Source organism: Aptenodytes patagonicus, chromosome 11 (assembly GCF_965638725.1).
Source record: "Aptenodytes patagonicus chromosome 11, bAptPat1.pri.cur, whole genome shotgun sequence".
Lineage (NCBI taxonomy): Eukaryota > Metazoa > Chordata > Aves > Sphenisciformes > Spheniscidae > Aptenodytes > Aptenodytes patagonicus.
In genome coordinates, this window is record NC_134959.1 from 13,971,231 (window position 1) to 14,095,542 (window position 124,312).

At 42.4% G+C, this 124,312-nt stretch overlaps 3 protein-coding genes and 1 long non-coding RNA gene across 10 annotated transcripts; 2 read left to right on the forward strand and 2 right to left on the reverse strand.

Annotated features, from left to right (window-relative positions):
- Positions 1-27,739: 27,739 nt before the first annotated feature.
- Positions 27,740-38,994, reverse strand: LOC143165430 (uncharacterized). Its single transcript, XR_012996258.1, has 3 exons — positions 38,955-38,994; positions 37,103-37,308; positions 27,740-27,905 (listed from the first exon to the last, which is right to left on the reverse strand). It is a non-coding gene; the product is annotated as an uncharacterized LOC143165430 (long non-coding RNA).
- A 7,701-nt stretch (positions 38,995-46,695) lies between these two features.
- Positions 46,696-58,774, reverse strand: CCNE1 (cyclin E1). Of its 2 annotated transcripts, none has more exons than XM_076349196.1 (11): positions 58,722-58,774; positions 58,277-58,367; positions 57,953-58,021; positions 51,264-51,406; positions 51,048-51,183; positions 50,049-50,195; positions 49,140-49,235; positions 48,636-48,770; positions 48,437-48,548; positions 48,194-48,351; positions 46,696-47,336 (listed from the first exon to the last, which is right to left on the reverse strand). In XM_076349196.1, the coding sequence occupies exons 2-11, from the start codon at positions 58,310-58,312 to the stop codon at positions 47,214-47,216; spliced, it is 1,155 nt and encodes a 384-aa protein (XP_076205311.1). In that variant the 5' UTR covers positions 58,313-58,367; positions 58,722-58,774; the 3' UTR covers positions 46,696-47,213. The 2 variants fall into 2 exon arrangements, with proteins under 2 accessions (XP_076205311.1, XP_076205310.1); XM_076349195.1 differs by lacking the exon at positions 58,722-58,774 and adding an exon at positions 58,481-58,544.
- Positions 58,775-59,150: 376 nt separating this feature from the next.
- LOC143165630 (uncharacterized protein F13E9.13, mitochondrial-like) lies at positions 59,151-84,625 on the forward strand. 2 transcript variants are annotated; one of them, XM_076349197.1, is made up of 7 exons: positions 59,151-59,219; positions 59,409-59,484; positions 60,661-60,743; positions 67,800-67,980; positions 75,626-75,776; positions 77,929-78,056; positions 84,264-84,625. In XM_076349197.1, exons 2-7 carry the CDS (start codon positions 59,412-59,414, stop codon positions 84,452-84,454), a joined length of 807 nt encoding a protein of 268 aa, XP_076205312.1. In that variant the 5' UTR covers positions 59,151-59,219; positions 59,409-59,411; the 3' UTR covers positions 84,455-84,625. The 2 variants fall into 2 exon arrangements, with proteins under 2 accessions (XP_076205312.1, XP_076205313.1); XM_076349198.1 differs by lacking the exon at positions 59,151-59,219 and adding an exon at positions 83,981-84,063 and having other exon boundaries at positions 59,320-59,484; positions 84,264-84,442.
- Positions 60,687-121,068, forward strand: C11H19orf12 (chromosome 11 C19orf12 homolog). Of its 5 annotated transcripts, none has more exons than XM_076349204.1 (3): positions 60,687-60,743; positions 116,679-116,855; positions 119,668-121,068. In XM_076349204.1, the coding sequence occupies exons 2-3, from the start codon at positions 116,696-116,698 to the stop codon at positions 119,931-119,933; spliced, it is 426 nt and encodes a 141-aa protein (XP_076205319.1). In that variant the 5' UTR covers positions 60,687-60,743; positions 116,679-116,695; the 3' UTR covers positions 119,934-121,068. The 5 variants fall into 5 exon arrangements, with proteins under 5 accessions (XP_076205319.1, XP_076205318.1, XP_076205316.1 ...); XM_076349203.1 differs by lacking the exon at positions 60,687-60,743 and adding an exon at positions 85,257-85,319; XM_076349201.1 differs by lacking the exon at positions 60,687-60,743 and adding an exon at positions 106,290-106,468.
- The last annotated feature ends 3,244 nt before the right edge of the window (positions 121,069-124,312 follow it).

Here is a 124,312-nt window from a genome sequence, read left to right on the forward strand (position 1 = left end):
GGAGCCTGAATTTGCGTATTGGACTCAGTCAAGATACAGAAAATAGTCAGAAATTACCCATACATACGCCCACACATATACACATTACCACACATAGCTGGGAGCAGCTATTTAAGAAAAGCTGGGGCAGACTGTAAGCTTTCTGGCTGGACCATCTATAGAAATTCTATTTCCTGATCCAAAAGGCATCTATGTAAAATACATGGTATCTTTGGAAGACAAGATAGCCAACTATTAGTGCACGTTATGTTTTAATCTTATTACATGTTTGCTAACAATAATAATATAATTTATTTTTATGCTACTTCATACAATAAAGCTCCAGGCCCCTCGCAGCAACACAGCTGACTGTATCCTAGCTTTTATACCATGAGCGCTGTCCTAGTTGGTTTAATACATGAAACTTGGATGCTTTATTTGTATGCTTTGTAGTTGCTTCTGCCATCTTTGATTAGTATCACCTGGAAATCCCAGCTTTTCTGCATGTAGTCACACCCAAGAGGAAAGCCTGACTCAGAAAAGATTAGCATCACTTTGCTTTTTCCCCCTCATCTTTTCTCTGTAAAGGAGGAGAGCTTTCTGATCATGGCAGTATATTAGTAAAGATAGCCTAGATATCTGAATACCTTAAGGGCCTCAATCTCCTCTCATATGTACCAGGATTAAAGCTGGTATAACTCCGTTGACTTCAGTGGTGATTTATACCTGCATTAGTGAAAGGAGAATCAAGTTCTGAGGTTTTTATGAGCAACACTATGAAATTTGTTCTTTTAGCTTGTTAAACAGACAGTACCAAATTCACATTTCCATTAAAGAGAAAGATTGTGACATTAAGGATGTCTTTCTCCCAAACTGTTTACTCCTGTACTCATTTGCTAAGGTGATGATGAGGGTGGCAGAGGTAGAGCAGTCCTTACACAGACCCAGGGAGCAGGTTTAGAGGTCTTCCCCACTGCAAAAGCACGACTTTTCTAGTGTTTGGACACAGGAACTGCCTTCAGTATAGGAACCGGCAAACGTGCACAAACAATCTGCACACACAAACCAAAGCTGGTAGCACATAAAATTTCTATGAAGGTCTGCATTTCACTTTCGCAAGCTAAAATAAGGCTGTCAGACTTCGGCCCATGACAGTGTGTTTAATACAGGCTGTGCGTCACACCCAGGCACCTGGACCAGACCCATGAAGAATTCTCAACCAGAAGTGGCCTTGTTAAATACTGTTACTAGGTACTTTTTTCTGCTAATTCTTAATCAAGAGCAGGTTATACACCATTATTTTTTGCTGTAGCAGAGACAGCCATTTTGACAGTGTTAAACTCTCAGAAGGCTGTTCCTTTGGTTTCCAACTGGAAGGCTCAAAAGGAGGTGTGCTTGTTAATTGGCTATTTCACACAGTCTTGTGTCAAAGTGATAAAGTGACATTTGTTGTGAATAACTGGATTCTCTTTTCTACACTGCAGCATCACAGCCTTAAGTTTCTTCCCAAACTTTTTACTTGGGTTTCTGGGGCTGAAGTAAAGCTTGTAACTACAAAGGTTGGGTTTATCATTACTTTCAATTAATAACTTTGTCTATCCTTTTAATTGTAATTTCTTATTCACTTCAGGGAACTATTTACATATATTTACATATACTTATTTAGACACTTTAACAAATGTAGTCATATGAAAACAGGGCATTTCCCTGACAAGCTTAAACCTGCTTTATCATCATCCAACTTCCCTTTCATTTCACCTTTTGTTTTGTTTCTTGACTTTTATTCTATTCTAAAATACAGGATTTTGTTGCTAAAGACATCTTTGCTTTCCTGATATTCTACCAGTTTTGTTTACTTCCTCTCAGCAAAATTCAAAATGTTATTGAGCATTGCCTTGATCTTTACTAAGAAAACAACTGGGATAGGACTATGACAAACTGAAGGAAGCCAGAAACCACTGTCCTCTATTTACACTGCTGCAAACCCAAAAGCATTACGATTCACTCCTGCATGCCCTTTCTTAAACATGTAATCCCAATTACTGAGACAGTCCTCGTGGCTTCAGTGGAAGTACTTACATGATCACAGACTCTCCTCAAGGGAGAAAAGTTCAGATGACTTGTCTAAGAAAGAGTTTCTCTGGAGAATCTGGGCTGAGGAGACTCGTAGCACAATTTGAACTCTTTTTTGCATCACCGGATCAAATCTGGCCTTGGTAATAGTGAGAAATCATTACCATCTGAATTCTAATCCATGGCATATGTAATCAGGGCTGGGTGGTCTCATTATAACTCCTAAGAGAGCAAACCTCATCTCATAAACCACCACTGCAGGTGGCACTTAAAATGGAGGTCTCTAGGCTCAGTGGTGTAAATCCAGCACTTTTTACCACTGTTGAATTCACACGGCATCTTTAGAAAAGAAAATGTAACAAAGTCAGTTAGCTTTGTATTTTCTGACCACTGAAGATTTCCACTGGATGTTTATCATCATTATTTAGAGGAAGGAGGAAAAAAAAAAGACTTTAAGTGCATATTTTGTGTGGAATGATGTAAACTACAAATATTTGAGTGAATCTCGGTGAGATGACCTAGCCATTAAGGCTAGCAGTCATGGGCCCCAAAGAGGAGAATGGTTCCAAAGATGCCATCTGTTTTTTCAGGACACATGTACAAATATATTCGATTTTATACAACACAACAAATTAGGATTGATTAGACTCCTTCTATGCAAAAGATAAACACGTATTTCCACATCCTTCGACATATCGAATATAATTGATCTAGTTGACTAATAGTTTTGGAGACATTCAAACTATTTTAATAAACCTGAACTGGGCACCATATCAATTTACACGACAAGCCTTAATCTGTGTCTGTTTACGCGCATTTATTGGGTTACATTGCAAGAAGGTTACAGCCTGGCCATCTTATCTCATTTCTGTCTCGAAGTACCATGCAAACCTGGTCCATTCTGCTACAGCAACAGCTAGCAGACATCCTTGAGCTGGCATCTCCATGGTTTAAAATATGCATGGAAAATTATAGCTAGCCCAAAAGAAAGCCCAACCAACAGCCCAAACATCATTGCCCATGGTGGCAGGACTGGAATGATAGCATTTCTGAACACCCGCTCAACAAGATTTTTGATCAGTGGTGGTAGCTCAGTGAAGGGCAAATGCAGCAACATTTACCGTCCTCAGGAAGCAAAGTGGGTAGGGCTGTTTCTGCATGAAGAACCCCCAACTTTGGAGCAGACACATTTGCTCTTGGCTAAAAATAGCAAGGCTCTCTTCTAAAACAAGTTTTTGACATGAGAGGGCCATGATAGGGGAGCTGCTGTTTACATATAAAAGTGATGCTGATGAACAGAGAAGATATTATTGTAGTTCAGTGAAGAGCAGGTACTATTTTTACTATTTGATTTCAATGTATTTTGATTTTTTTTTTAAAAGCATCTAGAATTTAGGCAACGTATTTACATACAATAAAACAAAATAAGTGAGGAAGTGACAGAATAAGGAACTGAAGACTTTCAATAATATGTTTCATTTTAAAATTACAAGAGCACAAATGCACAAAATCTTAAAGGCCTCCATCCAACAAAGCACTTACATGTATGCTTAATTTTAAGTCTCCCTACAGTCACGCTTTGCTGGATTGAGGCATAATAACGGTAAACTTCTAGGCCAAATTCTGGACTGAATTCAGTAGATGCAGATGTCTTTAAAAGGAAACAATATGTGTATGTAGAAAGCACATCTCTAGACACGCATGCCTGATCACTTGCATTCATGTTCTGAAATTGTCAAACACATGAACATTTGTTTCCCCAGATTTAAAATACTTGCCTTATTTAACACAGAGCCACAGAGGTGCTTTGCTCTGCCAGCAGAAAAAGTGATCTCTGCCCAGAAGACCTTACAGTCTAAAATTTAGACCGATGAATATCAGGTAAAACATAGGAAGGGATGAGAATGGAGGAGAGTTGTAGTAATAGGCTCACACCGTTATTCATTATAGACATGTGCATTTTGTGGTTGCCAAGTTATAAGTTTTAAATATAGAAGTTTACTTTTATGTAGAAGTAATAATTATTAACAGAACACAAATCTTAGGGGGCTCTACAGATCATTTTGACAATCCAGAGTGAATGGGAGTTTTGCCACTCGTTTCAATAGTCTCTGCTTTAACCCATGCGTCCCCAAAAGAGAGTGCACGCAAATCTTTGTAGCCCACAGGTCTGCCTTGACCTCTATAGCTTGGAAACTTGGGTGCAAACATCTGCTGATTCCCTGCTCTCAGAAGGAGAATGCGTCATTCATCACACAGCTGTAAACAGCAGCACGCCAAGCAGCAACAAACCCTTCTCCAGCCTTTCTTTATAGCCAACCCTCCTAATTAACCTTGCTATTATCCAGAAACCAAGTAGGAGACTCTTACAGAAGAGGAGTTGCTCCACAATACCTCAACCTGCAATTCTGCAGTGCTTTTCTGAGATGAAAGGCATGTGGAAACACAGCAATATAGGACTGCTAGGTAGGAATGGTCCATGCAGATGGCCATGCTCAGAGCTCTCACCCGCTCCCGCACACCCCAGGAACCGCTAATGCTGCATACCCCTGGCCCACACAGGAGAAGGGATTTAAAACTGTCAGGCAGCAGCTTTTGCTATTAACTTTCAGTTTTGAAACAGCTGAGAAGTAGAGGCTTTGAGGAAATCTGGGTCCGATTTTTATTTTTAGATAAACTGCCAGGGAAATAAATCACACAATAATGATTTTCAGTAATTTTTATAGGAGAACTGACAACTCACTGTGTGACTCAGTATTTGCAGAGTACTCTACAATATTGTGTAAGCACTTTAATGTCATCCTTGATTAAAAGAATTCAAGGGATCTGAGCTTTGTTCCTTTAGCCCTTTGGAGGTGTTTGAGCATGAGGTGGGAAGACAGTAGCAATGGACAGACTGTCATTCTTGCTGCAGTAGACACTTCTAAAGAATCATGCAAAGTTCCAAGGAGTTAATATTTTTCTAATATTTTAGAACTTGTAGCCCACCTAAGATACACAAAATTCACTTATTAGTGATAGAAACTAGCCTTAAAGTCACTGGTAAAGTTGGAGTAATACATGGGCTGGTCATGCTCTTGCCCAGGTTCAATGGACCTGTTGGGGAGGAAAAAGAACTTTACAGAAAGATTATTCTAGTAGCAAAATACCTTTGTAGCATTAGCAAAGGATTCAGTACCCTAAAATGTGGGGGTTTATGTTTGTGGTTTTTGGGTTTAACCTTGTTTGTCAAAAAAAAAAAATCATGTTAGAGTCAAAGAGGAGGCTATGACACCCCTCTAAACTGAGGCACAGGCTCCATGGGCTCTGAGTAAAGAAACTGGCATTAGTTCAGTGACTTCAGCCCGGCTCCACGCTGTCTGAAAGGTCCATTCACAAGGAAGTTAATGCAATATCTTAGCCTGAATTACCTCCTTTTTATCACTACCTCCATGCTATTTAGATATAGATTTTTTAGTTAAATGTACTTGTTAAATTTTAATGTTCTTTTGAAACACTGATGAATTCAAATACCACTATATGCAGCTTGCTGGGTCCAAAGTCACACAGCAGGCGTAGAGCTGTACTCCAGCCATGCTGAAGCAGTTCAGCTACAGCAGAGGATTTTTTATTTTCAGCATAGGCATGATGTAATAACCACGCAGCTAATAAGTTTGAACTAGTTAGCAGTGTCCCGTTTTATTCTTATAAAACACTGTAGTAAGCTATGGTTGAAGTGGATCTTCCCCCAAATTGCTGTACACTATAATCTGATTTGCTCCCTCCCACCAAGGCAGATCTTCAGTACCTACAGACACTTGGCTGTCTGCGCAAGACAGACGTGCCCTTGTCCAAGGGATTGCACAGGCAGTCACTGTCCCTTTTGCAAGGGCAAGGCTGAAGGCAGCCACCACTGAGCACACACAGCTGCAGAGTGCATTTGTAATACTGCACAAATTCAGACTTTTGAGAAAATTAACTCTTAATGTAGCAATAGTAGGAGCAACCAGATATTATTTGGGAATAAGAGGAAATAAATACTGAATTCTTTAATTGCAAGTGTTCTTTTGGTGGAGACAATGCTTTGTTATGCATCTGAAACTCTAGAAAAATCAAAGAACCAGCAGTTTCCTCTTGCATTCACAAGGCAGCACCAAATATTTGTTGAAGTTCAACTGCCATGGACAAGGAAGTACAATACATAAATCTGGAGATGTTGAGCCAAGAGAGGACTACTAGATCATCTATTCCAACTTACACAGCAAAAGCTACTAGACCATCAAAATATCCTTGCATTAAGCTTAATACTTACACTTTGATTAATAGCTTCTACACAACTAAAGAATATCATTCAGAGACATCTTGCGATGGTCTGAAGGCACCAAGACAGGTAAAACCCATTGCGAATCCCAGTAGAGAGTTCCAACGGGTACTTTGAAACCACTGCTTTATTTCCGATTTGAACTTCAGTTTTGCAACACTGGTTCTTCTGACCCATTTCCCTGCTAGGTGAGAGAGCTCTCTAGTACCCTGTATTTTCTTCCCATGAAGGTGCTTATACATTATAATTGAGTCACTTCTCAATCTTCTTTTTATAATGAAATATAGAATAAAATAGCCTGTGGCCTTTAGAGCATAGGCAGGTTTCCAGAAGAGTTTATGAAGGAGTAGAGGAAGTCTTAATTGGACTACTTACAATGCAGTATCAGTCATCATCTCCCTTTTCAAATTTGCCAGCAGCTTTTGATTCCTTTTGGAAAAAGCTATATACTCACATTAAAAAGTAGATAGGCATGTATCAGTTCAGATAGCCCTTGGTCTCTCAGCCTGTTTTTGTGGACATTAGCACTACTTATGACAAACTAATTTGGAATTGCACAGTAGGTAGAAATTTAAATCTTGTCTAAATCTAGAGCTCTAGTGCTACTTCTAACAGCGGCTTTTGTTTCACTGAAGCATTTTCTTTTCATAGAATTGGATTTCAACTAATCTTACATTGATTTGAGAAAACCCTTTGCAGATCCCAGTGTCATTACAGACTGCTTGCAAGGGCTTGCCGTGATTGTTGCCAACACGGTCATTGGTGGACAGGGGCTGCTCCTACCCCCCTGCCCAGCACCTTCTGGAGGGACTGTCTGGATCTCTCATATGGAGCTGTTTTCTCAACACAAGAGCCAGCGTGGTTTGGTTGGTGACTAGCACAAGCACCTGCATATGATCTTGTTATTAGAGAAGGAATCGGTGTGGAAAAGCGAGTTGCACCCTCGGCAGCACATGCAGCATCCCCTGAAAGCCATGCCTCAGCCACCCCGCCTGGGAGCCAGCGCTGCCAGGGCAGGCACAGCCCCACGGACCCGCTCCTGAACAGCCCCTCGCACAGCGACCTGCTTGCTACCGCAGAGCCATGTGATGGTTATCCAAATCCACCCCCTGCCCTCGCTGGTGCCCGTTTGGGGCTCCAGCCCCTCACACTATACCTGACAGCTCCATACAAAAGCCATTGTCCCCTCTTCCCGCCTCCCTTCCCACTTCACTGCCTGTGACAGCAGCTCTCCCTGCTCATCACCCAAGACCCGTTTCCCCGAAATCTAGCAAGGGCAGGCTTCCCAGTCTTTTTTCCCCCAGCACCCTCATGAGCCCTCACACCTGGCCTGTGACAGCCCTGCGCGGGGCCATGCGGCAGTGACGTGACTGAGTCACTGATAATCACGGCTTGTGGGAGGAAAATGCTGCTCGGTTCCCTGACACACAGCACAACCGCTGGCACCGACGGCATCGCAAATCCCATCAGGGCTTCCCCGTCTGGCACTAAAACCATACCTATTATTTATGGATACCCCTTTTTAAAATTAGATGATTACAAATTAGAAAATACATGTCCTTAAATCTGAAAGTGCAAAAAGGGGTTATAAATACGCTAAATCATTCTTTTATGTGACCTGAATAATTATGGAAACTGTAAGAGTTGCACTTTAAAAGGATTTTCAAAACACATCATCTTTCGAAAGACACATCAGTAGAAGGTCATCTGTGACCCCTGCATTGTGTGGGTTTTTCTGATAGAGCAGATAGACCTAAAGTAAGATGACAGCTGCCCTCCCATAATTATCAAGTAGGAAGCTGAAACAAACTGAAAGCCACCCAAAATATCAATATCAAAGTACACTCAAATGGAATCAGCATGAAGGTAAGCATTACGCTTAAATCTCTACAAGATGCTGTGTCTGAGCTTAAAGGAAGACGCTGATTTTTAATGCAGACACAATACATCTGTAATTATTATATACTACAATTATTGTAGCAGCATATGCAAATCTTGTACATTGCAGTATGAGACTAGACTGCTCATGCAGATGACTAGTTTGTGCGGTCACGGTAATCAACACAAGTGGGAGAGAAAACCATGCATGCACGTCCGTCTTCCCACGTTTGGGAGCCTGGGCAGATCCACCCTTCTGTCCTATTAACCATGTGCCCATCAACCTCACATCGGAGCGACGTTTATATATTCAAAAATCAGGAGTGTCAGTTCTAATGCTAAGGGACAAGTCCCATTGTCTTCTGGCATGTCGCGTTTTCTTTGAAATGACTTGTCCTAGATTTTTAGATTAAAAATAATGAGTATATAATTCATATATACCACATAAATTTTATATTAAAAAAAACTTAAAACCATACCTACAGTACTTTAGTACCTGACTTGTATATTTATGTGACTATTGTTAGAAGTGACTAATTGGGTTTGATTAGCTTCATCATTAATATTCTGTCCATAATTTAACATGCTTCAATAAAATACCCTAAAGCAGTATAATGATTAGATTTCAGGAATATGTGTTTTGCAATTAAGTTGCTCTTGATTTTGATATGCAGATTAAGAAATGGTGGTCTCATTTAAAAAAAACTGCCCTTATTAACTCAGCAGTATACTCTGAAGATTAGGTAAGAAATCCAAGATTTTCTCTTTGTATATGCTAGTTAAAATGTATTTCAATCAAGCATATGTGGGCAAATCAGATTTGATTAGTTTAAGTTCACAGTCATTCTATCTAAATGAATAATGTGTCACCTAACATTGCAAAAATTTGATTAATAGTTTATCAGTTAATTAAAAATGGGGTTTAATTTTTCTTTTTTAGGAAAATGCAAGGTAGATATTCCTTGTCTTCATCATAAATGCAAATTATTTCAGCTTGAATCTATTGTTCCTTGCTCGCTTCTTAGCCAACTGGCAAGAAAATAAAGCTTTTAAAATGATCTCTTTTAGAGAGAAGTAGTAAAACTTTGTTTGCTTACACATATGGCTGCCAGTTGTCTAAGTTCGAGCAGGATAATCCATGCACATCCTTATTCCTCCCCCAGCCTCTACAGGGACTTCTTGGAGAAGGCCTCAGACGGTCTTTGCTCCATCCCACAGCAGGTCTGGGAGGACTCTGCGAGTGAAGCAGACAGGTAGGACCTACTGAAGGGTTTGGGGAGAACAGAGGAGATGCCATCCACTCCAGGGAGTAAAAGGAAGAACCTCAGAGGGCAGGCATTACCAGCAGCCCTGGCCAGCCCCGTGAGCTGAGCGCAGCGGCAGCTGACAATCCTCAGTATCTCCACTGGTAGTCAGCAAGGGTGCCAAGCCTCCCTCTTTGCAATAGCAACTGCTTGGGGCCATCAGCCCGTCACAAGCCCTGAGGAGCACAGGGGCAGGATGGTAGGTGGCAACCCAAACTAAGGGCTCCCGAAGAAGGGAGCTACTGGGCAGATGGGGTGTCTGAGCGCAGCTGCTGTAGGGTTGCACCTTGTGTAAACCACAACAACACACACACACACTCATTCTCTCTAGCAGACCCCCATCCTGCTTAGCCAGAGAGGGGAGCAGGATGAAGCTGTTGGTGGTGCCTGCATTTGTGCAAGTGCTCTATACATGACTGATCTGTGTTGCCAGCTGTGTGTATGTATGTGTGTATATATATATATTTATGTGGTGTATGCAAGTGCCTATTGGGAATACATCTTCAGCCTCGCTGCTGGTTGGACCTGGGAGCATGGAACTGCAGCAGCCTTGCCTCTCTCAGGCTGTCAGATCCTGCTTGATACGTTTTCCTCTGACATCATCTATGCAGAACAACTTGGGAAGGGGGGGGGGAACTTCCTCCATCTAAAAAGCTTAGAAAGTTATTTACAAACACCAACATTAAATAAATGATAGTGCTACAAAAAAATCAAGCGTGGAAAGTTTAAAACTGGCAGAGTTGAGGTTTCCTTCGAGACCTCAGTTCGGTTACTTGGTGCAGCCACATCATATAGTTTTAATTATATTCTCCCATATTACACTTTCTACAGGATTTTACATTATCCAGTGCACAGCATGAATAGCGCACTCTGAATTAGCAAGCGTGAAACATGTACATCTACACATGACATTATCCAAGTACACAATTTAAGATGCTTAGCAGAGCCTCTTTTAAAGAGGCTCTTACGAGTCCCCATTATACCCTAGGGAAAACAGCCAGGACATAGGACAGTCTTCACACTGCAGAAAACAGTCACAGGAGGTGCCTCTCATCACTCGGGCTAAGCGTGGGACTGCTGCGCAGAGCAGTCTGTGTGCTCCCTGTAAGCGTCACCATCAGAGCAGGTGAGACTGGCAGGATGATGGTTTCTCTGGTAACTCTTCAGCAACTACCAAGAAAATTTGCCTGCTTTTCTTCACGAAGTCTGTTCCTTTATTTTTGCATTTGAATTTTAATGTTGAAACCAGTCCAGAATATTAAAAATACCTACTCCAAAACAGCCGGCTGAGCTCCTCATGCATCTGACTTCCTTCCTCCTCCCCTCCAGCACCGGCCTCCCTGTGGCTCATACACACTGCCTCCAGCGCCCTGCGTATCCAGAACGTCCCACCCTTTTTTCTTCCACCCAAACATTTCAACACCGCTTCCTTTTCAATCTCGCTACAAATCAAACCTCTTATTTTAGTCCTTAAAATTGACTCTTCTGTTCCCTTGTCACCTACACTTCTCATACTTTATACCTATTTTTCTGCATAAGGCAGCCTCCCAGAACTGATCGAGGAGACTATTACCCTTTCTCCTCCTCTCTATAGCCACTATTGCTGCCACATCAGGAAGAAATCAGCTACTTAATTACAGCGTATGAGACAGATAAAATGTCAATTTCGCCTCCTATTTATAATGATCACTTAATTCTGCAGGCATCCCACAAAGAGCAGAATCTGCATGCTGGTCCCTCATATTTTCATATTGTTATTAATAATCTGGGCATGAGGGGGGTGAAAGAGAGAAGAGATTGTATTTGCTGCTGCACAGTTCGACACTAGATATCGTAACTGTAGCACAATAACCCTGTTTGTGAGCAACTAAATGTATCTATATTAATGAAACTCTGCAAAGCGTCATGCTTTCCTGACATAAGCAGTCCCTTCTGACTTTATAGGCCATCTTCTGATTGATCAAGTAGAAAGCTAAAAAGGGAAAGAAAAGCCTTATTTGATTATCCATTGGATGAAAATGGAAGAAAACAGTTAACAGTAATTAAACATAAAAAATCCCCAACTGCAAGTGGAAATATACAATTACAGTGACATGCTCACAGATTATATTAGACAGAGGGCTACGAGTAACCCTGAATAATGGATCCATCAAGAAACACAATTCACTTCAGTGGAAGCTAGGAGTACTCAGACTTCTGAAAATCAGGCCCATAAAGACTAACACCTAGATAACTGTGTCCCTAAGATAGACAGAAACTAATTGGTCATGGATAATAATATAACATGCTTGCCCTCCACCATTAATATGTGGCTATATTAATATATCATGGCTTGGTAACATGGTATGACTGGGATCTACATCAAATGATTATGTCAATGGCCCATTAGGCAAATAGTATATTAAACCAGTAGAAGAGCATTGAGTGTTTGCTCCATAAATGGGTATATAACAGCAGGTTTAGGATTTAACTAGACTCTCCAATAAATGAAATACCGTATAAGCTGCAGGTTAGCACAAATTTGCTCTACCTCGTTGGTTTCTATATAGAACCAGACTTGAGGAAGCATTTTCTATCCTAAGATTTGTACTGTAGCCAATTAATATGAAATATTTTCCTATGAAAAGCCATACAAACATGACCATGTAATTCCCTTCTAATAGAAATGTTCCGTTAATATTTCTGATATAGGTTATCAATTCTCCTTCATCACGTTATTTTCACCATGTCCAGCAGTTACCTGTAACACTGGACACCAAACATGCCTCCCATGCTTTTCCTCCCTCCAATGTTTGAGTTCAGCTTGCCACAGAAGTTTAATGATAAAACTCCTGGACAGGAGCCTGTGCAGCCTGGAAACAGGGCAAGCCTCCCTTTCCCATAGTGCCCCGATGTTGAAAGGCAATTTCCCAGATCAAAGAGGTTTGACTTCTATGCCCATTCCCCCTGAAGCCTTGCTATAAGGACTTCCAAAAAGAAAAAAAGAAAAAAATTCAAGTTGTAATGTGGATATTTATCCATCGAGGAGTGTATTAAAATTGCAACACTCGCACAGGTCGCCAAGCACCTATCACCTGGCCACCGGTCCCCAGCCATGCCTGGCAGAAGCTGGACTTGAACGGGTGTCAAGGTGAGAGGCGCCACGTAACAACGGGAAAGTCATGGAAAGAGCCACTTCCCTCCGACACCGAGCTCAGCCTCTGGGCGCAGTGTTAGCCCCGAAGCCGCTCCAGCTGTGCGGGTTTTGCTGTACAGCCTCTGCCAGTGGCTTCCCACACTTGCCTGGCTTCTCACTGCGGCTTTCAAGAGGACCCTCACAAGAGGCTGGGTTTCTCTGTACCTCCCCAAGCCTTCCAGCCCTCAGGTTCAAACCAACTACAAAGAAAGCTCCTTCCACCTTATAAAGAAAACACAGGACCGTTTTCCAAACAAACAGAAAGAAACTACAGTTAAATTATAAAAAGCTTTAAGCGTGTCCCTGTGTACTGACCCACCAGCAAAGCACAGAGCTGATGCCCTTCAGCGTGCAGCTGAGTCGTGGCAGCAATCGCTCCCCCACCAGCGCCCGCCCAACCTGCTGATCCTATGCACAATATCAAGAGTCACCTTTTTTGTGTATCCTTTAACAAACTCATGTAAATAAAATCCATGTGGGATTGACAGACACTATTACTCTATAACAAAGACTTCAAAAAACAACATGGAGAGGAGATGCAGAATCCAAGGTTCAGCCCAGTTATTATAAACTAAAAAGGAATTAAAAAATAAACTACCAAGTCATTTGCTACAAGCTGCAGCTGGGGGCCAGGGCTGCATCTCCTCCCCCTGCACAAGCCAAGGAGGAAAAGGGCTTTGCTGCGCGCAGCCCCTGCATCCCAGGGCTTGCCTGCTGCTTTTACTCTGATTCAAATGCCCATCCCCAGTTTTGGGCAACTCAGCTGCAGGTTCATGCCCTGGCCAGGAGGCAGGGAGGCTGCCCTTACCCATTGCCTCCTCAACAGCAGCTTGCCTCACCACCACTCGCAGCCTTACAACAAGCTGCTGGTGTTCCCAACACACAGGTCTCCCCACGCCCACCCACCCTGACTGCTGCCTTAGCGGCTGGCTTTCTGTGCATCTCTGCTGAAGCCTCCCCACCTGCCTGATGACTGCTCCCCTCCTGGGATTTTTTCCCCAAGCTCACTCCTGCCAGCGTACACAAGTTACTGCTGTTCTGGTTCTCACACATTGAGCACAAACCGCTCCTCTCCACATGTGTTTTCTGTTCACCGATACATGGATCTGGTGACAGTAATCCTCTATTTTCAAAATGGTTAATGAATTCAGGCTTAATTTATCTCTGCTGTGTGTTCAGCTTTCTGGCTTCTACGAAGTGAGCATAAAACAGAGTTTCAGACACTTCTGTTCACTGTGCACAAGAGTAAAATGCTTGAAAAGATGCAAGATAGTGAAAAATCAGTGCAATGTCTTTCTGCCTCACTCATGCCTGCCAATATCATTTTAAAAAATAAATAGATTGCAATTTGCATTAATTTTAATAAATTTGCATAAACTCAGGCAAATACCTTGAAAGCTTTGTCCCTAACAATTTTAAAGTTATGCTGGAGCAAAATGCTAGCGTCAAGAGCTCATTGCAAGCAGTTGCCTTGAGGGATTGGTTAAAGCAGGCAAGTATTCCTCTCCATACCTGGTACGACCTGGGCAGGCAGCATGGGCACGGGAGCAGAGCCTGACCGTGCCCCGGCAGCACGCTTGGCAAAAACAGGCGCATCCCTGGCTACAGTACAGCACATGTGTATGGGTGTATTCAAAATACTACACACTGCTAGGTAGCCAAAAATGTAAATTCATACAATTAGAAGTAAAGCAATCATTTGCTGGTAGAATAAGAGAGCCCAGACTTGTTTTATGACTGCAGCTAAGTTCTCGGGCTCAGACTTTTAGAGTAGCCTGTAATCATTGTTTCATTCCCACATTTTGGAGCCCAGCGTTAGGTCTCTGAGGTGCTGATCAGCCCTGTGAGCAGTAGATAGTTCAGATGTGCACAAAAATGTGGTTTTACATTGGGAGAAGATTTAGACTTTTGCAGGCTAACAAATCTTTCTTCCCTTGACTAAGCCTCTAGGTCAGATCTGCAAGTCCACCTACTCCAGGCTCCCCCAGCAGCCTCCAGGCCAGTATTTCTCTTTTCAGGAAGGTATCGTAGAATCATAGAATGGTTTGGGTTGGAAGGGACCTTAAAGATCATCTAGTTCCAACCCTCCTGCCATGGGCAGGGACACGTTCCACTAGACCAGGTTGCTCAAAGCCCCATCCAACCCAGCCTTGAACACTTCCAGGGATGGGGCATCCACAACTTCTCTGGGCAACCTGTGCCAGTGCTTCACCACCCTCACAGTGAAGAATTTCTTCCTTATATCTAATCTAAATCTACCCTCAGGTATGTTTCTTATCTCCCGAATCCATAACTGATCAGGTATAAAATGTGTTGCAAGACATTGAGATTGCTTTGAAAGCATCAGGTTTCCTGGCTCTCAGTTGTGCTCTTCAGCCAGAGATGCACTCCCTCAGCCTATGGTATAACCTGCTACGCAGCAGGACTGTCCCTGCAGAAGGGACCATCTCACTGGTACAAGGCACCACACACTTACTGGCATTGACCAGGTAAAACCAAGTAGACAGGGCAGTGAGGTGTTGGCAGGGAAAGCCACAAGCTCCTTACCCACATCGCACATCCCAATGTCAGCAGTTTACAGCTCAGCCCTTCAGCAGGGCAGGCAGGCCATCGTGCCATCCCGCACAAGCAGCCATGCCTCTTGCCTCTCAGCATAGCAAGTCTGAGCAGAAATGTGGCTTCTGTGAGGTTTTTAAGTCATGTTGTTCTGCAGAAATGATGTAGGTGACAGACAGGTGCAGCACAGTGCCCTCAAACCTCAGTCAGCCAGCCACAGGCAACGAGCTACCGCACCAGAGCCCCTACTAAGATTAAGGGGGGGAAGAAAAATATTGCTGCTTACAGGCCTCAAGACAGAAGTACAAGGGTAAAAATGAAGTGAGTAACCACTTTTCTGCAAAATGTGTAAAATATCATTGAGAGAATAAAATCTGCAGTTGGCTGGAATATAAATAACAAAAATCTCACAAATACACCAAGGCCTTCAACACTGCAGCTAGACCAAAGAGGAGCAATACATTGGAAAAAATTATTTCAAATCCAGTTCAGAGAAGCTGATTTCTGATGTTCTTCAACTCAGAGCTTAGAATAATTTTTTTCCCCCGTAGGAACTTACACAAAAATGACAAAGAAGGAAAAATATATAAAAAGCCAAGAAGTAATGACTTTTTAATCTTTGATGATATCTACTCAGAGGGTAACTATCTGTGAGGATTGCAAAATTTAACCTATCATTTTCATAGTGACAACAGAATTTATAGATTAAAGATTTATAGATTTTAAACATTTGGAACAAAACCATCTGGCTCCGCAATAGCCAGCCCCAGACTCAGTGCTTCAATAGCTGGAGCTCTTCTCACTGAACAAAAGCCAAACCTCAAGTCGTCAACAGCATCTGGCTATGATAAAGCCTTGCTCCAACACCAACTATTCAGAGATGCACTGCTAAATTAGCAAGATGCGCCTGAGAAGTTGCACTGCATAAAGGGGTAAGCAGAGACACGGTAAGTGTCCTGAGAAGGCTGGGTAAGGTATTGAGCATGTGCCTCACTGGGTCGAGAAGAGGACAGTTAAAGCTGGGTAGACACAGACTAAGGTTTTTAAATCTGCTCTCACAGGGGTCAAATGCTTTCTGGGTGCTTACAGATGCTTCCAGCTGGGGAGGAGGTGGCTCCTGGGAGCAGTCAGTGGGATGGTGCCACACCAGGGAGGGTACCAATGCAGCACCTGGCTCCACTTGCCCCGGCAAACCACCTCCACACTCCCTCACCATCCCCATCCTGGGGTTGGAGACCCAAAACACCCCATTGCCCAAGCCTCAGCGGGGAAGTGGGGTCTCCAGGGCCCGGGTGGCCAGAGGCTCACTCCCCACCCACCCACAAGCCCATCTTGCCACCTGTTTTGAAGCCACTTCTGTTCCTCAATGGTAAGGTAGAAATAAAAAACTTGAGACAAATCTCTGACATTTTGTAACTGCATTTGCACTAACAAATGTAGACGACATTTATTGACATTGTAACAACTCCTCCAGGACAACAACATTTTTAAAAACATGGAAGAGTAAAGATAAATCTCCCATAGATATTGCAATGAATCTTACACTGACATCCTAACAGCTCTGATTCAATCCTTGAATAGGGAAGAGCTCATTAAAAATATCTTCCCCAGTCGCTGCATGGGGCCGATGGCTCCTTCAGCCCAGCCCCAGCGACTCCCGCGTGCAGCTGGTGATGCCAGACAGGAACAATTTATGGTTTCATGAATTTGATGAAGTGACATATACACTCAGATTAGTATGTTCATAAGAATTGTAAAGGTTTCAGGCCCAGATTTTGTGAACTACAAGTTTAATTGGCCCACGATTACTATGACTGCATATGCAAATTAGATCAGAGCAATTTCACATGTAAATGGCCATAAATTGGGCATGCCAAGCCTGCTGCGGACTCACTGCTGCTCTGCCCACGTGGCACACGAAGCAGCTCCCGAACTCTCCACACCTGCATCTTGCTGGTGCTACCCTCGGGATCCCATCTACGCAGCAACTGCTTCATGTCACAATCAATACTGCAGACTGTTGTAAAACGTGGCTGAAAGCTTAAGCCATGGGCTAGGGAAAGTGCAGAGCGATGCATGGCCGAGAACACAGGAGGTGAGAGGAAGGGGTTGCAACCCGAAGGGTGAGCCAGCGCCCGATCTCCAAGGAGGCTGCTTCTCTCGCCATGTGAAATCCTAACTCCAGCCTCTGCCAAAGGCTCACCTGTGCTAATAACTCACCAGCAACTAGAAGTGAACTTTATCCTCAAGTTTTTCTTACAGACTTGGCTGCTCTTCAGAATTTTCACAGGTTTTCCCTGACTTCAGCACCTTTCCCCCAGGACAGTCCCTCCCTCCTGGGGCCTTGGTTCAAGGCAACAAGTTCCCACAGTTAATGGGAACCCCAAGCTGTAGGTATGGCAGTTTAGACTGAGCCTTCAAGACAAGGTGACTCAGTAGATTTAAACCTAGACTGCTGCATTTCCATCTGGGGCCTGGAGGAGGCAAGAGAGGAGTTTAAGGTCTGGCACATTCAATCCTGTCCAGGCAGAAGGCACCCAGCAAGCTCTAGTATGTCATTAACACAAGTTTTGCTCTTGCATATGGGACAAAACTACACGAGGACAAACGCTATCAATCATTATTGCAAATGCAACAGTAATTCAGACAAAAGAACCATTGCTGTGGGTTCAAACGGTATTTTTGGTGGCAGAGGAGAGCAGCTGGGACATGGGTGCACTGCAGGGCTGCACCTCAGCTTTCTGCAGAGCCAAGCGCCTGCCCAGGGGTGCCCATCCTCAGAGCTGAGGGGGAGATGCTGCAGCAGCACCTGGGGACACTGCAGGAGAGCCACCCCAGAGCTGCTGGCTCCAGACACAGCAGCTCCTGCTCTGTTTCCCTAAATATCTCATTTGCACACTGTATTTTTTGTTGTTCTTTTTAATGAAGAAAGACTTCAGATCTTCAGCTGTGGACTTGGAGCTCAAAAAAAATTGAAAGGATAAAAGCCTAATATTAATGAAGAAAAACAGAGCTATGCAAGCCTGAGACAACTAATAACCTATGCAGAGCTGTAAACTGATAAAGATTTGCTGGTCTCTAGTAAGAAGTAAAGCACCAAGAGTTTTCATATAATATGCTCTTAAGGAAGACTCCAGCGTTCAGTCTATCTGAACAAGATGCTTTAGGCTTAGTTTCCTGAAGACTTTTGTGCCATTTATGGACCATTTCTGCATGTAAAACAGGAAATTAGTGCACTAAAAATGACTTACACACCAAATTAGTCTGTTTTCATACCCAGAAAATCCCAAAGCAGCTGTATTTAACTCTGACCCAAGTATTCACCTCAGGGGTGAATTACCTAGAGAAGCTGGAGTCAGATGGAAAAGCATTTGCAGCTTTAGGAAGCTTATTTTACATATTCACCAATAACTTCATTTTGTGGAAACGAGTGCAGATTTGGTGCACGTTGTGCCATGATCCAGGGTGGCAGGAGCCATTCCCATAGCACCAGATCCCCACAGTGCTGCTCCGCCTGACTATTTCTGTTATTATCAGGTCTTTTCATTTTAGGTGAGTCCTAAAAATATATTCTAACTTAAAAAATAAATCCAGAGTACCCAACCTCAATAAGCTGCATACATAACAGTGCCATGCTTTCCATGCCCTGCTGCTGGGCTGCAAACCTCACCCAGGGACAGGCACATAGGTCTTGGGATCCCACATCAGCCTCCTTCCACATCATCCCATGCCTGACGGTAAGGGCTGAAAGGTGCTTGGGAAGGGAAGCTAAACTTGGGCCATGTTGTACAACAGCCTTCCAAGCTGTGCGACCTTTTCCCTCCCATTTTCTGGGCATTTTCCAGAAATGTAGAGATCCTCCCAGTTTCAGCAGGAGGCACCACTCAAAACTTTCCTGTAACTGCTGCTCAGCCTCTGGGTGTGAGTTAGCCTTGGGGAGGTCACAAGGAAGAACTGGAATGGGAAGTATGCTTCTTTTGCTCCTTTTAACTCAATGAAATCTCCTCTGTTTACATCTGCAAGCTAGACTCAGCAAAAACATCCTGCGCAGATGAACTGTACAAGTACATAATAAATAAATAATAACTAACATTTTGTGTTAATATAGCACCTCTAATCCAATTATCTGAAAGCTCTTTGCAAATACTAATTAATTAAGTCTTGCAACACCCCTGTGACGTAGGTTATTATTATCCCCATTTTACACATGATAAACGTGAGTCACCAGGATGCTGCTGCTTGCCTCAAGCGCACAGTTAACAGCACAGCCAGAGAAGCCTCAGCTGGGCAGAGCCTTCAGCCTTTGCTCCAGCACCAGCTCTCGCTTTGCATGCACAGAATGTCACTCTGAAAAAAGGGGGGGTTGGGGAAAGACTGTCACACTACAACAGCAGAAGGGTGGGAAACTTCCCAGCCATTATGACATACCACCAGAGCCAGCCCTCACACACAGTGAACACAAGGCTCCCACTTGCTGCTTTCCTGCCCCAGAGGACCCCCACAGAACTCCAGATCCATGCAGAGGAAAGATGAGATCACGCCTTACCTCTCCAGCCGTCAGCGCAGCATGGAGCAATAATTGTTTGCCTTGGGTCTATTCCAAGGCAGGGATTGTAAAACAAAGAGGTGTAGGGCAAGAGCTCAAGCCCCAAAAGCACTCACAAGAGCACAGGACTCTTTTATGGGCAGCTTTGGTTTCCTCCAGGTGCCATGAATTTAAGCATCCCCAGAAAAATCTGTAATTTATGACAGGTGGAGCCATTTGTGTTTAGCTAGGAAATGGCCCATCACAAAAGGGCAGGTCAATGGAGGCTGGAAGGGACCAAGTGTCTCCAAGCACCAGCCTTGCCCACGGCAGCCAGGGAGGCTCAGGCTGAGCACCAGTGCTCACACAAATAATCTGCACTGATGCCTTTTACGTGTCTCAGCAATTTCAATATTCACTTTCTTCATCAATCCTTTAAAAGAGATTCTAACATCAAGAAAGCAAATGATTTCTTCACTTGCATTTTATGAAAAATTCATCATTAAAAAGAAAGGTAGTTGCTGCTCACTTTCTTCTGGAAGCAGGTTGGGTTACTTTACGTTATCAGGAAAGTCAAGGCAAAACATCTCTGAAAATGACCCTTTTCTTCTCTCCCCTGACAGGGATACACGTTTGAAAGGCTTTGCATTTGGTACAACTATTTTACACCCACACTGGTTTTAATTAACTGCTGCTGGCTGGAAGAGCTGCCGCAGCTCCCTGGACCAGCCATCCAAGTCAGGGACACTTCGGGCAGGAGCATGGCTGGAGCCAGACCTCAACTCATTTCAACTTACCCCAACGCCAACAAAATGGTTCGAAAAAGGAAATATTTTATGTTCCTGTTGTACCTTTTCAGGAACATGGTGATTTTCACCCCAGAAGAGCGTTGCTATCAAACCCATCCCTGCTGTGCACTGCGCCATGGGCTGCTTGGTAGTAATGGGGGAGCCACCCTTTCGTCTGCAATGAAATCCATCCTCCCCGTTTTTAACATCCAAGTAATAAAATTCACACAGCTAAATGAAAGCTGTTGTTAATTATTTTACGGACTTGTTGCCAATTCATTCTCTCCCGTGTTATACTGAGGTCGGTTAAGTGCTGTCCCTAGTCCCCTGCTTCCCCAGCAGCACTGCGCGTGCAATGCGGAGAAAAACAGGAAAGAAGGTGTATTGCTTTAAGTCAAACAAGATAAGGCGTGTTTGCCAGTTGATTACTAAACCTAGGAAAGATCAAACGGCTCCAGTGGAGGAGAACTGGGTACAGCAGCTCATAGCAAGTGCTGTGGCTAATTCCAGACCAAAGGGGAAGCAGGATAAGAGGAAATTTATGAGTAAGCTCTTGAAGTAATGAAACGAAAGTAATGCTGATTGGCCTCATTTACAGCAGTTCAAAAGCTGATCGGCATCACTGAAGTAGTGAAGGATCAACTGACAATCATTTCCGCGGCAAGGAGCGGAGCTGACCCACAGGACACAGCGCGGCGGTGCAGGCATGGGGGGCCACAGCAGCCAGCCCCCATGTTCCCCTCCCAGCATCGCCCGGAGGTCCCACTGGCCCTGCCGAGGCACCAGCCCAGCTTCCTTGGGAAATGGGGTACGAGTGATGATCAGAGCAGCTCACTGGCTCGGTTTTTTGCCTCTGTAAAATGGGGGGCAAGGCCAGAAAGCAGATGAGTGCCCCAAAGGTACCTGCTGGGAGACGAGCACTGTGCATGGCAAGCGCTGCCCTGGTGCAAAGAGGAGCCCGTGGCCAGCTGGGCTTTGCAGGAGCAGGACATTGGCCGAGGTCCCACCAAGCGCTCGCCCTGTCCTGCTGCGGCAGCCCAGGGTGAGCATGGGCCCTGCGGCACGTAGTCCTCCTTGCTTGCCTGGTGTGGTCGGGGCTGTGCTCAATCACAGCAGACGGTAACCAACAAATCAAAATAAAAGCCAGTGGATCTTCAATTATTCTAGAGCCTATTTTTAGAATTAAGGAGGTTTCTCTCCAAGGTTCGTAGCGTGCTCACCCAGAAATGGGGCAGGGAGAAAGAGCGGCACATTTGTTACTAATATACCTTCGCTTCAAGACTAAGTTTGACCCGTGTCTGGGTCAGAGTTGTATGGGAATACATTATTTGTGAACATGGAGCCATCTGGAAAACATGTGATTCCGCTGAATTTGGACAAAACCATCTGCCCATAGGTTGCACCAACGCACTGATGGAACATGCAGTTTATGGAAATGTTTGTCTCTTCCTGGCTGTTGTACTGTGTTATGACTAATTTTTGTAGGCCACATTGCATTAAGTCAGGATGTGCAGTGAAAACAACATGCCTGATAAAATCTTATGTGAGACAATGAAATGTAATATATACATTTTGAAACTGTGGAGAGAAAAGTGTCCTTTTCCACCTACACATTGATTCAAGTCCTTACGTAAGCACAAAATCGCTATCCATAAACCTATATGGCCAAAACCATGGTATTTCCAGTAGCATTTCACTTATCGGGGGGGGAGGGGGGGGAAGACGAACCCCAAGTGAGTGAAGTGTTTTTAAACTTTGTATTTTGATACTAGACACAGTGAGCTAGTTTAGTCTCTGTAATGCGGAGAATCCTAATCCACAGCTGCACCAGCTGTTTTACCGGACACATTGGTTGTGCCTCTCTGAGTCGCTCCCGCTCCGTGGGGTTCGACACCCAAACTTTATTAGCGTGGAAAACATCCCAGGAGATGCCCAGGAGTTTCCCGGTGCCCGTGCGGAGGCACGGCGGGGCTGGGTGGCTTGGGCAGAGGCAGGTGAGGCTCTCCGGGGGAGGCTGCTCAGCGAGGAACCTCCCGCAAGGGAAACTTGTTATTTTGGGGCGGTGGGGATGCAGCGGCGTGGGTGCGGGCGTGGGTCTGCGAGTGCGGCGGGGAGGGCGCTGGCGCGGCGGGGAGGATGCGGAGCGGGCGCGGCGCCGGCGGGCGGTCGCCCCGCGGCGGGGAGCGGCGGGGAGCGGCGGGGCTCGGCGCGGCGCGGCCCACGAGGTGGCAGCAGACCCTTTGCAATGCGGCGGCGGGGGCGGGCGGGCGGGCGGGGGCTCCGCCGGGACAGCCCGGCCCCGCGCCGCGCCTTTCCCGCCCGCAGCCGCGCTGGGCAGGAGAGCAAAGAGGCTGCCGCGGGATAAATTGCCTTCCGACGGGTTTCGCAGGGCAGCGCGACAGGCCTGCCGCGGAAACGCCTCCTGGCAGGGCCAGGGCCGTGGGGGAGTATTTCTCGGCGGTAGCTCGGGTTGCCTCCGAGGAGCGTGGTGCTCGGCCGTAAAAAGCGCTGCCCCGTTAGAAGCCCGTCTCTGCCGTCGGCCCAGTAATGCTCGCTCTTTTCTGCCGCGTTCAGCGCAGCTTGCTGGCGTGCTACTGGTACGATAAGAAACTTCGCGCTGTTGAGATCTTTTAAAGGTAACAACAGGAGAAAGCTGTATCTCAAATACCTTTACTTCCGAGGAGCCGATCCTCCAGGGGAGGCAGGGTGAGGTAGGAGCAACCTGCGAGGCTCTCGGCCCGAGCGCGAAGCTGGGCAGCGAAGCACTGCTGAGGCGATGGCACTGCTGGAGCACCGAAGGTCCCTCGCCCATCTCACGTGCCACAGGCAGAAAGAGGTTCTTCGCCTGCTGGGGGAAAATTAAGGCATTTCCCACGAGGTGTGTACAGGGACTAATGAGTCCCGCATTAGCCGCCCTTCTCTGGGAGCCGTGTCCTCGGGCGCCACAGTCATGGGCGTGTTGGGGGCCGCGTGGCATCAGGGCCCGAGCGGGCAGGAGGCCCCTGCAGCAGGGTGGGACAAGTGGGGCTGGTTTTAGCTACAGCTACAAGGCACGACCAGCAATGCAAACCCAGACGGGGCGCCATCAAAATTCAGCAGCTGGTAACCGTATCTGGGGACTTGCGGGGTGATGGCAGGTGGCTGAAGGAGTTTTTCTTTATAGACTGAAAATGCAAACGTGGAATCGCTGTCCGCACTGATTTTTCCTCCCAAAGAGCTCACGTGCTAATAGAGACTGCTACACATCTCCTCAATTAAGCAGTCAAGACGTGCTGAATAATAAATGAGCACAGAAAGGCCTCGGCTGCAGCGGGGACTGAGTCCCCGGGTAACTGTGGCGAGTGCAGCGGGTGCACACCGCGCTGGCAGAGCGCTCCCAGCCCCCAGCTTCGCCAGGGAAACCCCCCTCTGAAGAGCCCGGCTTCCTCGCCGTAGCTGGTGCCTTCTCCCTCGCCTGTCCCACCCAGCCTCTGGGTGGGGAGGACCAAGCCCAAAGACCCAAGCATCCCACCGTCCCTGTCCTTCACCTCTCTGCTCACAGCTGCCAGGTCCCTGCCACCTTTGCGTCTCTGATACATAGACCACTGCCTGCTTTAAATGAGTTATGGGTGGTTATATGTGTACATATGAGAATAAAGTAAAAGTTAATTAAAAGATACGACCTACGTCAAGCAAGACCATCAAGTGTCTGTTACATTAAATGAGGTGGATGAGTCCTCCATCCTGCTCAGTTTTAGCATTTATTTTTGGTCAAAGCATGGGCACGATGGCATTTTACTCTCACCTTGAGTGGCAATATACCTTTGTTTAAAAGACTGTAAGGAGCAGAGAAGTGAAAGGAATGAATATAGTTTGAGGTTATTGCTTGAGTGGGCAGGAGAACATGAAAATTCAAAACATCCCAGCCTATAGATGTAGGCAAACTCCTGGCTGTTCAGGCAACTGATTGTTCAATAAATGCAAACGGACAAAGCGAAGCGTCACTGAACTTGAGAGATAAAGGTCCTAACAACAGACGCTTTTTACAGTGTGAGTCCAATTTTTTTTTGCCTGTTTATATAAGTAAAACCCAATTTGAGCAACTGGAGCATCAGCTCTTTACAGTGAAAGATAATTTGGCTGGAGCAGCCAGTAAGATCATGTAAGATCCTCTAAAGAAAGCCCAAAATATGTATCCTCATTTCATTAATAAATGGCTTGAATCCAAGCATAAAAATGATGTGACTTTAATGGTTTCTCCAACTGGTAGCCACATTCCTTGTTAGCAAGAGATCCCATGTGGGAACATTAAAATAAGACATCCCCACATAGGCTGGGAGTGATGAAACACGACCTAGCAGCTTCAGCATGCATCAGAGGATGGAGCTTGGCAATAAAATATTCAAATAAGCAGTTCAGCCCTAAATGTTTCTGTACCTGCTGGGTGTCCAGATTTTGAAACTGGGATTTAAAGATCTCTATATTTCTAAGTGCCAAGTTTCCATAAGTAAATATGAAACTGAATGTCAAAAGCTGATAATTATGACCCAGTTTGTAGCTGGAAGTCTAACTGGATAATTTAAACCCGTATTTTGGCTTAGTCCAGGAAAACCATCAAAATCTAGCATCTCTTTGTGAATAAATCTTTGTGAAGCTGGCATGCCACAGGTAGGAGAGGGACCACGTGATACAGTAGGTTCTCATTTTTTGCTTCAGTAGACTCATTTTTTATTGAATAACAGAGTAAATATTTAACAAAACTAGCGTAAACTGCTGGCAGGTATGCCATGCTAAGTAGCAGTCATTTACTTTTAAATAATTAAAAGTCAATATACAAGCATAGCATTCTTGTTGCAGTGCGGCATACGGTACCATCGCTCTGCCTACGTGTCACTTCAGAGCCTGATTTACTAACAAAACGTTTAGCTCAGCTCATTTTGGAAAAAAAAAAAAAAAAAAAGTGTTTTAAAAACCAGCTCGCTCTATTGTGTATGATTGCAGGTATTTTGGCTACACAGACCCCAGCTATCTCTGGGTGAGGCTGAATCTGCATTACTTGTGGGGCTGATAAGGAAAGCCCTGATTTCCTTTGCATTATGCATAGTGGAAGTGTCAGGATGGCTCTGATGGCGTTTAATTAAATATTTGGCAGTGTTTAATTAATTAAATATTTAAACATTAAATACTAAATAGGATGTGATATCTGCTTAGTGGACATTATGTCTCAATAGCCATTAGTCATTAAATAGGACTCAAATTGGCCCTAGAAGACTCCCCTTAGCTAAGCAAGGTCTTAAGTACATGCACTTTTGGATCTTCATTAATAAGTAATAGAGGCCAATTCAGACTACGTAGCAACACAGAGATCCCTATTAACGGAAATGTTAATGTCTCTGTTTGAGACCAAGCTCTCCAGTCCAGACAGCAGATGAGATGCTCAAAGCGGAGGGGTGGGATGCAGCCCCTCGGGTGATGTACAGGGCAGCAGCTGGGGCGGGAAGGCAGTGACCGGGGAGACCCCCACCATGGCCGTGGGACGCCTGCCGGCACCTTCGTGGGGAAGGACAAGGGCACGGCACTCGGATGCCTGTGGTCTGCCAGCCCCACGATGTCTATATGGAACTATTTTGAGTTAACTTCAGGAGATTTTAAATTAATTACATGGTATAGCATTTGCACACGCTTATACTCGCTGCAAGAGCCCCGCTCACCCTGGGAGCCGTGTACAGCCACCTCGGCGTAAATGAGAATCAGGCTCCGCACACCCACCCTCTGCCAGATTCCCACAAGCGTTCGCCACGGGCTGATCCAGCCAAACATCACCACATGCCAGCGCTCTAAACCCGTGCTCTTCCCATAGCATCCGCAGAACGGCTCACATGCTGAAAACTAAGCACGTGCAGAAGCGCTTGGATGAAGCAAGGTCTATAAAAAAGAGGGGGACTGATGCTTTAAAGATTTTTCTGTACGATATTTTTAGCAGGGAAACAATGTTTTACAGGCCCTTGTGGTTTTGAATTTGCTGTTTCATTATTCTCTATTCCCTAGATGATTACTAGTGGCAAACACTTCATACTTTTCATCTCGGTGATATTTTTGTTAAGATTTATCATTTTTACCATTAAATCCGAATACCGCACTCAAGTACACATTCGCAGTTCCTCTCAGCACCGCTTTGCTCAGCAGCGGTTTCACAGCCTGCACAGACAGTGCCCAAGGACCCCGGCTCCCTGGGGAGGGTGGGCAATCCCAACACCCACCCTGCCAGCAGCCTGGGGCTTTTCAGGGGGCGATAAACTGATTGTAATTTAAAGCAACTCTGAGATCGTTTTAAATGATGCTAAAGTCAAATTAAAACCCAGCAAGGGGATCCCTAATCAGCTCAAGATTCCTTTTCTTTGGGGATCTGCTGTAACATGCCATGTGCCATCAGTGGGACTTCTGGAGGGGCAGCGGTGGCCAGCCAGCAGGACCGCTGCATGGGGCTCAGCGTGCTCCTGCCCTGCACTTCTCCCCGGCTTCAGCATTCATAGATCTTCCGTGCCTCCCAGGCTGCATACATGCCGATAATCAGATTGCACTTCTGCCTAGTAGTTTTTACTTGAAATATCATTGAGTTAGCTCTTGAGGGATTTGTGTCTGGTGACATATATATTGGTATTGAAGTCAGAGGTCGCCTATTGCAAAGATCATCTTGATAGGATGATTATGAAAAAAGCCATGCTGGTTAGAAGACCCTCTAACTAGATATGGTCTTCTTCCTTCAGCCTCACATTAGCGACTCCTGGTTTCTCTCTCAGTTTTAGTGATCCAATCTTTCTTCTTCTGAATTTCTCCCTTGGGAGCTTTCTACACAGACATTTTAATATATCATGCTATTCTCCGCAGAAATCCTTTGCTCAATAAAGAGACTGGATTTTTTTAAATTGTAACATTAGCAGTGTTCAATAGCAGCCACGATGCCCACACCTGTGCCTGGCACAGGCTGGGAAGGGCTGGTCCTGGATCAAAGCCATCTTAGGAGTGAGTCAGTCCTTTCACCTTCATGTTTCCACCGTGCACAGCTCCCAGGGCAGCTGGGACCAGCTTTGGAGGGGATGACGGCTGCCAGGAGCAGTGCTTTGCAGGAGGCGTTCCTCCACCATTTTGCTCCATGCAAACTCCAGCTGCACCTTCTGTATGTTTTAAGAAATTGTCAGTGATGGGATAGGCACTATAAAGCAAGCACCCTATCAAATATTAAGCAGCACAGTCAGTCACTGAATTACCAGCTAACTGCCAAACGCAGGTTTATTTTTCAGTTTTAATGCTTCTTGTTGCGCAATGTCAAGTTGTCAGAAGACACCATCTGCAGAACACAAAACAAATATCAGTGCCACACATCCTAATAATTCAGACAACCTGCTCAACATCCCTTGCCCACGCCACCTTCCCAGGCAAAGTGAGGTGAGCTCGCCCAAGCTGCAGGCAGGCTGCTCCGCTCCCCACTCTCCCAGTTATTTCTCCTGGTAGCTTTGCATGCTTGTTGCGTGCTGTTAAAAGGCTTTTCATTTCCTGACAATTTATAAATATGTATTGGGCCTGAAGGATGAGGGCAAAGCAACTGCTGTTTCTTTTTTTAAAGAAAATTAAACATGACAAACTTAGTTATTCATGCAAACCATCCGCCTGTTATCTCTGATTATGCAGGATCCAAATGGTGAAGCTGAGTGAATGAGTGCATTCATCAAAGTAAACTGTCAGAGGCAGGAACACCGGTTTTAACCTACCCCTACCTATTTGCTTTTGTACTTACGTTTCATCATCTTCAACAGGCGGTGCAGTTGCTTGGTACCAAAAGCACCTATTTCACTACTATCTCCCTATTTTAAGGGGATTAATTGGCCTCCAGAGAATGGAGAAGAAACCCCGCATGTAACGCTCTCATGCTTTAAAACATCTCTTCATCAGAATATTTTAAGCTCGCAGGCCAGAATATATGGTATTTCAGGAAGAGAAGCTGGAAGCACAGTGCACGTGTATTCCTTCACGCACCCACCGCGGAAGGAGGTGAAGTGTTTTGTTAAGCCTCGGCATGCATGCATATGTACGTAGGTGTGGGAGAAATAAGCAGAAATAAACTTCACACACCGAAAAGTGACAGATTTATTTTCACCCATCCACCAACCTGCCCCACAGCAACAGTGAAAACCTGGGATACCTTAACTTGAGAAAACAAGAAAGATTGAATCATACTGTCTGAAATTTGTGGCAAGTGCCACAGTTTGCTTGTCTGTTTTAATCCGGAGAAGCTGCCTCAGACATCAGTTCTTATATTCAGGAACAGCTTCCAAGGAAGCTTCCTTTTACCTAGCCCTGGGAGGAGGCTCCCGTGCTTGGGGCCAGGTCCCCTCCCGAGACGGCGGTGGCCACCGCGCCAGGGCTGCCTGCAGCACGGCCCCAGCCACAGGCAGCAGAAAGAGAACTGTTCGCCCTGCAGCCACCGCGGGATTCAAGGAGAACCACCCCCCTGTCCCTCCAGGCATGGCCTTGCATCTCCTCTCCTTCAAATGGGGTGTTACAGCAAAACACTCACCTCTTTCTTACCCATGTTAACCTGTCTGTAAACAGCTTGCTGGCTGCTTTCACAGGAGACTCGGGTGAAGATAAAATCATTCTGAGCACACTTAAAGTGGCTGACAGGGTAAAGATAGCATTTAGGCAGTGCATTATGATGCTGCCTACCACAACGACGTGCCCTGTCATCTCTGCCTGAACTTAACAGCTTGCAACAGAAACCAGACTCCAGCACATGCTCGTGTTGAGAGGCCCACACTACCCCAGGTGTGCACATGTAACTCTCAGTAATGTTTTTTTAATACCTTTTTATTTATCTCAGAGTGCACATACACCCTGGGAAGGGCCAATTACTGTTTAATGTGGCACATTTGGATCATCTGTGCAAAATTTGCAAGGTAATTAATTGGTTACAAGTCATCTTTTCTTCTTCCCCCAAAAACATTGACATTGTGTTGAACAGTACCTCCTGCCCCTCGCCTCCGTCCTGCACCGCCATTCACCACTGATCCCACTCATGCTGGTGCAAGACAAGGACCAGAATTTTAAGCTTTTGGTGGCACTGAGAGCAGCCACCAGCCCTGTGGTGCTGTGCCATGCCAGCAGGGGGGTCAAACTAGCCAGGGATTTTCAGGGTGGGCTGGAGGGCAAGGAGGACTTCTTGCAACTTGCAATCCCTTCTGTGGTACAATATGATGCTTTAGCACCAGGAAAAAGCCACAGCACTCTCTCCACCGTGATTTACACTCTGGTTGAGTCAGTGTGACAGCAGGACTACTTAACGCTACCCTCCGCCCCCACTGTTACAGAGTTATGACTTTAAACACCGAATATGAATCAAGAATTTCCTTTCCATTCAAATCCTCCTTCTGCCCTTCTTATCTGACTCATTTCCAAGCTGCCCGCTGACCTTCATGCTAATTGATCATTACTAATAGATAAGGGTAATGTAGCTTTTGAACTGTATTTACTGCGTGCTCTATACTTCTTGATTGGCACAGACTGCATTTTTTTTGCCTGGACTAAGATCATCTGAAATTAAATGAGAAGCCAGTGGACAATACTTTGAGAATACCACTGCATGCTGGAGTGAGCTGCCATGCTGCTGGAAAAGCCCAATTCCATCAGAGGTGGGGATTTGCAGTAGGGTGGGTGAGGCAGGCTCTTCTCTAACACCCCCACGTAGCATGCTTGGTGTCACCAAGCCCTCTTACTCACACCACCACTGCCACCGCCGCATCTCCCAGGAAGGGGCCTGGATTCACTGCTTGGAGTGGAAGCGCTTACTGGTTGCATTTCCCCGACGGCTGGGGTGCTTTGCAGGTGTTAGCTCAGGAAGCCATGCAGCACCCCGCGCATCCGGCAAGCTGAGCAATGTCTGCCTTTGGATACAGTGAACTGCAAGGAGTTTAAGTGACTTGTCAGGAGTTATTGGGAGAGCCCGAGGCGCAGCTCAGAACACAGTGGCTGCCCATAGCCTCCTCTGCAGCTATCAGATAATGCCAACCCTCTGCGATGCACTAATACTGAAGAGCACATTTCATACACAAATGGATTATTTGGAATCTTATAGATAACGCCATTCATCTTCTGGGGCCCTTGGGAGTCTGAGTAGTTAATACACATCACAGCAGAAAGATATGTAAAGCATGCAATACAAAGACACAGTGAGAAGCACGTGTAGAAGTGTTGAAAGGGAGAGCAGAACCAGAGCAGAAAAGCAAATCTGCACGAGATACACCGTTCAGCAGATGTGCATGCAAATTGACCAAATAAACCAGATCTTCAAGTACTTTCAGGTGAAGTCTTCAAAAGTATCAACATGAGCTAAAAACTTCAAACTCCAATTGTTCAGCCACCAATTTTCTTAGAAACGCTGTCAACGATACAACGATGATCAGCCCTTATTATCAAATTTGCACATGCATGGGAGCAGTCACAGGTGGAAGTAGGTGCTGGCGACTCAGGACACCCAGCCCGCCTAGCCCAGGTGTTTGTACATCTGCCCCTTTATCCAACCACAGTGACAAAAATAAGAGCAGAAATCCTGATGCCCCATTTTCACTAGCGCTTATACCCTGGTGGTGAGCACTCTAAGAACCCATTTCAGGCAGAATAGAAAATTAATGAGGGAATAAAAGAGGTTGAGTCACACATCTTACATCTCAAATATGCCTTGCACACATCGGCCATGATGAATTGTTGTACGAAGTCTGGGTAAGGCTCCTCGCTGGTCAGAATTCAGATAAAGCATGTGTGGGCTTCTCACATGTTAAATAGAGTTCATTAAGGGAAAGATACTGTTTATCCTTTTAATTCTGACCACATCATTCACTCATCATCTTATTTAGACCCTATTTTTCCCCAGACTGGCAGGTGATATGATTGCATTGGCCTCCATACAATCACAGCTCGCACCCTGCTCAACAATCCAGCAGCAGTGACCAGAGCTTTTGTGTCGGTGCAGCTGGAAGAGCCGAGTGCCTGTGCACGGAGATCCCACCCCATCAAAACCACGTGGCCGGCACAAAAACAAAACCAGGCATCTTTCAGTCCATGAATATACATCTCATTCAAAGCAAAAAGGAGGTGCTCCAGCAGCAATGCCAAACATGCAGATTAATGACAATGCTTTGCCTGTGAAAATGGCCTTGCTGAGTCCAAACACGTTCTCCTGAGATGCCAGATTTTGTAAGTTAGCGAAAATGTTGAGCTGTCTGTTTGCTTTAAACAATTATGTCAGCTTTGCAAGTAAAATAAGTTCCCTCGCCTGACCTCCCCATGCTGCTAGGTAGGGCAGCATTTGGCCATCTCTTGCTTTAACACAGACATCAGGGGACAGCTGGAGAGCTTCCTTGGGAAAAGCAGGGCACAGCCAGTGAGGGGAGAGGTGGGGGGACCAGAGGCACCAACAGGCTCTTGCAGCAATGTGCTTTATCACCTGCTGCATCACAGCAAAGCCCTAATACCCCAACTTAGGTGCAAGCTCTGGTCAGGTGTGGGTTTAAGTCTTAAGTGCCAAGTAAAAACCAACCTGTTTTGGGAAGGCAGCCTTTTAAATAGAAGATGCCTGGTGCCACACTTTATTAAAAATATAGCCCTAAAGCAGACAAGACGAAGGAGGCTATTATTGCTGCTCCCACCTCTCTCCCCAGAAGGGGAGTTGCTGCAGAAAGAGAGATTAAATGATTTATCCCAGATCACAGTAGAAGTTTGTGGCAGAACTGGGAATTGCAGAGGCTCCCCTGGGTACTCGCCCAGTACATTAAGTACAAACTCAACCACCTTCTCCACAGCACCAGGTCAGAGGCCGGGTCAGGCAGCCCCCGTACTGGAACAGCCTGTCAGCGCCTGGCACTGGGCTGCTGAGCAGAAAAACGCTCGCTGTCAATAGCGAGAGCAGAGCAGCAATATTTATATCGGAGCTAATGGAGGCAAACGCCGATCGCTTTCTTATGATTTACACTGAACACGCCATAGCCACGCTCAGTTGGAAGAGCCAGTCCCCCCGCCACCTTTCCAAAGGATGCTCGGCCGTGCCGAGGGGAGCTACACCAGCACCCTGTACCGATGGGACTGAGGTAGAGCCAGCCTGCCAGGATATTTTCTCATGCGAGCAAGCGCTCACTTGAATTTTTCCCCCATTCAGTAAAATGCATCACACAAATGTAGTTTACCCTACGGCTGATACTTGATGTGAGACCACATGAGGCTCCCAGCCTGGAAGATGCACGGGAGCACTGCTCGGACAAACCCGGCGTAGATGGCAACAGCCTTGAGTGAACTGCAGTGGAAATAAAACTAGAGGGCAACCTAGTGCCAGTGCTAGCACATACACATATCCCACATATTTCCTTGCCGTTATCTCCAGAGCCCATCTAGGCAGCATTCTGGCATGTGGAAGATCAGGTTTGGAAAAGCCAGAAACGTGCTGGGGGTTATGCTGAAACGGTTGATTACAGCACAAGCCGATTTTGAACAAAGAGGGGGGGGGAAAGAATAAAAAAAAAGGGGGGGGGGGTTCTTCAGTTTTGCCGCTGCGTTGGAGGGACTGCAAGACGGCACATCTGGGAATCCCCAGGCCGCGCAGCTCCTGGACACACCGGTATCTCACATCACAAACGCTCAGCCTGCTCTGCAGGTCTCTGTTCACACAGAGCTGTCTGTCCTGTAGCAGGAACCTCCTGCACCTTTCAACTACTAACCCATAAAAGCAGCTTCTCAGGATGCAACTGCATATAAAGCCAATAGCCATCTTGGCTCAAACACAATGAAAAAATGTGTGCATGAAAATACACAGTGGTTATAGAAGGTATTTCCCACATTATAAACGCATGAAGAGAGAACATAACTGTGCAGCAAATCCAAAAGCTATGACACTTTTGTCTCTCATGTTTCCACTTCCAAGCTAGCAGCAGGTGGGAGGACAGCACAGCTTGCTCTTTCCGATATTCAGATACAGTTTAGCATCAAAAAAATCTTTCAGAGTGATCACAGTCCAGAAGAATATATCTAATTCCCTCTAAAATAATTTGGAGCTTCACTGGGTAGAAAATTTCTATTTCTGCTCCAATGCCAGAGAATTCAATTTTTAATTATAGAAATTTCTGTTATGCACAATTATAATATTCTTTCATATTCTCTCTCACTCTTAGTTCAAATATACTATTAGCTTTTTAAACTACTGCTATGCATCGAGCAGACACAGGTCACCCCTGCTGCAGAGGAATGCTGACGCTCATGCCACAACTCAGACTGAATAACAGAGGATGAAGCATCTTTTTTGTATGTTCCAGGACAAATTATCCTAACAATCGATGACTGTTTGGATGCAACCTTCAGTCAGATGAAATTAGAACAGAAAAATGTTAAATACCTTCTCCAGAGCACGGATATATGGACTGATAATGCCTTGAGGAGACACCGCAAGCTAAGGACCAAATTCAGTGAGCAGGCTGAGAAAAGCCACATGAGAATCCACAGCAGAAGTCGGTGAAAAACAATAACCCTCTGCTACTGTCTGTGTTTGCAAGATCAGGAAATAAAGGGATAAATTCTCATGTCCCAAACTAATAAACACAAAATTATCTTTACACAATAATTAATCATCCTGTGGAATTAATCAGCTGAACCAAAAAATCAACCTGTTTCTGGGGAGATAGCTATTCGAGGGCAACAGTTGAAGATTCGCAGCTCAACTCTGTCATGGTCGGATGAAATGAGAAGACTCCAAACACACAGGAGTTGGTCCAGACCTACATCCTGAGAATTAGTGTTTGTAAAGATACAAAGATGATAAATCAGTTGCTTTAATCCGCAGTTGCATTAAACAGATTGTCTCTGTAAGTTTAGCACCTGCTTTTTCAGTTCCGACTGGAAGTTAGTACCTTTGCCGATCAGAATCGATAACTTTAACTGGTAGTTTAGAGTTAGGTGCAAAGTGCATTGACACTAATGAAAATTAGTTGCTTAATTCACTGGCCACGCAGGGGAGCGTGCCAGGGAAGGTGGTGGGAAAGCAAAGGAAGGCTGCTGCTCTCTGCGTCCCGTTCCTTGGGGCATGGAGGATGAGGGCTGATGCAGACAGGCAGCAGCAGGAGGGCGTGCAGGCAGCTGGCTGTGCGTGCCCAGAAGCACAGGCAACGGCTGCATCACTGCGTGAGCGGACACAAGAGCACAGAGAAGTTACTCACGTGCAAGCGCAGGGGAGAGCCATGTCCCTGCCTGCTGCCCGGGAAGGTCAGAGCACATGGCACAGCCAGGCTGCTCTGTAAGCATCGGGGCTTTAAATGCACCAAGCAGGTCTCTTGCTCCTCGAGGAGGAAACTTTTCCTCGATACCGATCAAACACAAACCACAGCTCCGTGCGCAGGAGAGGAAGCAGGGCTGCATCTGCCTGCACTGGGGGAATCTGGCAGTGAGCTCCCTGCTGCTGCCGGGACACCCACCCCATCATGCTAGAGACCACCTTGGCGTCTGCTCTAACAGCGGCCTCTGCTCACTGAATTGAAGAGGCTGTATGCATCAAAATCCCTAGTATCTTCCAATTAATCTCTTTTGATATGGATCAAAATAAAAACCACAGTCACCATGCAGGCACATTTGAAGCCCTCGCTAGCCAGCAACTAAAGGGTCCAGGCTGGCCCCGTTTCCTTTGAAGCACGCCTGCTGGCTGTAGGTTTCTGTAGTGCTCACTCGCAATTACAGCGCTCTTCAACTTCTCTCTCTCGTTTTTTTAATTTAAAGAGATTGAGAGGAATTAAAAAAACGCTCATCAATGAGATTTATCAAATAAAACTGTAGAGGTAGGGACAGCTGCAGCTACACATGTCAAACTCAGCTGCAGATATGAAAGGAAAGGCTGTAATTCATAGTTAGGGTGCTCAGCTTTTTGAGGCTTTAGCAGCAAAGATAATCCCATTGCTATATTCCTAAACCTACAAAGATGCCTGACTCTGAGCTAGGCGAGGGCACCCCAGGATCAGTCCCTGCGTACGCTGGTCGGGACTCTGCACCCTGTGAAAGGGCATATCTGCGCTGCACTTGCCGCCTGGGCACACTCCTTCGCATACTCCTGCGATGTCCCTGTTCTTGGTGCTCATGAAGGACTCGAGAGTCATTTGGTTTCTTTCCTTCTCCTTGTACAACACTTGTGGCTAAGCAGCATGGATACATCATTTACCTAAGACAGCATGCACAGGTTATTCTGGTCATAAGAGTTCCAAAGAAAGAAGATAATAATGGCAAAACTTCTCATTGATTTACACGGGTCAGTATTTTATCAGCCTTATCAAGTTTTGCCTCACCGAGGTCTACTGTTGTTGAACACTATTGGCTGAGTGACAATGCAGCCAAAAAAATTCAAAAGCCAGTAACATTTCCAGATGCTCGCACAAGGATGTTCAGGCGTGGATGAGAGGGGCCTTGAGAGGGCAGGAGCTGAAAATGATGATGAGGAATAGATGTCATGGGAACAGATAAAGTCAGAGGTGGAGCAGTCTTCCCTCTTCTGCCTATAATTACTGTTATTACGATGTAACCCCAAGTGCCGCAGTTCTGGGATACAAGCGATGCCCGTAATTCTCCTGCAGGCCCTGCTGGCTGCTACTTTTTGCAAAGTCCCTGATCACAACCCTCCTTCTGCTATGGCAAGGTGTCAGGGGAACACTCAGAAACCACAGATATCCTCTCCTCTCCCTCTGCTTTGCCACACTGCTGCCCAAATGGCCAACTCCGTGCAAAGAACATCCCAGCGATCACTGACACTTGCAAATAACAATCCTCTTCCTGTTTAAAAACCCAGGAAATTCAGGGACAAAGATATGTGTTTGTGCATAATGAGAGACACTCAGGGATGCAAAAGTGTGGAGATGCTTCATGATTTTCCTCATAATTATTTTAACAAAAAAGTTGTAAAAACTAAGAAGAGAAGGGATAAGGGGCTTTCCCACCCCACCTGACTGCATGCACAAGCCTCGCACATGGGCTCTGCCCTGGCCTCCCCTGCATCCGAGCTTCCATGGAGATGCTCTCCAACACAGCCTGCCTTTAGACAGATGTTGTAGCGCTGAGCAGCATCTTGTGTGGAAAGCTAAGAGCGTGAAATTCATTTTCCCTTCAGAGCACCCCAGCGGCTTTGCCCTGCAGTGCGGCTGTGCTGCAGGGTGGCTCCCTCACACCCAAACCACCACCCCGCTCTACCAGGCCAGCAATGCTCGCCCAGCAAGGCTACAGCTTCCGCGGGGCCCAGGGCACGTGCCGTGTCGGAGCACATCTGCCTACACCCCATCAGACGTCCTCGCTCCTGTACTTCTGTGCAGTTGAATAGAAAGCCGCTAATGCTGAAAAATACCAGTTGGCTGTGCCGAAAAAGAAGCCTGTTGGTTTTTCCACCACCTAGCAGAAAGCGGCAGTGATGGTACAAGCCATCTTTGACCGCTACTGGCCAAATCCCTCCTACCAGGGGCACAGGATCCCGTACCGACTCACCTGCATTCCCGGCAAAGCTGCTCTCTGCAAATGCAGATGCTTCAGCATCGACCGACTTCTTTAGCAGAGGTTTCCAGACTGCATCTCACATGCTAAAGGTTTTCAGTCATCTCTCGCTTATGAAATTGAGCTGGTTTCTTAGGCTACTGCCAGACCCTCGTGTCCTCCAACAGACTCCATCTGCTGGTTTTTTAGACAAGCAACTCCTGCAAGGACAAAATGTATCGAGTTAAATAATATAATACTTCATCTTTTGTTTCTCTCAGCAAAACTGTGCAATTTTGGAGATATTTTGTAAATTCAGATTTATGATGATTATTTTTCATACTATGGCTACCACAGTGACCACAGAGAATTTATTGAGGTAATAATGTATTTAAATAGCCAATTTTCAAAAAATGGAACCATTGCGATGGATTAACATTCAAACCATTAATATTCAAACACATTAAGTCACTTAAAGGATTTTTGTGTGTGTACGCACATTTTGAGGTATATTCTCCTCATAATACGTGAAGAGAAGATATGCTTTACTGTTGACATTTAGCACATTTTCTTTATTGCTTTTCATTTCATTATGAGTAAAAGTGTTATTTGTCCACCCAGCCTTCCCTAGGACGAATGCCATTATTTCTGTTTGCAGAGGCAACCAAAAATTAAAGGAAATATTTTAGATGTCAACATTAAATGTCAAAACCTGATTTTAAGTAATTACTAATACCCTGGCACATATGCATTTTATTCAGAAAATCCCTGTTAAAAATGTTCATCTGGGGATATTCAAATTTATTATGTAGAACAACACAGAGTTAATGCGCTAGCTTCTATTTAATGCTTTGGTTCATAGCAACAAAGATACCAATGGGAAATCATTAAACAAATATGCGATTTTTGCAGCATAATAGGTCTATGTTTGGTATCATTTGAAAAAAACTCACCGAGCTCAAACCGACAGAAAAAATGCAATGATCAGGCAAAGTACAGCAACATTATAAATGTTAACAGATTTCAGAAAGTGATTTTATGTTAATCCAAATGTTAATGCTGTCCGAGGCTGCTGAAGGGAGCACGGGGCTGTGGGAAGAGATAGACATTGCCGGCAGGAAAAAGCGCAGGGAACACAAAGGGCCGCCTCTTGGTGTGGGTGGGGGAGTTTTATTAATTATATTTCCTTTAGAGCCCTAACAACAACATGTCAGTAATCTACACATTCTGTACTTAATTGACGTTAATGATTTGGCCGGTTCCTGGTCGTCGCCCGCGAGCCTCCCCACGCCGTGAGAATCCCGGCCATCTTGCGTTCCTCCAGCCCTGCAGCGCAGCCCCAATTAAGTCAATAAGCGGGAGCAGCTCAGCAGCCCCCGCGCTATCTTCACAGCCCCTTTCCCAGCCAGGTCCCACCCAGACATCTTCCAGCCCACTCTCTGCATCCCTGAAGGAGTACACGACCCCCAGCGCAGCCCCGCACAAAGGGATGCATTCATGCTCCCCCCACGCCCCAGAAAGAGGAACACCCAGCACACATGGCTCCCCCGGCCACAGTGGGCAGAGACGGAGGTGGAAGAGGTCCGTCCGATTCCCCTCTGACACCAACAGCTGGGGGAGAGTCAGGGATTTCTCTCATGCTCATGAGCAACAGCTGCCAGAACACACACAGCCATCCCAAACCCAGCGTCCGATGCGCCTGCAGCTGCCCTCGAGGTGATGACCTATCTGTAAGCAAGCAGCAAAGTCAGATGCACAATTATAAGTGGTGAATTGATGCCTCTCAAAACTATTCCCCGCCTGGGTTGCTCTGGTATCTCTACCCTTGGTGCCAGCCAGCAGTGTGTCCCGGACTCCCGTGATTTACCTTCTCGAGTTGAACCTTTCCGTTTCGTCAGTCCCAGGAAACGGCGTTTCTGTTCAGGCAGGCTGCTGAGGAGCAAAGTCCACTTGGCAGCAGGAGGACCCAAACCCGCTGCAGCTGCCAGCACACCCCAGCCCTGTTGCTACCGGCAAACAGCCCTCGGAAACCACAGGAGAAACTACCGTAGTTCGAGTTCAAGAGCACATGCAAGTTACAGCAATGACAAACCCAGGTTTTTCTGGGCAGACATGCAATGGCTTCTTGGTACCTTCAACCAATGCATTTCTTGCATCATCCCAGTGCGATGGTACATACAGAAGTCAAGCAAATTTCTTCGTGAGCACCAGACTAACAGACCTGCTCTTGTGCATGGCATTTCTTCCCTCCTTGGAGCTATTCTTACCGTCTACTCAGTCCCCTTCAATGCCAGGTGTACATCACGGCTGCCAGTGCTACACCCCTGATTCCTCGTTCTCCTCTTCCCTCTTGTTTCCCACCTTTTGTCCTGCCAGCACGGAGCCCCCACTGACTCTTGTCCAGGGGTCTGGCCAAGCACAGAGCATGGTTGCTGAGCCTGTGCCTCTCCTTCACATGAAGGATCAGCAGCCTGTCTGACTCCTTTTTCTTCTCACCTATATTAACAGAAGTCAGATCTTTTTGAAGTTGTCCGATGGAGGAAGCCAACAGACAGGGAAAGGGGGGAGGGGAACCACTCCACAAAAAAACCCCCCATGAGTCCAGTTTTGATAGGAAATCAGGCTAAAAAATAAAAAATTAGCACACTGTCACTGCAAGACAATACCATCCTCTATTAGCAGGTTTCCGGACCAGCCATCCAGCCGGAGCACCTCTCCCACTCCCAGCAGAACAAGGTGGCCCAGGCAGCAAAACATTCAACAAATTGTTCTGTTGCCACTTCTCAGGGGAAAACATTTGCTTAAAAACAGTCAGATGAATTTGGAGTGATCTATAGGGCACTTTGTTATGTTAATGACTGTTACCAACTGTCTCTTCTTTATATTAAAGTGTTGACTCATTGTCGGTTGGGGCGAGACAGGACAGCTTGCTTGTGCCTTGCAGTCCTTTTGCACTCACCCTAACTACTCATGTGAAGACACTTTAATATGAAGAGACACTGTCTGTGGCCATTATTAATCTCCAGACTGAAGCCCAGAATACTAATAAAACCATGCAGGATAAAAAAATTAGAACATTTTTCTTTGATCTCACGAGCCTGTGGCTGACAACCAGACTTCCCAAACCAAGATTTAAAAATGTTTTCACTTGCCCTCTATTGTGCCAAAACAACATCATCATTCTGGCATAGGTAAGAGGGGATGCCTCCTGCGAGCCCAGAGGCATCAGCTTTACAAACATCAGACAGCAACATTTTGCAGATCTGGCTGAGATGAGAGAGCAACTTGTTAATTCTCAGACCGACCTTAAACCAAAGTGTAACAACCAAACCTCACTGTGAGCTGTACAGTCCAAATATTACATTGACATCTGGTAAATACTTCGAAGATGAATGTTGGGGTGGGAAAAAAAGTTATCTTTTAATTCTTGTGAATAATTCTTAACATACAGAAAAACTGGGCTGAGGCGCTGAACTGCAGAGGCTGGCATCTTGGTAGAGTACCCCCCTCAAAAAATCCAAGTACCTTACACAGAATTATAAAATAAAGCACCATATTACTCTTTTCTGTCTGATGCTGTTACTCTGGGATTCAATCCAAGAATGCTCAAACCATTTATCCTAGTTACACGCAGAGCATGCAATAGGTAAGTTCATGTAACTAGAGTCTGAACACAATAACCTGGCAAATCACAGCTGTCCCTACTTCTTCTTTTGCTTTGCAGGGCCGGGGGAGGAATCTCAAACCCTTTCCTACACAGCTTTACTACATCTTTACTGTCATTGCAGTGAATGCCTAATTTCCAGCCAAGCTACTTATTTTTAGTTCTACGTGAGGACTCTTCCATCCATATTTAAGAAAAATAGTGACGATCCTAGATCCAGAGCGTAGCAGGGTGTGCTGCCTGTTCATGCTAACCAGCGGCAGTCTCACCCTCTCAGCTTTAGTGGATTTTGCATCACTGTGCATGGCCGTTTCTTTCTGAAAGCTCACATCTGTACACAAGTTACTTTGGACCCCTGACCCTACTGAAAATAAAACAATCTGCCTCCAATGGAAGAAAATACAACATACCAAGATATGCTTTTAGTACCAGGAAAATCATGTCTGTGGCATGGCCTTTAGCTGCATGATTTTCCAGAAAACGTTTAGGCTTGTTGCTTTTCTTTGTCAGGAAAATTGTTTAGCTCATGATTAAACCCAGTATCATTTCAGTTTCAAAGACTTTTACTGTATACAGTTTGTAAAAAACCAAACTTTGATCCTTTGATTTTGCCTTTATAGCTTAAAAGTCCATTAACATATGTGGCTGAATACTTTTTTTTTTAAAAAACGAAGTGAAGACCAACTGCAACATTGCCAGAAAGACATTAAGTGCATTTAGATTTAGAGAACCGTTTCCCCACCACAGCCACTGTCTGTAAATGCACTAGCTCCTCCTCTTTCCAATGCTCATGGAAATTTAAGAAAACAACTAAACCCTTATTTCTCTAGCCAAGCCCAAGTCAGAAATGTAACATTTGAGACATAATACATCACAGGAAAACATGCTGATAAAGGAAATACTTCCCCCTCAAACAAAGAGATCTTGTTGAGCGACTGCAGGCTCCTCTCCATCCCAGGAGCAGAGGCTAGTGCAGATGTCTTGGGAGTACAGGCACCAGTTGGTAGAAGTAAGGCCTTGGTCTCAATGCCAAGGAGTAGGGGATTTTCACCCCCCTTACATGTCAATAGCAGTCTCTTCAGTTCAAACAAACAGATATTCAACTGAAATGCCGGGGAAGAGGAAGAACAGGTCTACCCAGCCAGGGTCCACTGGCAAAAGGAAGGTTAAGGTGAGGCTCTGCGCATCATTTTTCCTTATATCACAGGTGATCACATATCCTAAGCCAAACAGAAATAGACCTTTCATATTTTTCCTCCTTGAATATTATTGCAGCCCTGCTGAAACATCAAAAATCAGTACATTATAAAATATACTAGTTACATGAGAGCATGGTCAGCTCGGGAAAACAAAACCAGTTTGCAAATAGATACACAGTTCCAACAGGCAGTCTGCTCCTCTGAATTGCCAGCAGCTGTAGGAGCAAAGCCCCCTGCGATCAGAAAAGTTTTCCTTCCTTCCTTGATAGCCATTTGATCTAATTTGCCCCCAAACATGCCAGTCTGCAGAGTTTTGAAAACCCTGGTTTTATTCAGTCTGCAAAGAGTACTTCATTTCTTTTTATAATCTCAAATTCACCATAAACAAAATAAAAAGCTTCACATACAAACTTACCCTTTTGGGCTTGGCTTGAACCGATTATTTCAAGAGACAGAAAGGAGACAGATTACATAGTATTGCAATATTCTGCACTAAATTCAATGTGTGATTAAGTATAAGTTGTGTCAGTAGTGGACAATTCGAAACTTGAGAGAAACAGGTTTTATACTTTAAAGGTAAGAAGTAATGTGACTTTTTTGCAGGTAGCACAGCTGAAAGAGCCCATCACCAAAATACTTATTGTTCAACAACCCAAGCCAAGTGACTTTTTTGCTGGAGTCTTACCTTCAAAGCACAGAAGTTTCACAAATTGGCTAGAAACCAAGTGCTGTAATGGCAAGAAATGGACATTAAAGTCTTTTCCACATTTGTATATAGTCATCACCTCCTGCCATCTCACAGACACCAATAAAAAAAAAACCTTTTAGTTACTCCACCGTGACTGCCCGCCCCACCCTCGGGAGGTTTGCACCCTGCGGCACAGGCGATGCCGGCAGGGGTAAGGGCAGGAGAAGAGGAAGGAAGAGCCATGCTGCTTCCTGCCACAGGCATCACACAACGGGGCTGCACCCCCTATTTACGTGCCTAGTCTGAGCAGGAGATCTCCAGAGAGATTACAAAAGCCCAGGTCAAGCTGATCTCAACCTTGGCAGCAAGGAGGAGCTGTGCTTAATCCCCAACAAATTCAAGGCTAGACAGAGTCTGGGATAACCCGTATTATTTCACAGTATATGCTAGCATCTCCCTTTTTTCGAGGGGAGAGGGTTGTGGGGGAGGAAGGTTTGCAAGATGAGGGTATGAGTAATCTGATGCTTTAAAAGCATGTTGTTAAATACCTAGAGGAAGCACATTCCCAAAATAAGAGAAGATTTATGCCAACAAACAAGGTAAAGTAGGTCCATCCAGTGTCGACCTGTGTACTTGCCAATTCCCCTGCCTCAGTATACATTTACCCCTGACTATTTCCTAACACACTTTACCTAACCTTGCAGTGCCCTGACTGGGTGTTACTCCCATTGAAGTCTGGAGGAAAGCCACTTGTAGCCTTTAGCAATTCCCAAACTGAAGTTCAGATGCCCTGATGCCACACACCCCCCCCCCCCCCCGAGAGGTGATGCTGCAGTAAGCCTTATATGCCTGCACCAAGGTCCAAGTTCACAGCCTAGTCTAAGGAAGAACATTTCACCCAGCTGCCTGAATTCAGGCTGCTACTGCTGCGAGACAAGCCAGCTGCGCTGTACATGAAGGAAACAGCACCCAGGAATTGAGAGAAACTCGAGCCAGGCTATAAGAGCTTACAGGGCCTGCAGCTCCTGTGGGATGCCTGGCTGAGTATTTGTGCAAGCACTCCACTGAACTTGCGCCAGCTGCTCACCTCCACCTCATGCAAGCAGGGATGTAATAAAACCCCTCATGCCGTAATCCCTGAGAACCAAGAGGAGATGCTGACCTGAGACCTAGAAACTGATAGCCACTGACAGACCATCCTACTGCTTGATGGGATACAAGCTATGCAGAACTATTTCTATGAACTACTGTTAGGTAATTACAGCGTTTTCAGCAGCTTAGCATCTGGCAGACTCACAGCGCAGACCTCTGCATCTTCATCCTTCCTGCTCACCAGCGCTCCTCCTCCCCAACCCCAGCTCACAACTGCAGCCTCAACTCACTCATTTGGGTCTATTTCCTTCAATACAGTCACAGCTACCACCAACTTTCAATTTTATAGTAGCAGTAATGGAAAGTTAGCACTGGATTAATTTCTCTTGTTCAAAGTTTCTCTGATGCCCGCAGCTGTCAGACCAAGGTGCGGTTTTGATACATAGTTATGACAAACCTTTCGGGAGGAGGGAGATAATCATATGCCACCTGGGTTACTGCAGAATTCAATTTACTTTGCAGCATGCTTTATGCTGGTCTGTAGCTATTAAATGAAGAGACAGTTTCCAGCGGAGGAGCGCGCAGCAATGCACAGCTGAACTGCTTTCTTGGCACTCCCCAAGGCCTTCAAGCCCCCCACACTCCTGCACCAGGAACAGCAGCCTTGTGCATTGCCCCGGGGTCATCCTCCCCTGTGGAGCCCTCTCCCCACCTCTCAGGGTAGCATGCTTAAAGTCAGAGACAGCTTGCAGGAACATATTATTTGATATTAGGTCATCTTTGTTGCACAAACTTCAGCCCACTTGAAAACACACTAAACCTTTTTCTCTTATCTGGTCAGGCAGAACTGTCCACTCACTTCCACCCGCCTGCCATGAATCAGTCTCCAGGTTGATCTGGGACCAGAGAAAATTTAGGAGAATTGGATCCTCAGGCAAAGAAATATGGAGGGAACTCCCTCTTGGTTTTGTTTCGGGGTTTTTTGTTTGCTTTGTTAGTTTTGTTGTGTTTTGTTTTTTTAATAGGGACAACTATCTTCCTTAAAATTAGTTGCACCGTTCCTCCCTAAAATGGTTTTCAGCCTGTGGCAACTAGTGCATAATTTTTTCAAGCTACCCTAGAAAGACAGCACACTCAGACAGACATAAGTATCCACAGGTGTCGCAAGACAACCAGAAACAAAGATTCCTAAAGCATGAGATAAAGATGAGAAAGTAAGAAAATAGCTCTTAAGGTAGGTCACCCCTGCTGGAAAGTACATCTCTGGCGCGTGACTGCTTTCCTACCTGGGAAGCTGCAAAGCCGTGATCTCCACGCTCCGCAGACTGCTTCCCATCGAAATAAAGCAGGTTGACCTTTCAGGAAGGGCGGGGGGGAGGGGGAGTTATAAAATTAGTAGGATTACCTTCTAAAGCAGAGATCCAATTTCGAAAGAGGCCTGTTATCTGAATAGTTTCCTTCATAGATAAATATGTATCTCTCAGATACAAGTTTCCCACAGAGCCAAGAACATATGGAACACCTGCATTCACTCTTGAATAGGTATTAACCAGAGTTATATTTAGCTTAAACTGAAAGTTAGAGTTAATCATATCTGTAATGTAATTACAGAATATTTTCGTGAACAGTTGAAAGTCAAAGAAAATGCAATCCCCATTTATAAGCAGCCAGTTACAGTTTAAATAGGATTTATTTTTTTTTTTTAGAAACAGATGAAACGCATACTAAGCACTGAGAAGTAAAGTAACAGCAAAAGGACTAGCACTGAAGCTTGGCTGGTGATTTAGGAATTAAGCCTAGAGACTACCTTTCAAGAGGGTTATTGTTCCCCTCCCCCACCCCGATTTTGTGTTCTAAATTTAAGGACAAAGTACCAAATGAGTCTTGACCATTCCTCCAATGTTACAAACTTTTTCAATAAAAAACCCAACATTCCTTTGTCTAGGATATGTAGTTCTCCAAGAAATTAAAACCTCTCTGAACTGGCACCAGCAAACTTCTTCAGCTAACGTTTACACTTGTTTTGTTAGCACAGAACTTAGAACCATTCATTGCACGGGAAAAAAAAAAAAGCCAGCAGCACCAAGTGATTTGCTTACTATTAGTTACCATAGGCATTTTTATTACATTAAAGCTTTAACATTTATCAGAATACTGGGTCAGGGAAGAGCAAAAGGGAGAATAACTTAAAAAAAAATAGTAGAAAGCAGCCTTGCTGGGAACTGATGTTTAGAAAAATTAACCAACAGCAGAGCAGGAGCTTCCTAAAATATAAGTGTTGTAGCGTTTAAGTTATCTACAGGAGGACATGATGAATCCTGGTAGTCTCACAAGTTTTCAGTGTCATTGAACAGTCCTTCAAAGTGAGAAAAAGATGAGAAAAAGAAGCAAACATTTTTTACATTTATTTCTCTATTTCCCTTTTCTCCGGAATCATGACTTTCCAGAAAACATCTTACTATGACTTCTCAGACCTTGCGAAGGTCAACAAGGACAACTCTTCCTGTAAAAAGACACACACCATTCCAGGATTCAATTTTGCACAGAAGACAATTAGTCAAAGACTATGCCAAAATCCCAAAGTTTCAATGATTATGTTTTAAGAAAGGGTAGGCTTTTCCTACTGATCACTTCTTGCTATTAAGCATAATAATCCAGACAGTCTGATTCAAGAATTTCCCAATACACTGATTGTTCGAAAGTGTTGTGGAAGGATTCCCCATATACTTGTCATGTTTATTATCCCCTCCCTAGCCACCTGCATCTGGCTAAGGGAAATCCAAGTAGCCCAACATGACAATTTTATTAGTATCCAAAAAGGAACTTTTAACTGATAAGCCGCCAGTAGTGGTAAATAAATAAAGCGATAGTTACTGCATTATTCATCCCCAACTCCCACACTACTAGTGGTCACAGTCTGAAAAACCTTAGCTGACCATACTTAAAAGAAAAATTGGAATATACATAAAACCAGCTGTCTTAGACAGCATTTTTATTAAAAGTGGATACACAGAGACATAGCAGCATTTACAATAAAGAGTTTTTTAAAAGGCATCAAGTTGTAAGCCAACCATTTGAAAAAGAGGCTTTGAAATGTTGTCTTCCACAGCACTTTTTGCCCATTTGTCAACAGGGGACAGTAAGACTGCAGATTATCCAAAGGACAAACAGGCACAGTAACTAATCAAGCCCTTTTTCTGAACAGTTGGTCACATCAAGCATCACCCTCCGTAGCAGCATTTGGAGCACTCTTCGGTGTTCTTTTAAGTGGCTGGTGTACTTGATCCATTTCTTTAAAATATTTTAATGTTCAATAAAAATATTTCAAATAGAAAAATTCTTCTGTCATGAAAAAAGTAAGGTTTCCTTTTCAGATTCCATAAAAGCTTATGAACTTCACTGGCAGCATTTCCATAATGGAGCAGGAGTTAGAACCAGCAGAACAGGCACTTCAGCAAAATTGTCTGTCAACAGTTTCTATAGTCATATTGGCTTCAGTCCAGAAGACTGTTTCTTACTACTTTGTGGTGGTGTAAGGACACCAGTGGGGAAAGGTGAAGTCCTATTTTGCTCAGCCAATATGGCTTGTTTTGCTTGAGCTTTGTCCTGAAAGCACAGGAAAGGGAGAACAAAAAAAAAAAAAAAATCTTTACTTTGGTATATCTATGCAACAGATCAATATAATTCAGTGTTTTATAACTTGACAGATTGCTAATCTGGAAACGTGTATCTGTATCTAACCCCCCTAACAGTAACTGATAAATCATGCAATACACAGTAGTTAGTGAATACAAACCCCAAGAGATCAGTACTACCTTTTGGAATCTGATGATCAGCATTATAGTACTTGTATCTTCAAGAAAGCAAAATTCAGAAGCAACTGAAGAGGAAGAGCTTTAACTTCTACTACAATTAAATATCCTAAAGCGAAAAGAGAACCCCAATACCTTAGATTAACTACAATTTGTTGGACAAGATTTTGATCCTCTGCAAGTTTCTCATGCTAAAAACCACTCTTGCTCAACTTCTTGTCAACCACCACTGTCACATAACAGTGCCACAAGATCAGTCTCAAGTGATCAGTCTTTATTTTCTCTTTTTCATCAGACAAGGTTGCATTACCTGTATTTCCTATAGAGAAAGGTCTAACATGCTATATTTGAAGCATCCCAAAGGGTAGAAATACGCTTCTGATTTCTGGGGTAATTATTTGCCATTTGAGATGAGAGGCTTAAGTCAAAATCACCTTTTTAAACTAAATACCGAACAAGTCAGTCCCAAGACAAGTCTCTGTCCCAAGAATTTTGGAACTGGAGTACAACCTCATGCCTTTTATCATCTGAATATGCTCAGTCTCAATCTGACAATGCTTCACTTAAGTTTACTGTATGTTCTAACCAAAGAAGAAACAAGATTTAGGAGATTTTACAGACAGATTTTGTCTTCGTTAGGCACATACATACCAGCAAATCCAAGCTGTTTATGTGCGTCTGTATATTGTGCAAGTCTTCAGGAGCTATACCTCTAAAGTATTTCAGTTTGGAGCTTCCTACTTCCCTTATAGCCATCGCAAATGGAACCATCCATTTTACACATTCCTCTATCTCACACCATTCATAACCTGGGAGACAAGACATATGTTTATCTGCCTGAATGAAGACTTAATGATTGTAAACACATTAGACTTAGTTTATAAATGCCAATACCTGAAACTTTCTGCATCAGCTCAGATGAGGAGAAATGATACAAAGCAGAAGCTGCAAGTACTCCGTATGTATATTCCAAGCAGCCAATATCCAGCACACAGAGATCCAAGAGCTACAAGACAACAGATGTTTAATAAGTCTATCACAAGAACACTTTTTTCCAGGTGAAAGAGCATTTGAAGGAAGAAATCAGTCTTACCTCTGCTATTTGTACAAATATTTGCTGTGGATATTGTGGCAGCAATACCTCATAAAGCTCATTTAAATACGCAACTTGCATGTAAATGTTTAGCCATGATACAACTGTCAGTGGATTTAAGTTCCAATTAAGAGCCTGAAAGATTAGACATGCACAAGACCTGAGTATTAATAAAGAGTTCCTAACTTAAACCATGCAACTTTATTTACTCCAGATCAGAAGCTGTAATTCCAGTTGGTCAAGGCATCTTTGAAACATGAAATCTAATCCTCTCCTGTACCTCCTCCTGCTGATAGGGTGGGGGAATGATTCATTTTGTTAATACATACATACTGGTGGATGCTTTAAATCACTTGTTACCTAAAGAACACTGTGTTCTAATTAAAAAGAGAAACTGTGCCTCTTAGCAGCACATAAGATTAACTGAGGCTCTCTGCTTTTAGTCTGATTATGCTATACGTTTTTAAAAATTAAAGTAGAACTAATTCCACTTTGAAATATTACCTTCATAATGATCAATTCCATACTGAGGATTTCATCTTCCGTACAAGCTCCATCTGTAACATAGGCAAACTGGTGCAACTTTGGTGGATAAATTTCCTGAAAGATAGGGGATTAAGTATTTAATTTGTGGAGTAAGTTGTAACTAGTCTCATGTGCTTAGGGAGAACAAAAAAAAAAGAAAAAAAAGAACAACACACCACTACTTCAGCATTTCAAAACAGAGGGAAAAAAGAACCAACCCCCCATTGTAACTTACGGTGTTCTCCTCTGCCTTTAATATACACAGATTTCTTGTTCAACCTTCCTGATCATAGCCTTCACCTTTCACTTTTGATGGATCAGTACAACATGCATTATGTTTGACTACAGCATGACCGAGACAGTATCATAATTGACATCAAGATTTTTTTATACATCCTAAAGAAAAGGCCTTTTATCCCTTGCTTGAGAAGAACAGATTGAAGAATAATAGCCCTCTTAAAAAACAAACAGTAAGAACTTAAAAGCACTATGTATTTTAATAGTTCAATTTGTTCCAGTAAATAAAGAATAGCTCAGACTATCATCCAGTAGGTACTCCACTAACAATAGAATTGCAATAAGTGGTCTCTGTATACAGCAGCCAGCCAAAAACTCATTTAGCAACCGCAATTAAAAACTTTAGATTTATTCTAACACTGAAAAGACTATCCTTTTAAGATTAGAGACATATACTGTGATGTTAGCTAGTCTTAAAAAAAAAATTAGGAAGAATTTTGAAAAGAAAAAAAGGATTTTTTCTTCTGTCTCCCAGCTGAAAAGTCATAGCAAAAAAACTCCATAAAGCCTGCCAAAATGCATCTAGTGTACAATAAGTATGCTGTCTGTCCATTCACATTTTTATGTTTAAGTAAAGCTGGAGATACTTACCTCTAGCTTTGCTGCTATGAATAAAGAAGAGATACCAATAAGCTGCAATAGTGTTTTTACAACATTCTGTTGTGTTGCCATAAACCGATCAAAGAAATCTTGTGCTAAATAAAAAGTTTCTCTGTGAAGCTTGTAGACTTCACAAACCTGGAGAGACATCAGAGATTACAAAGGTCAAGAACAGTGTTAGAGTCAAAAACAGATGCTACAGGTGTATTAAAACAAAAAGCAAGAGCTAGACATAAAATTCATATTGGCTTTCTGCTTCACTGCTATTGTGAAGTAACATGTTAACTAAGAGCATGAGTTAAGCAGTTTCCTTTGACACAAGATGACTGCCACTACGGTAACTGCCCCCCCCCCCCCCCCCCCCCCCCCCGCCAAAAAGAAAAGATCAGAGTGAAAACCCTTTTAGGAAATGCAAGCACATGTTCTAACAATGTCAGAACATCAGTTCCTCATTTTTGCGAAGATGCATCATTCCAACACCTCAAAAGAGAAAATTCTCACAAATACTTTAGAATTAAGAACAGAGACTATGCCACTGAGTCATAGGTGGCATAGTCATAGACTCACATACAGACAGAAGAGTTGTAGTAAATTCTACATGCCAATAAGAGAGAGTTTGAGAGATGCATCTGGTCTCAGCCACCACACCTTCCTTTTTACAGTGACTTTCATAATTACAATTCATTTGTGCAGCTTTTATCTGCAGTGTGACCTTAAAAAGCTTACAACACAGAGCTTTAGGGACAAATCGATTATTATCCATTATCGATCTAAATGAATATCAGAATATATTGTCAGTTTGTATACCATCAACTCAATCCATTATATATTCTTTTTTTAAGTTTAGTGCCATTAATTAACAAACTAAGATGAAGACGAGTGTCTAGTCCTAAATGGGTTACGCAAAGATCATGAAATGTACTCATGACAGTTATTAGTACACTTCAACAAAAGCACACTTGAAATAATCACAAGCATGGAAAAGCTTACCTCCATTAGCCAGTCTAGAAGAATTGTTCTCATTTTAGGTTGCAGGAGAGGGTGCCTTTGCATATAAAGTTTATCCCTCACATATGTCTCTTCTTTGTTTATCATGTTTTTCCATACATCTTCTCTGTTTGCCCAGCTAAGACAGATCAATATGCTTAGTCTTGAATCATAACACAAAAGGAAGGCAGACAAGCAGCAGCAAAATGGCACGCTTACCCTAGAACTGGTAATGGTGAAGCTCTAGTTGGAACAACACTTAGATGTATAAAGTGAGAGTAATCAACACCAACTGGATCATCATCTTTATCTGGAGTAGGAATCAGCATATGGGCATTTTTGTGAACATTATTCCAGGATGGCTGTTAAATGAAGTACAAGATTTTACACTGTGCCTTTTAAAATAATAATTTTAGCTGTAAATAGAAGACAAGACATTGGCAAGAAACTATGACAGAAACTATGATTACCTCTTTAAGCTGCACAGAATCATAGAATTGTTGAGATGGGAAGGGACCTCTGTAGGTCATTTCATCCAACACCCCTGCTCAAGCAGGGCCACCAAGAGCCAGTGGCCCAGGAATATGACCGGATGGCTTTTGAGTATCTCTAAGGATGGAGGCTCCACAACCTCTCTGGGCAACATGTGCCAGCGCTCGGTCACCCTCACACTAAAAAAAAGTGTTTCCTGATGTTCACAGGGAACCTCCTGTGCTTCAGTTTGTGTCCATCTCCTCTTGTCCCATCACTGGGCATCACTGAAAAGAGCCTGGCTCCATCTTCTTCACATCCTCCCTTCAGGTATTTATATACATTGATAGGATCTCCCTGAGCCTTCTTTTCTCCAGGCTAAACAGTCCCAGCTCCCTCAGCCTTTCCTTATAGGATTGATGCTCTGGTCCCTTTATCACCTTAGTGGACCTTTGCTGGACTCTTTCCAGTATGTTCAGGTCTCTCTTGTACTGGGGAGCCCAGAACTGGACACAGTACTCCAGGTGTGGCCTCACCAGTGCTGAGTAGAGAGGTGTTGCTTATTTTCATAGCAGAGAAACCTTGCAGCGAAAGCTGAAGAACATTTACCCTGTTCTCCTTCTGAAGGGCCACAACTGTTTCATGGAAGAATATCCAAGTCAGAATCTCCTATTGTCATGTTACATTTTGTTTTTACCAAAAATATTTTGCATGAAAGCAAGATGCTTGCCTTCAGGTAAAGAATAAGCAGACAGAACTTTAAAACCCAATTTGTGATTATAATTATACAAATACAAGGTCAGGATTTCTGGTAAGGAATATGTAGATGCAACGCCTGAAGTCATAGTTCTATACAAAGCAACCTTGACAATGGACACAGCAAAATAGTAGTTTATAGAATTTTTCTTACTCATTCAACTTGCAGTGCTAGGATGAAAGAAACAAAGCACTTATGATCCAATTGTTTTCAGAATAAAGCAAGTACATGTCAAGTAATTACCACTAAAGTATCAAGTTGACCATTTCATATACAGAATTTTGCCAAGGTCTGCAAACATCAGACATCTGACATTTCACCCATCACATCCTTTTACTTTATTTGGACCAGAACTTAAGTTTGGGTTTACTTTTCTCCTGGCTAACTCTGTTAAACAAGATCTTGGTGTAGACTTCACACAGTTCCCCAGGAAAATACTACTTGTTTTATTTTGCAGTAGAATACAAAGCCAGCCCCATGTCATCATGCCTAAGCAAATTAAAATTTGGCATTTCTGCCTAACAGTGAAGTCAGCCATCTTCCTGCAAACTGATCTGTTCTCTGCAGCACTAAAAGGACAGAACTCCCTAACAAGACTCCTAATGTGCTTCCAAAAAAAAAATAATCAGAAGAATCATTAGGTGCTAACAAGTAAAATGCTTTACATGAAATTTTGCCTCTTGTAAAGAAGCTTCCACACCTGATATTTGCCCTGTCCTTGCTACAACTGACATCACTTTCCAGCAAAATGGCTACCTCTTAGCACCAGCTTCAGAAACAGAAACCACTGACTTAATGAAACAAAAAGCACATTTCGCAGTTCACTCGCAGCTAAGACTGCTTTGTACTTTGAGTTACTGACACACAGGTGGGTATTTTTTCTTCTTGGAGTTCTACTTGCAAATCTAGCATAGCTACATACCCAGCCATGCCACAATTTAATTTGGGTGGGGGAAGGCAAAAAGAGGGAATACTATCTTTATCTTAAAAATTACAGATTCCTTATGAACTGAAAGTTTGAATAAAAGCGTCGCATCAGCATTGCTTTAAGTTAATTTTTGTCCTCCCTCAAAACTAGACTTTAGTCACACTTTGTCCTCCAAACTGCACAGCAAGCCCAGCTGCCAACAGCCTTTGGAGAAGTGCTGCCTTATCAGTTAATCAGCAAACCAACAGAAAAGCGGTAGATTATATAATATCTATTTAAAGGTGCCTACTAGACCAGCAGCTTCTGAAGGACAAGGGATCTGCTCCACAGAGTTCTCAACCAAAGCAGATACCTCACATACTACATGGCAGCAACAACGACAATTGATTTAGGAGATTTCACCACCCCCAATCTTCTATAAGGAAACATAAATCAAGGGTCAAGAGCCTCTTCGGTGTTTTGAGAAGTGAAAACAAAGTTTTTGACTAGATAATGTCGCTCACCAAAACAGCTGGGGAAAAGATGCAAGCAACAGAAAAATCATATAGCTTAGCTAGAGGCAAGAAGGAAACAAATGCATAGGGTCCTCAAAAGCAAGAAACTGCTGGGAAAGGAGACGGGAGTCTGAATTAGCGTAAGTGAGGGAACACCATAGCTCTGGCATGGATTTTGGTTGAAGGAATGAGCTTATTAATCAGACTCTTGAGTCTTTAAAGCAGATTTAGCAAGACGTTCAACCAAAACTAAGAAACAATATCAAGAAACTGCATTACATCACACTAACTGTAAGGAAATAGGAGCCACCACTGGAAAAAGAAACAGTTTAAGGTGGGGAGGGTGTGAGGAGACCATGAAGAACTTCCTTTGGGCTTGCACAGAGCCAACCCGAAAGCAGGGGCTGCCAAAAAGCGACAGATGTTACAGAGAATCTGTGCAGCCTAATGGAGGAAATCCTACAGCCCTGGGCTTACTTCTGAGGCAAATAGGAGCTGAAGTAGGATGCGAGCCAAAAATCAGTGGGGAAAACTGCCTCTTGAAATCTATATAGAGCCCAGCAAGAAGTCTTGGTGATGCCCACAGTAATATTCCAGATACAGGAATAGGAACAATTGATCAGAGATACAGATCTATATCTCAGACCTGAGAACTAGATACAGATTGGAGAAATTGAACTGAGGACATGAGAAGGCTCGTTAGGAGAAGGAGCACCAAGGGCAGAAGGTAGATGACCAAAGAGGTCCATCAGAGCAGTCAAGCCCATACAGCTCCAAACAAAGAAAACCCAGGAGTTCAAAGGTTGGAGTTTCTTTAAAGCTCAAATGTTCCCACACCTCAGTTTTCTGCAGCACGTCATCATTCACTGATATATCAAACATTCATTTAAATGGATCTTTTGGACATCCTTCAGGCATATAGGCCAGACACAAAATGGAGCAGGTAGCGACTGTTGGGGTTATCAGTTACAGGTAGAACCTTCAGTGAAGCAGCCACACCTAAGAATACAAGCTGCTGAGACACTTGTGCATCTCAACATGAGCTGTGAGCCACCAGAACAAGCTTCCACAGACCCAGGGCAAGAAGGGCAGCAGGAAAGCAGAGGAAGAGGGTGACCCAGAACTGCATTCAAACAGCAAAGTCAGAGGATTTTCAGCATGGAAATTGAAGGCAGAGGAACAGGAGGGGGATATAGGCCTGTTTGTCTCACCCTAAAAAGCAGCACCTCGTAACAGAGACACATTGATATGAACTACTAGACTGCAGCCTTAGTTTGCCCACCAAAAATAGCAAGACTTATAATTCTAGCCATTCTTCACTCACAGGATGCATTAGTTTGAAGTATAGGGTTTTTCTTTGCCATCAGAAAGAGATTCCAGAATTAATAAATAGGAGAGAGAAGAGCAACTCACATTATTAAGTTGTTCCAATTCTTTCTGAATAGCATAGGAGCTTCTACTGCTTTTAATTTTCTAAAGAGTCTGAATATTGTCCTGCCCTAGATTTGGGCCAAGTCAAGCTCTCAACCTGGATATAGTTTACATTCTTTATCTGTTTGTCTGAAGACTTTAGTAAGTTGTTTTTTGGGGTTTCTGTTTTGTTTTTTAAATTGGATCTTCCAAAGATAACCTAGACTAGTTAAAAACTTTTTGGAGGATATTTTCAAACCAGTTAGGTGGAACATTTTGACAACAGTAAGACCGGATTCTGGAAAAATGTCCAGTGAGAAATTGACCAAAACTATTTCCTGAGAGTTTACTCCATCTTCTTTTCACCTGAAAACATTAGTTAGTTTCATCTAAAGAAACTAACTTCTAGATTCAATTCTCCACTCTAGATGGAGGTGGCCATATAATTTGTATCACAATTGCACAGATGACTATCTAGTTAGATGAATTTTGTTTTACACGGAGCCTTGGAAGTGTATCCATCCACAGAAAGCAGCCAGAATTAATATGAGAATTGCTAGCAGAATTACAGCAGTGCCAGTTCTCTAAAAATCAAACACAGAATTTATGCAATATTCTGCTGTCACAAACCTGATGATATAGTCACCCTTTCATCACATAAAGGGTAACAGCATCCTAATTAAGAACTCAGGCCTTATGTTCAACAGAAGCAAACTAATGAATTGACTATGAAGATGCTGTAAAATGGGATGTGACTATGATATTTTGCCTTGTGCATAAACTAGTGTCAGTAAACAATTTATTTAATGTAGAAGTCATGTGGTATAGGCTGCAGTGGATTTATAGCTACTTGCATTTTAGAATTGTTGTGCCTCAACAGACTAACTATCTCACTGGCTATCATACAAGCCTGCTATACTGCTGCTGGAACCGTAAACGTATTCTCATTAGTGGCCTGTGGCAATTTATATCAGAGAATAGCTTGTGTCACACCATAGACTGAAGAGCTGCTGCTGTGCAGCCAAATGTTAGCTTTTTTAAACAGATCTGTAACAATCTGGCTACTTTGTCACAACAAATAACCTTCTCTATGTACGGACAGCTATACAGGTACCCGTTTTATTTATGGTTTACAGAATCAAAGGGCCAAATCCCACCAGTATCCTAAGCTTAACTTGAAAAATTGCCAAGTAAATATTTTGGATGCCTACTGCCTAAATTATCTAAATTTTAACTTACCTATCATTCCTGAAGTAACACTGAATGGCTACCAGGCCAGGAACACAAACAAGAACAAAAAATTGGAAATCTTTATCTAATTTCAAAGTTGAAGGTCAATGTATGCAAAATATATTTCAAGTTTCTTTCCACTGTCTTTCTGGAAGAAGGTAAAATTGGGTCCCTGTTGAGGGTTTTTTAATAATACCTCACTATTATGCAATAAACATGCACAAGAAGCCCTTGCTCAGCTCAAACAGGATGAATCTTTTGGTGAAGGAGAGCTGTGGTGAAGGACAGGCAGCTCTTCCTTGTCAGAAGTGAGAAATTAGTTTAATATACTGCACAAAAGAAAGACAGAAGGGAAGGAGAGATCCCCTCATTAAATGCTCACCATTTGAGCCCTGCTTAATATGTTGACTGATAACTAGTATACGCAGTTGCAACAAGCAGAGGCCATTCCAAACAATGATGCCCATCTGTTATGGTAGCACTTTAGTCTTGGAACTTCCAGCTGCCACTTCTGGTTAGATGTGCCACATTATGCATAGCCTTGCGTACCAAATGAGAACGGTCTGTACTCCCTGATCGTGACTTTTGCAGCTGAAGTATCACCCTGCATGTGCATTAACAGGCTGAAGTCCTAGTGGCAGTGACTGAACAAGCACGTGTGAGTGTGTGCAGAAAAAAAAAAAAGGCGGGGGGAATAAACCTATTTCAGAAAACAGGCTACTCTCTGTTTTATTTAGAGCATCATGCTTTCAATATCATCTACCAACATAGCATCCAATATAGACACCAATAGCATCTCAGGTTCAAAGATTATAGGAAGGACACTAAGGGAGCAAGGACATTACTAAAGTTAGTTTTGACTTCGTAACTCAGATCATTCTAAATGTCTTACTGAGAAAACTGGCAATGGTCACTACTAACCTCCACTGCAGGCCTGATTTCCACAGCTAAGTGACTTTACAGAAATTATCTCTTTGTTCTGCAGAGAAATGAAGCCTATTTTACCACCACATTAGCATCTAGTATAAACTTCAAAGTTCTAATCAGGAACCTCATACTCTGTCAGTCTGATAATGACATTTGTCAATAGGAATGGAGCTGATGATGGAAGGAATGGGGGAATCTCTCCTCTCTCCCAGGTGATACGTAAGTAGAGACATAACTGCAAAGAGAATCATCTTAAAAGATGATTCTGTTCGTATGCTTAAGTGTCTCGTGCTTTGGCCTGCAAGGTACAGCACATAAGCACATGACTGCACTCTTGCAACTCTCTAGAGAAGTCAATGCAGAGTCCCTCCGTGTAGGCCTAAATGCATATTAAGGCTTTCGTAAGGTGCACCCTTGTAATCCCAGGACAGTTGGATATACCGAATTATTAACATAATGTTTTAGACCAACACACGCCTCATCTCTTGCAAAGACTCCAAAGCAACCTGTATGACTTGAAGCGCTTTGCACTCTTCTCAGCCAGCGTTGATAGTCTCCCTCGCCCATTGCTATACAGCATCTGGTAGCTGTGTATCTGTTGTACCATGTTCGCAATAATAATGAAGTACTGCAAAATAATAATAGGGTTAAGTAAGATTACAGGAGTATGACCTAAAGCCAAATTGGTTACCTGGTTTTCATACTGCTTTTTTCTAGTCATCTCCATTTTAGCAATTTCTTCATCAGGATCCTGTAAGAACTACAAAAAGCAAGATATAATTTCAGGAGTACAAGCTGCGGGACAAGCGACCGTTGGCCGCTGTGACGTGCACCTGGTCCCTCGGGATCTCAGCCCCGCAGCAGACCACCGCCCACCCAACACCCAGACCACCACATGGCCCCCAGCCACCCAACAAAAGGAGGGGAGGGCCCGGAGGCCAAGCCCGGCGGCGGGGCAGGCGCTGGCCTGCGGGCACCGGGGTGGGCCGCCGGGCTGGCCCGAGCCCGCACTCACCGTGGCCACATCGGCTTTCCTCTTGCGGGCTCGCATGGCGCACTCCGCACCCCCGTCCCCCTTGGCGGGAGCCTTCTCCTCCGCGCAGTCGCTGCCAAGAGAGAAGAAGCTGAGGGAGCCCCGGCCGCGGGGAGCCTCCTCAGGGGTGCCTGACGGAGACCTCGGCCTACAGGGCCCCGCGCACGGCGGGGCCGGCGGACTCACCTCTCCCGGCGCATGGTGCCCGCCTGGGCCGGGTCGGGGCGAGCGGAGCGCCGTGCGGGGAGCGGCCGAGCAGGCCCGGGTCCCAGCCCCCACAAAGGGCCGCAGAGGCGCGGGCGCACGGCGCGGAAAGGGCGGCCGCAGCCCCGGGCCGGCCCCGCCGGCTCCCCCCGCCCCGCGGCCGGGCACCCCGGGAGGCGTCAGGGGCGCCCGCCGCCCCCTGCCCGCGCACTCGCTCACTCACCGCCGCGCCGGCCGCCCCGGACCTTCCCGGACGAGAGCGGTGGGCGGGTGCCCGCCCGGCAGCGGCGGCGTCTGGCAGGGCGCAGGGGCAGGGCGGGAGCGCGGCGCGGGCGGGCTCCGCTGGGCGCCTCCTGCCTCACGGCGCGGCCGCTCCCGTCCCTGCGCACAGCGCGGCCCGCGCCGAGCGGGACATTTAAACGCGCGGCGCGGGGCCGCCTCCCCGCCCGCCCGCACACGTGGCCCCGCGCGCAGCGCCGGGGGCCGGCGCGCGGCCGGGGCGGGGTCTGCGGGGGGCGCGGCGGGGCGCCGCCGGCCGCCGGCGGGCCCTGGGGGAGCGGCGCAGGGCGCCGCGGGGCGCGGGATCCCGCGCCGGGGCCGGCGGGGCGGGGCCGGGGCCGGGCCGGGGGCGGGGCCGGCGGCGCTGACGCGGAAGCGGCGGCGGCGCGCGCGGCCGCCGCAGGTGGACACCGCCGGGCTGGCGGCGGCGGGGTGAGCTGAGGTGAGGGGAGCCGAGGGGAGGGAGCCGAGGAGAGGGGCCGGGCCGGGCCGGGCCGCCCCGCCCGCGAGTGGGGACGGGAACGGGCCCGGCCTGTCCGCGGCGGGAGGCGGGCCGCCGCCATAGCCGGCCGGGGCCTGCCCGCCCCACTGACCGGACCTGATCCCCTCCCTGCCCTCCTCTCTCCCGCAGGGCATGCGGCCGCCCGGGCTCTTCGGGCGGCTGAAGGCGGCGGTCGTCGGGGTGGTGCACGTGGGAGCGCTGCCAGGTAAGCGGCGGCCGGGCGGCCCGCTGGCGCTGCGCCCGCCGAGCGCGGCGGCGTCAGCCTGTCGTCGGCATCACCCGTTAGGCCGGCTGCGGGCCCCAGGGCAGAGCCCGCTCCCCTGGAAGCCTGTCCCTGCAACCACCGCTGCGGGCCCCTCATGAAGCGCCACGGGTTTGGGCATCTCCCCTTTCTAGAGGTAAAAGAGGCAGGAGACGCTTCCACGTAGGGAGCTAGGCTGAGAAAACAAGGGTTTGGCGAGCTCTCCGTTGCTGTGTTTTAAGAGGCAATGGTTATGAAATTAAGCAAATGAGCGTTGGGACAGGATAGATGTCGGCGAGAGCTCTCGCAGGTCCTGAGAGGCAATAGGAAGCTCTGACAACAGGCAGGGTTTGTTCCACCCTGACCTCCTCATCCACCTTTCCAGGGGCTCAGGGTAAGCAGAGCTGATGACAGCTGCTAACCTTCCCCTTGGCAGGCTCATGCCTGGAGCTCACTGTGCTCCATGCTTTCCCAGAAGCAGCCTCCAGGCACTATGGCCAGTTTTCCCCACGCTGTGGAATCAGACCACCTAACAAAGTTGTCAGAGGGCTCTTCACAGTCCCCATTTCAGACTCCCAGTGCCTGGCTTTAGGAGCCCAAGTATCAGAAAAGACTTTGGAGTTGATCTTTAGGGAAATTCATTGAATTCCAACAAAATCCATGCATGTTCATTTCTTCCATGAAGCACTTCTACTGAAGATCAGATACAGTCAACCTTGCAGATTAAAGTTTAAGATAGCTTTAACTAATTTTAAATTGACTGGTGTTTAGCATAGGTATCCTGCAGACCTAGAGGTCGGTCTTGCCATAGGTTGCATTAGTGATGCTCCACACAATGCAGGATAAGCTATAATAAGTACAGGAATAACAAGCTAAGAGCAGACCTGGTGCAATAAGGGATTATTGCAGTTTATGAATTAGATGTAGGAGCTGAATGGTTACAGTAGATCTGTGAAGTTCAGCTAGGGAAAGAGATGCCACTAAGGCATGTTACAAGGAGATACAGCAGTCTTTTAGCAAGTTTACCCTGTTTCTTCCTATTTCAGTATGCCAATCCCTATAGTTATCCTACCTGAAAGCTGTTACTGTATGTGGTTTTGGTTTGTGCGTGCCCTGGGGTAAGCAGCATTATTCTTGCAGGGACACCAAGAAGTTCTCTTCCATTGACCCAGATCATTGATCAAGCTTGTCAAGAGGCTGAAGCTTACAAGGATGCTGGAGTTGTAAGTTTTGGTTTCCTTCTTCCTATGGCAGCATTTACACAAAGCTGCTTCTGCATAGCCAATATTTTAAATTGAGTCTATAATTCATCAAAAGCATCTTAAACCACACGGTTTAGGAAGATGTTTAAATCCACATCTTGCATCACATGTACCCAAAACAAGTGAAAAAGCTTAGATTCAAATTGTGCAATTCAGTTGCTTAAGTTGCATTACCATCAATTTCGAAGAATCAAGTCAATTTAAGGGGGGGGGGAGGAAAGTTGACTGCAACACGGGTGGTTGCTGGCATTCTAGGTATCTGGCTGTAGAATGCTTCATCATCCACCCTGACAAGCCACTATATTTTTAGCTCTGTACCACTCTCTGGTTTCATGAAGTCATGGAGGAATGCCATGTGCACAGCTGAGGCACTGCATCCATACCTCAGTCACTTGTAGGCTGCAGGATCGCCCCACATTTGTGTTTGTACCAAAACAGCACAGATTAATCAGGGACTAAAAAAAAAGCTTAGGCCCTTTTCTGCCCTCTTTAACTCTTCTATCCTAGCCCCCTGGCAGCAAGCATGCCTGCTTTGTGCATCTAGAAGAGAAGGCCCAAAAGGCCAGTCTCACCCAGAGGCAAGAAGAGGCAGGTACTACTGACTGAATTGCTGTTGGACCTAAAGTGGTGTACTAATCTTCATAGGTCAGGAGATTTTAACAGGGTGTATCTCCTTTTGAAAGGTCAGATACGTTTTAAACATTTCATTGCACCTTGTCTTCGGGTGTTGATGTGCTTTTTCTTTGACCTGCCTATGGTATTACGTACCTTTTCTGGCATGGTGAAGCAGTGTCCTAATGCCCGAGGTTTGAAAATGTCTTAAATGAACAAGTAGTCACTGCTCTGAGCTGCTGTTTTCTGCAAAAAGCTTTAATAACAAGCCAGTTGAAACCTTTTTAATGGCATAAATTAGGATGATACTTTACAAAATTGAATATAAGAACTTAGTCTAAATTATAGAAGACCAATGTCAAAATGCAAGACAAGTCATATGAAGCAGGTTATCAGCAGAGCACTAGTAAGGCTAAATTAGGAAAGAATCCTGAGAACAGAACTGTTGAAAGGATAAACAGCAGTGCGGAAGAATGATGTTTACATAGGTGGGCTTCAGTGCCTATGAACCAGATGAGCATGTGCAAGATGTCCACCCAGTTAGAATAATCTCTAACTGCAAGTTGTACAGAATGAGTAAGTTTTCTTCCTTTTCATGCCTGTTGAAAGAGCAGGTGTGCAATAGCTCTGTATTCTGTACTGTGACTTTATATTTTGTCTTTACAGTTACAGTATCAACATGAGGTGTAATGTGATTTGATCTACAGAAGAGTGGCAAGTACTAGTCTCTGTCTTCCTGTGTTAGAGGAAGTGGTTACACAAGGGATCTGTAACTCTTACAGCAATTGCCCCACATTCCAGTGCTTGTTTACCCATTTCTCTTACGTACTAATTACACATTGAAACCTTTAGCAGCAGGGAGAAAACATGAAGTATACCTAAAGGTGAGGGAGGGTACTGAAGCAGTTACTTCCACTGCTGACATGCACAAAGCTGGAACAGTTTTAAAACAAGCTTTAAAATCAGTATGAACACAAAATTTTAATTTGGGTTTTATACTTCATTGTCTTTTCAACAGTTGTAATAAATTCTGCTATTCCAGGTCTAACTGGTTTACCTTTTCTCCTACTGCACTGCAGTCTCTGAACTTGAATATATTTTTAAACCTACCTCTCAGGTAGACAGATGAAGTGAATGCAGTCATTTCTCTACACATTTGGACAAATTCAGAGCTTAAAGTTATGCTTAAGTCTATTTCCTGTAGAAATCACAAGAACATCAGTATACATTCCATACCAATCTTCATTCTAGAGGCCTGTATACAATAGTGTTACAGCAATATGACAAACAAATCCTTTATTAAGGCCATAAAGGTCAGAGATAATCAGGAGAACTTCCATAAATATCAGTATGTTTGCCTAACACTTTCTGCAATTCACTTGTTTAGTTTTTCCTGGTACTTTAAGAGAAATGTAAGTTTTCATGACAGATACTTCAGGAGCTTCCTGGCTTTTGCCCAGAGATCACCACTCTTCCAAACTAGCTATCCTGCTTCTGTAAGGGGAGCATATTTGGGTTTCCCCCTCAGTACTCTGAATGAACTGTTAAGCTGTCTGTTTTTCTTGTGGAAGAGCTAGAAACTTAAAGTTTTTTCCACGGATGTTTCTACTGACAGTATTGCCAAATGCTGCCCACAGTAGCCTTTAAGATGATATGTAACCATCTTGCTGCTACTAGATGTTTACATATTGTCTCAAGTTGCTTGAATTGGTGTTAACATTTAAAAATAAAGTATATGGTCTTGCTCACTCAATATGCATTGCACTTGGAAGTAAATCCTAGTATATTCAGAAAAAGGTGACTCGTCTGGCACATTAGCAGCTTAACATAATAAATATGAAAGATTTGTGATGTTAGAGCACAGTAATGAAAACAAGTGAGTGCTCAGTTAGGAAGCCATCTGTGCTCAAAATGTATATACTTTGTACTTGTGTGTTGCTAAACAATGAAATTCCCTAGACAAGATTTTATAAGCAGCAAGCTATGAGACATTATGATCCCTCCAATTTGTGTCTGCTTTTGTTTAAGAAAAATGTAAAATATATATTTGAGTTAACTTTTATTCATTCGATTCAGCCTGGGTGATGCTTACTTTGTAGCCAGAAAATAGAGCACAAGTTCCCTCTAATTTCATTGATATAGATCACTTTACTACTAGTTGCTGTTATCTAGCTGTAGCTACTTGAGTAGCTGACATTAAAGACAGAAATACGTAAGTAAAACCATTTCTTTAAAGAGAATCCCAAAATTATAAAGTTACATTGAGTTGTTAATACTATGGTGCTTCTTACCACACAAAATTTCAGGTTTGCTTCTTTTGCCAATGCTGTCTCTGGCGATGCATTCATTGCTGTTCTGATCCTTCTGACCCTTCTTTTGTTTCTGTACCTGGAAGGGTAGTTGCTACTACATGTTTTACATTGATGTTTTTAAAAAGTGAAAAGTTTCAAGCCTATTACTCTTATAACTACAATGATAGTTGGAATTCAAATTACATAGAGTTTAATAACAGGTGAGACAGAATAAACTAGTATTTCTGCATAGAAACATGTAGGTAGTTGTCACTTGGATTACAGAGGTTAACATTTCAAATCCTAGCTATGTTACAGTAGAATAAAATAGCAGACAAATCTCCACCCAACTACCTCCTATGGTATATGCAGGAGAACTTAAGATACATACTTACATATATTAAGGCAGTAATCTCTTGCTCTGGAGTAGAGCTTTTAAAGGAATTGCTAGGAAGCTGTGCCTAGACACAGCAAATAAATGCTCTACAAAGGCACCTGGTTTCCTTTATAAGGGGCACATGACTGTGATGATGGGAAAGGCTGTAATTGTCTTAGTGCATACCTGAGCCTATATAATAATGGGTATGGTGCAAAACCCCCTTTCTTCCTGTAGGAAAGAATAGTTGTTTTAAGCTTGCAAAGGTTTGTATTAGTATGTATGTGTTTGTAGGTAAAGCCTTTCTGTTAGGGGAAACACTGGGGTTAAAGTTGCCCTAGGTAAATGTTACATTAGGTAGGTGCTGAGTTAAAGCTTGTATGATTGTTATACCTGTTGTGGTTTATAGTGTGACTATTTTTGAGGCTTTTCTGCTGTGATATGTGTGTGTGCGGTTGAAGTGTTTTAAGAGGTCATTTCTATAAGTGGAATAAAGCTAAGGAAGTTATTTTTCTATATAATCAGAGAGCTATTTAAATGACCTATTTTCCAGTAGCTAACTGTGGTACAAGAGGCACTTTGCACATATGTAGCACTTCAGAAGTCATTCAAAGTAAAAAGGAAATATATTGTTTGAGAATTATTTATAATAAGACTATTATATATAAGCAACACTTAAATCATCTTAATATTCAATGCAAAAGGAACACAAAAGGTATTTGCTAGAGTTTTATCTCATACTATCCAAATAAATTCTGCTTTGGAGGGTGTAATACACTAGCTGTTCCCATAGACTTCTAAACTATAAGCTTAAGTTCCAAGAACTTTAATTTAGCATAACTGTTTTCTTTCCACCATTTTAATTAGCTGTCTGATAGTACTGAAGTCTGTTTTATATACATATCAATTCAGTAAACACAGAAATCTGTGGTGTTATATTTTTATATAAAATATGAAAGAAAGCTTTGAGTTAAAGCATCTGTAATTCAGCTCTCTATTGCAGAACATATGTTGTTCTTTTTTAATTAAACAAAACATAATATGCAAAAGAACACAGTCTATTAGATGGTACCAAAAGAATAACACATTATTAAAGTAATACCAAAAATATTCACAGTAACTGTGGACCTTGAGGCCATAGGAAGAGGCAACTGCTGATAAGTGAATATAGTAAGTTTAAGGCTGAAGAGAGAAATGTTGGAATCCTCCCATACACCTGCATTTTGAACTAGAATTCAATCAGATACTTTTTATGCACAGTAGTATGGCTAGGGTTTTTAATTAATTTTTAAATGAATTAATTCATTAATGTATCTAATGGAATAATTTGCTTTATGCAAATTCTGAGCTTTCAAAGTAGTAGCAACTCATGGAAAGCTCAGTTTCACTGCGGAATTCCTGTGAAATTCTGCCAGCCCGTTCTCCTGCTTTTTTGGCTACTAGCGTGGCTCTTCAGGGGCTGAGCATCTGAAGCCCCGTTCCCAGATGCCTTTCTTCCTGCATGTCCTATTGAAGTTGATTCTCAACTGCCTGAAAGCCTAGGGCTTCTGGTTTGCAGATCCTAGCTCCTTGCCCTTATGATAAGCTTGAAGTTTCCCAGATACCCAGGCTTTGGTGAAGCCTGCCAAGTAGAGCATTCTTGAGCCGAGGACCAAGGGTGTCCAGGTTTTGTGGCCTCAAGGAATTACCTGGTTTTGAGGGTTCATTGCATTTTTTGAGTTTGTTTTGTTAAAATATTGTAATTCTACATTAATCCTTTTGCTGCATACTACTACTGACCAACTTTGCATTCTTGCTTAGGCTGACCTAATATATTTATGTGTACAGAGGGCGAAAGGCTAAGGGATTTCTCTTTCTGTTGGTACCACAAAGGATTCAGTAGTTGTGCCTGAGGTACAAGACCATTTGGTCAGTTTAGGTTTGTTGGAACAGTCCGGACCTCATTCCAGAGAAACCGACTAAAAGTTTGTGATTTTTTTTTCATTTCTGAAAATGGTGGGGGTTTTCTGAGGACTGGTTGTCGTCTTTGTCATATGGCTACCTCCCATCACAAGTAGAGAAGTGTGGATGTTAAATTATACATTGAATTGGACGTAGAAACAAAATCAAGGACAGATGTTTTGGTTAGTTGTCATATCTGGTTTTCCTTTGCCTAGCTGAGGTTTTCTTGGACTGGAATTCTGTAATTAAATATGCTGATGAATGGCACCAAATAGCGCGTAGGTCTAATGTTGGGTGCTCATAATATTAGATCACTTTTTCCATTAATAGGTTGTGTCCTTTTGTTTTTAAGGTAACATGTATTTTGTGTATTTAAAAACTCAGATGTAAGTCATTTGGTAAAGGCAGCTGTACCCTGGTGCACTGAACATATGTGGGTCGCGTGCTTGGACTGACCGTATTGTTCCACTGGATGATTTCCATTCTCAGTTTTCCTCATCCTCCATGTTAGGTGTTCATTTATGATGTCTGTGGCTTAGCCTGTAATTCAGCCATTAAATGCTGACTGCATTTTATATACTGTCTTATCTTTTACTGCCAAAAGGGCTTCTACACTGCAACAAAGATTAAAGAAGCGTGACATATGAAAGTTTTTAGAAAAGGAAACCTTTTTTTTCCCCATCCTGATTCTTTACGTTGTTATTAAGAAAACTTCTTTGTTTAATGTCTAGTTGTATTTTTTTTTCCCAAAAAATGTTCTTCTTTCTATTCTGGTTCAGTTACAATATCTTTGAAATGTAAAGCTCTCATTTTAAAGGATTAAGATGTGTGATGAAACTCCAGAGAGAGCAGAATTTATTTTCTATATATACAATTAATTTGTCTATTAAACTTTTTGTATTTTTAGATTGAAGCAGGTACGAAACTTCTAGCTTCTTTTAACATTCTCACTGCAAATGCAAAACATCAGGCTTGAAATATGTTTCAAGGCTATACTTTTACTCTTGTTATTAGTCCTTGACAAAATTATATATGATTTGCAGTTGTTGAAAACTTTCTGGTATATACTATACAATGATTGGAAAAGTACAAGGTACCAGATAATGTACAAAGATTTTCAATAAATCGCATAAATTATATCAGCAGAGTATTTTATCATTACTCCATTGTTTGCTAAGAGTATGTCCGTGTGGAATGAGAGGTATAGTAGATAACAAATAGCAATATCTTCCTTTAAGTAATTCTGAATCCAGAATGGGAGAAATATCAATAGTTAATACTATGGTATTAGGCACACTGCAAATAGGCACAATAATAGTCAAACAAAAAATTCCTTTATTTATCCAAAATAGCACTTATTTTCTGACATTAATTGAATTGAAAATTGCCTTGATTATCTCTAAATCCTCTGTTATCCAAATATACTCAATATCCTATATTCCACTTGGATAATTGAAGTTTGACTTTACGCTATTTTTAATGAGGTATAAGATTTAACTCATTCGCCTATAGTGCACATTTTAGGATGGATCAAAGGAAACCAAATTGATGAATGTATAATTAAGATCACATTTATTTCTCTTCATGATTTCCCTGCAAATACCATGCTGTTGATGAAAGCACTTTTATTAGTGGTTGTATGCATCAACACAATTTACTGTAGATAATCCTTCCTTTGAAGGAAAACCTTTAAACTCCTGTGTCTTTTAATACAAAACAGTGTAATGGTAAACTAGCCATGTTTTTTAAGTTCCTTTTTTCCAGTTCAATCATATTTCTTTATAACAACCTCCACAGGATGGCTTGATAGTAGAAAACATGCATGATCTTCCTTACACGGTGTGTCCTGGGCCTGAAGTAACTGCAGCAATGACAGTCATTAGTGCCGCAGTGAGACAAACCTGTCCCCATCTCGCGCTGGGTGTCCAGATCCTGTGTGCTGCAAATCAACAGGCGATAGCAGTTGCTCTTGCTGCAGGTAATAGAAATGACTCATCAGTTATTACTGTTGTTTGCTATGGCATTTACTCTCTGCAAATTGTGCATTGTACTAACATAGATACCATGAAAAATGAGACATGAAAAGCTCGCTGTACCCTGAAAAAGCAGAAATTAGATTTTGAGAAAGATGCCTGCTTGATTATAATAGATGATACTTACACACTGCTTCAGTTGGAGGCAGCTAAAAATCCCAGGGCCACTGCCGCAGCTTTCTAGGTGAAACCTGTCTAAATATAATGATTAGTTTAAACCTACTCATGTCTAAAAGCCACCTTTGGTGTAACTCTATTTACTTCAGTTAAATTATGTTTGAGGATCAATTTAACCCACTGTGGTTAAGCATCCTGTTTCAGCATCTAATTATATGTTGTTGCTACTACTGTTATCCATTAAAACTAAGTTTTCATTGCCTTTTTTAATGAATGGATGGAACAAAGCTTTTTATACAATAACAAAAAATTGAGTGTACAGCTAGCCAAACTACTTAAAATTAAATTGCATTTGGGGGAATTAAATATAAATTAATCTATCTTTATTGCATGAATCCTAGACTTGCTAACCTTTCTGCTCCTACTGCTTGCTGAAGCAATTTTAGTTTTTCATATGTAACATTCCATGATTTAAAGATGAAGGCTGGTTTAATATGGAAGGCTTGTACTTCCTAAATACTTCATAAATTGAGGGTTAATGTCTGTTTTTGCCCAAATTGCATATGTGATTACAGTAAGGTTGCACGTTTTTGAATGTACAGATTTTATAAACAGGCAGAATTTTGTAAGAATGGAAAACTAAAAGATGCTGGTGTTAATTGAAAACCATACTTCAGGTAAAATAATGTAGGCTAACTTATCTGCAGTGACAGTTTTAATTGTATTTAATGTGTTCTAAAAGTCTTAAATTCCTTTTATCTTGGGGGAATTCTTGTTAGTAGATGTGTTTTGAACTCAGATTTGTTTTGAGTGCTTTAAAATCAGAAGTTGTCATTTTCAAGGTATCTAACTACTTGACAAACTGACAAAACCTGATTTTTATTGCTGCAGTAGAACCTATATGAAAACCTAAATAAAAATGCTAACAGAATCCAGTTTTAGTTTTTAGGGATTGTCAGCAGGTAGGATACTTGAGGTACATAGCCATTTGCAAAAATATTTACACATCTTATTTTTAAAAGCAATAGTCAAACTGTTAGTGAATTATGCATCCTTTTAGGAGCAAAAATTGATCACTAAATAAAGGATATAGTGTGGGACCAATGTATTTCTCTTACTTCTCAGCAATTATTAATGAGGGAGAGAATTCCTGGAGGGCTTGGGTTTTGCTCAGCTCTACTGCTGTTCTGCACTATTTGCTCTGTAACTGGAGAACACCAGCTAGGAAGGGCCTGTGTTTAATGCAATTCATTGCACTTCTCAAAAGATGATTGTCTCAAGTTCACTGAAGAGGAAAGCAAAAAGAAAAGAAAATCACTTTAAGCAAAACCATAATAAAGTGAATGCTACTTTGTAGGTAGCAAATCTTTGAGTATTTTTTCTGTAGCAACTTAGTAGTGACTTTAATGTCAATACAATTTTAATAGGTGGCTATTAATAAAGCAAGCCCTGTATGCTTTCACTACAAAAAATAGTTGCTGAAGGTGTTTTAGCTAAAAAGCATATGTAGCGTCTCCTGCTACTATGCAGTCATTTAATTTTCCCTGTGGAAACTCCTATCTTTGGTAGAAATCACCATTCTGAAGAGAACTGCACAGGGAAATCATAAGTGGTCTCTAGGTGAAGGTAATGATTTTATTTTGTAAAGGGGGAAAAAAGTCAGCAGGTTTACAGTGTGACTAGGAGCTCAACATCAGCAACCTGTGGTTATGCTAATAAACATGTTGTGGGTAGCCTATTTGGCTATACTATTTGTAACAGATGAAATTACTGAATTCTCCTAGCATATTATAGAATCATAGAATCATTAAGGTTGGAAAAGACCTCTAAGACCATCGAGTCCAACCGTCAACCCAACATCACCATGCCCGCTAAACCATGTCCCTAGGCGCCTCATCTACACATCTTTTAAATACCTCCAGGGATGGTGACTCCACCACTTCCCTGGGCAGCCTGTTCCAGTGCTTGACAACCCTTTCGGTGAAGAAATTTTTCCTAATATCCAAGCTAAACCTCCCCTGGTGCAACTTGAGGCTGTTTCCTTTTGTCCTATCACTTGTTACTTGGGAAAAAAGCCCAACACCCATGTCGCTACAACCTCCTTTCAGGTAGTTGTAGAGAGCGATGAGGTCTCCCCTCAGCCTCCTTTTCTCCAGGCTAAACAACCCCAGTTCCCTCAGCCGCTCCTCATAAGACTTGTTCTCCAGACCCCTCACCAGCCTCGTTGCCCTTCTCTGGACACGCTCCAGCACCTCAACGTCCTTCTTGTAGTGAGGGGCCCAAAACTGAACACAGTGTTCGAGGTGCGGCCTCACCAGTGCCGAGTACAGGGGCACAATCACTTCCCTCCATATTCCATATTTCCTCCCCTAATATTGACAAGGTATTGGATAAATCTGAAAATAACAGTAATAAATGAGGGGATGAGGCATCTAAGAAGGTTGAGAATTTTTTTAAATTTATTTTGGTTCTTTAAGAAACGTTTATTTATTCAATTAGGCACCTAAAGGAAGGAATGCCAGCAAAAATGTGTTTGTGCTGGGTGCTTCAGCAAAGGTATGGGGCAGTGGTAGGAAAATAGTGGGGGATCGTGAGGAAAAAGGAAACCACTGTGTCTCCACTCTTCTGACAGAAACAAGTAGTTCCTCATATTATCAAAAAACAACTATTGAGCCAAAACAGTTGTTGCCAACATCCCCCCAGCTCCAAAAGGTTGTTGCAGACTGTTACACCAGTACTGAATACTCTTGGTTCAGCGCAAGGGCAGGTCCACCACAGGGGGTTGAAGGAGGCGGTTGCCCAAGGGCATCCACCGGGCAGGCCATGGCATTCTCCTGCTGTGGGCTTTGCTGCAGGGCCCATGGTCCCCCTCCGTCTGCCCCACAAACCAGGGTCACTGCGTCTGATCTTTTGCTTTCACATTTGACTTCAAGATGTTATGTTGAAAGCTGCCAGATTTCCCTCTCTTCCTAAGGGCAGATATGGCAATGTTAACCCACTCAAAAATTAGTGTCATTATACACACAAATAGTGGGGGAGATTCATGTCACACCTTTCTTTAATATTAAAGTCCTCTGCTGCTCAATTTTTATACTCTTCTAATGTAGGCATTTTAATTTAAAATACAGTAATGTCCCTAAGGAACTGTAGACTGCGAAACATAGAGACAATACAGAATAGTACAGTTTTGTATTTATGTATTTGACTGGAAGCCATCTTAATCTCAAACACTTATTCTCAGAGAAACAACCCTTCTTAATAGTTCATTTTAATGACATCTTCTAAAGACTGAATTATCTTCCTTCTTTCCTAAAATGTTCTTTGTGGAGAAGCAAGTCAGAATTTGTTTACTAGGGTTACTTTTCAGTTGGTTCATTATTAACAAGTGTACCATGTGTTTTTTAGAGGTGTATAATTTCCTGTTTGTAGTTTCTGATTTAATTAACTACATCTGCTTGAGGTTGAAACAGAATGGTGTATATAAGCAACTTCTGCTTATAAGGCTTATAAGCCTGGCCATCTGCTGATCTTCGAGGCATAAAGCAGTTCCCATAGCTGTATCTCTGTAGTGATGCACGTCAACACTTCTGATATTCCAGGTACCCCTCCCTGTTGTATCTTGACTCCACGGGGTGGAAAACCCAGGCACGTGGGCCGGAGGCAAGTTACGCTCTTGTGTTCTGGCCAGAGCTTCAGTCTGGGTGCCTGGGAGCGAGGACTGTAGGGTCTACTGTAGAGTGCAACTTCCCTACACCTGGGTGAGCCTGTGTTACACTTACCATGAATCAGGGCTCAGTTTTTAAGTTCATCTTCTCTCATCTCATAAATTTAGAATAGAATAGTTCAGTTGGAAGGGACTTAAAATAATCATCTAGTCCAACTGCATCTCTACCTGACTGTGAAACTGCCCTTTTTTCCTTTAAGGATCATGTTACTGAAATCCCATTTCTGAATTAGTCTTCATCAATGATAATGACACAGTTGGTAGCTGATTAAGTGAGACTTCATATCAGAAGATATACCAGGTACCCAGATATCTCCATATCTTTTATAAATACAGCTTTGCTGTCTGAGACTGTTCCTTTCCCTCACCCACCAGCAGAGATATCCTCCACGGGAATTCACTTGCTACATCCCATGATGCTAAGATGGGATAGAATTGGGCAGAATTGTAGACTGCTTTTTTGTTTTTCTTTTTAACTGCCACTGTATGAATGCTGTGGTGGGAGGCAGCTAAGCAGAGAACTGTATGAGGGGTGTGCGTGCCTTGGGAGCATCCACAGGTGCTGTGGAGCAAGACAGGGAACACTGTGGACTCTGCTGCAAGCTCTGCTGGAGATGCTTCTTCCAGGTCTGTAATTCATGCTGAGCATGGAAAGAGCGTGGCTGCAAGACAATGTCCTGAGTAAAAAAGGGTCTTCACAGCACAGAGACTGTATGCCTCTAGCATCGATAGCAGGCAAAGTTTACTCCTCTGAGTTTTCATTTTCAGCACAAAATCAGTCTTTCAGATTCTTTTTGAATTAGGAAGGCAAGAAGAGCTGGGAGCCAGGATTTACTGCACATATAAAACAAGATACCACCAGTAAAGTTACCTGCAGCATCTTGCCTTTGTGTAAAGGCAAATATGTTTGCCTGAAGTCCAAAATTCAGCAGCAACCAGGAGCTTGCTGCCTTGCAGAGGCCAGATCGCATTTCTGTGAAAGCAGTAAATCATAGCTCCCAGCTCCTTTTGACCTTATAACTGAAGGGAGGAACATACCTGAGAAAGGGCTTCTCTATGGTTGCATCCAATTCACTGTTTTGGGGTGTTAAAATGCAGTCATGGGCACATTTGCAGCATTTAAGATGGATAAAGTAAAAGTACTATTTCCTCCATTAACTCAGTCTTGCAGTATTTTCTCACCCAGCAAAAGAAGTGTTTCAGTCTGTCATTTTTTTTTTTCTTTTAATCATAAACTATCATGGGAAGGAAAGAAAAAAAATAAAGATTTTCTTTACAATTGATAGACCTTCACAGCTGTTTAGGTAAAGCTGTTTAAGTAGGTTTAAAGTAAGTGGAGTAATATTAACTTTTGAAAAAGAGACAAGCTCTAGTTCCTTGAGCAGGCCGTGCAGCGGCTGGTTACTTGATTCCATGTTCTTAATATAGTCTTGAAGTTCTGTTTATTAGGTTTCATTGGAAATTTCCTGTGCTTGTTTTCCAGTGAGATTACAAAATTTTTTTGTTCCCATATAAGTCAGAAATGGGACTGCCTATTAACTATTCAACGGCTATTACTTTTCAACTTGCCAAATGTGAAAGTAAGCAATAGTATCATTCTCACAATTTTATGAGCGTAAAAATGAATTCGTTAGCGGAATCTGATTATGGCTTCATAAAACAGAAGGGTAATGATTTGGTGCCTGCACCTATTAGACTTGGTTAAAATTTGTATTTTCATAGCCTCCAAAAACCCAGATAGAGAGTGCAACCTTGTTAAACAAAGTACAGTCCTAATGTTTAGCAGAAAGTCTTAAATTACTAAGTTAATGAAACACAAACCAAGCATCAACAAACAACATGTAAGCAGTGACTTTAATACATGAAATTACTCAACGAATAGCCCCTGTCCTGAGTTAGACATTATGATTGCTGTGAAAATGTAACATATCTCTAGACTCATCGATAGTCTTATGATTAGAGGAGAAGTAGTTTTTCTTATTTAGCTCTGAATTGTACCGTAAACTTGGGTGATTTAAATAGAACCTATAGCTTTTGTTCCTAGATGCAGAAATCTGAATCTAGCTATTTGCACTATATTTATTACCCAATGTCTATTAGCACCTGTAACTATACTTGTGGCACACTCTTGGCTTTGGATCCTGAGAATACTCCATGCTTTTCACCCACTAATCTCAACGTACAGGACAGCTCATATTTGACTTGGCATCCGTCTGTGATGTTTCTTGTTAGCTGGAGTCTGTGTTGGTAAGCAATACAGGCTCTTCTCTATCAGGCATAAGCTTCTGTTTCTTCAACTTCAGGGCTTTTGGAATGAAACTGAAATTTAACATAAACAGGCACCTTGTCATTTGGTAAATACATTTTAAAGATGGTTTATGTTTCTATTTGAAATGTGTTAAGGTGAGGCCTCTGTTGCCTAAGCAGTTCTCTGGCGGGTGGGATTGCATTCTCAATGGCTGCTTTCACATGCGTTGGTTTCCTTGGTATGATGTCAGCTCTAATTAAAAGTGCAGCTGACTGCAGCTGGAGCAGCAGCAGAGCTTCAGAAGGGCCTGGAAGAGACCTCTAAAGTAAACTGGAAGAACAGTAAAAGCTGCACAAGATGAGTGCAGAGCTTTTACATGTATGTTAAGTGACAGGTGAAATAAACTTCAAGGCTGTGAAAGACTGGAGAGAAGAGGGGAATACAATAAGGGAGTCAGAATTCAGTCTTGTCCCTCACAGCTGTGGGCTTATTACACCATTGCCCAAGGCTTCAGTATTTCAACACGGATATTTCAAGGCCACGTAGGGGGTGCATGAGAGTAGATGAATGGCCTGTGTGAAGTCATTGCTATTTGTAATCTTCCTCTTAAGCATCCATCCCACAAAACCTTCCTAGTGCAAAAAATGAATGAATATGGTGGAAACTGTGTTGCTAAGACATGGTAGAGTTGATGGTTGGAGTAAGTTCAGAATAGAGTGGAAAACGTTTCACTCTTCCCAGACCTTATCTTTTTGTACCTTTGGCGCAGCTCTAGAAGTAATTTGTTGATGCGGTGCTGTGTAGAAAACATAAGCTATATTCAGAGGGAGAGTCAAACAGATTGTATGTAATGTGTTGCAGGCTGTGTTTTCTTACCTAATTTTCTAAAGAAAGAAGACTTAATGCTATTCCTCTGTCTGTGTCCACGTCCTTGATGTGTTTTGACCTGATGGCCAACTTCAGGCATATTTAACAGGGGGAATAGATGTTGGGAAGGAAGTAATACAATGAAAGAGTATCTGGAAGGAGAGGAGAGGCCCGAGTTAATGACCCTTTTTGGAGAGAAGACACATCGTTAGGACAAAGGAGCTGTATTTTGACCTACCTGCTCCTCTGTCAGCATGTGCCCACTGGCACTTCATGACAAGAGGCAGGGCAGGATGTGCAGCCGCCTGTTCTGAGCCACACAGGAACAAACTGATAGGGGCTGAGAAAGAGAAGAGAACCGTGGGGATAAGGAGAAAACTGGTGGGCTCTACGGGAGAGAAGGGAGTTGAAGGTAGTAAGATGGAAAGAAGAAGTGGAGAGAATATGGGTGAAAATAAAGGATGTAAAACTTAAATATGTGGAAAAGCAAGGTTGGTTAGTCCTAGAGCATATGGAACAACTTGTGTTGGGATCAAATAAGAGGGGCAGTAAGGTGGGGTTTTGTTTGGTTTTAGTATTTCTGTTTTTCAGTCTTCAGTTTTAGCTAAGATATTGATAATTTTCTTTTTTTCAGGTCTTGATTTTATCCGGGCTGAAGGGTTTGTGTTTTCTCATGTTGCTGATGAAGGGATTATAAATGCCTGTGCAGGTAACCTGCTACGATACAGAAAACAAGTTGGAGCAGAGAACATTCAGATTTTCGCTGATATTAAAAAGAAACATAGGTAAATACAAGCAATTTTTAATGTAAATATGAATGTAATAATGATCTTCTATTTTTCTCCATTTTCTGATTATTTTTTTTAATGCCTATTTAGTGTGAGGAAAGTTAATGATATAGGGAGAACTTTATTGTTCAAGCAAGGTCTTGCAGTGGTATTAGGGGATATGTTTAAAAATAAATTTGCACCTGTAAGCTGCAGGTTGCTGCATCTGTGAAGTTTGCAGTTGTTTAACCTTCAGGATTTATAAATGCAGGCTGTAAAAGTTTTGCATCTGGTATTAGGTGAGATTTTGTATACTTGTGTATATACCTATTATGTTTAAAGAAATTTTGTTTCTGGAGGCTAGGCATCCAAGGTTATTTTTAGTTATGCAAGCAGTTGCCATATAAAAGCATACACGTCATAATATTTTGGCATTTTAAAAAGCTATTCTCTTTTTTCTCCTTCCTGCCAATAATACTGGTTTCTCCTACTTAAATCAGTGCTGTCTATGTACGGATTATGTTCTATGATTATCAAACAGAAGGAACTTATGACAGATGAATCCAGTCTCTTTTCTGCTGATACTTTATCATAACTATCACATGGTACTTTCAGCTATTTAGATGTCACTTTGGATTTTTTTCTCCAGAAGAGCTGCTCAAGTGTTAGGTTATTTAGCATGTATAATATATAATTAAAATGTTTGTGTGTAGTATGTGGGTAATAATGAGAATAACCAAGTCTGGAAGATCTTAAATACCTAATAAACAGGTAATAAATTTCAAAATAGAAAGGAAACAATGCAGCGTGGTCAAATTAAGCTTTTAAGGTCCTTTCACAGTGATTTCTTTCTAATGATTTCTTTATATATATATATATGTATGTGTATATATAAAAATAAAAATACATTGCATTAGACTTTTTTTATAAAAAATCGATTGCATCGTGATTTTTTTTTTCTTTGTCTTGATGATTGATGAATTGATATTTGGATTATACTTCCTGTTGTTCAAAGGGTTTGCTTTTTAGGAAACCCTTTTTGTTTCAGGCAGATTCATAAGCTGAGAAGGAAATGTTAAAGGACTTGTTGGTTGAATCTTTTAATGTAGAAAAATATGCCTGACACTGAGAGCTGCTAGTCTCCTGTTCTTTAAATGGGGAGAAACTATTTTTGTAGTCTACAGCTGTGTTACGGCTACCCTCCACGTGCTAGTTTTAGGGTGCCTACTACTCTTAAGCCCCATTTCAACCTCATTGTACATATTAGGTACTTAGGCCTGCCTTTCTCCAGCTGCAGAAGGGGAGTTAGTGTACTTCCTTTTGCATCCATCGCCATGAGCGGAACGCACTGCTCACGCGTGCTGCCTCTGAATATGGCCAGAGCATGGCCCCCCTCCAAGAGCGTTGTCCATCCAGACTGATCCAGGAAAGAGGTTGGCTCCATCACCACTCATCAGTGCAACATGTTGGCCATAGCCATTGTTTTCTGCTTAAATGGAAATATAGAAACAACAAAGTCAGGTGTTGAACCAGCAATGGCTGGAATTCTTTCAAAGTTTAGAACCGTTTAAATTAAAAGCTTCTATTGCTATAGGTTTCAGACAAAGTGCGTCACCCATGTATCAAAGACTGTTGTTGAAAAGCTAGGTTGCAAGTAATTGGTGTTTGTAACTGCTGTGTAAGATGTGATTATATCATAGGTAATAACTATACTTTCTGTTAGTTGGACTTCGTGAAATGGAGGGTGTTAATTCTGTTCTAGGCAACAGAATCTGATTTATGAATGACTGCACATCCACAACTCCCACTTGAAGTCAGAGCGCTGTGTGTGCTCAACATTTCTGAAATACAGGTGCTCGACATGTAAGCAGCTGTCTCGACTGACACTTGGTAGTTCACACTTAGCAATCGCTCTTTAGAGACAGGAGACCCAGGGCAATAGACTAATCAATTATGGTTCCCTGATGGAAAAGGTTGGTTTTTTTCCTCTTGTTCGTATTGCAATTTTACTTCCCATTTTAAAACAGGACACTTACCCTCTCTCACAAAGCCTGCCTTTGGTTGTTCTGACAGCGGGTAAGATGAAGAAACGCAGTCTAAACATTCAACAAGATGGATAACAAATGTGTGTGCCGACAGTAAGCACAGGGTACGTTCCTGTTGTTTACAGTGCTCACACTCTGACGGCAGATGTCAGCGTGGCCGAGACCGCTTCGGCTGCTGAGCTCTTCCTGGCTGATGGGGTTGTACTGACTGGCACGGCTACCGGATTGCCCGCAGATCCTCAGGAGCTGAAAGGTGAGAGCTGTCATATGAAGGTCGGACAACAGGCAGTGAATCAGCTTCTGGATTAATGTAGAAAGAAATCTATATATCCACTGATTCATAAGGAAAAAAAAAGAGGGAGGAAAAGAAACTCTCGCTGTGGGGTTTGATTTGATACAGCAGAACTAATGTGATTGAGGTGCTATTCAGATTGGCTGTCATATGTTTCTAAACAACAATTTGGCAGGACAAAAATGAAAATTATTTCAAGCTTTTTTAACACTGGATGATGCTGAGGCTTAAATGAAAAAAAAATGTTTAAAATGTATGTAAAATATGTAAAGAAAAAAACAAACCAAAACAAACCACAAAACGAAAACCCCAAACTGTTTCTAAACCCATTTCTAAAAAATCTTAATATAAGAAAAAGCTACTTTTTAGCCTTAGTAGAAAACTAACTAACTATAAATCTTTTCATTGAACAGTTAAGCGTTTTTATCTTTCACAATGAAAATGGAAGTCCTGCAAGAAAAGAGGCATTTTGATAAGGCAACATTCCCAACAGGAATATCAGGGAAAATACTGCTTAGAAGATTTTCAGAAAGAATACAAGTTCAATGGTAGATAGAAAGATATTACATCAAAATAATTTTTAAATGGTGTGGACTTTTTATCAGGGGAGAGTCATTTGACCTATGAGCTCTGACCTTTGCAAAAGTTTTATATGATTCTTCATGTTTTTCTATTGGCATAAGTATGGGCTGTCTTCATGCAAATGGATCGCTCCCATGCTAGAATTAAAGTTCTATCATGGGGGCATTTGATTTTCATCACTAATTTTAATTTAGATTAATGGCTTGAATTTGAGGGTCTCACTACATAAAATAGAATGTGTATTTTTTTAGGTTTTATTTTTGCTGGCATGCTTAAACTTAGCATGTTCTGAAGTTCCAGTGCAGAGTGAATTGTTTTCAATTTATGTTAGCTGATGAGAGTGAAAACCATATTTTACTTGCCACAGATACCTGGACCTCAAATATCTTTTGAAATAATATGAAATCATCCAGTGTTTTCAGGGTTTTATCTATATCATACATCCTTAACAGCATTTAAAATGTATGTTGAACTTGTCAAAATGGGGTTTTATTTCATACATATTAAACAACCTTTTTGCCCAAAAGGTTATAAATTACTATGCTTCAATCACCAATGTTAAAAAGAAAATGATGGTTTGGTGTGAATATTGAACTTGAATTAGTTGGTCTTTTGGTACAGTAAACTAGAAATGATACGTGGAACAGGTGACTGAAAGCTAGGCATATTTTCGAGACTACAAAATTTCATTGAACTAGAGCTCCATCCCTGCCTGCAATTAATGTCTCCACCACCCTTAATGCAGATTAAATAATAAAAAAAAGGATTTGATAAGTCTTGCGGCAAAATCCTGTTTTCACATATGCACATGCAACCTCCATTGATTTCCTGCATCAGAGAGCAAAACCTGACCTCTAGGCCCATAGGGTTTTTATCACAGGACTCTAACCAGACAGCACCACGGCTTCTGCTTTTCTTTCATGTGAACAAACATGTCAGTCTCTGTCTTGTTCTCTTTCTGGGTCCAAAGAACAAAATGAATAGGAGTTGGCAGCTGTAGTGAAGTACACACATTAATTTTGTGTTTGGATTTCTGCTATGAAAGCAAGAATCTGTGGATCACGGATTTATTTTACTTAAGTCACAGGATTTTGGATGTTAGCAGGCCCTCTTTTAAGAAGGATGTTGGCTTAAAACAGTTCAGAGAAGAACTTAAAAATCAATATTCCAGGGTATAAGGAAATGACAAATTAGGCATATCTATGTCAGCAGATTCTTAAAAGGAATCAGATATACAGTCTACAAAGTTGGTGTTGATGTGAGTGAAATTTTGCATTTCACGAATTTATGCAGCCCTGAAAGTGCTGTATTATGATGATACACACAATTGGGCACCTTTCATCACGCTGCAAAGCATCTCTTGAAAGCAGAACCAAGAGACAGATGAGATTTTGTCATGTCTTTTTTTCAGCTTTGTTGTGCAGTAATATAGAAGTGTTTTTGCCTTTGTGTCTCTGTGTTGAATTGACTGATTTGTGATGGAGTGTGGGAAATGAGTGTTTCCCTGTCAAGCCAGAGAACTGTGTTCAGCAGGGTTTTGTTTGTAGTTTGTGTCACTGCCTTCTCGTAGGCAACCATCAGCATCGCTCCGCGCAGCGGCTGGCAGGCTTTGCTCGGGGGCTCTCCGGGCATAGCAGGCACCAGTGGTCGACGGAGCACAAGGTTTAAAACTCAGACTTCAGGTTATTAAGGATCAGGAATTATAGCTGAGCATTTTGAATTACAATTAATTTATTTAATAAACCATATTTTCATTTAAGATGTTATAGAAGTTTGTTCCAGTTTGTTACACTGTGAAATGTTCTTTGGTTGGAGAATGAATCTATCAGGTTTTCTCTTTGGGTATAACTGCTGAAATACCTGCTTCACATCCAGGCTGTATTTTAAGTGATCAAAGCTTTGTATAATGACTGCTTAGTTATCTGTGTGAACAAAACAAATGGCCTCAGCTGAGTAACCAGTGGAAAGTGGGGTACATCATGAAACTCAACAGCTGGCTGTGGCTGTCACCTCCTTAGTTATTGTTCATAAAAGGGGCATCAAGACTGATTCACCCTCTCACCTTTTGATGGTACATTTAGGTCAAAATAGAGGCTGCTGCCTTTGCGGCACCCTCGTAGAGTTAAACAGGAGATGTGAGTCTCTGATCTGTACTTTTTGTAAGCTCTAGATTTAATGACAGAGAAAAAGTCCTTTGAATTAAAAAACTAAAATGTGTTTCAGTGGAGCATTGCCATAAACAGTGTTGTGTACGGTACTGCACACTGCAGTAATTACTGCATATGAAAAAGCTGTTAAAGAAGAGTAGTTGAGCAAGTTATTGGCACAGTGGTGCTTGTTTTTACGCTGCTCTTTGCCATTGTTTTCAAGCTAGGAGCATTTGGCCTTTATTTCATGTAACTTGTGCATACCATAGTTCAAATGCTTTCATTGTGCTTTGCAGCCAAGCACTATTTCATCTGATTTTATTAAAGACATGTCTGCAGATGTACTGTCACAAGAAAGAGCACAGTGCCCTCTAGTTACAGTTTATTGAAATAGAGAAATGTGCAAGTTGTATAAACTTTAGGATCTTGTTACTGTAACATCACAAAAGTGTCTGCTTTTCTCTGTGTCAAGAAAAAAAAAAAATCAGAAGAAAGCCAAGAAAGCTGAGAGAGATTTAAACCAAAGCTCTGTGTTTAGAGACATCTTGACAGTGACTGAACATTGCCACGCAAAAGCATATCTCACTGCTGTTGCTTTATTTTCTTTTACAAGTTAGAATTTGTATTAACACAGCCAATAGACAAGTCACCTTCTACTAATCAACTTTAGGCCTTGATGTGCTTGGAAATGACTTAAAAGTAGCATCTGTAGCATACTTAATTAGGTAACCCAGTCTTATTGTAGACCGAGCACTCCCATTGCCATTTTTCACGTTGTCAGTCTGAATAAATCTCCAGCACAGGAGATGTGTGTGGACTCCACGTGTCATGTATGGATCACAGCAGGAGTTGGATACCTTGCTACTTTGGAAAGCTTTGGGATTTTTTATAGCTTCACAGCAGTCTCAGGTTTCACTGGTTTTTACTCTTTGCCTAATAGGGCTAAGCTATTGTCTTACACCCATGTGATCATGCTCTGTTTAATTATTTGGCTCTTCATTTTTCCTGCTGATGTGAAATAATTGTAAAACAACTACCTGCTAATGTGCCTTATGCACTTGTCATAAAAAAAAATATTGACTTGGTACGCAGTTCCTCTGGGAATATGGTAAAGTACTGTTGCACAAATCTCCGGTCAGTTGTAGCACCTTAATTATGCATTGGTATCTATGTAAAGCAGATATGATATTTCTAAGAGCATGTAGATACTATATAAATAAAATTCTGATTTTTCTGGAACAGGATTTCAGTAATAATGCTATAAATAACTAAAAATGAATTATTTTGTTGCTGTAAGCAGGATGACTATAAGAATATAAAATATGCATAGAAATAACTAGTTTTAATCATAGATGCATGATCCATCTGATTTGTTTAAAATTTTCAGTAAGGACTGTGTGGAATGGTTTTAATTTTGGGTTAAAATGTTTGTAAGAAGGAGTTATTGTTCCTAGATGGAAAAATGGTAGGGCATGTGACCTAAAAAGAGATTCAAGAACATTTTAATTGATCCCTTTCTTTGGTGAAGTAGGAAGGTGATAAATAATTAGTCTTCCCTGAAGCATAATTAATAAGTTAGGCTTCTGATGAAACTTCATTTAAACAAACAGTGTTTTGAAGCAGACTTTTTTTTATGTTGCATATATGCTTTCCCTAGTTACTTCAAGCTCTAACCATCTTACATCAGCTTATCACCAATTAAAGCAATTTATATGTTTTTAAAGGTCAGAAATAATGCCTCACAACCTTTCTCTAAGTAAGGGATGAAGCATCCAGTCCTGTGAGTGACTCTTAGGATGGTCAGTTTGAAATGAAAGGGTAAGAAGGATGCTTAGTAGTTCTTGAACTGGGATTTTTAGATTTTTTTTTCCAGAGCTAGTACAGACCCAAGTTCTGCAGAAAATACTCTAATAACCTTTTATTTATCTATGGGGAACCTTTTCATGGTCAAAACAGCCATCCCCTTTTGGTTTTATTCTAAAAAATGTGAACTACGGTAACTGAGCCATAGATCAGTTTCTGCACAGTCAGGTCTGTCAGAATGCATGCATTTCACAGTGTACCTGATCACCTGAACCATGGACTGAAACCCACCCCTGTGCGTGGGGGATGAAGTGGATCTGTAATATTTTGAGCCCTGTTTTGATATTTTGTCTATTTCTCCTTTTGGAGCCAGGTAAAGGGTCAGATAATTAAGTAACACATACTGTATATAGAAAAAATAATTGGCTTTTCTGTTCCATTGCCATTCATAGAAAGAGAAGTAGTCTTTATCAGTACTATCTTTTGCTTTCTGGTAAACTAGCTGGAGCTATCAATGTAGGCTATATGACCACTGCTTGCTTTCCTACTTCTGAGTTTCTGAAATTTATCATGAAGTAGAGAGCATGTTCCTTTTCTGTTCCCTGTGAATAGGGCCCTTCTTGTTTCTTCACTGAAGATCTTCTACTAGTTGTCAACGTAGCATAAATTCAGCAAGGAGACCTGGCAGAAATACACACCAGTCCAACTACCATTATTGTGATTTAAACTGATGACTGAAGAATTGTAATGAGCACAGCTCTACTGAATAGTTCTGCCACTGTAATGATCTCACCAGACTTGCAAAAAAGAATCTGAGCTAATACAATGAATGGAAACAAGAATGGCTTCTTACTCTTGTAGCTGTATTTTGATTACTTCGTGGAAAGATTGGGGGAGGTGATTATTCACATCTTAAGGTGAGGGAAATCAAGAACACAGTTAAGACTCCACATGGGTCACAGCAGCCCACATGGTCACTCCAGCATCAGTAAATCCTTTGTCGAGGCAATGGACCTGGTTTGCCTGGAATCTATACTGGGTGCTACTGCAACACAGTAGTAAACGTTAGCTCCTTTCCATGTATGTGTAGCACCTCAGGCACAATGGAGCCTCTAAGCGTGATGGTAACAGTCACAGTAAGTAAAAGGTTCTGGTCCTGCTGTGCAAAAACTTCCTGCATCTAGCATCTCTTCTTACCAGGGATGTGGAACAAAAATGAATTTATGCAGGAATATAGTAAAATGCAGTACATTCTCTGCCAGCCAATTCAACTTCATCTTGCTTAAATCTTGTTCCTTGAGAATAGAGGGGTACAGGTATGGTACCAAGACCCAACTTTCATATCTTCCATAGCACTGAAACTATCCTCTGATACGTGGCCAGGAATATTCTTCTGCAGCGTTTCATACAACAACAGAATGCAAAATGGAATAAAGGTGAGATTTTTCTTAACAGCTGTTCGGGGCTAAAGGTGTTTTTTCTAGAGAAGTTGTTTCATTCTATAGTAGAAGTAAGAAATACCGTGATCATGAGTTTCTTGATACCTTTCTTCATTGTTGAAAAACTAAGCAAATTCGAGTTTTGATAGAGTTGCAAAGATGGGACTTAACCCTAATTTTGGTTTTCCTCTCTTCAGAGGTTAAATGTGCTGTGAAGATTCCTGTGCTGATTGGGTCTGGAGTGACTCTGGAGAATGTGAGGAATTACTTGGATGCAAACGCTCTAATAATTGGTTCGTATTTCAAGAAAGAAGGTTATTGGGCAAATGGTGTTGACCCTGACAGAGTAAAGAAATTTATGGGACACATAAGTAAACTGAGAGAATGAGTTTGTCAGCAAACAGTATTTTTGTGTGTGTATAAGTGCAGTACGATACATCATACAGAATTAAAGCACAAACGTGTGCTTGAATGGCTAATAACATTACATGAAAACACACATCATCTCCGTAACTAGCTGGGAAACATGGTAACACTTTACAATAAACTGGTGCTCTGATGTTTGTTTCTAGGCAGCGCATTTCTGTGGCACTCAAAGCCATTGTCAATGCAAAACCAACTCTACGAAGGCTTGTGTAATATATTCTCCCCTGTAAGTAAAATACTTATAGAATTTAAGAATTTTTAGTAAATATTCATCACAGGTCAGCTGAGTTTTGTTTTGCCTGTGAGTACAATAGGATGCCCCAAGTTTACAGCTGAGAGTATTGTAAATTGGACAAGTTAATTAGCCTTTCAGTTTCCCCATCTGTAAAATGATGATAATAGTACCTACATCACACGGGGGTTGTAAGACATAATAAATGAATGAATGTACAGCACTTTCATCTCCTCAAATGAAGGGCTCTATTAAAGTTCAAGATCATTATTTTTTCATTAGAATTGTGCATTTATTATAAAAATGTAGTAATTGTATACCACAGAAAAATGTAAGATAATTGGGAAATTGATTTACTTACAATATTTAATAGAGAATAAATGTAAATATTTAATTACATTTTAAGTAGAGTTGGAATTTAGTTAAAATTTTTTGCAAAAATTGGAAATTTTAATAAAGGTTTATTGTTATTTTTCAGCAAGCTCCTACAGCTTTGTACCTCTCCAGACTAGTATTAGTGATGTTAAAAACTGCCAGGTTTCTTCCAATACACAAGCTGTAATTATGATGGAAACCTTTCTACCAAAGCTGACAGGTAAACACAGATTTCCATTTTTCCTGTAAAATGTAGAGGAAAAATATGACAGTCTCGCTGTGTATGTTGTAAGAGATTCCCCTTGAATTTGATCTTTTAGCTCTAAGGAAGTTTAAAATAACCCACAGAATACCTGTTATGTCATGGCCGTATAAAATGTGGACATATGCTTTCATTCCCTGGGACTGGGAGCTAAGTTTGTCCTCTGGGATCTCTCTCTCTTTCCTTGACATCTATGCATCAGGCTTCTGCTGATGCTAATGAAAGTTATATTGTAGATACCAAAGCAAGTATACAAACACATTTTTTGTGTCCACTGGCGGTGCCCACACTTCTCTGAACAAAAGATACATCCTCCTTCCAAAGGCAAAAAGATTTTCAAGAAATTTAGTTTCATTAACATAATGGTGATTTCAGAATATCACAGCATGAGATTAAGTCTTCTCATTTCTTTTTTCTGGACTAGCCTGTCTCCCACATGACTCCCATCAAAAGCAGTGAAATGTCTTTGGTGTGCTCATCTCCTGGAAAAGAGATTCTTTAGACTCTATGACAACCTTGGCATTCTTCTGCTTTTCTCCCTTTTCCTCCTAAATATGCTGACAAAGTTTCAATGCATAGAACTCCTTTCAGGTGCCTGTTTATTGTGGCCGGCACTACTTTTTCAAAGTCCACGTTTACACAGGTGTTTTAATCTGCCATGTGTTTGGCCTTCCATCAAAACCAACAGTTCTATCTCAGCCACTTGTCCCCACCGTTTCTCTTGTGCCAGCAATAGCATTCATGCGGCCTCACAGGGATCAGGAAACCGATTCTAGCTGAAAGCTAAGCCAGTCTTGCACCAGCCACACTCAGCGGCAGGGAAAAATAATTTAGATCATCTTCCTCGTTCCTTGCATCTGCAGCTCTAACTCCAAGCTGCTGGTATAGGCAGTGCAGAATTATTTGAGGATCGTGAAGATGCTTTCTAAATCTGTCTTCCACACACTCATTTACCCACAGCATATTTACCAGGTAAAGCATCAATCTGGTTTAGTCTTTAAGTTCTTAGCCTGAGTCGTGAGTTCCGTCTTATGTCCTCTTTATTGTGAAAAACACCACATTAAATAAAAAAGAATGAATTTAGATACCAGTAATATCGGTGTGTTTAAATCAGTACATATTTTCCACCTTTGTGTATTTAGGACTGTTTTCAGGCCTTTCACAAGTTGCATGTATTTCCATACATCATTGCACAGAAGATTTAATGATGGTTGTCCCAACAAGTATTTTCTAACACAATTGTTACCAACTTTGAAAGTTATTTTCAGTAAACCTGTAAGCTAGAAAGGCTGACATGTCAGCCTAATGAGCACTAGCCAGTGCTCTAGTGCCGTAAGAAGAGTAAACATCTTCAAGTAGTCAGCTGAAAACTACAACCGATACACTGATAAGGATTGTTCAGTGATGATAACTATGTTTAAAGAAACCGATTACAGTTGCCAAAAGTCACATTCATCACTGTGAGTGTGAAAATATAATGTGTTACCAGCATGTTTCTTGAATTGGTTTCTACTCATTCACATCCTAAAAACTCAGAAGTGACTGGGACTCAAATGGGTTTTCATCTGAATAAAAGGGGTGGTAAGTGAGAACTACTTCGATGCTGTATGCAAGGTCTAAATGAAGTAATGTCATACACAGTAGTCTTTGTAAGACAAAAACCCTAATGAGTTGGTGTAATACTCATAACATGCAATGAATACTGTAGCCAGCACTTTCACTGTCAGGATTTCATTTAACACACCACTGTGTAACACTTATGGAAGGAACAGGCCGTAATTTGGGTCTTTATTGTTACATATGAACGGTAAGTGCAGAATTTAGGGAACAGAAGTAAAGGAAAGCTGATTTTAAAGCCTGGAAATGTGACTGATCACCAACTCTTTATCATTCTTTGTGCCGAAAGTATTTGTCTAGCGGCATTAAGCATCTGCTTGCCTGTTTCACACAGATGCTGTAAGTAGAATTTGACCTTTTGTTCAGAAAGTGTTTGAATACTTAATGTAAAAATATTAAGTTATCAGAAAGGCTGTCTCTTTTGCGAAGAGTGTTCAATTTTTATACCGCCCAAGTTGTTAAAGTACTTTGGAGCATGAACAACTTCAGAGCAGAACAAAGCAGGCAGTGATAATGTGTAGAAACTCCAGAAGTAAATAACAGCTGTTCAAGAAGACTTCTATTAAATATGTATTAATTAATTTGAAGTGTATCACTTAAATATGTGAAGAGATTATCTTGTGTTAATTTACATTAAAACACACAGCACTTGTTAGCCTCATTACAGTATCCTAAGTATATTCTAAGCTATCGCCTCATCCTACATTGAGCATTTTGTTGGGTGTTGATTGCTTTCGATTTGCCCTTTTAAAATGTCAGATAGTGGCCTCCCTTTCTTGTTGGATCTCTTCTTTCTCTCAAGTTTTGCTCTTGCATAGTTACTGTACTTACTCATGTCTGTTCTGTGCTGAGCAGAAAAAACTTAAAAATAGATTGTGAAAATATAACAGTAATTGCCCACAGCTCAGTTCCCACCTGAACTTCACATGTGGTTCTCGCTGTTATCTTAGGAAGCAGCAGAGAGAATGTAAGTGTCCGTTTGTGTAGCAAAATGACTTTACATGAAGATTCAGTATCATCTTTAGTACAGGAAAGATACCTAGTAAAATGGGGGTCTCTTTAGTGAAATTATAGATAAATAAGTCTCACTGGTAATAATAGACTTTGTGGTCTAAATCAATGTATAAATTTGATAAACCCTCATTCCATTCATAAAACTTAAATATTTTTTTCTGAACCTAATAAGACAAATGCTTTTTTACCAATTTCAGTGCTGAAAATATGTAAGCTTGTAAGGTTCACAGATAACTTTCAGAGATTTTCTTCCCTGTGTCATTTAGGCAGCTGATCCAGCTGCTAGGCTGTTCTTTCATCCCATTATTTTGACTCTGCAGACTCCTTGATTACAAGTTGGAGTCCAGTTCTTGTTTCCTGCACCTATTCCAACAAACTCCTCACTGAGGGAAGACTGAGGAATAGAAAGGACTTGCAGGCAGGTCCTGGCAGAGCAGGAAGGGGGAAGGAAACCAAAATATTTGGCTTTAGCAAAATCTCGAAGTCCATGACAAATGGCTACATTGCATGGTTCTCTTGAGAGAAGTGCATGGGGATGTTTGCTGTAGTTTCAGGTTGTTTGCAGCCTCTTCAGTTAAGACTTTGTGAGTTCACACACCTAGGTTATGTTTCCAAGATCATCTCTGCTGGTATGTGTGCTTAGGGAGACATTTTTTCCTAAAAGAAAGCTGACGTTTTGCAGGATAATTATGGCAATAAGGGGTGATATCTGTAGCAAAATCCGGGCTTGGAATTTACAGCTCCTTGGTTTAAGAGCAGATTTAGATGTATGTATCTTCAAAAAGATACCATTACAGGTTTGCATTATAAAAACTTCACTTACTTCCTGCACCTTTGCCCTAACGTCCAGTCAGTGTTTGCTGTGCTGAGGAACTTAGACGTTGAGCTTAGGAACAGAACTGTCTGTGGCTTTTTTTTCTTGCACATTTGTGGTGCTTATCTATGTGACCTAAATAATATATTGTTCAGAAAGGGTGGAGAATTGTGCTGAGACATTCTTTTTGTGGGCTAACATGCCATGAGGTGTAGTAGAATTGACCCTCCCCTCCACTCTGCGGTCCCTGCTGCAGAAATACCATCAGAACTTGACATCGTTCAGAGACAGAGCTGGATTCTTGTCTTAGAGGTGTCAGGGAAACCTACCCAATTAGCTCTGCTTTTATAAGAACGAGTGCTTGTACTGAGGCTTGCAAGAAATTGTTTGTGTTGGGGCATTATGGAACTTCTCTCCATTTTTTTTCCCCTACTCTTAACCATTGTTCGACTCTTAGTGACAAGGTTTATTTGATCCTTTGAACACTTGTTTTAGGGATAAAAAGCCTATTTCCATTAGGATGTCTGTTAAAGACCTGTGTTAGGACTAATAACTTTGGTCACGTTGTTCTCATATGGTGACTGGTTAGGAATCTTCTATTGAAAAGTCCATACTTGGTCAATATTAAGTTGAAAATGTTGCATAGTTTCCCAACTGCATTCATAATCCTGACTTCATCTGCCAAAAAGACTTTGACACTCACTCGGGTCCAGACAGACCTATTAAATACTTTCCTTGGATTATTCTTCAGCTGGCAGAGTTACTACTTGCCTATGCACTATCTCAGACTGATGCCTTTGGGGCACTGAAGTATTCCAGCCTTCATAGATGACTCCCTTTCTCCCCTGTGCTTTGCTCACAGACAGAAAACCATCGCTCCTTCCTGTCAGCCTCTGTAGGTCTGCAGCAAGTAGAGGAAACAGAGGCAGCAGCTGAACTAAAAGTAAGGCCAGATGGTTTCTAGTGAAATGTTGAGAGTAACAGGTGCTTTTTCACCCCAATCTTTAAATGCATGGATAATTTTAGAGAGAAAGAAGTCTTTCTGTAATGCAAATAGGAAAGCCTTTCACATGATGCAAAAGGGTTGCAATTCACAACATAGTCTGTTTCTTTGCTTACAGTTTGAAGCTTTAGAAGTAGTAAGGGTAAGAAAAGCCTAAGATGTTTCTTGTTAAACACTTAAGGATAGGAAAAGATGTGTGAGGGTAATTATCTTGATTAAAAATCTGTTGATCTTATTAACAGGTAGGTTTCTTTTAAGATGTCAAAAAGGGATTTTGCTGATTTGGGGTGAAACTACCACTCTCTGTCTATGTTTAACTTCCCTCTTTCCTGTCACTGTCAAATTTTCATTGTTTCACAAAGTAAATTCAGTGTCAGACAGCAAACATTAGTGTTTAATAATTTCTTTTTCCAGAGGATGTCACTCTCCTTGAAATGAATGGGACAGAGATGCTATTTGGTTGCGTGGATCACTGGGTTATTGGGTGTTTTGTATATTAAAATGCAACTTTTACTTCTATCCTATTACCTCTGCAAAGGGAGATGGAATATCCAGTGATGAATCAGTTGGTATTTAGGACCTTTTTATTGCTTAGTGAACAACATTAAGTGTAAAAGTATAAGTTAAGTGCACAAGAAATTTTGAATATCTAAATTTGCCAAATCTGATATGAAATTAAGTGTTCAAGATAGTAGTTAAACTCAGAATTGTTTGACTTTGTGCTGCAGTCACTGTATTAGCTGTGCCATGTCATACTGCTATCAGAACGAGGTCACAAAACAGAGGACACTGAAATCACGTTTCATACAAATGTAGGAGGAATCCCAAATTCAACAGTAAACAAGGATGAAAAGGAAGGCAGCACAGTAAGGGCAAGAAAAGATGCTCAAGTTTCCCGCAGTTCCTGCCTCATTGTTTATTCTAGCTTCCTGCTTTTTCAGTTTGCCTCTCAAGCCTTTCTTGTGCATACACATAGATTATAGTATGCAGAAGACTAAGAATAAGCTGAAGGCAGAAACTGACTTAATGAAGACATTCTTGTGATAGAGAAAAGATTTTGTTGTCCACAGATGCGCAAAGAAAAATAGAAAAGCAGCTGCCCTTAGAAATGGAGTAAAAGTAGAGATGAGTGCCACGTCATGATGCTTTAGTCAAAATCTGATGTGTTGAAAGTCTTTGAGAGGATCTGTACTGTTGTACAGGGATATAACCAAGAGGAGAAACAATAAGCTTCTGCTGGAAAAATACTGTGTCTCATGTCTTAGATACTGTCCTGAATAGCGCTGACTTTTTGTCAACTTTCAGCTGGAGAATAAGGATAAAAGGAAATAGCTTTCAAACATTCTCGTATGGATGACAATATTAATAATCCGTTTCGTCTCAAAAACTTCTGTTTCCTTAAGACCAAGCTACGGAGGTATAGTCATGCACTGTCATCTTCCAGAGGAAGATTCTGAAGGGCAGAGGTCCTCATCTTTTTAGTTTCCATCTCTCCTCTGCGGGTAGTTAGTTCGTCTTTTCTGAAAGCCTTTGTGGGCAGAGACAGCATAAAGGTGATGGAAGAAATTTATGTGGCAAGTGGGTGGGTAGGTGAGATGAAGTGGAGCTGAGATACAGCAATCAAGTGAAGGCTTCCTGGGTCACCTGGCCTGCAGAATTAAGAAACTAGGGATGTAGGTGGTTAGTAACGAGTTATTAAATTACAAAGTATCTGCACTACACCCATGAGGTGGTGAGCACTGGAGTTTGGGTGAACTGGGATGGCTTACTTTATTCCTTGCACTGTTTAAAGTATCAACTGGAGCATTCATGAGAGCAAATGCAGCTGGTGGCATTTGGGCTGTGGAAATTATAGTTTGTAATACTTTTCTAATAGTAATTTGAGAGCTTAAAGAATTATATGACTAATATTTCAATCAGGCACTGAAAACCTTCAAGTTTCAGGAAAGAATTTTTTTTCACATGGCCTTGATCGAATAGCCAAAAATATTATAGGATTCCTCTGAAGCACTAGCCATGGCTGCAGCAACATACCCGATGAAATAGATCAGTGGTCCAATCTGCTCTGACAACTCCTATGTAACTAAAAATAGGAGAAATAGAAGAGAAAATTTGTAGGGCTGGTAGTGGCTTGTATTTTTCAATAATTTATCAAGATTCAAGAGCACAGATTTCCTTTGGGAAATATTAGTTCTTAGGTTTACAAAGTGCCTCAGTTGTAAATACCCATAAAAATGACAATTTGGTAGGTCGTATTTATTCTTAAGTGGGTCAAAGGACATTAGCGTATTCCTACTATATAAATCTGTCAAGTACAGAATTTCTTTATGCTCCCAAATCACAAAAGCGCCTCTTACAGTCAAGGAGAAAATGTCGCGTTATTGCCAATCAAGGACAAGAAGCAAGCATATCGATCTCTACCCAATAACTTTTGCCCTGCTCACTAAGTTTTTATCACTGAAACTGGACACATCAAGGGATTGGATTTCATATATACATATAGTGCTGATTTATTAAAGGAGGAGAAATACAGTCTGGCGTTACTTCTAGCTCAGTATTTTAACACTTATTTTATTCCTTGTACGGAAGCTTGCAATGACTTTTTCTACAAACAAAGTGTATAACTTTCAGATATCCCTGGATGTGTACAAATCTTCAGCTCGCATAGGTACATTGGCTGTTATAGGTGTACATGCATCCTGCATTTGGTGGTCTTACAGTCTTGAGTCTTGAATTTAAGAGTTTATGTGGAAGTCTAGCAGGGTTGCTGTTTCAGAGAGGCATAACTAAAGATAAGCTTGGGAAGAGGGGTGGGGAGATGGAAGGGCATATACGCATAAAAGGTCTGGGTGCTGCTTACTGAGCCTGGTCTGAAGATGCATTGGCTTTCATCTCACGTGTGGAGCTGTGTATGTAAAGCCTTATGTATAAGGGCTGTTTACCAGTCACAGATATTAGAATGCAGCAGAGGGCTAGCATTGTCCTTCTTGGTCTCTTTTGTTGGTAAAACTTCATCTTTTTTGGTCATTTTTTGTTGATAACTGCAGATCACTGCAGAGGATTTGGCCTGCTCCACAAACACAGCATCTTTGAACTCTGTATACAGTGATAACCATGGCTTATGGTAGAGGTATGATCAATTACTTCTTGAAAGGCAAGTGCATCTACAGAACTGAAGGGAAAGATCTTCACCACAGAATTACAGAACAGTGAAGGTTGGAAGGAGCATCACCTAGTCCACCCCCCCGGCTCAAAGCATGGTCAGCTAGAACAGGTTGCTCAGGATCTGGTCCAGACAGATTTTGAATATCTGCAAGGATGGAGTTTCCACAACCTCTCTGGGTAATCTGTTCCAGTATTTCAGTGGTTAAGGATAAACTACTGAGTTAAAAATACAGGCCATGTAAGTCAGCAGGAGCAGATATCTGCTAACTTTGTTATGAGAAATGTATGAAATGAGCACCCTAGAGAGCAGCCAGCTCTCTGTTACTGTGTAATTATAAGTCCTGCTGGCTTTTTTACCCATCTGGGCAAAAGACGTGAGTTTTGATTGCTCTTTGGCTTCTTAAGAGCTGGGCAACCTTTCCATAGAATAAATGGATGCAGAAGCAGCTGATGGATTTGCTGCTCATGTTCATAATGATGTGGAGAGAGCTGGAAAGGCCATATACCCTACTCTGTGTTATTTCCTGATGGAGTGGGCAGAGGGACGTATGTTGAATTTCTCCAGACATGTCCTTCCCCAGCCACACATTTTGTCGAGAGGTTATAGTCAAGGATTATGTATGTTTGTCAAGATTTCCAGATGTCTAGTAATCCCAGCCTTTTCTTGGCACGTGAGCAAGTCCTTTCTACCATGCATGTATAGCAAATCTGACACTTACTGGAAATGCCCACTGCACATGGTGTGTACACTTGCAGTAAATCTGATGTGGCTGGGGCTCTTGTGCATGTGCCCTCCTGTGGATTTTCACAAGCACAACAAATTGGATGTGTTCCAAACATTTTGGATTTACTGTGCATGTTCAGACCATCTGTGCAACACATGTACCACAGGTCTAGTGATGCTTTAAGGGTTTGACACAATGCATACACTACACAGCTTCTGGTGATGCATTTCAGTATAGGAGGAGTTCAGAACAGGATCATGGCACACTCAGAAATCATGCTTTTCACTAGGAACCTCTAGGAAGAATTCTGCCATAGGAAGAAGCTGATTTTTGGTTCTTCAGTCTCCTGACTTGTCGCAGATAATTGTCCAGTAAGCCTTGTCCTACCTTCAGTGTGCCTTCCTATTGCAGAGATTTCGGAAGGATCTGAGAAGGCAGTGGTTTTCAGGGGGGGTGTGTGTCTTGACTGGAACATATTTTCTTCACCAATGTGAATTCAAGCTGGAAGAGGAGAGAAAAAGATAGTGAACAACTTAGAGTTGAGAGGAAAATATGACCCAGGGTACGCATTATCCATTTCCAGTGTCAGATGGAAATGTTGAGCTTTGCCAGCTGCCTTCAAATCACCTCTCAGAATCAGGCCCAGAATGAGAAAGTTACAACTACTTCCCTGCCATTCTCACCTTTCCAGGTAAATACAGAAAGCTGTAGTTGCCAGAGCAGTGATGAATCATGACTTCCTTCCATCCAAAGAGCTTTGGGCTTTTTCCCCCTCCAAACATGTAACTTACTTGCAGGGCTGACAGAAAAGCTGTAGATTTTTTTTTCCAAATATCCATTTGCCTTTCCATTTATCTACTTTGATCTAAAGTATAGAACCTGATGGATGCCCTAGGTAAATCAAACATTTTCTGTCTGCCAAAATGGTTTTGCAAATGCTTATTTCATGCCATTACCATTTTTCTGTTTCTAGCAGTAAATCAAAAAGTATCAGCCATTCATCCACTTTAAAAGTAATGCCTTTCCTTTGCATAATTACACATACCCAGTGGAGATCTGTATGCACAGTAAATCTATTCCTTTAAAAGGTTTCGCCTTAAGTACCACAGTGACATAAATTGGTGTAGCGCAAATTTATTTATTTAAAAGGTTTATTCTTTTAACTGATCGGGTAACTGTTATACTTCCATTGTTTGATTTGAGTGGGGAGGGCTTTTATTAATGTATCAGATTTAATTCTGCAGCAGATGTTTATGTAGAAGGGTCTCACTCCTTACAGGACTTGTAGCAATTGATATGTGTTTGTAATTTATTCTCATTACAGGTTTATTCTTAACTGGTGTTCAGGGGGTCTTCACTGTATCTCCAGTAGATCCTTGAGAATTAAATAGTTTAACGAATGTAATGAGCAAACCTGAAAGAAGTACATGTAGACAAGTGTATGTATTTGGACATTACCTCTCCAAACTTGCAAATAACATAAGTACAGTATTAAAAGTGAGTGAGAAATTGCCAAAAATAAATGTCTTCCAGTAATAAGTGCCCCGGACAGTATTTTGGCAAAGTAGAGATTAAAAAAATGGATCTCTTCATCATTCTTATGTAAACTTGCTCATCTTTATAAGTTGTGCTTGTAGCTCTCAGGGGTGTCAAACCTAAAGCAGACAAGCCCAGCTGGTGGAAGCCTGGGAGTGAAATGATGAATTTTTTAGCAGATCTAAGTTTATTTTTAGGCTTTATAGCATTATCTTTCACTTCCCTGTGAGTGAAATTGTAGGAAGTATCTTAAAAAATTAAATTAAGAAACTTTACCAGAATGGCAAAAAATAGCAAAACACCAGAGCCTAACTACAGTTGAGCACGTAAACTTATCTGGATTGCATTTGAAGTTGTGGCTACAGTATAATCCTGCAAATATTTACATATATGTTCAGTTTAATGCATGTGAGAATTCTTCAGATACGCACCGAGTCTGACGATACACCAGGTTGCAGGTTAGGTTGTGACATGAGTGATGTCATGGAGAACTGATCTAAATTTCTAGTGTGAATGTATTTTCCGTGGATATATTTTCCATGGTACTGGATGTGAAAGTGAAATTCAAGGTGGTTGTATTTTGTTAGGTTATGCAATAAAAGCATGCAGAAACATTTTGGGGAGAGGATGGTTCATAAGAAAGTTTCAGGTCTTGAATCTCATTTGGTTAGTGAAGATAGTTTCATTACACAATCAAAATATTCAACCCTGTAATTTCAACTGTCCATTTCAAAATGTTATCTTTTTTTGCTGGCATTGCAGAGCTGTCGACACTCTTTCGTACAGTTGGATAGGAAAAACTGCTTTAGTATCCAAGGCAAACCTGGGAAGATGCCATGGGCCTGGGATGAGAAGATGCATATGATAATTATAGATCTAGCAAGGGCTGTATATTAGAGGGAGGAAGCGTGTTACACGTAGCTCCACATCGCATGTCCATTAAGGTCACTCTTTTGAGATTTCATTTAAAGTGGATCTGGCTTTTTTGGGTCTTTTTCTAATACATTAAGTAGATCAGAGGTTGCCAGCTGTCCTTTTTGATCAGTATGGATTGTGGTGGTTGCAGTCATACAGCTTCACAGTGGTATTGGGGAAGAGTAACAAATACTGGGAAGAGGGGGGCTTGGGGAAGCCAGGGAAATATCCTATTCAGAGTTTAGGGAGTAGGTTTGGTACTGGTGTTTTGACTTCTGTTGATTTACATACTCTGAAAGTCTGACTCTGGTTCTTGGTTTAGGTCAATTCTAGCCATTGCATTTTACACTAATACTGATCTGTGACAGCAAATAGCAGGCTTTCTTTAGGTTGGTGCATAGATACACAGTCTAATCCAACTGTTCCAGCCAACCTGGTGTGTTTTCAGAGAGATGTACACCCTGAGTAGGAAGAAAAAGCACTCTTAACTGGTTTGTAATGGTTCTTCATAACTTTAAGGGCAGGATTGTGTGGTGTAGTTGCCTGTGATAGAGACTGGACTAGGAAGTAACAAAGATGCCTCTTTGAATCCCGTGTCCTAGAATGTGCTCGTGGGAGCTGCTAACTGGGAGCACTGGAGGCTGCAGCCTTCCCCACTGAAACAGCCTCCGCTCTGTTCTGCAGTTGGGAACCAGAGGAGCCACCTTAAAGGGTGAGAGTACCTCAGCTCCCAAACTGGCTCAATCTTTGTCTTCCCATGCTGTTTGCATCGATGCTAATCAATGTTAATTATGGTAGTGGGGCTTGTGATGTACTCATTATAAGAGCCATCCTATTTTTCTGTGCTTGTATAGTCTGTAACACAATAGAGCCCTGATTGGGGTTCCCTAGATGCTACAAATAGTAATACAAATTGTTACAATAATGAATACGTGGTTCATGGTGTAAGACTACCAAACTCGGTTCATAAGCCTGCTGAAGCATCACTTCATAATTCTGTTTGCTGTTACCACTAACTATGGCGTACTGGATATCTCTTGACAGTTGGGGCCTCAGCGCATTAAACCATTTAAGCTTTTGTTCTTGTTTAAATAGGTGCTTGTTTTTAAATTTGCATTTGAGTCTGTGGTTGTTAGTATAAATATATGCTTAAAGTTGAGCTGTGCTTAAAAACTCTTCTGATTCAGCATCCTTATTGTGCTGGGTTCATTATCCCACCACCACTCCATGACTATACTGGGACTTGACCAGATGGTGTGCCAGGATATATGTTTCTTTCCTAGGCTGAAGGTCATAGGTGCAAGAGCGGGAGGATACTTCCTCCCAAGAGCTGAGCAGCTGGTTGGGTGTAGGTTGTAGCAAGGGTTCTTACCTTCTGCGGGGGCTGGAAGTGGGTGGAAGCCAACAGCTGGGAGCTGACGCTTTCCTTCCTCCAGAGGCTGCGGTCGCCTTCCCAGTGTCACTCTGTGCTGGGCACCCTTGTACTAAGATCTGATACCCGACAGGTGCAGTTTCCTGTAATGAATTTGGTTCAGTTCTACTGTTATCCTCACTGGGAATTTCAGCACCATTGTTTATATGCATTAATTGGTATAAATAATTACTATTCAGCCCCTGACTCTGCATCCCCAGGCCTTACCCTTGTGAGTTCCAGTGACTTAAATAGTCTCATAATTTTTTTTTTCCAAGAAAGTTTGCCACAAGGAGTCCCTTATTGCTTGTTACCTGGTTTATTACGGATATTGGTTCTAGTCCCATTTTTTTCAATTCCCACCAGACTGCATGCCTGGATTTTAGTTATCTACGTGCAGTTTAGGCATGTGATTATCTGCCTGACTCTAGTTAGTTCTCTGTTGTGTACCACACTGTTTACTAAGCCTGTGTAACAAAAATGTTTTAAATTGTTAAGGTGTTATATTACCTCTCTTGAGTTGTTTTAAAAGGAATTTGAGTCAGTTTTGAGTTGCTTCTATATTTGTAATTAATTGAAAATATTTAGTATAGCGGCTGGATTTTTCCCTGTTAACTGTGCTTTACTGAAATTTTGTGATCTATAGCACACCCTAGTGATATCTGGAAATCATTAAGTTAGACCCAGTCAATTTTACTTCCTTTGTGGTGAAGCAAAACTTAGGACTCCACTAAGCAAAGTCCAGGAAAGTAAATGCCTTCATATCCAAGATGGGAAGCGGGTTGAATCCCTTGGTTTATAAAACAAAAAAAAGCCTTAGAAATTGAGACTACAGGATATTCTTCTGTGAAAAGAACATCTATATAATGAGTTCATCTGGTTTGCAATCTGTAATGTTGGATGTATTTTACAACAGACCATGGGAAAAGCAGCCCAGGGTTGTGCGAGAAGAGAGGAGAATATTTGTTGGATTCCCTTTTAGACTGGAGAGAGCGTGGAGAGAGCAACCAGACATAAATAAAGCATTGTGGAAGAAACCTGCAGGCAGTCTTCGCAGGTCAGAAGCCCGAATGATCATTTAATGCATTATGGCCAGAACTTTAAAATTTATGCTAGATATTCAATTCCTCCTTTTGCAGATGGTTAGGTCACTTGGTTTTTCAGGTGATGGTACCTATATTTAGTTTTCAATGGCCAACAGGCCCCATATGATCCTCCAGAGGGATGTGCACCTACCTAACTTTTTAGGCTACCTTGCACTCACCTTTTTCTGGATTAGGACCTGTATTTCAATCATTTGATTTCTTTTTAATTCTCTGAATGCACAGAATGGCAAGGGTTCTGAATTGGATGCTCTTGACCCCCTGAACAGGCTGAGAGGAGAAAGCAGGTTTGAGAAGGACTCTGAGAAGGAAGTTTAATTACATAGTCAAGAAGGGAGGCAAATATTTATCAGAGGTGAAATCGAATTGGTGATGTGTGGATAACACTGAATGGAAGTGAAAACAACATGAGCATCAAGGAAGAGTGTAGGCCTTGTAAGTTACGGTGGTTGAAGTTAAATCTCATGAATTCTCAAAGAAACAGAGAATTCATCAGAGTTGCAAGTCAGCAGTGTCCTAACCTCCCAGTGTGTGAAAGTCGTACCAAGTATCTGCTGCAGATGCTGTCAAGCACTCAAGCGGCTTGTGCAAGTTCAGTATGCCTGTAGAGTAGTTGTTGTCATTGTTCGCTGTATGTGCTTAAGCCCCAAACAACTAAGCTATCCCAGAAAAAGCAGGTTTGGCCAGTGAACATTGCATGACAGCAGACAAGCAGTGCTGAGGCTGTTCTTATTTTCATGAAGGGCCATGAAGCCCTGACAAGTGCAAGGCAGCATATACCAGTACCCTCGACCGGCTTGCAGCTCCAGCTTGGCTCAACTGAGAGGTCCAATCCGGTATCTCTGTTACATCTACAGAGCATTAATTGTCTACGTAACGCAAAGCTAAAGGTGAGGTCCTCCTTTCTGGCTCACTCACGCATGAGAAATCTCTAATATTTTGGGGAGAGACAAGTTTCCTCTCAGACCTCTGCATTTCACTCTTGTCAGGTAATCCAAACAATAATGGAAATGAGCATTTTGTTTTATGTAAATAAAAACAAAAAGGTTGCAATAATTTATGGTATTTATTTAAATGACATGCAAATTACTTTGTGAAACTTAAGGGGGAAAGCAACACAACTGAAACAGCACAATTGTTTCCAAGAACACTCATTTCAAATCCACATACAATATTTCATTCATGCTTAATTATTTCCCCAATGCTAGTCTAAGCATTACTAGTTCCCTTTGTCTTTTTGCTCTTGCATGCAGTGTGATTAGCAAAACGGCTTGTGCTCTACCAACTCCTGCACATATGGGGTTTAGCCTCATTGTTCAAGGGGTGGAGCAACAAGCAATATGAACACTCATGCTGCCAAATTTGGCACACGTGAGCCCTCCAAAGTATACAGATATCACCCGTTTCATTTAAATCCCTGCCCATATTTTGCATTGCTACCATAATGGCAACTCCATTGTCTGCATGTATTATTTGAAGCAGCTTTTCTCCCATTGTTTGTGCCCTGTAATCCTTGAGGTTTCTGTAGTCATCGTGAGCAGCTTGCTTGAAAGAAATCACTTAGCTTTCACAGATCACTCTCTCTGAACCTGCTGGCAAAGGAACGGGCCATGACTAAAGCATGAGACCTGTGATCTTTCTGAAGAAAATCTCTTCAGTAGAGTTTATAATTTGTTGCTTTCATGGAGCTCTGTTCTCAGGGTTTGGACTCAGTGTTATCTTTCGTCCCCCATGGATTTTTCTACAAGGCATGATGGGAATGTAGGCTGAAAAAAAGAGTAATAACGCTGGCTGTGGATGTGTACCCTAACAACATTTTACACGTTTCAAATACTGGCAAAGGGAGACATCTACTGTTTGACAGAAATTAAGGACAGTTGTTTATTCTAGTTGCAGCAAATTCTTAGCCTTTTATTCTTCTGTGGTATAGAGATTGGCACATCCTGCTGTGAGCCTTTTCAACAGACTTTTGAGAACTTAATGCTTGTCTGCTTAGGGCAGAATGAAAGATCCCCTGGAACTTATCATAGAGAAGGGGCTGCCCAGTTCTTTTCCTTTCTAGCATTCAGTCATCTGCTTGGTCAACGCCCTCTACTCCAGTGGTACTTGTCTCTCATGGTTGTGTATATTGCACACTGTTGTAGGTAAAGCCATTTGGTATTAGCTGTTCTTTATAAATTATGCCTGTTACTGGTTTTGAATGCATTTCATTTTACTCCTGAGACAGTCATTTATGACATTTTTAAGGCAGTGGTTCCCAAATTGAGGTCTGCAGAAAGCCAGCAAAGGGCCTCTTTGTAGTTTGCAAAGAGTTTCCAGTTCTTTTTGTTTCCAAAGTCTGGATCACATTATAGGACAATTATAAATATGCTATAAACACTACCCTACTCTTCATTTAGCTTAGCAATAGTTCTTTGGACAACCCTGTTGTAGCCACATAGGCATTATGTGTGATCCCAAATGGTGACACCCTTGTGATTGCAAGTGAAGCAGAGAGGTGACCCAGGAGGCGGTATTAAAATATAACATGCTAAACTGTGTAAGTCTGAAAATGCCATTGTAACACATTTATTTGCAGTGACTTCTGGAAGCTTTGAATCTGGTCCATCGTTGCAGAGACTGTTTCAAATTCACCTTTCTATCTTCTTGCCTTCAACCTATCACACGAGAAAAGAGAATCAGGCAATGCAAACTGTACAAACTGGCCTCTCCCCTTCCACTCTACTACCTAGCTGACTGCGAGCTCCCCTCTTGTCTGCCACATTATCAGAACTCAGGCCCAAGAAAGCTGGGAGAAGTGTTCTGTGTTCCCAGAAGAACAGGAAACTTAGTCTAACAGCTTTGTAAAACTTGGGCTCTCATTCAGCACCCGTGAAGTCAGTGTAAGGTTGGAAGTGAAGTCAGCCAGGGACCCTTGACTGATGGGACTTAAGGCAGCTTGTTTGTACTTACTCTTTGCATCCCCAAAGCACTGTATGTTTGGGGCCAGAATTATATGTAGCTGAACGTTTGCTATTCTCAGACTCCACAAGCATCGGGTTATGGTACAGATTTCTCACACCACTGAATAGTATCAAGCATGGAAATCTATCACTGATGTTATTCCAGACACCTTCAAGTGTCATCCTTCCATCCTTGATACCAGAATGCTTTGTTCCTTATCTGAATTTACAATGCGCATTTTAGATCTGATTTTGAACTTTGTCTACTTTATGTATGCCCTTTAATTAGAGGTTTGAAGAAACCTCAGACGCACTTTTTAGATACATTCTACAAAAGAGTGATGAGTGGAGGAAGCGATTGTAGGAGATTGTCTCTTTTTTAACTCCTCTCTGGAAACCTTGCAGGTATTTTGTGTAGCTATTTTTTTAACCAGGATTTTATTTCCACTTCAGTGTTCATACATGCTATAACACGTAAACATGTAAACTAATTTCAGGACACTGACTTTTACATTCAGATTTGCTGTAGCTTTTTCTGAAAAGGTCACAAGATGGCTACTCTGTACCAGTAAACACTATTACTGAATTAGGCTGCTGAAGAAGTAAAAAACCAGCGTAAATGACTACTATAATAAGAGTCTAAAAAAACAGAAGATAGGTATACCATTTGCAATTAAGGATATGCCTTAAATATCTTTAACAGCTTGCTTGCATGGTGCTAGCTAGCAGTGTGTGCTTTATTCCAAAGCACCAGCCTATATTTTTGGATCAGCTTTCAAGACTGAGATGATATAAGGCAATTAATAGTGTTTTGTGACCTTCTGCACCAGTAGTCCATCTTTTTGGCATTGAAACTGATTTTGCCCAACTTGGCATTTTATCACCTGAGAGTGTGCGGGGAGACCAAAGCAGCACCTTTTACAGCAGCAGTGGAATGATTTAATTCAGTCACACTGTTCTTCAAATTCACCGTTTCCTACAAGCTGATGAGGCAAGTCTCTTCTTTGCTTAATGTCACATAAGGTATATTGAAAGGCTGTGAAGAGACAGATGTTCTATATCTTCACTTCATATGCAAAAACCTGTTATATCCTTTATTTGCATTCAATTAGAAGTCAGATTCTGATTAATATCTAATGTAGGAAATGGGGAAAAGATTTGCCATCAAGCATATGCTTTGCTTGTAGTGGATTTCTGTAACCTGCTATTGTGTCTTCCCATCGTGATTCGGTCATTTTTACTATATTATTTACACCTGCATGCACAGAGGTGAAGAGTGTTAATAGGTGAAAATTGGAGTTAGGTGTCTGGTTTTAGAAATGTTACCTTTTCTCATTGAACAGAGCTCTGGAGGAAGCACCGTTCCTTTTAAACAGTCATTCTGCAGTTGCAAAATTTCCATTACTAAGTGGCTTTGTTTAAGGAGTTAAATGCTATAGCATTACTTTTATATTCATTTTCTCTTTCAATATAGGTCGTGCCTTGTTTGATCTTGTGGAGCTCACCATTTTCTTGGTAATCCAGAGTATAATATCAGGAACTCAGAAGTTATAAAACTGTATTGTTGCCAAGAAGGGAAGGTTCAAATTATACATATAATATGAAGCAGAAGTGGCAGAGCCTTTCAGAACAGATGCTGTTATTCCTGTGACCCTGTAAGAGGATGCATACTGGGGTTTTATAGTATCCAGGGAGAGATGTAGGTTGTCTAGAGCCCTAGATGTTAGACAGGGATAAGCAAAGCAGCTTTTCTTCACTGCAGCACAGGGTTTCCCAGACTTCTGGGGGAACTGATAGAAATCTCTTACCCTCCTAAACTTGGATATGATTAGAAACCTGCTTTGTTACATCTTCCATCCCCTTTCTTCTCCGTGGACGACTCCCATCACATGTTCTGGGGAACACATGACGTTTCTTCCTTTTTCCTCTTTTGTCCTTGCTTTGATGTAACATTGTAAATTAAACCATCCTCACCCATGTCCATGTTAACCCATTGATATGAAAGGGAAATCTCAAGAGTATTCTTAGGTGCTTTGCAAACTTAGGCAAATGGATCTATGTTACTTGCACATGCCTCAAGTTTTGAATGTTTTTTTCCTGCCATTGTGATAGTAAGAAATTTAAAGATTTTAAGGAAAAAAAAAAAGTGCAACTAGATGAAATGATGAAACTAAGTCTGTCACATACAGTTGCCTAATCCTCGTGTTTTCTTTTGGAATCTCTGGCACAGAAGAAAATTTAGAGAAACAGCTTTTTCCTGTCCAACAAGGTTAAGTGCCTCGTCTTAAAAAAAATCTGTCATGGTTTCCTGTGAAGGTAATAGCTATTTCAGATAATTGCATTGGGTATTTCTGGACAGTTCCTCCAGACTGAGCCTGCTCCTGATGGGCATTTTCTCAAGACCCCATAAGGAGCAGGCTGAAAGCCAGAGTGAATCATTCTGTTGGTAGCAACAGCCCATCTCCAGCTGAAATCATTCCTGGTGCCCCTTGGCCTACCTCCTAGTATGTCAAAAGCTGTGAAAATATGCAGTGAACCCTGGGGATGTGCTGAACTGGCTTGTCGTTCTTTTGGGTTCTGCTGTATGTTAGGGAAGGAGTTGACAGAAATGTGCCAAGTGGCCCAAGTGGCTCAGTCCCCAGAATGCCAATGCACCATTGCTGTGGTTGATTTCTGATGCTTGCTTTTGACAGATGACTTGAGGATTTTTGGGGGTGAAAGGGAGGGGTTTTTTCCCTCTTGATTTTTAAATTATGGAGTTCCTAGTAACCTGAAGAGGAAAAAGATGTAAAACATCCTGATAAAGGAAATTAAATAGTGAATCAATGCTGATAAAGGGGACAAAGAGAACTACAATACAGGAATAGAAATAACATCTAGTACTTACAAAAGCCCAGCATACCTCAGTGAATACAGTGAGATTATTGGCAGGATCTGATTTGCAGCAGGACCACCTTGAACTGCTCTCACTCCACTCCTAGAAATAAACATTCACATGGTTTTTAATCTTAGGTACTAATTATTTGTTAAGAGTGGATGTTGAAATGCACATAAGTACACGCTAGAATAACAGTGACAGATCCAGCCAGAATACACAATCTGGTACAAGAGAATGCAGCCAGCAGAGCTGTCCCTTCTCGCATTTAGGATGACTTTTTCCCGAACGGCAAGCGCGTAGCTGAACCCCTGCGATGGTGAGGTGTGGGTAGCCGCCAGATGGAGCCCGCCGGGCAGCAAACGTGGTCGGGAGAAAATCTATCGCGGGTCTTCCTGCTTCAGTAAGACTGAAAACAGGGCTTCTGCGCTGTTACTTAGCCCAAACTCACAGAACGTTTGGTGGAAAGTGTGGTGTGCTGATTCATGTGCATTGGTTAATGCTCACCAAGGAGAGTAACAGGCATGCCATCAGATGCTGGCTGGTAACTACATACAGAATCAAATCTTAATCAAGCTGACTACAATTACCAGATTCTCATTGACCTCAACACAGTCAGAATTTCCCTGAGAGTATGATTTACAGCAGCGCAAACATCCTTAAAGGATACACTCTGCACTGTTATCTCACATTTTCATTTTAGTAACCTCTACCATAGAAAAAAATAGACCTAATAAATACCTGCTGATGTAGCCCTAATAACCTTTTTAACTGGAGTAGTGAAGTAAGGATTCAGTTTGGGATAGAGTGATAAAAATTCCCTGCTTTGATGGTTGGCAGACTTAACTGCTTTTAATTTTGTTCCTTGGAAAGCTGCTTACAGCTGGAATTTGGGGTGTTACTTTTTAAAATGTACATGGCATTTTGGTTCTTTGCTCATTTTAGGAATTACATTTCCTTTTTACATCCAAATCATAAAAATCAAGAGCACCAGTAGACCTGTAACACTTTGAGTTGTTACACAGCGAGTTATTTTATGTGATCATATAAAGCATGAAGAGGTTAAGAAGTCCCCAGTGCAGCCACAGGAAAGGGACAAAAATTGTGAATTATATTCCTCCTTTTTCCTCATCCTGCTTTTTCATCTTCTCAACAAGGAAATGAAATCATAAATAAAGGCTTAGCTGACAAAAACAAAAACCTCGTTAATAATCCATTCTTGGGAAACAGCAGCATTTTTAACGTTGGGCAGTAACTTCTCAAAGGTTGTACTGGTGTTAAGAAACTGTGGTATTTCAAGAGCTGTATGTGACAGCTGTTTAACGCTGCTTCAGTGCATAGCTTGTTTGACTACACATGGTGCTATGTCAGACTAGCACGCTGCACTTTACCGAGCTGATGACTGAAATAAACCTGGATGAAAAGAATGCAAAAATATTCTTAGATGATATTCTCAAGATTAGGGCCAGGGATGTCCTAATAGCATTCTGTGGTAAGCGGCCCCTTTCTTCCTCCTCCCGTAATAGCTCAGCTGGGATCGGGAGGTGCTCTTCCACAACAGTGTACCTGAAAATGCTGTGGCATTTTGTAATGTCCTTCACAAAGGCCGTGTCCGTGCACCGGAGCAGCAGATGCTCCCCGGGGCGTGTTGTGCTGTTCCAAAATAAGCACCAAGCTCCAAGAGAGCGGTTACACCGCACCTGACCCCCGGCCTGGGCCGGCAGCGAACACCGCGCCCGCCTTAGGGGGCCTGGGCCGGGTTTGCTCTCGGTGCCGCCGGGGGGGCAGGCGGGAGCAGGAGGCGGCGGCACACCAGCACCCGTTGCCTAACGCCACTCCGGGCTACGCGCTTTCCCCATGGAGCAAGCGCGGGAGCTGCTGTAGAGGTCGGCGGTAGCGGAGGGAGCCGCCCCCCTTCCCGAGGCCTGCCACCGCCCCGCTCCCACCGCCCCGCTCCCAGGGCGCCCTGGCCCCGGCCGGCACGGAGGTGAGGGCGGGCTGCCGCAGGCGCGGCGCTGCCTGGCGGGGCACCGCCACCGCCGGAGGGGCGCCGCGGGCTCTGGGGCGGGCAGGGCAGCAGGCTGGGCTGCGCGGGGGTCGCCCCGCCGGGCCGCACTCCTCCCCCGGCGCCGCAGCCGTTTGCTGCCCGGCCTCCTGTGAAGCGGGCGCCGCGCGCGCAGCCGGCTGAGGTAGGCGGCCTGGAGGCGGGAGAAGGAGGGAGGGAAGGGCCGCGGCGGGGCTCGGCGCCGGGGCTCGGCTCCGGCTCTGCCCGCGGGGGCCGGCAGCCGCGGCGGTGCGTGTCCCTGGCCGAGCGGGCCCCGCTGTCCCCTCCGCATCCCGGGGAGCTCCCGCCCCCTGCCCGGTGTCAGCGGGGTTTGCGTTTGCGGCGGCCGGGAAGATTCCAGAGGAGGCCGGCTGCGGCAGCCGGGCGCTGTGGGGAGCGGGGCCGGGGCGCCGCGCCCCACAGCCCGGTGGGGCCGGGGCTGCCCCGGGAGGGCGGCATGGGACGGGAGGGGCGCGGGGGAGCCTCGGGGCGCCCTGGGGCGGGCCGTGCCCTGGCCGCGTCCCGGCGGGCCGCCGGCCGCTCCAGCCTCTGGGGCCGCCCCTGGATTTGAGGACGTTGTCTGGAGGCGGCGAGAAGAGCCTTAAAGATCTTCAGATCGGATTGAACTCTCCCTTAATTCCTGATTTCTTTTTTCCCTAAGTCACATTGCGACAGTATCATCGTTTCAGCAATAGTGAACCTGAAATTGGCGTTGTAGGAAAAGAAATAAAAAATATCTGAAATGTAATCAAATTTCAGCTGTTTGAAAGAGTTTATAATTACATTTTATGCTCAGCCTATTTTAGTGATAAAGATTTTAATAAATTTTAAAACATTCAGAATATGTTGATTAATTTTAATGAGCTGAAGTTTATGTTTTTGTAGTGAGCCAGGGAAAGCATCTTTAATTTTCAAGCTTAGTTCAGATTTTGAAGATACCACTGCAATGTGCTGCGCCAAGTATCTCTACAGGGGAACAAGCTCTGCTATTTGTGTGTTTTCCAGTTGTCAGCTCTTTTTTCTTTCTTAACTGAAAGTCTGATCGTTTTGGCTTTAATAGCTGATGCTAGGGACCTGTAACTCTTTTTTGAATACTGCTTTCAAAATGGAGAAGCTGGCTAGGAAATGAAAAAAAAACTTCCACCCTTAATTTATAAATTAAAAAGAGATTGAGTAGGTCTAAAAAAGTTTTTAAGGGCTGAAGGACTTACAGCCAGTCTTTCGCAGATACTTAGTAACTTTCCAGTCCAGGTAAGCCGGCTGTCCTAAGTGCCTAGACAGGTTAGGCCCCAAATTTCCTTTAATCTCAGTGGAAGGAGATCATTCCCACTGAATTTTTACCTGCATTTTTAGGCATCCAAGAGCCTTGTAAAATCAGCTCCTTGGTTCCGAGAAGTAGTTTGTTCATATAATGAGTAAATTTGTTGCCTCTCTTGTTAAATAAACCAATTAAATGCTTTGATAAGATGTACATGCTTTGATAAATACACAAAAGAAGAAAGTAAGCAACACTCTTAAGGTCGCAGTTCTTGCAAAGTTAAAATGCTCTTTAATGCGTTTCAGTTGAATTCAGATTGTCTAGCAAATAGATGAGTTTCTTACCATCTTCTAATGTAAGTGAAACACAAACAAAAATGAGCATTTGATTTGTATAGTCAGCAACATGGTTATATTCTTATAATAAACATTTGTAGATGTAGTGGATCCTCGTGGTTGGGACAGAAAAGTACCAAATACAGAGGTAACAAGTGGCAATCGGCATGTTTTAATCTTTACACTAATAAATAGGAATGAACCCTGCCTTAGGAAAATAACTGAAAATTACAAATGCAATGCAGGGTTAAAACTGGTATATTTAAACAAAGTTTTACTGGCTGCTGATGTCAAATCATGATTTAAATCAAGCCACCTGCTTTGCAGATTTTAAATACTAGGCTGGGCTCTAAGGGTAGGATTTTCAGAAAGTGATGATTTAGGAGCACAAATGCTACTCAAGCCAGCAGTATGTGTATGGACCATTGATGAGACAGTCCTCCTTTACAGATAGCAATACCTGGATTCCATGCCCGCCCACCAGCTATTATTAAAATAGTTAATGGACTTCTGGCCTGTTTAATCATCAAGTCAGATCTTTGCGCACGCTGTTGTTTGTGAAATTGTGTACTTTAGTCTGCTTCAGTTGCTGAGTACGTTGCATTTGTTTTTGCTCTAGTGCTGATCTCCTATTTATTATAAAAAGTTGCAGTACCGATAGAGCTGTTGCTGTACAGTTGAGGCAGAAGAAATTGTCCTGGGTTATTTCCTGGGCATCTCTGCTTGCAGAAGTATTTGCTGTTGTCTTGAAATTCCAGTTTGAAGATCTACACAGTTCATGTGTCTGCTTTCTAGCAGTTGTGTGGAGATTCTCACCCCACATTCTTGCTTATCACTGTATGGTGTCCACCAAGATAAAGTTAGCTCCTGGTAAGAGGACTTAGACTCTTCTTCATTGCTTAGTAGGTTTGGAATTTGTCCTGTAGGTGATTTTTGTTCTATGTACGTGCACGTAGTAGAGATGTTTACTGAAGAGTATACTCCGTTAACTCAGTAGGAGGTTGTAAGGAGCGGTGAGGACCGCTCAGCGGTGGGCTAGGCTTTGTACTGGTTAGAATATCTCATGTGTGGACATTTGGGAGGGTGTTCCATTTTTCTGTAAGTGGGACAGTGAACCCAGGGAATAAAATGGCTTTTGCCTGTCTAAAGTCATCATTCTGTGAAGGGGGAGGTAGGATAATGAGATGGGAATGTTAAATAGGAAAGAGCTGAAGTGAGGTTCACGCCATAGATGAAACTGGGGACCCTCTCTGGTTGTTTGCATTAATAGGACTTTCAGTGAGTTGGGTACGATGTGATCCTTTTGTTGTTTTAATTCTTTCTATGGCATTTTTCTTCTTAAGAACTAGTTCTGAGAGGAATGTACTTTTAGTAAAACCCATTGGTTGTAGGCTCAAAGATGAGATACAAACACATGACGTTATCGTTCTCTTTGGATAGGTAGAGCAGGATCACTGCTCACTTTGCTCCCCAGTCCCCAAAGTGAAGGAGAGAGCATCATCTAATTTAGTCAGAGAGAGGTACAGAGTCTAACATCTCAGATGGGTATTTGGGGAGACCACAAAGAGAAGAGGAACGCGGCCACTGAATTGCAGTAGAATAAAAAAGGAAGGTCTGTTACACAACAAAGCTTGATTTCTCAGCGACTTCATTTTCCAAAACTCTTGGTATTGTTTTTGTTCTTGAAGTGCTAAATATTCTCAAAGCCATGTGAAGTCAGTAGGAGCTGTGGAGGCTCAGCAACTCTGAAAGCCGGGCCCCATTTTATGGATGTCATTGACATTTCTATCCTTCCATTAGTGCAAATCCAGTATTTTACATTCCTAGTGTTTCTTAACATCTGGGTGGATTCTGTAGAGAATAACTCGTTGCTAGCATCAAATTGCATATTTGTTTACTGGTCAGTTAAACAATCAAAGTTTATAAATACTTTTGGCTGTCCTCTTGTTCTGCCTCTGATGCATAAAACTTAGAGGTCCTTTTAATCTGGAGTAGGATTCTTGATCCTTTGTAGTTCATTGGCATTTTCAAATATGCTTATCTTCCTATTCTGCCCGCCCATTGGTTCTGATCATTAGGTTTATGTCAACTGCAACGTTGCGCTCCGCATTCTTGCAGCTGGCCTCCTGCAGACTTACCGGTCTAGAAGGCGTCAGAGGTTTGGAGCTGCAGAGCTTTGTAAGCCTTTTGTTTGACTTCCTCAACCTAAAGCTAGCTGTTTGTCTGCTGACTTTTTTTTTTTTTGGGGGGGGGGGAATAATAAGTGTTAATAAGTTAATAAATAAATAATTATTAAATTAAGTTAATAAATAAGTGTTAATTTTGTGAGTGGAAATTCCCTTTGGGGAAGTTGTGAGGGGAGTAAAGCAGTAAAATAATTTACTATGCAAAAAGTACTTACACTCGCGTTCCAGTATGTTTCTGCTTTACCTTGAGACTAATATGTTATTGAAATTTGTGCGTTTGCCGCACTTTGTATGCCACCACATAGCAGTGTGATTCTGGTTTTCATTATGGTCTGGGGTTTTTTCACTCTTAAACCAATTGCACTTTGAATCTAGTTGTGAAAGCGTTTTCTTATTTATTCAGAGAAACCCCAGCGTAGCTAATCACCTTTGCACTGCTTGAGATGCCACGCCACCGTAAGGAAACTTCCTAGTATTGGCAGCGTGGTGGATGGAGTAATGCGGGTGCCTTTCTGTGGACAGCCAGCTTCTATGCACTGCAGGAACCTGATGCTTCAGCTTTGGGTTTCTTTGCTTACAAAACATCATTTCACGTATATTACAATTAGATTGGTTTAGGAAATTGTAGAAGTCAGTCAGTTTGACTGGGGGGAAAGCAGATTATATTACTCTCGGCGAGAGCTGTGTTGTGTTGTCAGCTCTCCAACTTGTGTTGTCCCATCCATGCCGCAGAGCCTTCATACTGAAGAGCATTGCATGGGACGTTCCCTGGATTTAGCCCAAAGAGAAGAAGCAAATTCATTTCAGCACTCAGGCGGTTGGGTTAGTCTGAGGTCATGCTAAGGAGGTGCAGGACAAGCACGAATCAGTTCCCGTGTCACTGAGGGGAGGAACTGAATCCTGCAGCACTTAAGGCTTCTTGGTGCTGGTGTGAATGTTACTCTGAATGGCAATCTGCTCACCTTTTGTTAAGAAGGTAAAAACAAATACTTAATCTTCTCATTTTCCAACATTACCACCCTTGACGGTGTGAGCTGTACCAGTTGTACATTTTGGTTTGTTTTTTTTCATACTGCTCTAGGATGGATGAAGCAGCCATTTGTTTATTACTTTGAGCTTGAATCATATTGAATAAGAGAATACTAACTCTGGAAGCAGTGTGTGTCATTCTGCTGTCACTAACCAGCACGCACTGCCATTCTGATCCACTGCTGTGTCATAAGCCTGTCAAAAACCCAAAAGCAACGGTGGTAAAATTAAGAACTTTGATGTTTTCCTTAGACTGGCATGAATGAAGTAGTGAGAGAAATGCAACTATATGATGAATTTCCTACTGTGCCTCCCTGCAGCTATGGAGCATATGTGGTGCCTTCCCAAAAAACGGGTTTTTGTTTAGTGTCAGCAGTGCTTGGATACTGCAGTGACACAGATGATTTGCAGTCAGCCATTTTACTGCAAAAGAAAGCTTTCACTTTCACAGTAGTTAATTTTTAGTATGAAAAATTGTGTGATACCACTCCACTTTCACTTTGCACTGAGGAGATCTATTCAAGAAAGATTTGAAGACAAGTTGGCTTGGGCTGAGAAAGTGTTGCACATGCACTGGGATGAAAAGTGTTCTAGAGGCTGGAAAACCACACACTCATCTGTTCGATAGTGCTAACATTACATGTACGACAATAAGTCTGTGCCTTCTGTGTATATGTGATCATATTTTTAATCATATTGAATACTATTTTCTTTTTTTTTTTTTTCCCTGCAAGCCCTTTCCTCAATTGGTGTGCAGAATGGAAGGTATTTGCTTAATGAGCAAGCTTTTTCTTACTGTTCAGTGCTCAGTCCTCAGGCCTTATTTGCTGAACACTCTTCCAACTCTGCTATGGGGATGGAGTTTCTTAATTTCACTTTATGGGTTTTCTCTGATCTCATTGGTCTTAATCAGTGTCTTTCATTAGTGTTGAACCTATTTTTGCAACGTGAAATGAGGATACTTTTAGTATCTCTGTCTGTTCTCCTATCGTTAAAATAGTTGTTAAAGTCAAAAGTATCCACTTGCTTTGCCTAACTGAAAACCAAAGATGTTTTTTTCAGTGGTTGGCATTGTGTGACACTGTACTCAAGCAGAGCTGCATTTGAATTCAGTTCTTATTTTGAGGGGTCAACATTTTTGCAAATCTCTCTCTCAGATTGCAGGATGGGTGTCTGGAAAAGTTGGAGTGTAGTAACCATTTCTAAAAAGTTTGATTCAAGTGACTGGCTTAACAACAAGCAAACATTAGGTGCAAAATAAGGGGTAAAATCCTTTTCTTCAGGTAGAATCTTTTCTTTTGTAAAGCAGAGAAGCCGTACTGTTTCTTCAGGCAGCCTCTTTCCTTGCTCGCTACACTTGTTGACACCTGCAACTCCGAGGCATGTGTTTGCTTCTGTTATGCCTCCTGATTTACCTGCTGTGACAAGGCGAGCAACCTGGGGAAAAGAATAGTTAATATGCAGAAATTCCAAAAAGGTGCCCTGTATTAGGTTTTGGGTTTTTTTAACTAGGTCGTGTTCATGTGCCTTTTCTCGGGGTTGCGTTCAGTGCAATAGCGTGGCTTCCTGTGCCTGCAGGAATGGGGGCTGGAACCTTCACCCGGGCATGCCCCGCTGCCCTTTTTGTCAGCGGTGGCTGCGGCAGCAGTGATGGGTAGCCACGCTCTCTATGGGCCTTTATGGAAATGAGTGGGCTTAGATAGGCAGCAGCAGCAAGTGAATGAGGTGGAAAAGGTTTGGTTTCGAAGGGATCATTCTCGGGGGCAGGTATCTGCCCCATGCTGGGGACTTGTCACTGTGTGTAAGGGGGATGAGGTCCCATCTCTCTGCCCCCTCATATGCATAAGAGTTATCTCGCGTATCTGTTCTGAGTCCCAACCGCTGTACACATACACCCCTGCATTTCTGATGCCCTGTCTCCAGAGCTCCCCGTTTATTCCCAGTCCCAGGTCTCTCCTCCAACTCCTGAAATTTGTTCCCTTTCTCAGGCTCTCATTGCTTGCTATAGACAGCTTCCTGCCTTCAGAAATCAGCATGGAAGTGTTTAAGCATGTAACAATGGGGAGAAGAACTGATATGTGAAAACAAACAACTGATTTGTGGCAAGAATTAGGACAAGGAGAAAATACCTGACAGATTGGTCAATTACAATCTTCTAGTTGTGGTAGATTGAGGCTCTGCTTTGTCTTTTTCCCAGAGCTGTGCGCAATGCTGAATGCACGTGGCAATTACTCAAGGCAAAGGCAATGTACTGTAGAATTAGATAGAAACTTTAGGTCTCTCATTGCTGGTACTTGTCCTTGTTTGGGTTTTCTGAATTTGTCATAAAGCCAGATTTTTCTGGTCTACTGTGTGGTTTCATTTGCAGTTTCAGCAACCTTTAGCTGTTGGCAAGTTGGTTTGGTTTTCCCAGAAATGAAAGAGAAAGAATTTATTTTTTCCTGTATTGACTACGCCTCTGTCCTTTTAGTCTCACAGACTCCTGAACTCCTTTTTTTCCTAAAATTTTTCCTAAAATTCATTTTTCCCTAAGTCACATTGCGACAGTATCATCGTTTCAGCAATAGTGAACCTGAAATTGGCGTTGTAGGAAAAGAAATAAAAAATATCTGAAATGTAATCAAATTTCAGCTGTTTGAAAGAGTTTATAATTACATTTTATGCTCAGCCTATTTTAGTGATAAAGATTTTAATAAATTTTAAAACATTCAGAATATGTTGATTAATTTTAATGAGCTGAAGTTTATGTTTTTGTAGTGAGCCAGGGAAAGCATCTTTAATTTTCAAGCTTAGTTCAGATTTTGAAGATACCACTGCAATGTGCTGCGCCAAGTATCTCTACAGGGGAACAAGCTCTGCTATTTGTGCGTTTTCCAGTTGTCAGCTCTTTTTTCTTTCTTAACTGAAAGTCTGATCGTTTTGGCTTTAATAGCTGATGCTAGGGACCTGTAACTCTTTTTTGAATACTGCTTTCAAAATGGAGAAGCTGGCTAGGAAATGAAAAAAAAACTTCCACCCTTAATTTATAAATTAAAAAGAGATTGAGTAGGTCTAAAAAAGTTTTTAAGGGCTGGAGGACTTACAGCCAGTCTTTCGCAGATACTTAGTAACTTTCCAGTCCAGGTAAGCCGGCTGTCCTAAGTGCCTAGACAGGTTAGGCCCCAAATTTCCTTTAATCTCAGTGGAAGGAGATCATTCCCACTGAATTTTTACCTGCATTTTTAGGCATCCAAGAGCCTTGTAAAATCAGCTCCTTGGTTCCGAGAAGTAGTTTGTTCATATAATGAGTAAATTTGTTGCCTCTCTTGTTAAATAAACCAATTAAATGCTTTGATAAGATGTACATGCTTTGATAAATACACAAAAGAAGAAAGTAAGCAACACTCTTAAGGTCGCAGTTCTTGCAAAGTTAAAATGCTCTTTAATGCGTTTCAGTTGAATTCAGATTGTCTAGCAAATAGATGAGTTTCTTACCATCTTCTAATGTAAGTGAAACACAAACAAAAATGAGCATTTGATTTGTATAGTCAGCAACATGGTTATATTCTTATAATAAACATTTGTAGATGTAGTGGATCCTCGTGGTTGGGACAGAAAAGTACCAAATACAGAGGTAACAAGTGGCAATCGGCATGTTTTAATCTTTACACTAATAAATAGGAATGAACCCTGCCTTAGGAAAATAACTGAAAATTACAAATGCAATGCAGGGTTAAAACTGGTATATTTAAACAAAGTTTTACTGGCTGCTGATGTCAATCATGATTTAAATCAAGCCACCTGCTTTGCATGGCATTTTTCTTCTTAAGAACTAGTTCTGAGAGGAATGTACTTTTAGTAAAACCCATTGGTTGTAGGCTCAAAGATGAGATACAAACACATGACGTTATCGTTCTCTTTGGATAGGTAGAGCAGGATCACTGCTCACTTTGCTCCCCAGTCCCCGAAGTGAAGGAGAGAGCATCATCTAATTTAGTCAGAGAGAGGTACAGAGTCTAACATCTCAGATGGGTATTTGGGGAGACCACAAAGAGAAGAGGAACGCGGCCACTGAATTGCAGTAGAATAAAAAAGGAAGGTCTGTTACACAACAAAGCTTGATTTCTCAGCGACTTCATTTTCCAGAACTCTTGGTATTGTTTTTGTTCTTGAAGTGCTAAATATTCTCAAAGCCATGTGAAGTCAGTAGGAGCTGTGGAGGCTCAGCAACTCTGAAAGCCGGGCCCCATTTTATGGATGTCATTGGCATTTCTATCCTTCCATTACTGCAAATCCAGTATTTTACATTCCTAGTGTTTCTTAACATCTGGGTGGATTCTGTAGAGAATAACTCGTTGCTAGCATCAAATTGCACATTTGTTTACTGGTCAGTTAAACAAACAATCAAAGTTTATAAATACTTTTGGCTGTCTTCTTGTTCTGCCTCTGATGCATAAAACTTAGAGGTCCTTTTAATCTGGAGTAGGATTCTTGATCCTTTGTAGTTCATTGGCATTTTCAAATATGCTTATCTTCCTATTCTGCCCGCCCATTGGTTCTGATCATTAGGTTTATGTCAACTGCAACGTTGCGCTCCGCATTCTTGCAGCTGGCCTCCTGCAGACTTACCGGTCTAGAAGGCGTCAGAGGTTTGGAGCTGCAGAGCTTTGTAAGCCTTTTGTTTGACTTCCTCAACCTAAAGCTAGCTGTTTGTCTGCTGACTTTTTTTTTTGGGGGGGGGTGGTGGTGGGGGAAGTTGTGTTTTGGGGTGGGGGGTGGCTGCTTATCCTAGTAGCAGGTTAAAATCTTCTGGAGTCTCTGTGCTGCAACTTACTAATGTACTGTTAAAATATCATGCTTTCGTGGCCTGGAGTGTATGGTTAAAAAATACATGTCACTGAAAATTGATTGAGCACCTTGATTCTTCATCAGAACCTGAAATGGTCAAAGAAACTAATAATGGTGTGACATCGTAAAAGGTCTCTGGAACATTGGTCCACTCATCTGTGTCTTTGTGCTGAATATAGGAATCTCTGGGATTACTTTATGTGTATGTGTTGTAATACGTGGTTTATGTTTTAACGGCTCCCACTAGTGCTCTGTATGTGCAGTTAAAAAAAATTGTATGTACTATGCATCAGCTACTATATTCACTGAAATTCACTACAGGACTTTAGCTGTTCGCAAGTTGGTTTGGTTTTCCCAGAAACGAAAGAGAAAGAATTTATTTTTTCCTGTATTGACTATGCCTCTGTCCTTTTAGTCTCACAGACTCCTGAACTCCTTTTTTTTCCTAAATTTCATTTAGCGGCAAGATTTAGTCCCTGTTGGAGCGATCAAAAGATAACTTAAAACATCTTTTCCAGGATCTTAACTCGCCAAGATGCCCATCCATGTTGATGATGTGATGCAACTGTTCTGCCGTCTCTCTCAGGCGAAGGGGATGAAAGTTGCTGTGAAACACTCTGGTCGAGGAGCACTGCTGGCGGGTGCAACAGCACTTATTGGGGGTCTGATGGGAGGTCCACCTGGAATCGCTGTAGGTAAGTGTGTTTTGCTTTAGGAACAAGAAGTGGTTAACTGCCTAGTGAAGAAACTAGGAAGTCTGTGTAGTTGGTATGGATTGAAAGAAAGGGGCGTGCAGCGCTGAGATTTCATGTAAGTGGGCTTTAACAAGATACCATTTTATATGCTGGCTTTTTAGAAACGAGGTGTGCATCAGGAAGGCATGTGTAGTGTTTACTTCTAGGGTGGTAGTGACCTTGCTGACTTTGACTCCTGTGCGGCAAACGGGAAGCCATCCAGAGGTCTGAGCTGAGATGGCGGTGCCTTTGGAAGCCTTTGAACAAGCTGTTAACAAATCGTTTCCTTTTGGTGGGTAGAGCCCTGGTTGCCATCTGCTGAGGTACACCAGTGTCTGCGGTGTGGGATGAAACAGAGAGCAAACTAACAGGCTCTGAGCTTGTTAGTGCGGGCTCTGCTCCAGCACTGCGGCTGGGGGAGGGAAGAGGAGAGGGGTGAGGCAGGGGCGAAGGAACACAAGAGGCAATGGTAGCAGTCGGGTGGGATGTTGGTACCTGGTGGCACAGAAGAAAGAAAATCGGGGTGTAAAGCGAGGGTGAATAAGTATTCTTAGTCAGCCTTAGCAAGGGACAGGATCATCTTTATAATGATCTTATTAAAAATTATGTTTATTTCTGTATTTTAAAAGTACCTGCTATCCACTTCTTGGTGAACTTGCTTTTTCCTCTGGAATTAGTTATTCCCTGTCACTTCGCTTTTTTTCCTTGTATGGAAAATTACAGGAAGGCCAGAGTCTAATAGTAAAGAGTTGTCTCTCCTCTGTATCTCTTGAATTAAGAGTTGTCTAGTTTGAAAGCTGCCTTGTCACTGAAGTCATGAGGGCCTTGGTCCTTGAATGCTTCTTTCTCCTGCAAGCAGTTCCAGCAATTTCACGGGCTTACTGGTATTGGAGTTAATTGCAGTATGCCTGCGTGAGGGTTAGCAAGGTTGAGTTACAAAAAATAAGCAAAGAATATGTGAGGCGTGATAACAGAAAATGCAGAATGAAGCTGTGTATTTACTCCTGTTACAAGTACAGAGCTTAATTAATAGCCAAAAATAATATTTTGACAAACATATGACTGAAGTTATCAGGAACAAAGAAGTGAAGTTAAGGTTTTGTAAGAAATTTGTGAGCCGTAAATCAGAAGTAAAAATTTAAGTGGCCTCAATCTTCAGTGAGATGATGAGAAACATTGAAGTTATTCTTGGATGTGTTTTCTCATTTTGTTTAAGTGTTTGTTTAAGCTTTTATAATGTCTCCCAGTCAAGCTTGGTGTTCTTCAGCCACTGATGAAGGCACTGGAACAAGTTTACCTATTACTGTATACCAAAAGTATACAATAATAAGTATAATAAGTATCTATAATAAGAATAATAAGTACTAAGTATACCAAAAGCCGTGTCCCGATTACAGTGCAAATAAATCAGAAGACCCTCTCATTTAACTTCAAAAATTGCAAAAGTAAATGACCCTGGGTCTTTAGTGGGTTTTAGGACGGTTACAGGGACATTTGCAATCAAGTGCACTTTCATTTACACAAACAGCCTGGATAGGTGTGGGACCGGATAGCAGGGATTGTCCTTATTGCTGCCTTGCACCAAGAATTAGAGGATGAATTACCTTCCATCTGCAGTGCTCACTGGAGAAACTTGCAGTGTATCGTGCTTTCTAAGGACTACTTGTTCTGAGAAGAATGGATTGTGGATGTGTTGCTTGGGGGGGGGAAATGGGATCATGTAACAAATCTTGTCTCAATAAACTAGGAACTTGGACATCAATAATTCTAGTGGCTTTTGCATTAAGTGCCCCTAAATCAGATATTGATGTTCTCATAAAAGTTCTTGAAGATGAATTCAGCCATCATAGGCTTTCAAGTATTTCTGTGGTATCATGGGAAAATTTGCCAACTGAGTAAAATGTGCAAATTAAGGAATTTTTATCTAATGAAAAACTGCATGCCTGTGAGTGCATAAATGACTTTTTAGGAGCAGTCGCTGGGGTGGGAATTTTGGAAGCAGAGTCATTTCTGACGCCACTGCATTGTGAGGGTTCTCCTTCCTTCCACCAGGATGTCTGTGTGTCTGGGCAGTGGTGTCAGTCCTGTGAATTTCTGTCAGAGCGTGCTGTGTTGCAAGTTAGACTGGTAGCTCTTTGAAAGAGAAAAACCGTAGGAGTGTAGCACTGGTTTCTCAGCAGCAGCCACAATGATGTCAGCTGTAGAGGATCCCTCTGCTGTTATCTTGATGACCTGGAACCATGCTAATTACCAGAGCATTTCTTGGCCAGCTGGGGTGGGCGGTGTGGGTGGGATGTTGATTTGGTAGATGAAAGCATGAATGTGTCCAACCCCACGAAGCTGATGGGTTTGGTTTCTGAGCACCTTCTGAGGGGTGGACTTCAGAAGCAGAAGGCTTGGATCGTTCTGGGAATCTCTAGTAAGAGATTATGTGTTAATGGCACTGATGAGGCAATTGTTGGTCAGATGTTTTCCTTGGGCATGGTTTTATTTAGTAGTAGAGCTTATGCTAAAGAGGCCAGTGCCCTAAGGAGTGTTATTTTGTTTCTGATTTCTAGTTCGAAGCTATAGCTTTGATTGCTGTGGATGTAAAAAGCTTTAAAAATCCTTCTTGGTGCTTTGAACATAGTGTATAAACCTAGTTAAAGTAGACACATATGCAACTCTGCATTGATTTCTAATAAAGGTGGGAACGTTGTTGATGAAGGCTGCTGATAGAATTTCAGGTTTTAACATTAGCTGGTAAAGAGTAACATCTCTCTTTCTTTTCTAGGAGGAGCATTCGGTGGATTGCTTGGTGCCTGGATGACTGCTGGACAGTTCAGGCCGGTCCCTCAGATTTTATTGGAATTGCCTCCTGCTGAGCAGCAGAAACTTTATAACGAAGCCATTGTTATTCTCAGGCGCTTAGACTGGACTGATATTGTTCAGCTGACTGCTGTTGTAATGGGAAATGCTAGTCTCCAGGAGAAGTTGGTATCAGTGCTGGTAAATTACCTCTCCAAAGAGCTAAGAGCAGAGATACAGTATGGAGAATAAACCTTTCCAGGCTTTTTACACTGTACTGAATTTTACTCTGACAATTGTGATTCTTCAACGTAGCAATTATTAGTTATTGGTCCTAATTATGAATGTAGGCAGATCTAAGTATTGTTTTGGGGTTGGGTTTTTTGTTTGTTTATTTTGTTTTGTAAGGATAGTATTAGATAACTTGCATTATCCTGACACTGACTTGCTATGTAATTTTGAATTACTCTGCACTAGGACTAAATTCAAAATCACTGGAGGGAATTATGCTTCTCTTACACTAATGTATCACTAGTTAAAATTTTCAGAGTCATTGTGTTTTATTTAGGAGATTTAATCCTGTTTGTGTAAGTGCTTTAATTTTCTTCTGTGAATGACATGTAGATGCCAAAGTAGTTAGGGCACTTTGAAGAATTTTACCTACTGTCTGTTTCAGTCCTGCAAAAGAAAGTTACAAGAAAGTACGTTATTCTACTGTGAACTCAAAGATCTCAATCCTTACTTTATTCTTTGTCACATTTTTATTGTAATTCTTGAGTGAGTTATTCCTTTCTGTAAGAAGTGAAGCCAATGCCTAAACAAGATTTAAAGCAACAGGTAAACAAACTGTGCACAATTAGTAGTTCTTGGTGTCCTAGAATGGGAAGGCATGGCAAGAATAGGCTTTAAAAAAAAATTAAAAATGGGTGGCTGAATCTGCCCGTTTTGTACTATCCCTAGTATTAGGGTTGTCATTTCAGCATTGGTTTCTTGACTGAATCTGAACAGCTGGTCCTCTGTTTTCATTAAAATATTCACAAGAAGCATCATAGTGGCCTGTGTTTTGCCTTAAAGTAAATGAACTCTTTAAGAATCAAGAACTGAAATTTGAGGAAGAAGGTAGCCCTGTACTGGTCAGCCAGCAGTTGGCAGCGGTGGTGGTGGTGTGGGATGACGTGCTGGCTGCAGTTAACACTGTAAGCCCCAAATGCAATGTTGCTGAATATCCCAGCAACAGTTGTTCACCATTTGTTTCAAGGCACTTGTAAGACAAGTTTGTAAGTAGAAAAATGTGCGGGTGTGCCTTCTTTGTATGCAAAAACAAGTGAAACTGCTCTGATAATTTCATTTTTCCCCTAAAATAAAGATTTATCTCTGTGTGTCCAGTGAGGTTTCTAGAAGTTGAGTTTTAAATGGTGAAGCTTTAAACTCGGAAATTGCTGTTGTATACGTTTGATTAATTTACTTCTGCAGGTACAATTTGCCATTAATGAATTCAGTGTACTTTCCTGCCTGGAGTGCACGGCAGTGATTGTTCTTCTCATCATTTGAAAACACTTTTTCAGTGACGTGAAAGACAGACGGAAGTGAATGATAAGTGGGCACTCCTTACCCTGTCATAGTTTCATAAAGCCAAGCCTGAAATCAGTGTTTGTTCTGTTTCATTGACAGATTACACACACTGCAACTGGCTTTTTAAGACTTTACACGCTCTGTATATCCATTTTAAAATACTATTTTTATGAAGGCAGTTACTTTTATTTGCAATTTTCTGACTATTTCACAAATTAAATTCACTCCTTCCAAAATAACACACTGCTAACAGCAGCAGATGATTGAATGGTACAGTAGGATGGAGCCTGCCATCTTATAATCAGCTGTTTGAACCCAGACATGAAAGAACTCGACATCTGATTGTAAAGCAGACCATAGGAAAGATGTTGGTTTCAATTAATTTATAATAGTACCCAGCATTTAAACAGATCATTAGCGGATTTCAGAGTGGTTTCAGACATCTATCATGACTCCCATTTTACAGGTATTCATAAATTGGAGCCCAAACGTAGATAGTGAATTGATTTTTATCACTCATATCAGTGTCATAGTTTAAGCTCCATTCATGGCTATGTGAGTCCTAGTCCTGGACTCTATGTTGCTCTGTTTCTTAGGATATTCTTTCAAATGCTTTTTATTATACACTTAGAAATGATAAACTGGTTTTAATTATGATCTTTCAGCCTTCACTGTCGTATGAAGGGGGCTTGTGTCATAGAAGTTTGGTCCAAGTGGTGAATGGAGTTCAATCCAGTTGGCGGCCGGTCACGAGCGGTGTTCCCCAGGGCTCAGTACTGGGGCCAGTCTTGTTTAATATCTTTATTGATGATCTGGATGAGGGGATTGAGTGCACCCTCAGTAAGTTTGCAGACGACACCAAGTTGGGCGGGAGTGTTGATCTGCTCGAGGGTAGGAAGGCTCTGCAGAGGGACCTGGACAGGCTGGATCGATGGGCCCAGGCCAGCTGTATGAGGTTCAACAAGGACAAGTGCCGGGTCCTGCACTTCGGCCACAACAACCCCATGCAGCGCTACAGGCTTGGGGAAGAGTGGCTGGAAAGCTGCCCAGCAGAGAAGGACCTGGGCGTGTTGGTCGACAGCCGGCTGAACATGAGCCGGCAGTGTGCCCAGGCGGCCAAGAAGGCCAATGGCATCCTGGCCTGTATCAGAAATAGTGTGGCCAGCAGGAGTAGGGAAGTGATCGTGCCCCTGTACTCGGCACTGGTGAGGCCGCACCTCGAATACTGTGTTCAGTTTTGGGCCCCTCACTACAAGAAGGACGTTGAGGTGCTGGAGCGTGTCCAGAGAAGGGCAACGAGGCTGGTGAGGGGTCTGGAGAACAAGTCTTATGAGGAGCAGCTGAGGGAACTGGGGTTGTTCAGCCTGGAGAAAAGGAGGCTGAGGGGAGACCTCATCGCTCTCTACAACTACCTGAAAGGAGGTTGTAGCGAGGTGGGTGTTGGTCTTTTCTCCGAAGTAACAAGCGATAGGACGAGAGGAAATGGCCTCAAGTTGCGGCAGGGGAGGTTTAGATTGGATGTAAGGAAAAATTTCTTTACTGAAAGAGTGGTGAAACATTGGAACAGGCTGCCCAGGGAAGTGGTGGAGTCCCCATCCCTGGAGGTATTTAAAAGACGAGTAGATGAGGCACTTAGGGACATGGTTTAGTGGACATGGTGGTGTTGGGTTGACGGTTGGACTCGATGATCTTAGAGGTCTTTTCCAACCTCAATGATTCTAAGTAGATCAGAGTTCTGCATGGGCCAGCCTAGTTTACGTTAAACCCCGCTGCCCCTGAGCTCCTGAGAAGCTTTAGATTCTGTGCCACAGAGTAGCACACTCTTAGTCATTATAATAAATTTAATTTCCATAGGTTTTCAGATGACTGAAGTAGAACCAGGAAGAAGTGAATTTAATTCTGTTTGTTCTCTGTATCATTACTTAACAGGTTTGATGCTTGTGGAACTTCCTGGAAGGTGGCAGGTACCTGTTTTCAAAGTGGTAGCAATAGGTTTGCACTTTGGTCTGAAACACGTTTCAGTGCTGATAATATAACAAGAACAGAACCCAGCTCAAGTATTCATCTCAAGTGAGCTTGGACATAGGAGAATTAGGAAATAACCACTTCTGATGGAGGAGACCCTGATACATAACTACCGAGTGAGAATGAACATGGGACCCCACAATGGTTTTGTTGTTTGTACGTTAGTGGTTTCTGTCAGTTCATACTGTTGAATGCTGCAGAAAGATCAAATTCCACCTTTATTGCTCTGACTCCAGCCCTATGCTATCGTATTGAGGTCACCACGATATGTGGTGTGTAGCCTTATGCGGGGATTTGGGCAAGTTAAAAGAACCCTTCAGCAGATTTGATCATCTGAGGAAAAGACCAGCTGCACGAGAATGTATTAATATCCATCTGTTGCTGTTCTTTGGTAGAGACATGGCTGTCCACCGCTGCATCCCTCGTTGGTATTGGAAGCAGCCACAGGCAGGGGATGGCATCTTCTGAAATCCATTCCAGCTGCATAACGGCCAGACTGAGTGTAAGGCACAGCTATCGCCTAGGAAACGAGGTAACGCAGTGCCAGCAGTTTCAGGAAGCAGCTGAAAGAGTCACTATGGGGAGATGCACATATTCATATAAAGAAACCATCTGTGATGCTGGTTATTAACCTGGTTTGGTTGTAGATGTGACAGAATCAAGCTAGATTTTCACTGGCAGATGGTGTATTTTTAGTTAAAAATTCTTTTTTTTCTATGTGTTCTTTTTTTTTTTTAAACTGTCTGATTTAGAAATAGAAAGCAAGCATGATTATAAAATATTATGTTAGCAAAGAGGGAATTTTTTTTTTTAAACAATCCTGAATTCAAATGCAGATTAGTAATTGAGATGTGCCATCTAGTGGCAATCAGATTATTTCTTAAATTCAGCCTATCAAGTCTGCCTCAGTATATGTGTAACACAGTTATCTTTTTCCATTAAAAGTAGGGGTAACTTCTTTTTTTGCTCTTAGTCTGTTAGATTCCTGGCTTTAATGAATTTTTATTAGATTACAAATATCAGCCTAGCTAGAG

Excerpts from the sequence above, each read along its gene's own strand:
- CCNE1 (XM_076349195.1), bottom strand. Across the intron at positions 58,022-58,276 it reads GGAAAGCCGATGTGGCCACG|TTCTTACAGGATCCTGATGA; the intron begins GTGAGTGCGGGC and ends TGCTTTTTGTAG. Across the intron at positions 48,352-48,436 it reads GCTGATGCAGAAAGTTTCAG|GTTATGAATGGTGTGAGATA; the intron begins GTATTGGCATTT and ends CTTGTCTCCCAG.
- LOC143165630 (XM_076349197.1), top strand. The coding sequence starts at position 59,412 with ATGCGGCCGCCCGGGCTCTTCGGGCGGCTGAAGGCGGCGGTCGTCGGG. Across the intron at positions 60,744-67,799 it reads CTTACAAGGATGCTGGAGTT|GATGGCTTGATAGTAGAAAA; the intron begins GTAAGTTTTGGT and ends CAACCTCCACAG. Across the intron at positions 75,777-77,928 it reads GATATTAAAAAGAAACATAG|TGCTCACACTCTGACGGCAG; the intron begins GTAAATACAAGC and ends TGTTGTTTACAG.
- C11H19orf12 (XM_076349204.1), top strand. The coding sequence starts at position 116,696 with ATGCCCATCCATGTTGATGATGTGATGCAACTGTTCTGCCGTCTCTCT. Across the intron at positions 116,856-119,667 it reads TCCACCTGGAATCGCTGTAG|GAGGAGCATTCGGTGGATTG; the intron begins GTAAGTGTGTTT and ends TTTCTTTTCTAG.